This window comes from Melanostigma gelatinosum (genome assembly GCF_949748355.1).
Source record: "Melanostigma gelatinosum genome assembly, chromosome: 1".
Taxonomy (NCBI): Eukaryota; Metazoa; Chordata; class Actinopteri; order Perciformes; family Zoarcidae; genus Melanostigma; species Melanostigma gelatinosum.
The window spans coordinates 11,935,923-12,080,101 of NC_136634.1; the positions used below are offsets into that span (position 1 = coordinate 11,935,923).

General features: G+C 41.3%; 4 protein-coding genes and 1 long non-coding RNA gene across 9 annotated transcripts; 3 read left to right on the forward strand and 2 right to left on the reverse strand.

Moving 5' to 3' along the window:
• The first annotated feature begins 7,116 nt into the window (after window positions 1–7,116).
• Window positions 7,117–12,949, forward strand: LOC306781161. Its single transcript, XR_013772194.1, has 5 exons — window positions 7,117–7,295; window positions 8,672–8,738; window positions 8,857–8,927; window positions 11,209–11,268; window positions 12,676–12,949. It is a non-coding gene; the product is annotated as an uncharacterized lncRNA (long non-coding RNA).
• Window positions 12,950–13,165: 216 nt separating this feature from the next.
• LOC306781132 (chromodomain-helicase-DNA-binding protein 2-like) lies at window positions 13,166–29,122 on the forward strand. 3 transcript variants are annotated; one of them, XM_079273836.1, is made up of 34 exons: window positions 13,166–14,571; window positions 17,863–18,097; window positions 18,658–18,744; window positions 18,913–18,974; window positions 19,404–19,526; window positions 19,824–20,000; window positions 20,127–20,266; window positions 20,359–20,584; window positions 20,684–20,784; window positions 20,877–20,918; window positions 21,029–21,207; window positions 21,304–21,428; window positions 21,548–21,764; window positions 21,855–21,944; window positions 22,062–22,252; window positions 22,380–22,568; window positions 22,680–22,842; window positions 22,968–23,120; window positions 23,657–23,728; window positions 23,990–24,139; window positions 24,228–24,379; window positions 24,462–24,558; window positions 24,646–24,738; window positions 24,845–25,018; window positions 25,205–25,374; window positions 25,462–25,503; window positions 25,615–25,754; window positions 25,845–25,983; window positions 26,065–26,215; window positions 26,483–26,605; window positions 26,688–26,810; window positions 27,090–27,230; window positions 27,439–27,555; window positions 27,667–29,122. In XM_079273836.1, the coding sequence occupies exons 1-34, from the start codon at window positions 14,510–14,512 to the stop codon at window positions 27,823–27,825; spliced, it is 4,605 nt and encodes a 1,534-aa protein (XP_079129962.1). In that variant the 5' UTR covers window positions 13,166–14,509; the 3' UTR covers window positions 27,826–29,122. The 3 variants fall into 3 exon arrangements, with proteins under 3 accessions (XP_079129962.1, XP_079129963.1, XP_079129964.1); XM_079273837.1 differs by having other exon boundaries at window positions 26,688–26,804; XM_079273838.1 differs by lacking the exon at window positions 19,404–19,526.
• A 5,511-nt stretch (window positions 29,123–34,633) lies between these two features.
• Window positions 34,634–58,709, forward strand: LOC306781120 (chromodomain-helicase-DNA-binding protein 2-like). 2 transcript variants are annotated; one of them, XM_079273814.1, is made up of 42 exons: window positions 34,634–34,829; window positions 36,225–36,291; window positions 36,410–36,480; window positions 38,778–38,837; window positions 40,245–42,140; window positions 45,440–45,674; window positions 46,256–46,342; window positions 46,511–46,572; window positions 47,002–47,121; window positions 47,419–47,595; window positions 47,722–47,861; window positions 47,954–48,179; window positions 48,279–48,379; window positions 48,473–48,514; window positions 48,625–48,803; window positions 48,900–49,024; window positions 49,145–49,361; window positions 49,449–49,538; window positions 49,656–49,846; window positions 49,974–50,162; window positions 50,274–50,436; window positions 50,562–50,714; window positions 51,243–51,314; window positions 51,581–51,730; window positions 51,819–51,970; window positions 52,053–52,149; window positions 52,237–52,329; window positions 52,436–52,609; window positions 52,796–52,965; window positions 53,053–53,094; window positions 53,206–53,345; window positions 53,436–53,574; window positions 53,656–53,806; window positions 54,074–54,196; window positions 54,279–54,401; window positions 54,681–54,821; window positions 55,027–55,143; window positions 55,255–55,433; window positions 55,522–55,621; window positions 55,730–55,925; window positions 56,226–56,463; window positions 56,967–58,709. In XM_079273814.1, exons 5-42 carry the CDS (start codon window positions 42,079–42,081, stop codon window positions 57,250–57,252), a joined length of 5,442 nt encoding a protein of 1,813 aa, XP_079129940.1. In that variant the 5' UTR covers window positions 34,634–34,829; window positions 36,225–36,291; window positions 36,410–36,480; window positions 38,778–38,837; window positions 40,245–42,078; the 3' UTR covers window positions 57,253–58,709. The 2 variants fall into 2 exon arrangements, with proteins under 2 accessions (XP_079129940.1, XP_079129941.1); XM_079273815.1 differs by lacking the exon at window positions 47,002–47,121.
• A 672-nt stretch (window positions 58,710–59,381) lies between these two features.
• rgma (repulsive guidance molecule BMP co-receptor a) lies at window positions 59,382–66,402 on the reverse strand. The gene is made up of 3 exons (XM_079266822.1): window positions 66,118–66,402; window positions 63,838–64,355; window positions 59,382–61,878 (listed from the first exon to the last, which is right to left on the reverse strand). The coding sequence occupies exons 1-3, from the start codon at window positions 66,191–66,193 to the stop codon at window positions 61,183–61,185; spliced, it is 1,290 nt and encodes a 429-aa protein (XP_079122948.1). The 5' UTR covers window positions 66,194–66,402; the 3' UTR covers window positions 59,382–61,182.
• A 71,384-nt stretch (window positions 66,403–137,786) lies between these two features.
• On the reverse strand, window positions 137,787–140,707 carry lysmd4 (LysM, putative peptidoglycan-binding, domain containing 4). Of its 2 annotated transcripts, none has more exons than XM_079272905.1 (3): window positions 140,633–140,707; window positions 139,092–139,336; window positions 137,787–138,961 (listed from the first exon to the last, which is right to left on the reverse strand). In XM_079272905.1, exons 2-3 carry the CDS (start codon window positions 139,320–139,322, stop codon window positions 138,407–138,409), a joined length of 786 nt encoding a protein of 261 aa, XP_079129031.1. In that variant the 5' UTR covers window positions 139,323–139,336; window positions 140,633–140,707; the 3' UTR covers window positions 137,787–138,406. The 2 variants fall into 2 exon arrangements, with proteins under 2 accessions (XP_079129031.1, XP_079129030.1); XM_079272904.1 differs by having other exon boundaries at window positions 139,041–139,336.
• Between the last annotated feature and the right edge of the window lie 3,472 nt (window positions 140,708–144,179).

Sequence of the window (144,179 nt, forward strand, 5' to 3'; positions counted from 1 at the left end):
GCTCTAATGGCAATGAGGAGCGCACAAGGAAATAAGACGCATCTTTCACCACATGAGTTAATGACAGGGAGGCAAATGCCTGGTCCTCCAAGAGACGGTAGTCATATACATAGATATACATAGATACATAGATGTACATATACTTAGATGTGCAGCAAGTTGAAATGAAGGCATATGTGACTGCATTAATCATTCTCACGGAGGCTCTCTCCAAACAGGTCCAGCGAACCAGTGCAGCTGACCAGGAAAAGGTAAAAAATCTCATCCGAGAGGGTGACTGGGTCAGGGTCAAAGTTCATAAGAAAAGTGGACTGACCCCAGGTGGACAGGGCCGTACGAAGTGAAGGAGGTTACTTCACACTCGGTCCAAGTCATAGGTAAAGCAGGAGCACCTTGGCACCACCTGTCACACTGTGCCCCAGCACCTGAGCCGTCCAGACCTCTAGCAGAGGTCCGAGGTAATCTGACGCAAAATGCATAATTTGTTTTGTAATTTGTAATTTGACTTTTCAGCAACCACCAACAGGTGATCCAATTAGCTACAGGACATGGAAACGACAATGTTTGCTTAAATTGAATTGTTCATAATGCTATAAAAAACAAAATGAGTGGCTGTGTAGCTTGTGCTGCAGCTAGACCAGCTACGTTCACCGAACCAGCACCACTATATCCTGAATCTGACCCAACAGGATACGCATGCATGACAAATATGACTAAAATGGCTACTCCACCAAATTGCACAACTCTGGCATCCATATTTAAAGTACAAAACCTGACCCAACGCAGACGCAGACATATCTTAGCAAAAAAAAAAAGCAGCTGAGTTCAGTCTGGACAAAGGTCCAACCTACATAGATGCAATCGGAGTGCCCAGAGGAGTGCCTAATGAATACAAATTGATAGACTAAATTGCAGTAGGTTTTGAGAGTATCGCAAGTATTATTCCATGGATAACTGTGAATAAAAATGTTGATCGTATCAATTATGTGCATTACAATGTTCTTCGTTTGGCTAATCATACTAGGGATGCAATAGAGGGTCTGGCTGAGCAGCTGGCCCCCACTTCTTTGATTTCTATGCAAAACAAAATGGCTTTGGACATGTTGCTTGCTCAATGTTTGGAGACCTGTGTTGCTCTATCATCCCCAACAACACTGCGCCGGACGGTTCAGTCACAAAAGCACTGAATAGTCTGAGGGCACTGTCAAACGAAATGCAGGAAGCATCAGGTGTGAACAATCCATTTGGAGATTGGATGGAAAACATGTTTGGAAAATGGAAGCACCTGATCTTGTCAATAGCAGTGTCAGTGGGTGTGTTCATTGCAATACTGGTCTCATGTGGATGTTGTATAATACCCTGTATTCGTTCTTTGGTTGGCCGTCTTATCACCACTGCCCTCTCCAAGGAACCATTACCACCCCCTCCTTATGGAGCTTACCCAGTATGGGAAGAGCAGAACAGCCTGGTAGGGTCAGGAGAGGCAGAGGCAGACACCAGCGTGTGAACAGGGCAGGAAAGTAAAGAAAGTGACGTCCTTCAGACGTCAAGAGAGGGATTTGTTGATAAAATTAGCTTATATACAGCTTTAATCAGCAATTAGCTTATATACAGCTTAATCAGCAGCTAGTTTATATGCAGCTTTAAGTAGCAACTAGCTTATATACAGTTTAATTAATCACTAGCATATTTGTAGTTTTAATAACCATTAGCTTATGCAGCTCTATTAACCACTTATACAGTGCTCACAACACAGCAGGGCCAGAGAGAAGCAGGAGGAAGGTTACTTATTTAACTGCGCCACAAGGAACAGGCAGCCATCTTTAGAGAAGATAAGAAAGACACAATGGACAGTTAGATTCAAGCGAGGGACAACGCCCCAGCTGAGCCCGGCTTCTTCACACACACTTTCTCAGGTCTTGTCTCATGCAACACCTCACTCACACTGATGGAAACCAACGCCTACTGGGAGGGGCCAAGGTGGATGGACATTCACGGCTTCCACCCAGGTGCCATAACGTACAAACGTGCCACGCCTGCATCTTTGACTTTGACCAATGTGTATCAAGGGGTGGACCCCCTATATTAAGCTTCACGCTGATGTGTTCAAGCGTGTCTCATGGTGAATCTCTGCGAAGTTCATCCATTAGCACCCAAGCTTGTTTGATGGCTGGGCTGAATAACTCTGTTGATAAATAAATCTATTGCTTTGATATTACTATACGCCTCTGAGAGCTTCTGTTTCATTCTTAAACCTGCTCTAAGTGTGAAAGATAGCTTTATTTTCACAACAAGCGCTAACATCCATCTCCCTCCTCCTCCGAGCTCCTCCTAATGGTGGACTTCTAGGCCGTAGCTTGCATTCGCTTCCAAAACGTGTTTCCCTTGAGGTGAGTGACAGCAATCCTTCCTGATAGCATTAGGGCTGTGTGCAGGGTAGAGATGGGGACTATCCGCCTCCGGAAGAGCTCTGCAGGCTGGCCCACTGATCCCGGTGCTGAAGAGGAGCAGCGTGTGGGTTGGTGCTGCCTTCACTGCAGCCTCGTACTTCCTAACACCTGCAGACCTGCTTGTCAACACGAAGAACATGTTGGGCAGATTCAGTCGACTGTTTGTTTTTAGTGGCTTATGTTTGATTACGCTTTTAAAGAAAATATACTATCATGTAATATAACATCATATAATATAATATAATACTACATTTAGATATAAAGTAAAAGACTAGTGGAGGAGGAGACTCGTATATTTTAGGCTGCTTTTATAAATATAGCAATATTTTTACTGTAGAACTACTAAAAAAATCCTGGATTCAAAATCTTACTGAAGTAAAAGTGCATACCGGTACGTATGCCTTTTAGCATCATTGGATTATAATTGGTGATGCATTCATATGTAAGCATCATGGTAAAGGTGGGGCTGATTATTATATTTCTTGTATTGTATTGTATTTTATTGTATTCTTGTAAACTGCCGGCCAGCTTTAATTCATAATAATACATCAGAATGCAATAGTTGACTTGTATTTTGTATGATGGTAAATGGATTTGTACTTGAAGCACCTTCCAGTCTAACGACCACTCACAGCGCTAAACATTACATGTTATTCACCCATTAATGCCCATCAGGACTAATTAACTCATTCATACCCCACACATACACCGAAGGCACAGCCTAAGGGAGCAATTTGGGATTAAGTGTCTTGCCCAAGGACTGGAGGAGCTGGGGGACCGCTCTACCGCTGAGCCTCAGCCTGCCCCATATTAATAATCCAAATCTGTAAAGTAACTAATAACTAATGGTATGCAGTGGAGTTATCTAATATGTGTATTGAAGTAAAAAGTACAACATTGGCTAAAATGTAGGGGAGTAGAAGTATAAAGTGGAAAAACTGAAGTTTCACATACTGCCAGGAATACAATTCAGGGGAATAAAAACTACATTTGCTGATTTCATTTTTTTAATATCAGAGCTACAGATGTTATGAATTAATAGTCAAAGGTATTGCAGTAAGCTTAACACATAATGTCCAACGTGTGTCTTTCAAACATCAGGACGTAAACGTGGTGGCATCAATGCTCGACATGGCTCTATTTAGAGTCTTATATTTGGATCTCTGCATTGTTTCCTTTGCAGAAGAAGAGACACAGCTCGACGTAGACGTCAGCCAATAGTGTTGCAATAGATTATTTTATGTAAAATGACAAAACATGGAAAATAGCACCAATTCTTATGTCTACAAATTCTAAATACTACAATACCTTTTGACAGAGTGCGCAGTGCACATCCCATCCTAAAGGCTTGGGTGTCATTCAGTCTAACGTTCTCTTACCACTTCGCTGCACATTTGGAGTTCACTGGTAAATGACAAATTTCCAACAGCATCTGAAGGCAGCATTTCTTTGTTTTCCCCTGGGCCACAGCAAACACACATTTTCCAAGGGCAGCAGACTCTTGGGTCATGGCTGCAGATCCAAGGGAAAATCTTGACCAGCCAAGACGTTGATAAGCCATCATTCGATCAGTAATGTCCTAATATATAAGCATAACGCAAACACAAAATAAATATGTGTCCTTGTCTCACTCACTCAGACACACAGAGAGCCACGACTTATATTTCCACTGGACTCATGGGTTTACAGTCTACATTGTCCTTTTGAAAAAGTAGACCAACACAAAAGAATCCCTTCAGCGGCTAGTGGGTACGGTCTTTGCCATTAACATTACTTCTGAAATCCCTCGCAGTGTGCAAACCTTTAATCTGAAAACAAAGACAGCCTGTGTGGTTCTGTCTGTTTTGATGCCTGATCTTATTTCTGTACACCTACTGTTGGGGAGTGCTGGCCCCTTTATAATCCTCTCCTGCATGTGAGAGCTGATCAAAGCCCACTAGATGGCAGCACAAAACAACAACATGCATTTTCGTTCAACGCACAGTTCAAAATTCAGCACCGACTGCTGTGAGAGGGCCTTAGGGACAGGATCTGAAGCAGGAGAGGAAGGGAGGAACACACTGAACACAAACATGCACACAAAGTCATATGGTGCCTGTGCACTATGTTGATGTTGAGTTTTATTTCTTATTGAGGACACTTTCCCTCGTCCTCACAAGGGAAGATACAGGTCTGAAGCGAAAGGGGGTTCTCACATTCTGAGAGGACGGCCTGCACTTTGCACAGAGAAGCAGCTCTGAATGTGACCACGGTGATCAGGTTACATTGCTTTTCACTGGCTTACACCACAGTTTGTCTTTTTACACTTCCTATTCAGTTTAGCTGCAATTAAACACAGTTAGGACAATCAACATATCTATATATATTATTACAATACATATGCAACACCTAGCAGGTTAAGTAAAAATGTCTTATGTTCAATGTCCAATGTTCGGGTTATTTGTGTAAAGTGCAGAGAGGAAAACGGTTAATTCATTTATTGTTTAAGAGTGAATGTATAAGCCTTATAATTGGAAAGGAAATCAATTAACGAGTCAATTTGTTTGTACTGGGAATATACCCTGAAAATACGGGAAATACATTTTGAACATTTGAAACTGTCTGGAAATGATGCACTGCTGTGATATTTAGTATTTACTTTAGTTTTTTGTTAATATATATTTTTTTGTTAATATATATATATATATATATATATATATATATATATATATATATATATATATATATATATATATATATATATATATATATATATATATATATATATATATATATATGTTTATTGTGTTAAATTCAATGAAGAGTATACTTGAGTAATTTGAAACTTGATACTCTAGTCCCTCCAAGCCATATAAGTCCTGGACATGCCTCACCATTAATCTCCGCTCTTTGTGGAACAACATGACCACACCAGTATACCGAATCCTTTGTCTCGCTAATTAAAAAAGCAAACATAAGAACATAGCAGACCTGTTCTTATGTCAACTGTTAAAGGTAATTTGCAGTGTAAAATGACGTCTGGTGTGTGTGCTTTGACCTGAAATACAACAGCCATGAATGCAACCCTACCTGTTGTTAGTGCTGTTGAGGCACGCCCTTCTGCAACAGCAAAGGCCACTTTTCTTTCAACAAAACTAATGGCTGCATTTCCGCATTCCCATTCTCACAAAGACTTGTTTTGTGCTGCAGATTAGTGTGAGTCCAGAGTGTGCTTATGTGTCATTGTAAGTCATACTATTGTGTATATAAAGGGCCAATAAAAAGCTCTCCCTGCTGACTGCTAACTGGAGTCTTCTTCTATATAAAATGGCAACACATTAATGGAACATTTGATTGCAGCGACTTCACAATAACATTGTATTGTATTGCATTCTTATTGATATTCACTGAGCTTTGTGCTGCAACAACAGTGCCAATTATTCCAATTCTCAATCTGTAAAAGCACAATTTGAGATTGCAACATTCAGGTGACGTTAAGGTTAAAGACACTATTTTGGGATCTGGTGGGTAAGCACTTCCCTGTTCAAACCAATCCAACCAGCCAGTCAGTACAAGACTGTGTTGACTTCACTTACTAGTCTGGAATTGCATTTGCAGAGAGGGCTCGCTTGTTGCTAGGCTGAAGATCTTTTTAAGGAAATCTTCCTCTGCAGAGAGCATGCGCCGTCGTGGCACACATCTCATTGGTCGGTGATGGGGGTGGAGTGCATACCACAGACTCCATGGACTGTCCAAGAAAGGCTGCACTGACTGAACAGCCAACGTTTGCTAATTTTGGTTGTCCCCATTAGACTGTGTTCAAACTTTTTTTTTTCAGTTAAATCAAATGATATATGCAATCTCAATTGATTTGATCACAAACAAGACAGGCGTTCACTTTCAGTTATTATTATCCAGAATCAGAGAAGCCCTAAGGAGGCAGCTGTACAGTTTTACTTCAGATTCATTGTTTGTATAGGTTTGTAATAGAGCAGCAAACATTTTAAGAAATGACATATCTCACTCCAAAATGGAATGATGCATGGCCCCTATCACTCCTTCATTACTGTGACATGGCCATAGTCAGGTAGCCTACATCACGATCAGGAACTAAGCCTGACGTCTGAATTATGGGGCTACATAAACCATAAACATGTTATTGATAATTTATTGACAGATCTGCATTTACAATACACTATCTTTCACCTTTTCAAACGTGTTTAAAGAAGGCCTTAGGCCTACTATATAGGTGTTTTGAGGAAAGGCATTTATTTAGTCTGAAAACAGGCACACTGGACCAGTGTAAAGAGGAAAATGTGTTTTTCGAATATGCATTTATCTTCATATTTACAGCAATACCACTAAACAAGTATCTAAATATTTTACAATGTATCACTGTTTTACAAATACATAGATGTTATTTACAAATAGTTTCATATCAGTGGGTCACACGTGGTTGATGACAATAACAGTTTTGTTTTAATATTGTTGATATTCCTCCATAAAGTGTTGTCAATGCCACTTTTTGTTTCATGCTTTGTTATAGTTTTGGGCTCAGCTAAATGCAAGAAGAGTTTCTGCGGTTTTTTGAGGGTCAGTATAGGCTGCTAGAGTTAGCTGGATGGGGCTGGAGAGGAAGTGGAGTTTGGCTTACGTTGAGCGCAAAGTGGGCAGAGCCGCTGTAGGATATGGGCTCAGGCAGAGGGAGCGAGGAGGACACACTACAGAGGAGCGAGGCGAAGAGAACGGAGAAGAGGAAGGGCGGAAAAGATGCGGCCGAAAGACTCACCAAAACGACTAAAAATGCCCAAAAAGACGACAGAAGACCGGGTAGATGACGGCGGGTAGCCATGGCCTGAGCAATGGGTAAGAACTAACGAGCAATCAAGACATTTGTAGCTGTTAAAATACGACTCGGGTGATCGTCAAAATGGTGGATAGGACGACAGTTAGACGCAGTGTTGTAAAGAAATGGCCATGGTGTGTTCTCAGCGAAGAACACAGAAAACCGGCCCAGAGAGCGTTAACTGCATTTATTTGTGTTTTAGTTCATGGGAATTGCATGTTTGCTAGCTCTACTTCGAGTTGACGTGGTTAGTACTTTGACAGGCACGTTTGTTCTCGACCTGTTTGGAGTTATTTCAACCTACGCATTTAAAATGTGCTTTGTCCTTGAAAAGGGCAAATGCTCGTGTCTGAATTTACTCGACATAAACGTCTCGTGCAGTCTTCGTTTACCCTTTTAAACGCTGTATTGAGACTCGTGGACACCAACACTTCAAGATGAAGCGTTTTTATTTAGTTTATTTTCAGTAAATTCGTTTTTTGAGGTTTTTACTTGGAATGTACATCAAAAAAATATTTAAAAATTGATTATAATTCACATTATTTGTGATTTTGGTGTATAGATGTAGTTTCTAACCATATTTAAGAAAGTCTTGGATGCTAAATAGTTATTAATTATAAATAGATTATAAATAAATTGTGACAAGTTGCCAAAATGCTCTCAATATGACTATTGTGAAGAATTTGTCTATTGTAGACTCAATACTTAAGCTATACTTGCTTTGTTTGCCAAATAAAGGTTCTGTATGTGATGAAAGCTTAGATATACTTCGAAATACAGAATAGGGTGTTGGCTTTTAACCCTTTATCACACTGAATGGAGAATAATTTAAATATGTACATTAATTTTGTTTTCCATTTACATTAACATCGGCAAGACGTGTAAAGGAAGACTTTTATGTTAGAAAGCCACACTTCAATGAGAATTTGAGGAAACTCAAAATATTGTATTAATGTTAAAAAAAGAAATAAATACATTTTAATACCACAGTCTCGTGGACAAGGTTGTGGATTTATCCACATGTGACGGTAAATACTACAGCTACTAAAACAGATAACATACAATCTTTTATAACAGATTGTTACATCTTAAGCTATATTGCTAAATCCAAAAGATTACTACCACCCTGCACATAACAAAATGTCTTCTCACTGCTATCCTGAGGCAGAGGTTCCCGTTTAACACAAATTTACAAAGTTACAAAGATGAAACATTTTTCCAACTACACAAGCTACGAGTTATTTAGAATTCTGTTAATATCTTAATGAGCCCTGAAACATTCAAAAAAATGATCTTAAAACTAATAACCTATTAAATTTCGCATTTTATGCCGACCCATGTTGCGATTTTTGTTAATTGCGACTACTAAAATAAATCATGTTTTTGTCTTTTGCAGGGATTCCCTTGAAGTTTAGCAAATGTGTGTCAATGAAGAAAAGGGATCATCTGATCTGAGCTAAATGGTATGTACCGTTTAATCCGACTAACCAGCTCCATTGTCCTTACTGCTTCACACGTGTAGCCAGTAGGGGGTGCTGCTGTCACGTCTCCTCTCTGAACCGTTATTTGATCTTTTTAAAGGGGGTTGACATTTAACCATCACGGAGCCGTGAATCGAAGGATGCGGGAGATTCACACTGCAACAGAGATTTGTAAGTATATGTTTTTAAATAGATTAAATGTGTTCAGTAACGGTTTCTTTTGACGAAAAGTAATTTCTGCCCCCTAGTGTATGATGTGGCAAGTATTCACATATTAATAAAAAATGTGTAAGTGATCAAGAACCGTACCGTGAGAGAGACATTTGCGTAGTTAGTTTAAAATAATTATGTAAATGAATCGAATAAAGTGTACAATACTTTGACACTTGGGTACAATACTTTGACACTTGGGGTTTTGGCTCATCATTAAAAAAAATTGACAAGCACACTTCTGAAACAAGATAAAAAATCATAGGATGCATCCAGTTCTGATTCCTTTGTGTATTTTTTTGTAGTAAACATTCAGATATGTACAATATCAATGATGGTCTTTCAACTAGCTAGCTAACCGTAAAATCTTTATTCTTTTTATCATAACAACTGACGATCATCACATTGCGCTCATCAATCATAGTTAAAACATTTTCTGCACCCACAGGTTGATCACTTGCTCCGCGAGTGGCGTGCTGGGCCCACGCTTTGCTCAAGGCAGCGAAACGCCGCTGAGGTGTAGCGCAAGCCATTGGAAACGTTGGGTTTTAGAGCGCGTTGTTTGTGAAAAGGCCATTGATTAACTGACTCCTCGGCGAGAAGTAAACTTGATGCGTCGGATCGGCAGTGTGACGAGACTTGACATGCGACCTTTGATCCCGGATCATTCGTCGTTTTTTTAGAGTTTTACTCCAATTAAAGAATTGTACTAAGACACCTAGTATAAGTCGGCCATTGGCTGCTAAACATCGCTCATGGTGCCACATCTGTCAATAGTTTGACAACCTGTGCAAACTATCCCAATTCGATTACATTAACATTTTTTGATTACATGTAGTAAGTTAGCAAACTGGTGGCAGTTTGCCAAAGTAATCGTAGAAGAATGATTTGCTAATTTGGCAGCCGCACTCTAAAAGGGCTATTTTAATTTTGACCCACAGCGGGCATCATGACAACAGCCACATTAGTTATTTTAATATCAATCTGTCCAAAATGCGTTTAATAATGGGGGACATGGGGTGCATTTATCTGCGTTCATTATTTCCTCGTGCCACTGCTTTTGATGTGACAGCTGGACACCATTCTCAGACAACACCTTCATTTCATCCAAATCAAAATCACAACATTGTTAATCACAACCTCATTTGCAGCTGCAATGATATTTGCTTTCAAACGAACAGTGTTGCAAAAAACATTTCTACCTAAATATGAATAAGAAAATTTTAAACGTGAGAAATGTCTCAACATGCACCATTCTGATCAGTATGTACAGCAAAACATTGACACTGATTCAGTCCATTCAATCTTCTCTGAAGATGAAACAATAAATATTTTTCTATGCACGTTCCCAAACAAAAAACAACAATTGGTAGAAAGTTGCTCCGAGTCTAGAAAACAAAATTATTTGGCTGCCCTCTTCAAATTTATATTTTCTTTTGTTTTCTTTTTCCAACGTTTTAGAAGGAGCAGTAGAAACTGTCAGGAGTCCTAACAACAGACGACTTTCCCCAAAAACAACATAAAAGCAAAACATACAGCTAGCAATATGATTTTCTTAATGTGAGAAAATGTATTTGGTAGATTTGAGAATAATGTAAACAAAAAGCGGTTTCCATTTTGCAATCATTTGACCACTATGAGAGGAGTTTCCCAAGAGCACATAACTGCACCACCCAGCACAAGAACAGCCAACCCCACCGAGAGACAAGTTGGGTTCACGGCTGCAGTTCGTTAAATATGCTTCACTGACTTAAGTTAAGTCATACTGGCATCGCTTCTTCTGTTGTGAGAAAGATTTTTTTTTTTTTTTTTAAACCTCACAATGTTGGTTTAACCCGCACAACAATAGGCTTACAATAAGTATTTTTAGTAGCGGCCATCTAGAATGTTGCAGTGGTGAAGGTTTCAATAAAGTCAAAGACTTTGGCTTCTGTTTAAAAAAGAACAATGTTTTTTTTAAATCAATTTCCAGCAAAAACATTTGCCGTATGGAACATCAGATATTGATCTATAGTTATTGCGGTCTTTTGAGATGAACTCATTCCTCACATTCAAATGATTGTATGCTGGAAAACTTTGGTTTTGTCCGTCCATCTTTAGTCGGTTGCAAGGAACATTTATAATCCGAAGACCTAAGCGCCAATCACATTGATTCACTTAGTAATTGGTCACTTATTGTTCCATCTGTGTGTTGATGTGGGTTAATATGGGTATCATTAATTGTCTCTTATCTTTTCCACAGCGGATACCTGAAGACATGGTGTGAAGATTTTCGAATTTTGAAGAAAAAGAAGACAGCTCTGTAAGTTTTCTTTGTTTGAATTAAGTATTTATTAACTGAGCTCATTGATATAATGAACAGAAAATTTGACTCTCGGGGAAATGTTCCCGACATCCCATTCAGATAGGTTGAGTACAACACACTGTACCCATCATTTATCTTGATTATTTATTGCTACTATTCACTTTTAGTTCTAAAAGCTAGCAAAAGACTTAAGATGTCAGCAGGTAGTGTAACAAACAGTCATTTTGTAAATGTAACTTCATGGTAGTACATGCGCAACAATTTTCATTATGTGGCTACTTCCATTATTAATAATTACGCTATTTTTACTGTGGCTTTATGTGGACATTGACTGCATTGCCTCCTGTTGGTACTTTACAGAAAGCCCACCTTTCTCCAGGAGTTTCTATGTCATCCATCTTTGCTAAGATCTCTGAAAGGTTATTGGCCTTAAAGTTAAAAACAGGATAAAACATGGCCGATGCCTTGTAAGAACTTTGTGTTAATGCCATATTTCAACACCTATAGAGCTACAGGGGTATTTATTTTTCTGATTTTGAGCAGATGTGTGAAATTGCTGTTTTGAAGGGTTGCTTTTATTGGATGCGATAATGTTGGTCGATCATGAATTTGCTTTGATGACTTTGGTAAACATTTTGTTTATTACGTCTATATGGATACTAATTAGCATACAGCGTTGTTTCCCCACATGCCAGTGTTTTGATCGTAATTGATTTGAACATTGCTGTTGCGTAATTAAGATTAATGCAAATTGCATGTTGTGAATTAGGCTGTCTCTAGACTCGGCACACCCCTGTTGGTCAGTTGATGAATTTATTTGCAAATTGTTGTCGCATTTACTTGGCTCTGACTTCATTCTGCGGATTTCTTTGAATCCACTAAACTGTCAATCCAGAGCCTTACAACAGTTTGACAGATCTTCCATTACCCGAACGGCTTGTTTCTCACTGTGCAACCTCGTACCAAGAATTCCTATGTGCAACATCCTGCCAACATGTGTTTATTCGTTACATGTGATGCATAAAAAGTTGTATTGAATGTGTTATTGGAACTTAAAACATCACCGTTTGGCATCAACAAGTTTGGTCTTAAATATATAAGTTTTGACACTAGATTACAAACGTCCAACAATCCGTCGCTAGCGTTCGATACGTTGTCGATGTGATGACATTTAAGAGAATAGCAAATTTGTTTCAAGAGAATTAAATGTACTTGGTCAAACTAATTTTTCAGAATGACACGTGCACATTCTTAATGTTGGCCAACGCATGTGAAAGCTAGCCATGAATGTGAATGAGCGTATTAGTTTAGCGAGCCTTGTTTAACTGCTGGACAGTGAATCATTGCTGGTTTCAGTTGCACTGTGGCCTCACATTGTTTCCTTCTTGTTTTTGTCCTATCAAGACGTCAACTGGATATTACTGAAGTGGAGACAGCGTTGTTTCACGTGAAGATGGAAAAGTGATTTGGCAGTTAACCACAATTTGACACGATGAAACCTTTTTCTTTTTGGACTGGACTTTGACGTTTGGATTTTTATTTTTTACGACAACATGGACACTGTTGCTGGCTGCATAGCGGACTTTGAAAAAATGACCCTGTTATTTTTGGGAAACGCAAAATCCGCCTTTGTACATTTGATTTTCAAATGTTTTTAAATAAAGTGTATGTCATCGTATTTTTTTTTCCTGGCTTTGTTTCAATAACTAATTATACAGAAAATCACAATAGGACATTGAGCGTAATATTTGGCTAACGTTGAAGTCCTTTAGCTCGGCTCTTGGTTTTAATATTTCCGCTAATCCGTACAACAAATTAATTTGGTTAGCACTATCAATGTTTGCTAATTCATAGATTAGCATTAGCTTCGTCCTGGGTTGATGAGCCTCCTGAAGTAATGCTCTCTTATTCAAGTGTTGTTCTACGAAGAAACATTATCACTTGATTATTGAGATGAAGGGAAAGTGCTTGAAAATGAGTCGGTTCCAATCAGTCCCAACGCGAAGTCTTCGCTTAATCCATTTAAAGACACACATTTTGTATTTAGCAAGCTTCAACAAAGGATTTTGTCTGAACAGAAATGGTTTCCAAAGGCTCTCTAAAATGGCCTCTGGTCGTCCTTCTTCCTGTCTGAGCAGGAAGTGATGCATTTGGTGCAACCCCAATTTATATACTTTTAAACCTCTCAATATAAGTACTTTTTTTACGAAGTTGGAAGTAAAGGTCTCAACCTCAGGTATTGGGCTTTAAATTACCGTTCAGTTTACATATAAATGCACATTTTAAACGTATTAAAAGGGGTGGGACTTAAACATCACCTGAGTGTGGGGGTAAATGGAAATAACGTCAATCAAAGGCGAAGCTTTCAGAGCTAGGAAGGAGCTCTAGATGGCGGCTGAGCCTTGGGAAGGGTGCCATGGGCTTTCGTCAGACCGTTTATCTCGGCCGTTTTTCGACGGAGACCGCTCGATTCTGACAAAAAATTAAAGTGCTGTTCATACGATCGGTGTTTTATCGCGTATTTGGGCGTTTTCGCGTGTTTTTTGGGCCGTTTTGTCGAGCTGAACGAGCCGTGAGCAGAGGGAGCTGCTCGTCGTTGTTTTCCAGACTGAGGTCTGCCTGCTATGGCGCCTCCATCTTTACTCAGCGGCTCTCTGTCGCTCTCAGCCTGACAGCAGACTTTAAAGGCCGAAAAGCTTTTACGAACCAAAGCTTTTTTTTGTTTTATTTCTAATTTATTGTTTGGTTCTTTTTTTTTCACAGCTTGCTGTTTTTATTTCGAGTCGGATAAAAAAAAAATGAACGCGAATCTAATCGTTCAGTTATAGGTTACAGCCTTTCTTCACATTGAATCGGTCTGTTTACATTGTGTAGTTTATAGTTAACGGATTTGTTTCGTCCTTAAATGTTATTTTTCCAACCCCTTCATGTGATGACGCAGTTATAATTAATTGCATGCGGCTTGATCCGTGTATTGAAGGACTCACGTCGGATATTAAACCTATTATAGCAGCATTTCTCAGCTGTATTTTAAATTAGCGATACAAGTAATACTACTAAAATCTTTGGATTGAATGCCCTTTTCTTAGCTCGTGTCGCACCGCCTGAGGTTTTTACTGCCACTGGAGCACAGGCTGTCTTGTGGGACTTTTATGATAGTTCCTGCTTGCTCTAACTTTTTGACAGTAAATACCAGGACTAAAGATCATCCTACCAAAAAGGTTTTCAGGATACTACCATGATGAAGAATAAAAGTAAAAAACAAGAGGAGGAAGCATCGACTCAAAGCAATGCATCAAGGTATGCTCCTTGTACATTTTATACTCTTTTCATATCTGCTGTGATTGTTTACATGTCAAGCATGGTTGATCGTGTGTGTGTGTGTGCAACGTGGTTTTAAAGAAGTGTACCGCTGTCACGGATGACCTTGCTATTGTTTAACAGCCACACCCTGATTTGACCATTTCTTACACTCAATACTGAGGTTCCAGGCCTGTGTTAAGAGATCATTGCCCACACCGTGTTCAGTGTTAGACCACAGGTAAACATCTGTCCTGTTTTATGTTCTGATGGTTCGTCACAGATGTTTCATGTAACGACCTTGTCTAACTAGTTGTTGCTGCATTGCACCATTTTATCCACGTTGTTGCTTTTGGTTTTTATTTATTTCACACAATGTTTTGCTTTGATGTCACTCATGGTCAGTCTTTAAGATGTGTTGTATATAACATACTTTATCATTACTTCTTTGGCCTTAAATCAGGTTGCATGTTGCTTTAATTGACTTTATTTTTAAATTTTTACATTAATCTGTAAGCTTTTATCTGGACCTGTAGTTGAAGTTTTGATCAAATTAGAGAGTTTTATGAAATCCAAGTGAGGTTAGACTCACTCCAGCTCATTCAAGCCCTTCATCTCAAACATTTGAATGTCTTTTTATGTAATTGTCTCTTGTTTTAGATGGATAGCAAAACTTAAAACTACTTTACTCTGTGTATTATGACAGTATGTCAATGTTTACATGCTTATGTAACATATGTTTTCAGGAGAAGGTTGATTTTACTTTAGTTTTAGGACCTTATGAACTATTTCAGTCTTATATATTTCTCTGAAATCAAATGTTTATTATTATTAGAATATTGAATGGTTGCTTTCACTTGTCAAGCCAGATATTTAATTCATTGATGGCCCCTAACACATGCATTTACTGTCATCAGATATGTTTAAACGGCACTTATTGTATTAATATTGGCTTTATGGATATTGATGGTGTTAGTTGAACCTGTTTGATGCTTGTGAATGTTACAGAATAACACTGTTCTGTTTAAATCTGGCTATCTGTATTACTTGACAGGTGGATTATATTTAAGTGCTTATGGCCAAGAGTCTTGACACTTAAATGTATATATTTCACAGTATTGTCTGCTTTTCTTTTTAGGAAGATAGTAAAACTTTGTGTATTCATTATCCTCAGGTATCTGAATCTTCAAATATCAAAACGAGTGGAAACACCTCTATTTTCATCAATAAAGATGTGTTTTAAAACTAATAACCGGTGCATTTGCATGGTGTCAGAACACTGCAGGAATTCAGAAACTGCACAAGTGGCCAGCCATTACTGTTCTTCTTTTAAATGTTTTATTGTGTAAATGCTGTGGCCCAACATACATTCTTAGTGTTAGGATTGCTGCCATGTTTTCACAATAAATAATGCAGCCTGATCACAATAGCCTGTTGTGTTTTTAGATAAAGACACAGAAGTTTGGATACTAAATGCAGGTAATCACCCTCACAGCATTTTACTGACTGTACACTGCAGCAGGTTACATCACACGTGTAGTTCTTCTGTGTGATCTTGTGGCAGCCATTTTGGTATTTTCAGCTGTGTGTGTGTGAAATATGTCCTCTGCTACTGATGACAGCCTAACTTTTACAGACTGCTAGATGAGCACTGTGGGCATGCACTGCAGCAGAAAGAACAGAAACTTGTTTGACTCAATGCAACATTAATTATGATAAAAGTGCTATATACATATATATGTATATTCACATGCTCTCCTGAGTCACAAAATGGCCCTTGCTTTGTGGGCCCAGCTTGCTCACTTATCTGTATTAAAGCTCAGAACTACACGGAGGAGGAACAGGAAGAGTTCAGACCTTTAAAGGCCTGCACACTGCGCTCTAATAGGCTAGAGTTCCACCTAGTAACACGCCAGCCAATGATAATTCGAGATTTTCCCCATGCCCCGCCTACTATTGACCTCATTTAAAGCGGAAGAAGGCATGCACTTCCGAGTTAGGCAATCGAGGCTGCTGCTTATTGCAGGCTGTGAAATTTAGTAACTCGCTCCAGTAGTAACTCATTCATAATACTGACATTAACACCAGTCATGTTAATTCATTTATTTTAGTTTTATCAATGTCAGAATACAGTCATGGTCATTCTATACACAGTAAGACAAATATGAATTATTTTGTTCTAAAAAATAACAATAGATGAAACGACAATCATAAATGTTTTTCTTAGTTATACATAAACCCATCTCTCTCCAGAGATCCATGTGAGGCAGTGAGTTACACTGAGTGAGTGCTCCCCCATGTGTCCAGACGAGGTACTGCACGCAGAGAAACCCAGACAGGAGAGATCACCATTTCAAGCTCGCCCCCCATAACATTAACGTACAGTCATACCAGATACAGTCTAATAGTGTTATTGTTTACAAAATGTATACTTTTGTTTCAAATCAATTGCATCAGGATATACCCCTCAATCTGTACCATCTTGTTTGCAAACATTTTAAGCTCCTCTGGTGCGGTGAGTCCCCCCCCATGCTGTGACAGTGGTTTGTTACCAACCAGCGGGTTTAAAGGAGGCTCAATAAATCTGAGGGGTCAAAATATGATAAAGATTGTTTTTTACTTTTTTCTATTCCACAAATTGTTTATATTCTTTAATATTTTCCCTTTTCTTGTGATATTGAGTATGTCGTCCTTTTCAGGCCTCTTGAATCTGAATTATGTTAAATGCTCAAAACACTTATTGAACTCAGGCTGTAACCTGTGACGAGGGGTCACAAGCAGACACTTCAGTTTAAGGAGTCATCAGCTAAGGTTCTTAAGTGTTAACTGTGTTGGCCTTTTCATTCTGTTCCACTTTATTATATCAATGTAGGTTAGCAGAGAGGAAATATTTTTGCACTCAAAGCAGCGCTGACGTGTTAAACTCAGTTTTAACTCTGTAATTTACTGATGAATTAAAAGTCCGTCTTTTCAAAAGGATTAAGTCGATTTGTGTGCCTTAGAGAGAATGAGCTTATTATACGACTGTAAGCGGACTAAAGAAGATGCATGATGTAATTAGGTTTCTGTTTCCTCTCAGCTGACGGTCACCATTCACTCATGCCATCAAGCTCTTCTCCGTGTCTCAGTGAGAGTGTGTGCACTTTGAGTTTATTTCTTTTTAAGTTGCTGCCACAACTCTACTCACACGTGTCGTTGTTTGGTGTACAGAATTGTTGTTTGGTGTAAAATGGTGCTCAACAAATGCACTGTGCAAAATGGAAAAGAATCAACGTGTTCTTGTTCCTGTAGCAACTCGGCCTCAGAGGAATCCAACCGCTCTGCGTCGGAGTCGGCGAGTCAGTCGGAGAGCGAGCATGGCAGTGAGAGGAGGAGATCCCACAACTCCGATTCCAACAGCTCCTCAGAGTCACACGGTCACTCGGAGTCCGAGAGCGAGTCTGCAGAGTCCAAATCACAGCAAACCACAGCAGGAGTGAAAGACAAGCCAGTTAGAAAGAAGGAGCGACTGGCAGATGTGAAGAAGGTAAAGGTGAAAGGTCACCTGGCTGCTGAAAGCTCTCCTGTGGCCGCTTCCTGTTTCTAAAGCGCTTCCTGTTAACTTTGTTTGTTTAATCAGGCTCTTAATGTCATTAGGAAGGTTTGAAATGCAAGACGTTTGTAGTGTTAAGCCACGTTTCTTACTTCCCTCTTTGTGTCCATGTCAGACTGCAGCCAGTAGGTAGCAGCTGGTGGCGAGGTAGCTGCAAAAGTCATAACAAGCAATTATTTTGACAATTGATTTGTAATTTTGTAAGCATAAGAGCCACAAAATATCACTGTTTAAAGCTTTCTTGATTGAGAATGTTTTCTCTGTTTTATGTAACTCTAAAAAAGACAAAGTAAGGCATTTAAAAACGCCGCCGTGGACTCTGACTGAATGGGACATTTGTCGCTATATCCCAGTATTTCATAGACTAATCAATTCATTGAGAGTCAGATAATGAAACGAGTATTTGCAGCCTGATGGCACATTCCTACAAATTATAATCTGACGTGACATATTTGTAAAGTGGTTCTCTCTGATAGCAGTCGCTCTGTTTACAGATGTGGGACGAACATCCAGATGTATATGGAGTCAGGAGGTCGAACCGCAGTAGACAGGAGCCGGCTCGTTTAAACATCGGAGCTGGGGTAAGCAGATGTTTTTGAAACAATAAAGACAAAGAATACTGATATTCATCATGGCCCGGCTTTTTACAATCTATTGGCATCAACGAGCCTCTTGTGCCACCTAGTGGACACTGTGAAGAAGTGCTGCTACAGTTCATGTGGAAACAAAGCTCTTCTGACTATTTACAGGGGAGCAGTGACTCTGAGAGTGAGAGTCCCAAGAGAAAATCATCCCGAATTAAAAAAAAAGAGTAAGTGTGAAGACTGAGAACATCTTTGGGTATTTGTTATTATTTAATTTCATGTTGCAGCCCCTTATTCTTTCAATTCTGCCATGTTGAGACACTTGCACCAAACTCCTTTTTTTAGCAAGATGTTCTTTGTTTAGCACTCGATCCATACCGTAGTTTTGCACAACTCATGTCTGTTTTTGTCATTGTGTTGATGTTGTGATTGTTATCATGTTAAGCTTGTTTGTAAATGGGTATCTGTTTGTTAGAAATGGGCTCAGTTAGTTTCAGTCAGTCAGGCGAGGTTTGACATTTACATCAAAACTGATTGGTCCGATCAAATTGGGTTTGCGGTGAACACCCTGTGGCCAGTATTTAATGAAATTTAAAATTTGGTTAAAGCAGTGAATGGCCCTTGAGGCTGAACTTGTGGCATTTCTTTGTTGTAAGAAATATCTGGAACTCAAATGATGAAGACGAGGATGAGGAGGAGGAGGAGGAGGAGGCTTCCGACAGTACAGACAGTGAGCAGGAAGAGAAAAAAGTTAGATCCAGACGACTTCCTGCTAGAAGGTAAGAGTGTAGCGAGGCCTGGCCGCCAGACAGCTACCCACTGGTCATCTCCAAGTCATTCCATTTTGTGTTCCCCCTTTTACTTTGCTGTGAAGTAGTTCACACCTGCAGCATGGTGTCTAAAATACAACATGTAAAATGTATTCCAATCATGACACAAACATTTTTCAAAATCGTAAAAGAAATGTTGTCACACACAGTCGGCCAAAAGAGCCCAAAACCCACTGCGACGATGATCCAGGAGGCTGGTTCCTAAAGTGGTTTGTGTGTTTGTGTGCGTAACTGTGTGATTTACAGACCTCAGACCAAATCATCAAGCAACAAAAAGCAACTGTCTCAAAAAAGCAGGAAGTCCAGGAAACAGGACTCCTCTGCTGAAGACGACGATGAAGACGACGACGAAGACGACGACGAAGACGACGATGGCACTCCAAAGAGACAGACTCGAAAAAGGGGTGCAACAAAAGTCAAAAGGTGCATTTCTGAACCCAAAGCGGTTCATCATCCGTGTCCCGCTGCGGTGAATCTTTCCACCTGGACGTTTTGTTTAGTTTTCAGCACGTCAGGCTAATGCTTGTCCCCGGGTCTGTTGTGTCACAGTTACAAAGAGGACCAACATGACTTTGAAACGGACTCTGATGACCTGATTGAAATGACGGGGGACGTAGGCGAGGAGGAGCAGGATGACGACAGCGAGACCATTGAGAAGATTATGGACACCAGGACGGGCAAAAAAGGAGGTTGGGCATTTTAACGTGACTCTTCCTATTTTGAAAGCCGTTTTGTATCTCATTAAAATGTCTAAAAGTTTTTTGTTTTTTTTCTCCTCTAGCCACCGGGGCCACCACTACTGGGTATTCCGTGCAGGAAAACGGGGACCCGAATGAAGGCTTTGACCCCGAGAGCGATGAAGGGGAGACTCACTATCTGATCAAGTGGAAGGGCTGGTCCTACATCCACAACACGTGGGAGAGCATGGACACCCTGCTGCAGCAGAAGGTCAAGGGACTAAAGAAAATGGACAACTACAAAAAGAAACAAGATGAGCTCAATTCATGGTAAAAAAAAAAACACGCGTCCTCACGGCAACAGACGAATGTCTTGCCGATGTTCATCTTTTGAGGGTTTTCACTGTCTGCTCTGTTCCTTGATTGTAGGTTGAGCAGAGTGTCTCCTGAGGATGTAGAGTTCCATAACTGCCAAATGGAGCTCATATATGACTTGAACAAGCAGTTTCAGATTGTGGAGCGCATTATCGGTACGAATTCATTGTCTGACGTATTTGCAGCAGATCGTCTTTTAAAAAAAATTACACTTAAGATTTACTGAAAAGAATTTTATTGTCAACAGCAACAAAAACTGGGAAGACACCAGGATCCACTGAGTTCCCCTGTAAGTCCATTTTCTGATTTCTTACCATCACTGTTGCATTCTGTTGACTTTTTAAATGTTCTGAATGTTACTTTTGTCATAATCATTTGTCTGCTCTTTTTATTCAACAGCTCACAGTCACAAGACGGCGTCCTCCAATGAGCCGGAGTATCTATGCAAGTGGATGGGCCTGCCCTATTCCGAGTGCAGCTGGGAGGATGGAGCCCTGGTTGGAAGGAAGTTCCAGCACTGCATCGACCGCTTCAAGAACCGAATCTCCAGTAAATCCGTCCCCTCTAAAGACTGCAAGGTAAGAGTGGAATGACCCAAGATGGAAGAGTCTTCATGATTTGTTTTTTTATTTTTCTCCTCCTCGTTAAATGTGTTTTTCTAACGATCATTTCAGGTGTTAAAGCAAAGACCGAGGTTCTCTCCTCTGAAGGAGCAACCGCCGTATATTGGAGATGATAACCTTCAACTGAGAGATTATCAGCTGGATGGGGTGAACTGGTTGGCCCACTCCTGGTGCAGGTACTGTGTAAATGAGTGTTGTAATATACCTGGGTTGGTTTTGATTACGGTACTTCATTTGAAAAGTGTGTTTTCTTTTCTTTTAAAAGTGCCTTTTTCTTTTATTCCTCCGTCCTCAGGTGCAATAGCGTTATCCTCGCTGATGAGATGGGGCTGGGAAAGACCATCCAGACCATCTCCTTCCTGTCGTACCTGTTTAACCAGCATCAGCTATACGGACCCTTCTTAGTGGTGGTGCCTCTGTCCACGCTCAGCTCCTGGCAGAGGGAGTTTGAAACCTGGGCTCCTCACATGAACGTGGTGGTCTACCTCGGTGACGTCATGAGCAGGAAATCGGTACGTTGACTCCTGAATGTCTTAATAGAGTCTGGTGGTCTCTACGGAGTTGGTTACATGAACTTGTGTTTTTGCTCCTGTTCGATGTAGATCCGTGACTACGAGTGGGTGAACCATCAAACGAAAAGAATCCGTTTCAATGCACTGTTAACCACTTATGAAATTCTGCTCAAAGACAAGGTAGGTGCCGGGATCAGCATTTCTTCACGGTTGTGTTTCTGGTTTTCTTTGCCGTATGTCTGTGCCTGAAGAGATTCGGATCACTGCGGCTTACGAGAGCTTACCGTTTGTCTGCAGGGGGTGCTTGGGAACATCAACTGGGCGTTTCTGGGTGTGGATGAAGCTCACAGGCTGAAGAATGATGACTCCCTGCTGTACAAATCATTAATGGAGTTCAGGTCTAACCACAGGCTCCTCATTACCGGCACGCCGCTGCAGAACTCCCTCAAAGAGCTCTGGTCACTGTTGCACTTCCTCATGCCTGACAAGTACGTCCTGGTTTAGACTTTTTTTTTTTTTTTTTTACATGATACCCAAGGAAAAGCAGGGAAACACCACCGGTTTGACTCCCAGCCGTGGATGAGTGACGTCTGTTGTCTTTGTCGTGCACAACAGGTTTGATTCCTGGGAGGATTTTGACGATGTACACGGGAAAGGAAGTGACAACGGTTATCAGAGTCTTCACAAAGTCCTCGAGCCCTTCCTTCTGCGGCGTGTTAAGAAAGACGTGGAGAAATCTCTCCCCGCCAAAGTAGAGCAGATTCTCCGTGTAGACATGACTGCACAGCAAAAACAGTTCTACAAGTATGATTGTATTTTTGTCTTTTTGTTTTCACTACTTCAGTCTTTCAGCGTCTTGTACAGTAGCTGCATTTCTCCTCCCCATTAACTTCATTTGTTCCTCAATATTCCCAGGTGGATTTTGATGAGGAACTATAGAGCTCTTTACAAAGGCACCCGAGGCAGCTCCTCTGGCTTCCTGAACATCGTTATGGAGCTTAAAAAGTGCTGCAACCACAGTTTCCTCATTAAACAGCCTGAGGATATAGATGGTGAAACACAACAGGAACACCTGCAGGTATGTCTCCTTATTGAACCCTCCTTAGCTCCCAGCAACACCTCCGGATATCTCTGCAAAGGAAACGAGTCCAAAGTGAGGGCTCGGTGCTTCTTCATGTGTCCCGTCTTTGTACTTTTTTTCAGAGTGTAGTGCGGGGCAGCGGGAAGCTGGTGCTGCTGGACAAGCTGCTGACCAGACTCCGAGAAAGAGGCAACCGAGTCCTGATCTTCTCCCAGATGGTCAGGATGTTGGACATTCTGGCTGAATACCTCACCAAGAATCGCTACCCGTTCCAGGTACGCTGTGAACATCTGCAGGGCTTCATTGTGCATCTCCGTACGACACGTCTGATTGGTTCTCTGCCAAAAGGAAATGATTTTTGGAACATAACTGTGAAATGTACTAAGACTACCCTTTTTTTGTTCTTATTTGCTGAAAAATGTCCATGAAATCAAGCATGTAGTGCTGTCAGCTCGTCAACCATCAGATTTTCTAAAAACCTCATCATCTTATCACCAGTACCTCCAGAAACGGTGTCTAGTCTGACAGTTTGTTGTCTTCATTGGTGTTTACAGTGCAGGGAGCTGTTGGGTCGGATGTCAGTGTTGGTGCACATGTACTCCGCCGGGCTGAGAGATCCTGTTATGTTATTTATATCAACAAGTTGTTTTCCGCTGGAGACCAGACTAACTCCCGGAAAGTCACTGGACTTTGGTTGTTGTTGCTGACGGTGTGTCGACATCGGTGTACACTGCTGTGATCGGTCTGAGCACGGAGACGTATGGGTACGATGGCATGTCAATGTCTCTCTCGTTGTCTCTTTCCTCCTTAGCGGCTGGACGGTTCCATTAAGGGAGAAATACGAAAGCAAGCCCTTGACCACTTTAATGCAGAAGGCTCAGAGGTATGTATACTCATATTTTATTTTAGTTGAATATTTGCATATTACAAATAGGACTCTTATCTTATTGGGATGATGACTGTTTCAAACAAACATACGGTTCATTTTTTTGCAGGATGTATTTTATAAATGGTGTAAAAAGGATCAAATATACAGCAGCAGTTCATTCACGATTACCATTTTGCTCTTATTATTCATCAGGCGTTTCCAAATGGTGTGTATTGCTAAATGAGATCCGTATTAACAGTTTCATCCGTTTTCCAGGACTTCTGCTTCCTGTTGTCCACCAGAGCTGGAGGTTTAGGGATAAACTTGGCCTCGGCGGACACCGTCATCATCTTTGACTCTGACTGGAACCCTCAAAACGACCTGCAGGCACAAGCCAGGGCTCACAGGATCGGCCAGAAGAAACAGGTAACCCTTCGCCCCAAATCATGACTTTCACTGTACATGTGACATAGAATGAAGAAGATAGTTATACATCAATGCTTTCCTCTCGTAGGTGAATATTTATCGACTGGTCACCAAAGGGACAGTGGAGGAGGACATCATTGAGAGGGCAAAGAAGAAGATGGTTTTGGACCATCTTGTCATCCAGAGGATGGACACCACTGGTCGAACTGTACTTGACAGCAACTCGGACACAAACACGAAGTAAGATGTCAGAAATCGTCTTGTTTAATATTTGGACACTGAACCTCTGTGTGTTCAACATTGTTTTTGTTTTTTTTCCCAGTTCAAACCCATTCAACAAAGAAGAACTGACCGCCATCCTCAAGTTTGGTGCAGAGGAGCTCTTCAAAGAGGCAGAAGGAGAGGAGTCTGAACCGCAGGTATTCCATCAAGTAATACTCTTGTGTGCATTAAAAATACATGTTACGTATTTGTGGAGTTGAACCGGAATGTGTTTCTTCCTGTAGGAGATGGATATTGAGGAGATCTTGAGGTTGGCTGAAACAAGAGAAAGTGACCAGGGCTCAAGTGCGACGGATGAACTTCTGTCTCAGTTTAAGGTTCCCGTCACTTCTTTGTATACCGTAGCATTGTTGTGAAGCATCCAAAGATCCCCCTCTTGCATAAATCTGATTTGTCCCGCCCTTCCTCCTCGTGTCGCTGCAGGTAGCCAATTTCTCAAGCATGGAGGAGAGCGTTCCAGAGTTTGAGGACCGGTCCATACGGGAATGGGATGACATCATCCCCGAAGAGCAGCGACGCAAAGTCGAGGAGGAGGAGAAGCAGCGGGAGATGGACGACATCTTCATGCTGCCCAGAAGCAGAAGCTCCAACAAGAGGGTAAGAGGAGGATTCTTACAGATGTATTTTGTTGCTTGACTTTAACTTGTGTTTGTGCACACATTTCAGCAACAGACACGATGAAGTGTTGCGTCTCTGAATCCTACTTTACACGGCTTTCTGTCTGCCAGCAGCTGATGTAAATCTGGTCATAAGGTGTTGCTCTGGTTCCTCTTGTCTTTTCAGGCTCGGGCCAATGACAGCGACAGCGATGTGGGCTCCAAGCTGAAGAACCGCTCCTCAGGCTCCGAAAGTGAGACCGATGACAGTGACGACGACAGGAAGCCCAAGAAGAGAGGCAGACCCAGAGCCCGCAAAAACAATGTGGAGGGTTTCACCGATGCAGAGATCCGCAGGTAAAGTACTTACTTTTTATTTTGTATCACAGTGAAGTTCCCTTCCGTGAACACAATTTAATGTATTCATTATAATATCATTAACAGGTTCATTAAGGCATACAAGAAATTTGGATCTCCACTCGAAAGGTCAGCTTTGTTAAATGATATTAATAGTAAATGTACGGCTCATCATTGGATCGCATGCTTTGTTAGACATCGTAACAGCTCAAAGAGTCACGTGCGTCTCTCTGTATCCAGGTTGGAGGCCATTGCCCGAGACTCTGAGCTGGTTGACAAGTCCATTGCAGACCTGAAGAGACTCGGTGAACTGATTCATACCAGTTGTGTGACTGCAGTGCAGGAGCACGAGGAGCACCTTAAAGAGAACCCAGTTGAAGGTATGTTGCCTTTACTTGGTGAGAGTGTCTTTGACATCGTAGCATTTTTTTTTCCGGGGCCCCCAACAAACACGCATGTTGTTGTTTCAGCTAAAGGTCCTGGGAAGCGGCGAGGAATTAACATCAAGATCTCGGGAGTGCAGGTCAACGCCAAGTCCATCATCCAGCACGAGGAAGAGTTTGAGCCGCTGCACAAAGTGGTGCCTTCTAATCCTGCCGAGAGAAATAAGTAAGACACCGCTGCAGAGATGAGGAGCAGCACGGGCGTTGCATTACAAATGATTACATTTGACAAATGTGTTTCCCACAGCTTCAATCTGACATGCAGAGTCAAGGTGGCCCACTTTGATGTAGACTGGGAGCTGCAGGATGACGTTCAGCTGCTGCTTGGTATCTATGAGCACGGCTTTGGCAACTGGGATCTGATCAAGACGGATCCTGACCTTAAACTCGCTGATAAGGCAAATCTCTAATTTCTACCTTTATCACCAAGTCGGAGATGAATGAAAATCGAAATGTTAGGAATTCAGCACACACTCGACTTCAACGCATGCATTCATTTTGTACTTTTGGACCAAAACTGGCCCGTTTAAAATATTGTAAAAGCTCTGAGAATGTTGTTTTTATAAGTTCTGGTCAGATAGATTCCTCCGTCCTCTTATTAGCACTTGCACTACAATCAGCACCTCTTTCAATCATCGGTCTAACAGTCACCTCCCATTGCACAGATTCTCCCAGACGATCCGAGCAAGAAGCCTCAGGCAAAGCAGTTGCAGGCGAGAGCCGAGCATCTCCTCAAGCTGCTGAAAAAAGAACAAGACAACGCAGACCTGTCTAAAGCAGGGGAGGAGGTACGCTGACTCGTCTGTACTGTTCTCACCACACGGCGTTTGCCTTTGACGCACACCGCTCATCCAGTCTGTTCCTCCAAAGGTCAAAGTGAAGAAGAGGAAGCCCCGGGTGAAAAAGGAGAACAAGATCCTCAAGGATGAGCAGGGCAACGACATCTCCTCCCCCCGCCTGTCCGACAACCCGTCGGAGGAGGGCGAGGTAAAGGTCGGTGTCACCTGCTGGTCTGGAGGCTGAGTTGTGCTTCTGTGTCGAGGTTTGATTTGAACCAAAAACTTAATTGCAGTGGCGGATAAATGACCCGCCAGACTATAAGTCAGGCCCCGTGAAGTAGGGAACTACAACGTCACCACTTTAACAAAGACGTGTAACTCAGCTTTATCTTCAGAGAGGCAGAGCAATGCTCCACTTGATTCGGTAAATCCTCTCTCGCAGTAAGACCTACTGTTACGCTGTTTTAACACACGCTGTCTCGCGTTGGAACAGGATGATGGAACAGAGAAGTCCCCCGCCAAGAAAAGACAAAAGAAGGAGGACAACAAAGAGAACAAAGAAAAACAGGGAACTCCTAAAAAGGAGAAGGACGGGGACAAAGAGAAAAAGGGTTCCAAGCCCAGAAAAGAGAAGGTATTTCAGCAGAGAATTCATGACCTCATCATGGGTTCTCAAACTTGCATGGATATAAGGTTGATGGAATAATGTTTTATATGCTGCACTTCATTATAGCATTGAAACGCGGCGATGAAGTCCGTCACCATCCTGTGAATCAGCCATTGACGGCATGAATGGCAGAAATGGGTTGCTTGTCTTTATGTGTGCTGTTTTTGTCTTCCAGGCTAAAGCGGTCAAAGGGAAGAAGACTCAAGGTCCAGTTCACATAACGGCTGGGTCAGACCCCGTTCCCATTGAAGGAAACGACGATGATGAACTCGACCAGGACACTTTCAGTGTTGTAAGTCTCTTCTTTCATTCCTGTGCAAAGAATTAAGCCGGTGACCTTTGATAAGCAACTTGCGAGCAGTGCATTACAATAACACCAGCACTTTGTACACATTGTGTCCAGTGTAAGGAGCGCATGAGGCCGGTGAAAAAGGCCCTGAAGCAGCTGGATAAACCAGATGAGGGTCTGTCTGACCAGGAGCAGCTCCAGCACACCCGCACATGCCTCCTGAAGATTGGAGACCGAATCACAGAGTGCCTTAAAAAAAAATTAATTAATTAACCCAGAATCTGAAATTTACTTTCTACTGACGTGGTTTCTGACAAAAAACGCATGGGATGGTGCTGTATAGTTTTACTGGACTTTTTGTCATGTATTCTTCATGTTAACATCTGCTTGATGTCCAAATTCCCGCAAACAAATGCTTTTGCATGCTTGGTCTTGATACATAACAACGTGAGTATATTTCATTTTTTTAGTTCTGAAAATATTCAGTGTGACTCAAGGACTCTTCAACTGTGCAGTTATGACAAAGTGAATGTACATTTCTGGGTCAGAACACACAAAAGATCAGAATGGGGGAAAAAAAACAACACTTCAAGCCTCTCCCTTAAAACGCGTTCACACTTCAAAGGAAGCAGTTTTATTTCAGTCTCGTTTTCAAAGAAATGGAAACGGAGGAAACAGCTGTTAGTACACACATCTCTGTGTCAAAAAATTAAACAGGGACTTTGTTTTTCGTCAATAAACTTGCAAAACTTGTTTTTGGTTTAGATGTGGGAATAGGGGAATTAGCTACAGTCTTCAAATAGTTACCACAATGACGTGAATTCATTTTACAACAGGAACTGTCTGTAGCAGAGGACTCAGTTCTAATAAAAGCATAGAATCAGCCTCTGTACATGAGCAGGGTTTTTCCACAGTTTCACCAACGAATAAAGATAAAATAAGACGTCTCCATGATGGAAGACACACTCAGACAAACAGGCAGAAATCTGATCTGCACATAGTCCGAAACTAAAATGAGACATGACACACTCCTGAAATGAACAGTGGTCATACAGTCTGATGGATAACACGGGAAATAGCCAGAAATCTGCTAACGATCACTGTATCAAAAACATGTTTGACAGTTTGATTCAAAAACCTTTTCAGACATTCACACACATCACTCCATGTCGCTTGTATGTCAAACAGCGACAACAAAGGTATCCAATCTTCTGTGAATGTCAGAAACTCTGTTTATGACACACTGTTCCTTCTCCTGCAAAGAAAAAGTTGTACAAGTTGGGCATTGCAATATTTTCTGTGGTAGTAGTCATTCAGACACAGCTGGAGGCCACGGTGCACTCAATCAAATAACAGTTTGGATTAAAAAAAACAAAGTCTCCTACAACACCATTTAGTGCAGAAACCTAATCTAGGTGTGTTCTGCAACGGTGTTAGTTTCCTTTAACTCAATTTAGTGTGCAGACAGAGACGTTTGTGAACTCTGTTATTTCTTCTGTGTACTTTATATCAGACTTTTGGTTAATTATATATTCTGTATTTGAAATAAAGATAGAACAATTTCAACGAACCAGTTGTGCTTTGAGTTTTTTTTTTTTTTTTTAAGTAATTAACTCTATTTAGTGGGCCAAGTGGTTTTACGGACTTATTCACAATCGAGTAAAACTTCCATTTTAAACTCACATTGTCAAAACATTTCCCACAACAGTCAAAGCCAGCCAACTCTTCAGGGGGGGAAACAGTCCATTTCTAGTTAGACATTACAAGAGTCAGTGAGCCATCAGCAGAAATGATGGTGGGAGATGTTCCATGTATACTTTACTGACTGTTCATATCTCAAACAAGAGATACCAGATTTTGGGATCATTTTGACGTAACATTGTCTTTGATTTGGAAAATAAGACACCGAGTGCGTGTCGCACATGTTAAATACTGTGGTTGTTTGATTTGTATGTCACATGCTGTCACAGACGCCGGCGGCGTGGGATCCCGGATTTCATCTCTAATGACGTTAGAGATGAAATCCGGGATCCCACGCCGCCGGCGTCTGTGACATTGTGTGTGAGCTCTTGATCTTCGCTGGTGACCAACAACGCTGTTGAATTTAACTGCGTCGCAGGTGAAGACGGAGTTTGTGGTTCGCCACCGACCCGCCAGAGAGCCGCGATGAGGAAAGTTAATACTAGATTGTATGTCACCATGGTGCCGAAATAATGACAATAATAAAAAGAAGCAAGCAGGGTGTTCATTCAGTAGTTTCTGCGGTCTGGATGAAATGCGACAGCAGCTGTCATATTATGGAGAATCGGTTTATCGCTGGCAGTTTCGGCTGTTCACACAGTAATGCGAAGCGCTAACATCCATCTCCCTCCTCCTCCGAGCTCCTCCTAATGGTGGACTTCTAGGCCGTAGCTTGCATTCGCTTCCAAAACGTGTTTCCCTTGAGGTGAGTGACAGCAATCCTTCCTGATAGCATTTGGGCTGTGTGCAGGGTAGAGATGGGGACTATCCGCCTCCGGAAGAGCTCTGCAGGCTGGCCCACTGATCCCGGTGCTGAAGAGGAGCAGCGTGTGGGCTGGTGCTGCCTTCACTGCAGCCTCGTACTTCCTAACACCTGCAGACCTGCTTGTCAACACGAAGAACATGTTGGGCAGATTCAGTCGACTATTTGTTTTGGTGGCTTATGTTTGATTACGCTTTTAAAGAAAATATACTATCATGTAATATAACATCATATAATATAATATAATACTACATTTAGATATAAAGTAAAAGACTAGACCCTAGAGGAGGAGACTCGTATATTTTAGGCTGCTTTTATAAATATAGCAATATTTCTACTACTGTAGAAATACTCTGTTACAAGTAAAAAATCCTGGATTCAAAATCTTACTGAAGTAAAAGTGCATACCGGTACGTATGCCTTTTAGCATCATTGGATTATAATTGGTGATGCATTCATATGTAAGCATCATGGTAAAGGTGGGGCTGATTATTATATTTCTTGTATTGTATTGTATTTTATTGTATTCTTGTAAACTGCCGGCCAGCTTTAATCCATAATAATACATCAGAATGCAATAGTTGACTTGTATTTTGTATTATGGTAAATGGATTTGTACTTGAAGCACCTTTCAGTCTTCCGACCACTCACAGCGCTTAACATTACATGTTATTCACCCATTAATGCCCATCAGGACTAATTAACTCATTCATACCCCACACATACACCGAAGGCACAGCCTAAGGGAGCAATTTGGGATTAAGTGTCTTGCCCAAGGACTGGAGGAGCTGGGGGACCGCTCTACCTCTGAGCCTCTGCCTGCCCCATATTAATAATCCAAATCTGTAAAGTAACTAATAACTAATGGTGTGCAGTGGAGTTATCTAATGTGTATTGAAGTAAAAAGTACAACATTGACTAAAATGTAGGGGAGTAGAAGTATAAAGTGGAAAAACTGAAGTTTCACATACTACCAGGAATACAATTCAGGGGAATAAAAACTACATTTGCTGATTTCATTTTTTTAATATCAGCGATACAGATGTTATGAATTAATAGTCAAAGGTATTGCAGTAAGCTTAACACATAATGTCCAACGTGTGTCTTTCAAACATCAGGACGTAAACTTGGTGGCATCAATGCTCGACATGGCTCTATTTAGAGTCTTATATTTGGATCTCTGCATTGTTTCCTTTGCAGAAGAAGAGACACAGCTCGACGTAGACGTCAGCCAATAGTGTTGCAATAGATTATTTTATGTAAAATGACAAAACATGGAAAATAGCACCAATTCTTATGTCTACAAATTCTAAATACTACAATACCTTTTGACAGAGTGCGCAGTGCACATCCCATCCTAAAGGCTTGGGTGTCATTCAGTCGAACGTTCTCTTACCACTTCGCTGCACATTTGGAGTTCACTGGTAAATGACAAATTTCCAACAGCATCTGAAGGCAGCATTTCTTTGTTTTCCCCTGAGCCACAGCAAACACACATTTTCCAAGGGCAGCAGACTCTTGGGTCACGGCTGCAGATCCAAGGGAAAATCTTGACCAGCCAAGATGTTGATAAGCAATCATTCGATCACTAATGTCCTAATATATAAGCATAACGCAAACACAAAATAAATATTTGTCCTTGTCTCACTCACTCAGACACACAGAGAGCCACGACTTATATTTCCACTGGACTCATGGGTTTACAGTCTACATTGTCCTTTTGAAAAAGTAGACCAACACAAAAGAATCCCTTCAGCGGCTAGTGGGTACGGTCTTTGCCATTAACATTACTTCTGAAATCCCTCGCAGTGTGCAAACCTTTAATCTGAAAACAAAGACAGCCTGTGTGGTTCTGTCTGTTTTGATGCCTGATCTTATTTCTGTACACCTACTGTTGGGGAGTGCTGGCCCCTTTATAATCCTCTCCTGCGTGTGAGAGCTGATCAAAGCCCACTAGATGGCAGCACAAAACAACAACATGCATTTTCTTTCAACGCACAGTTCGAAATTCAGCACCGACTGCTGTGAGAGGGCCTTAGGGACAGGATCTGAAGCAGGAGAGGAAGGGAGGAACACACTGAACACAAACATGCACACAAAGTCATATGGTGCCTGTGCACTATGTTGATGTTGAGTTTTATTTCTTATTGAGGACACTTTCCCTCGTCCTCACAAGGGAAGCTACAGGTCTGAAGCGAAAGGGGGTTGTCACATTCTGAGAGGACGGCCTGCACTTTGCACAGAGAAGCAGCTCTGAATGTGACCACGGTGATCAGGTTACATTGCTTTTCACTGGCTTACACCACAGTTTGTCTTTTTACACTTCCTATTCAGTTTAGCTGCAATTAAACACAGTTAGGACAATCAACATATATATATTATTACAATACATATGCAACACCTAGCAGGTTAAGTAAAATGTCTTATGTTCAATGTCCAATGTTCGGGTTCTTTGTGTAAAGTGCAGAGAGGAAAACGGTTAATTCACTTATTGTTTAAGAGTGAATGTATAAGTCTTATAATTGGAAAGGAAATCAATTAACGAGTCAATTTGTTTGTACTGGGAATATACCCTGAAAATACGGGAAATACATTTTGAACATTTGAAACTGTCTGGAAATGATGCACTGCTGTGATATTTAGTATTTACTTTAGTTTTTTGTTAATATATATAAATATATATATATATATATATATATATATATGTTCATTGTGTTAAATGCAATGAAGAGTATCCTTGAGTCATTTGAAACTTGATACTCTAGTCCCTCCAAGCCATATAAGTCCTGGACATGCCTCACCATTAATCTCCGCTGTTTGTGGAACAACATGACCACACCAGTATACCGAATCCTTTGTCTCGCTAATTCAAAAAGCAAACATAAGAACGTAGCAGACCTGTTCTTATGTCAACTGTTAAAGGTAATTTGCAGTGTAAAATGACGTCTGGTGTGTGTGCTTTGACCTGCAATACAACAGCCATGAATGCAACCCTACCTGTTGTTAGTGCTGTTGAGGCACACCCTTCTGCAACAGCAAAGGCTACTTTTCTTTCAACAAAACTAATGGCTGCATTTACGCATTCCCATTCTCACAAAGACTTGTTTTGTGCTGCAGATTAGTGTGAGTCCAGAGTGTGCTTATGTGTCATTGTAAGTCATACTATTGTGTATATAAAGGGCCAATAAAAAAGCTCTCCCTGCTGACTGCTAACTGGAGTCTGCTTCTATATAAAATGGCAACACATTAATGGAACATTTGATTGCAGCGACTTCACAATAACATTGTATTGTATTGCATTCTTATTGATATTCACTAAGTTTTGTGCTGCAACAACAGTGCCAATTATTCCAATTCTCAATCTGTAAAAGCACAATTTGAGATTGCAACATTCAGGTGACGTTAAGGTTAAAGACACTATTTTGGGATCTGGTGGGTATGCACTTCCCTGTTCAAACCGATCCAACCAGCCAGTCAGTACAAGACTGTGTTGACTTCACTTACTAGTCTGGAATTGCATTTGCAGAGAGGGCTCGCTTGTTGCTAGGCTGAAGATCTTTTTAAGGAAATCTTCCCCTGCAGAGAGCATGCGCTGTCGTGGCACACATCTCATTGGTCGGTGATGGGGGTGGAGTGCATACCACAGACTCCATGGACTGTCCAAGAAAGGCTGCACTGACTGAACAGCCAACGTTTGCTAATTTTGGTTGTCCCCATTAGACTGTGTTCAAACTTTTTTTTTCTCAGTAAAATCAAATGATATATGCAATCTCAATTGATTTGATCACAAACAAGACAGGCGTTCACTTTCAGTTATTATTATCCAGAATAGAGAAGCCCTAAGGAGGCAGCTGTACAGTTTTACTTCAGATTCATTGTTTGTATAGGTTTGTAATAGAGCAGCAAACATTTTAAGAAATGACATATCTCACTCCAAAATGGAATGATGCATGGCCCCTATCACTCCTTCATTACTGTGACATGGCCATAGTCAGGTAGCCTACATCACGATCAGGAACTAAGCCTGACGTCTGAATTATGGGGCTACATAAACCATAAACATGTTATTGATAATTTATTGACAGATCTGCATTTACAATACACTATCTTTCACCTTTTCAAACGTGTTTAAAGAAGGCCTTAGGCCTACTATATAGGTGTTTTGAGGAAAGGCATTTATTTAGTCTGAAAACAGGCACACTGGACCAGTGTAAAGAGGAAAATGTGTTTTTCGAATATGCATTTATCTTCATATTTACAGCAATACCACTAAACAAGTATCTAAATATTTTACAATGTATCACTGTTTTACAAATACATAGATGTTATTTACAAATAGTTTCATATCAGTGGGTCACACGTGGTTGATGACAATAACAGTTTTGTTTTAATATTGTTGATATTCCTCCATAAAGTGTTGTCAATGCCACTTTTTGTTTCATGCTTTGTTATAGTTTTGGGCTCAGCTAAATGCAAGAAGAGTTTCTGCGGTTTTTTGAGGGTCAGTATAGGCTGCTAGAGTTAGCTGGATGGGGCTGGAGAGGAAGTGGAGTTTGGCTTACGTTGAGCGCAAAGTGGGCAGAGCCGCTGTAGGATATGGGCTCAGGCAGAGGGAGCGAGGAGGACACACTATAGAGGAGCGAGGCGAAGAGAACGGAGAAGAGGAAGGGCGGGAAAGATGCGGCCGAAAGACCCACCAAAACGACTAAAAATGCCCAAAAAGACGACAGAAGACCGGGTAGATGACGGCGGGTAGCCATGGCCTGAGCAATGGGTAAGAACTAACGAGCAATCAAGACATTTGTAGCTGTTAAAATACGACTCGGGTGATCGTCAAAATGGTGGATAGGACGACAGTTAGACGCAGTGTTGTAAAGAAATGGCCATGGTGTGTTCTCAGCGAAGAACACAGAAAACCGGCCCAGAGAGCGTTAACTGCATTTATTTGTGTTTTAGTTCATGGGAATTGCATGTTTGCTAGCTCTACTTCGAGTTGACGTGGTTAGTACTTTGACAGGCACGTTTGTTCTCGACCTGTTTGGAGTTATTTCAACCTACGCATTTAAAATGTGCTTTGTCCTTGAAAAGGGCAAATGCTCGTGTCTGAATTTACTCGACATAAACGTCTCGTGCAGTCTTCGTTTACCCTTTTAAACGCTGTATTGAGACTCGTGGACACCAACACTTCAAGATGAAGCGTTTTTATTTAGTTTATTTTCAGTAAATTCGTTTTTTGAGGTTTTTACTTGGAATGTACATCAAAAAAATATTTAAAAATTGATTATAATTCACATTATTTGTGATTTTGGTGTATAGATGTAGTTTCTAACCATATTTAAGAAAGTCTTGGATGCTAAATAGTTATTAATTATAAATAGATTATAAATAAATTGTGACAAGTTGCCAAAATGCTCTTAATATGACTATTGTGAAGAATTTGTCTATTGTAGACTCAATACTTAAACTATACTTGCTTTGTTTGCCAAATAAAGGTTCTGTATGTGATGAAAGCTTAGATATACTTCGAAATACAGAATAGGGTGTTGGCTTTTAACCCTTTATCACACTGAATGGAGAATAATTTAAATATGTACATTAATTTTGTTTTTCATTTACATTAACATCGGCAAGACGTGTAAAGGAAGACTTTTATGTTAGAAAGCCACACTTCAATGAGAATTTGAGGAAACTCAAAATATTGTATTAATGTTAAAAAAAGAAATAAATACATTTTAATACCACAGTCTCGTGGACAAGGTTGTGGATTTATCCACATGTGACGGTAAATACTACAGCTACTAAAACAGATAACATACAATCTTTTATAACAGATTGTTACATCTTAAGCTATATTGCTAAATCCAAAAGATTACTACCACCCTGCACATAACAAAATGTCTTCTCACTGCTATCCTGAGGCAGAGGTTCCCGTTTAACACGAATTTACTTCCATTTTGTGTCGCCAAAGCGCACAAAGATGAAACATTTTTCCAACTACACAAGCTACGAGTTATTTAGAATTCTGTTAATATCTTAATGAGCCCTGAAACATTCAAAAAAAATGATCTTAAAACTAATAACCTATTAAATTTCGCATTTTATGCCGACCCATGTTGCGATTTTTGTTAATTGCGACTACTAAAATAAATCATGTTTTTGTCTTTTGCAGGGATTCCCTTGAAGTTTAGCAAATGTGTGTCAATGAAGAAAAGGGATCATCTGATCCGAGCTAAATGGTATGTACCGTTTAATCCGACTAACCAGCTCCATTGTCCTTACTGCTTCACACGTGTAGCCAGTAGGGGGTGCTGCTGTCACGTCTCCTCTCTGAACCGTTATTTTATCTTTTTAAAGGGGGTTGACATTTAACCATCACGGAGCCGTGAATCGAAGGATGCGGGAGATTCGCACTGCAACAGAGATTTGTAAGTATATGTTTTTAAATAGATTAAATGTGTTCAGTAACGGTTTCTTTTGACGAAAAGTAATTTCTGCCCCCTAGTGTATGATGTGGCAAGTATTCACATATTAATAAAAAATGTGTAAGTGATCAAGAACCGTACCGTGAGAGAGACATTTGCGTAGTTAGTTTAAAATAATTATGTAAATTAATCGAATAAAGTGTACAATACTTTGACACTTGGGTACAATACTTTGACACTTGGGGTTTTGGCTCATCATTAAAAAAAATTGACAAGCACACTTCTGAAACACGATAAAAAATCATAGGATGCATCCAGTTCTGATTCCTTTGTGTATTTTTTTTTGTAGTAAACATTCAGTTATTTAAAAATAACATTCAGATATGTACAATATCAATGATGGTCTTTCAACTAGCTAGCTAACTGTAAAATCTTTATTCTTTTTATCATAACAACTGACGATCATCACATTGCGCTCATCAATCATAGTTAAAACATTTTCTGCACCCACAGGTTGATCACTTGCTCGGCGAGTGGCGTGCTGGGCCCACGCTTTGCTCAAGGCAGCGAAACGCCGCTGAGGTGTAGCGCAAGCCATTGGAAACGTTGGGTTTTAGAGCGCGTTGTTTGTGAAAAGGCCATTGATTAACTGACTCCTCGGCGAGAAGTAAACTTGATGCGTCGGATCGGCAGTGTGACGAGACTTGACATGCGACCTTTGATCCCGGATCATTCGCCGTTTTTTAGAGTTTTACTCCAATTAAAGAATTGTACTAAGACACCTAGTATAAGTCGGCCATTGGATGCTAACCATCGCTCATGGTGCCACATCTGTCAATAGTTTGACAACCTGTGCAAACTATCCCAATTCGATTACATTAACATTTTTTGATTACATGTAGTAAGTTAGCAAACTGGTGGCAGTTTGCCAAAGTAATCGTAGAAGAATGATTTGCTAATTTGGCAGCCGCGCTCTAAAAGGGCTATTTTAATTTTGACCCACAGCGGGCATCATGACAACAGCCACATTAGTTATTTTAATATCAATCTGTCCAAAATGCGTTTAATAATGGACATGGGGTGCATTTATCTGCGTTCATTATTTCCTCGTGCCACTGCTTTCGATGTGACAGCTGGACACCATTCTCAGACAACACCTTCATTTCATCCAAATCAAAATCACAACATTGTTAATCACAACCTCATTTGCAGCTGCAATGATATTTGCTTTCAAACGAACAGTGTTGCAAAAAACATTTCTACCTAAATATGAATAAGAAAATTTTAAACGTGAGAAATGTCTCAACATGCACCATTCTGATCAGTATGTACAGCAAAACATTGACACTGATTCAGTCCATTCAATCTTCTCTGAAGATGAAACAATAAATATTTTTCTATGCACGTTCCCAAACAAAAAACAACAATTGGTAGAAAGTTGCTCCGAGTCTAGAAAACAAAATTATTTGGCTGCCCTCTTCAAATTTATATTTTCTTTTGTTTTCTTTTTCCAACGTTTTAGAAGGAGCAGTAGAAACTGTCAGGAGTCCTAACAACAGACGACTTTCCCCAAAAACAACATAAAAGCAAAACATACAGCTAGCAATATGATTTTCTTAATGTGAGAAAATGTATTTGGTAGATTTGAGAATAATGTAAACAAAAAGCGGTTTCCATTTTGCAATCATTTGACCACTATGAGAGGAGTTTCCCATGAGCACATAACTGCACCACCCAGCACAAGAACAGCCAACCCCACCGAGAGACAAGTTGGGTTCACGGCTGCAGTTCGTTAAATATGCTTCACTGACTTAAGTTAAGTCATACTGGCATCGCTTCTTCTGTTGTGAGAAAGATTTGTTTTGTTTTTTAAAACCTCACAATGTTGGTTTAACCCGCACAACAATAGGCTTACAATAAGTATTTTTAGTAACGGACATCTAGAATGTTGCAGTGGTGAAGGTTTCAATAAAGTCAAAGACTTTGGCTTCTGTTTAAAAAAGAACAATTTTTTTTTTAAATCAATTTCCAGCAAAAACATTTGCCGTATGGAACATCAGATATTGATCTATAGTTATTGCGGTCTTTTGAGATGAACTCATTCCTCACATTCAAATGATTGTATGCTGGAAAACTTTGGTTTTGTCCGTCCATCTTTAGTCGGTTGCAAAGAACATTTATAATCCGAAGACCTAAGCGCCAATCACATTGATTCACTTAGTAATTGGTCACTTATTGTTCCATCTGTGTGTTGATGTGGGTTAATATGGGTATCATTAATTGTCTTATCTTTTCCACAGCGGATACCTGAAGACATGGTGTGAAGATTTTCGAATTTTGAAGAAAAAGAAGACAGCTCTGTAAGTTTTCTTTGTTTGAATTAAGTATTTATTAACTGAGCTCATTGATATAATGAACAGAAAATTAGACTCTCGGGGAAATGTTCCCGACATCCCATTCAGATAGGTTGAGTACAACACACTGTACCCATCATTTATCTTGATTATTTATTGCTACTATTCACTTTTAGTTCTAAAAGCTAGCAAAAGACTTAAGATGTCAGCAGGTAGTGTAACAAACAGTCATTTTGTAAATGTAACTTTATGGTAGTACATGCGCAACAATTTTCATTATGTGGCTACTTCCATTATTAATAATTACGCTATTTTTACTGTGGCTTTATGTGGACATTGACTGCATTGCCTCCTGTTGGTACTTTACAGAAAGCCCACCTTTCTCCAGGAGTTTCTATGTCATCCATCTTTGCTAAGATCTCTGAAAGGTTATTGGCCTTAAAGTTAAAAACAGGATAAAACATGGCCGATGCCTTGTAAGAACTTTGTGTTAATGCCATATTTCAACACCTATAGAGCTACAGGGGTATTTATTTTTCTGATTTTGAGCAGATGTGTGAAATTGCTGTTTTGAAGGGTTGCTTTTATTGGATGCGATAATGTTGGTCGATCATGAATTTGCTTTGATGACTTTGGTAAACATTTTGTTTATTACGTCTATATGGATACTAATTAGCATACAGCGTTGTTTCCCCACATGCCAGTGTTTTGATCGTAATTGATTTGAACATTGCTGTTGCGTAATTAAGATTTATGCAAATTGCATGTTGTGAATTAGGCTGTCTCTAGACTCGGCACACCCCTGTTGGTCAGTTGATGAATTTATTTGCAAATTGTTGTCGCATTTACTCGACTCTGACTTCATTCTGCGGATTTCTTTGAATCCACTAAACTGTCAATCCAGAGCCTTACAACAGTTTGACAGATCTTCCATTACCCGAACGGCTTGTTTCTCACTGTGCAACCTCGTACCAAGAATTCCTATGTGCAACATCCTGCCAACATGTGTTTATTCGTTACATGTGATGCATAAAAAGTTGTATTGAATGTGTTATTGGAACTTAAAACATCACCGTTTGGCATCAACAAGTTTGGTCTTAAATATATAAGTTTTGACACTGGATTACAAACGTCCAACAATCCGTCGCTAGCGTTCGATACGTTGTCGATGAGATGACATTTAAGAGAATAGCAAATTAGTTTCAAAAGAATTAAATGTACTTGGTCAAACAAATTTTTCAGAATGACACGTGCACATTCTTAATGTTGGCCAACGCATGTGAAAGCTAGCCATGAATGTGAATGAGCGTATTAGTTTAGCGAGCCTTGTTTAACTGCTGGACAGTGAATCATTGCTGGTTTCAGTTGCACTGTGGCCTCACATTGTTTCCTTCTTGTTTTTGTCCTATCAAGACGTCAACTGGATATTACTGAAGTGGAGACAGCGTTGTTTCACGTGAAGATGGAAAAGTGATTTGGCAGTTAACCACAATTTGACACGATGAAACCTTTTTCTTTTTGGACTGGACTTTGACGTTTGGATTTTTATTTTTTACGACAACATGGACACTGTTGCTGGCTGCATAGCGGACTTTGAAAAAATGACCCTGTTATTTTTGGGAAACGCAAAATCCGCCTTTGTACATTTGATTTTCAAATGTTTTTAAATAAAGTGTATGTCATCGTATTTTTTTTTCCTGGCTTTGTTTCAATAACTAATTATACAGAAAATCACAATAGGACATTGAGCGTAATATTTGGCTAACGTTGAAGTCCTTTAGCTCGGCTCTTGGTTTTAATATTTCCGCTAATCCGTACAACAAATTAATTTGGTTAGCACTATCAATGTTTGCTAATTCATAGATTAGCATTAGCTTCGTCCTGGGTTGATGAGTCTCCTGAAGTAATGCTCTCTTATTCAAGTGTTGTTCTACGAAGAAACATTATCACTTGATTATTGAGATGAAGGGAAAGTGCTTGAAAATGAGTCGGTTCCAATCAGTCCCAACGCGAAGTCTTCGCTTAATCCATTTAAAGACACACATTTTGTATTTAGCAAGCTTCAACAAAGGATTTTGTCTGAACAGAAATGGTTTCCAAAGGCTCTCTAAAATGGCCTCTGGTCGTCCTTCTTCCTGTCTGAGCAGGAAGTGATGCATTTGGTGCAACCCCAATTTATATACTTTTAAACCTCTCAATATAAGTACTTTTTTTACGAAGTTGGAAGTAAAGGTCTCAACCTCAGGTATTGGGCTTTAAATTACCGTTCAGTTTACATATAAATGCACATTTTAAACGTATTAAAAGGGGTGGGACTTAAACATCACCTGAGTGTGGGGGTAAATGGAAATAACGTCAATCAAAGGCGAAGCTTTCAGAGCTAGGAAGGAGCTCTAGATGGCGGCTGAGCCTTGGGAAGGGTGCCATGGGCTTTCGTCAGACCGTTTATCTCGGCCGTTTTTCGACGGAGACCGCTCGATTCTGACAAAAAATTAAAGTGCTGTTCATACGATCGGTGTTTTATCGCGTATTTGGGCGTTTTCGCGTGTTTTTTGGGCCGTTTTGTCGAGCTGAACGAGCCGTGAGCAGAGGGAGCTGCTCGTCGTTGTTTTCCAGACTGAGGTCTGCCTGCTATGGCGCCTCCATCTTTACTCAGCGGCTCTCTGTCGCTCTCAGCCTGACAGCAGACTTTAAAGGCCGAAAAGCTTTTACGAACCAAAGCTTTTTTTGTTTTATTTCTAATTTATTGTTTGGTTCTTTTTTTTCACAGCTTGCTGTTTTTATTTCGAGTCGGATAAAAAAAAATGAACGCGAATCTAATCGTTCATTTATAGGTTACAGCCTTTCTTCACATTGAATCGGTCTGTTTACATTGTGTAGTTTATAGTTAACGGATTTGTTTCGTCCTTAAATGTTATTTTTCCAACCCCTTCATGTGATGACGCAGTTATAATTAATTGCATGCGGCTTGATCCGTGTATTGAATGACTCACGTCGGATATTATTAAACCTATTATAGCAGCATTTCTCAGCTGTATTTTAAATTAGCGATACAAGTAATACTACTAAAATCTTTGGATTTAATGCCCTTTTCTTAGCTCGTGTCGCACCGCCTGAGGTTTTTACTGCCACTGGAGCACAGGCTGTCTTGTGGGACTTTTATGATAGTTCCTGCTTGCTCTAACTTTTTGACAGTAAATACCAGGATTAAAGATCATCCTACCAAAAAGGTTTTCAGGATACTACCATGATGAAGAATAAAAGTAAAAAACAAGAGGAGGAAGCATCGACTCAAAGCAATGCATCAAGGTATGCTCCTTGTACATTTTATACTCTTTTCATATCTGCTGTGATTGTTTACATGTCAAGCATGGTTGATCGTGTGTGTGTGTGTGCGACGTGGTTTTAAAGAAGTGTACCACTGTCACGGATGACCTTGCTATTGTTTAACAGCCACACCCTGATTTGACCATTTCTTACACTCAATACTGAGGTTCCAGGCCTGTGTTAAGAGATCATTGCCCACACCGTGTTCAGTGTTAGACCACAGGTAAACATCTGTCCTGTTTTATGTTCTGATGGTTCGTCACAGATGTTTCATGTAACGACCTTGTCTAACTAGTTGTTGCTGCATTGCACCATTTTATCCACGTTGTTGCTTTTGGTTTTTATTTATTTCACACAATGTTTTGCTTTGATGTCACTCATGGTCGGTCTTTAAGATGTGTTGTATATAACATACTTTATCATTACTTCTTTGGCCTTAAATCAGGTTGCATGTTGCTTTAATTGACTTTATTTTTAAATTTTTACATCAATCTGTAAGCTTTTATCTGGACCTGTAGTTGAAGTTTTGATCAAATTAGAGAGTTTTATGAAATCCAAGTGAGTTTAGACTCACTCCAGCTCATTCAAGCCCTTCATCTCAAACATTTGAATGTCTTTTTATGTAATTGTCTCTTGTTTTAGATGGATAGCAAAACTTAAAACTACTTTACTCTGTGTATTATGACCGTATGTCAATGTTTACATGCTTATGTAACATATGTTTTCAGGAGAAGGTTGATTTTACTTTAGTTTTAGGGCCTTATGAACTATTTCAGTCTTATATATTTCTCTGAAATCAAATGTTTATTATTATTAGAATATTGAATGGTTGCTTTCACTTGTCAAGCCAGATATTTAATTCATTGATGGCCCCTAACACATGCATTTACTGTCATCAGATATGTTTAAACGGCACTTATTGTATTAATATTGGCTTTATGGATATTGATGGTGTTAGTTGAACCTGTTTGATGCTTGTGAATGTTACAGAATAACACTGTTCTGTTTAAATCTGGCTATCTGTATTACTTGACAGGTGGATTATATTTAAGTGCTTATGGCCAAGAGTCTTGACACTTAAATGTATATATTTCACAGTATTGTCTGCTTTTCATTTTAGGAAGATAGTAAAACTTTGTGTATTCATTATCCTCAGGTATCTGAATCTTCAAATATCAAAACGAGTGGAAACACCTCTATTTTCATCAATAAAGATGTGTTTTAAAACTAATAACCGGTGCATTTGCATGGTGTCAGAACACTGCAGGAATTCAGAAACTGCACAAGTGGCCAGCCATTACTGTTCTTATTTTAAATGTTTGTTTATTGTGTAAATGCTGTGGCCCAACATACATTCTTAGTGTTAGGATTGCTGCCATGTTTTCACAATAAATAATGCAGCCTGATCACAATAGCCTGTTGTGTTTTTAGATAAAGACACAGAAGTTTGGATACTAAATGCAGGTAATCACCCTCACAGCATTTTACTGACTGTACACTGCAGCAGGTTACATCACACGTGTAGTTTTTCTGTGTGATCTTGTGGCAGCCATTTTGGTATTTTCAGCTGTGTGTGTGTGAAATATGTCCTCTGCTACTGATGATAGCCTAACTTTTACAGACTGCTAGATGAGCACTGTGGGCATGCACTGCAGCAGAAAGAACAGAAACTTGTTTGACTCAATGCAACATTAATTATGATAAAAGTGCTATATACATATATATGTATATTCACATGCTCTCCTGAGTCACAAAATGGCCCTTGCTTTGTGGGCCCAGCTTGCTCACTTATCTGTATTAAAGCTCAGAACTACACGGAGGAGGAACAGGAAGAGTTCAGACCTTTAAAGGCCTGCACACTGCGCTCTAATAGGCTAGAGTTCCACCTAGTAACACACCAGCCAATGATAATTCGAGATTTTTCGCATGTCCCGCCCACTATTGACCTCATTTAAAGCGGAAGAAGGCATGCACTTCCGAGTTAGGCAATCGAGGCTGCTGCTTATTGCAGGCTGTGAAATTTAGTAACTCGCTCCAGTAGTAACTCATTCATAATACTGACATTAACACCAGTCATGTTAATTAATTTATTTTAGTTTTATCAATGTCAGAATACAGTCATGGTCATTCTATACACAGTAAGACAAATATGAATTATTTTGTTCTAAAAAATAACAATAGATGAAATGACAATCATAAATGTTTTTCTTAGTTATACATAAACCCATCTCTCTCCAGAGAGATCCATGTGAGGCAGTGAGTTACACTGAGTGAGTGCTCCCCCATGTGTCCAGACGAGGTACTGCACGCAGAGAAACCCAGACAGGAGAGATCACCATTTCAAGCTCGCCCCCCATAACATTAACGTACAGTCATACCAGATACAGTCTAATAGTGTTATTGTTTACAAAATGTATACTTTTGTTTCAAATCAATTGCATCAGGATATACCCCTCGATCTGTACCATCTTGTTTGCAAACATTTTAAGCTCCTCTGGTGCGGTGAGTCCCCCCCCATGCTGTGACAGTGGTTTGTTACCAACCAGGGGGTTTAAAGGAGGCTCAATAAATCTGAGGGGTCAAAATATGATGAAGATTGTTTTTTACTTTTTTCTATTCCACAAATTGTTTATATTCTTTAATATTTTCCCTTTTCTTGTGATACTGAGTACGTCGTCCTTTTCAGGCCTCTTGAATCTGAATTATGTTAAATGCTCAAAACACTTATTGAACTCAGGCTGTAACCTGTGACGATGGGTCACAAGCAGACACTTCAGTTTAAGGAGTCATCAGCTAAGGTTCTTAAGTGTTAACTATGTTGGCCTTTTCATTCTGTTCCACTTTATTATATCAATGTAGGTTAGCAGAGAGGAAATATTTTTGCACTCAAAGCAGCGCTGACGTGTTAAACTCAGTTTTAACTCGGTAATTTACTGATGAATTAAAAGTCCGTCTTTTCAAAAGGACTAAGTCGATTTGTGTGCCTTAGAGAGAATGAGCTTATTATACGACTGTAAGCGGACTAAACAAGATGCTGCATGATGTAATTAGGTTTCTGTTTCCTCTCAGCTGACGGTCACCATTCACTCATGCCATCAAGCTCTTCTCCGTGTCTCAGTGAGAGTGTGTGCACTTTGAGTTTATTTCTTTTTAAGTTGCTGCCACAGCTCTACTCACACGTGTCGTTGTTTGGTGTACAGAATTGTTGTTTGGTGTAAAATGGTGCTCAACAAATGCACTCTGCAAAATGGAAAAGAATCAACGTGTTCTTGTTCCTGTAGCAACTCGGCCTCAGAGGAATCCAACCGCTCTGCGTCGGAGTCGGCGAGTCAGTCGGAGAGCGAGCATGGCAGTGAGGGGAGGAGATCCCACAACTCCGAGTCCAACAGCTCCTCAGAGTCACACGGTCACTCGGAGTCCGAGAGCGAGTCTGCAGAGTCCAAATCACAGCAAACCACAGCAGGAGTGAAAGACAAGCCAGTTAGAAAGAAGGAGCGACTGGCAGATGTGAAGAAGGTAAAGGTGAAAGGTCACCTGGCTGCTGAAAGCTCTCCTGTGGCCGCTTCCTGTTTCTAAAGCGCTTCCTGTTAACTTTGTTTGTTTAATCAGGCTCTTAATGTCATTAGGAAGGTTTGAAATGCAAGACGTTTGTAGTGTTAAGCCACGTTTCTTACTTCCCTCTTTGTGTCCATGTTAGACTGCAGCCAGTAGGTAGCAGCTGGTGGCGAGGTAGCGGCAAAAGTCATAACAAGCAATTATTTTGACAATTGATTTGTAATTTCATTGTCATTTTGTAAGCATAAGAGCCACAAAATATCACTCTTTAAAGCTTTCTTGATTGAGAATGTTTTCTCTGTTTTATGTACTTTTATGTAACTCTAAAAAAGACAAAGTAAGGCATTTAAAAACGCCGCCGTGGACTCTGACTGAATGGGACATTTGTTGCTATATCCCAGTATTTCATAGACTAATCAATTCATTGAGAGTCAGATAATGAAACGAGTATTTGCAGCCTGATGGCACATTCCTACAAATTATAATCTGACGTGACATATTTGTAAAGTGGTTGTCTCTGATAGCAGTCGCTCTGTTTACAGATGTGGGACGAACATCCAGATGTATATGGAGTCAGGAGGTCGAACCGCAGTAGACAGGAGCCGGCTCGTTTAAACATCGGAGCTGGGGTAAGCAGATGTTTTTGAAACAATAAAGACAAAGAATACTGATATTCATCATGGCCCGGCTTTTTACAATCTATTGGCATCAACGAGCCTCTTGTGCCACCTAGTGGACACTGTGAAGAAGTGCTGCTACAGTTCATGTGGAAACAAAGCTCTTCTGACTGTTTACAGGGGAGCAGTGACTCTGAGAGTGAGAGTCCCAAGAGAAAATCATCCCGAATTAAAAAAAAAGAGTAAGTGTGAAGACTGAGAACATCTTAGGGTATTTGTTATTATTTAATTTCATGTTGCAGCCCCTTATTCTTTCAATTCTGCCATGTTGAGACACTTGCACCAAACTCCTTTTTTTAGCAAGATGTTCTTTGTTTAGCACTCGATCCATACCGTAATTTTGCACAACTCATGTCTGTTTTTGTCATTGTGTTGATGTTGTGATTGTTATCATGTTAAGCTTGTTTGTAAATGGGTATCTGTTTGTTAGAAATGGGCTCAGTTAGTTTCAGTCAGTCAGGCGAGGTTTGACATTTACATCAAAACTGATTGGTCCGATCAAATTGGGTTTGCGGTGAACACCCTATGGCCAGTATTTAATGAAATTTAAAATTTGGTTAAAGCAGTGAATGGCCCTTGAGGCTGAACTTGTGGCATTTCTTTGTTGTAAGAAATATCTGGAACTCAAATGATGAAGACGAGGATGAGGAGGAGGAGGAGGAGGCTTCCGACAGTACAGACAGTGAGCAGGAAGAGAAAAAAGTTAGATCCAGACGACTTCCTGCTAGAAGGTAAGAGTGTAGCGAGGCCTGGCCGCCAGACAGCTACCCACTGGTCATCTCCAAGTCATTCCATTTTGTGTTCCCCCTTTTACTTTTCTGTGAAGTAGTTCACACCTGCAGCATGGTGTCTAAAATACAACATGTAAAATGTATTCCAATCATGACACAAACATTTTTCAAAATCGTAAAAGAAATGTTGTCTCACACAGTCGGCCAAAAGAGCCCAAAACCCACTGCGACGATGATCCAGGAGGCTGGTTCCTAAAGTGGTTTGTGTGTTTGTGTGCGTAACTGTGTGATTTACAGACCTCAGACCAAATCATCAAGCAACAAAAAGCAACTGTCTCAAAAAAGCAGGAAGTCCAGGAAACAGGACTCCTCTGCTGAAGACGACGATGAAGACGACGACGAAGACGACGACGAAGACGACGATGGCACTCCAAAGAGACAGACTCGAAAAAGGGGTGCAACAAAAGTCAAAAGGTGCATTTCTGAACCCAAAGCGGTTCATCATCCGTGTCCCGCTGCGGTGAATCTTTCCACCTGGACGTTTTGTTTAGTTTTCAGCACGTCAGGCTAATGCTTGTCCCCGGGTCTGTTGTGTCACAGTTACAAAGAGGACCAACATGACTTTGAAACGGACTCTGATGACCTGATTGAAATGACGGGGGACGTAGGCGAGGAGGAGCAGGATGACGACAGCGAGACCATTGAGAAGATTATGGACACCAGGACGGGCAAAAAAGGAGGTTGGGCATTTTAACGTGACTCTTTCTATTTTGAAAGCCGTTTTGTATCTCATTAAAATGTCTAAAAGTTTTTTGTTTTTTTTCTCCTCTAGCCACCGGGGCCACCACTACTGGGTATTCCGTGCAGGAAAACGGGGACCCGAATGAAGGCTTTGACCCCGAGAGCGATGAAGGGGAGACTCACTACCTGATCAAGTGGAAGGGCTGGTCCTACATCCACAACACGTGGGAGAGCATGGACACCCTGCTGCAGCAGAAGGTCAAGGGACTAAAGAAAATGGACAACTACAAAAAGAAACAAGATGAGCGCAATTCATGGTAAAAAAAAAAACACGCGTCCTCACGGCAACAGACGAATGTCTTGCTGATGTTCATCTTTTGAGGGTTTTCACTGTCTGCTCTGTTCCTTGATTGTAGGTTGAGCAGAGTGTCTCCTGAGGATGTAGAGTTCCATAACTGCCAAATGGAGCTCATATATGACTTGAACAAGCAGTTTCAGATTGTGGAGCGCATTATCGGTACGAATTCATTGTCTGACGTATTTGCAGCAGATCGTCTTTTAAAAAAAAATGACACTTAAGATTTACTGAAAAGAATTTTATTGTCAACAGCAACAAAAACTGGGAAGACACCAGGATCCACTGAGTTCCCCTGTAAGTCCATTTTCTGATTTCTTACCATCACTGTTGCATTCTGTTGACTTTTTAAATGTTCTGAATGTTACTTTTGTCATAATCATTTGTCTGCTCTTTTTATTCAACAGCTCACAGTCACAAGACGGCGTCCTCCAATGAGCCGGAGTATCTATGCAAGTGGATGGGCCTGCCCTATTCCGAGTGCAGCTGGGAGGATGGAGCCCTGGTTGGAAGGAAGTTCCAGCACTGCATCGACAGCTTCAAGAACCGAATCTCCAGTAAATCCGTCCCCTCTAAAGACTGCAAGGTAAGAGTGGAATGACCCAAGATGGAAGAGTCTTCATGATTTGTTTTTTTATTTTTCTCCTCCTCGTTAAATGTGTTTTTCTAACGATCATTTCAGGTGTTAAAGCAAAGACCGAGATTCTCTCCTCTGAAGGAGCAACCGCCGTATATTGGAGATGATAACCTTCAACTGAGAGATTATCAGCTGGATGGGGTGAACTGGTTGGCCCACTCCTGGTGCAGGTACTGTGTAAATGAGTGTTGTAATATACCTGGGTTGGTTTTGATTACGGTACCTCATTTGAAAAAGTGTCTTTTCTTTTCTTTTAAAAGTGCCTTTTTCTTTTATTCCTCCGTCCTCAGGTGCAATAGCGTTATCCTCGCTGATGAGATGGGGCTGGGAAAGACCATCCAGACCATCTCCTTCCTGTCGTACCTGTTTAACCAGCATCAGCTGTACGGACCCTTCTTAGTGGTGGTGCCTCTGTCCACGCTCAGCTCCTGGCAGAGGGAGTTTGAAACCTGGGCTCCTCACATGAACGTGGTGGTCTACCTCGGTGACGTCATGAGCAGGAAATCGGTACGTTGACTCCTGAATGTCTTAGAGTCTGGTGGTCTCTACGGAGTTGGTTACATGAACTTGTGTTTTTGCTCCTGTTCGATGTAGATCCGTGACTACGAGTGGGTGAACCATCAAACGAAAAGAATCCGTTTCAATGCACTGTTAACCACTTATGAAATTCTGCTCAAAGACAAGGTAGGTGCCGGGATCAGCATTTCTTCACGGTTGTGTTTCTGGTTTTCTTTGCCGTATGTCTGTGCCTGAAGAGATTCGGATCACTGCGGCTTACGAGAGCTTACCGTTTGTCTGCAGGGGGTGCTTGGGAACATCAACTGGGCGTTTCTGGGTGTGGATGAAGCTCACAGGCTGAAGAATGATGACTCCCTGCTGTACAAATCATTAATGGAGTTCAGGTCTAACCACAGGCTCCTCATTACCGGCACGCCGCTGCAGAACTCCCTCAAAGAGCTCTGGTCACTGTTGCACTTCCTCATGCCTGACAAGTACGTCCTGGTTTAGACGTTTTTTTTTTTTTTTTTACATGATACCCAAGGAAAAGCAGGGAAACACCATCGGTTTGACTCCCAGCCGTGGATGAGTGACGTCTGTTGTCTTTGTCGTGCACAACAGGTTTGATTCCTGGGAGGATTTTGACGATGTACACGGGAAAGGAAGTGACAACGGTTATCAGAGTCTTCACAAAGTCCTCGAGCCCTTCCTTCTGCGGCGTGTTAAGAAAGACGTGGAGAAATCTCTCCCCGCCAAAGTAGAGCAGATTCTCCGTGTAGACATGACTGCACAGCAAAAACAGTTCTACAAGTATGATTGTATTTTTGTCTTTTTGTTTTCACTACTTCAGTCTTTCAGCGTCTTGTACAGTAGCTGCATTTCTCCTCCCCATTAACTTCATTTGTTCCTCAATATTCCCAGGTGGATTTTGATGAGGAACTATAGAGCTCTTTACAAAGGCACCCGAGGCAGCTCCTCTGGCTTCCTGAACATCGTTATGGAGCTTAAAAAGTGCTGCAACCACAGTTTCCTCATTAAACAGCCTGAGGATATAGATGGTGAAACACAACAGGAACACCTGCAGGTATGTCTCCTTATTGAACCCTCCTTAGCTCCCAGCAACACCTCCGGATATCTCTGCAAAGGAAACGAGTCCAAAGTGAGGGCTCGGTGCTTCTTCATGTGTCCCGTCTTTGTACTTTTTTTCAGAGTGTAGTGCGGGGCAGCGGGAAGCTGGTGCTGCTGGACAAGCTGCTGACCAGACTCCGAGAAAGAGGCAACCGAGTCCTGATCTTCTCCCAGATGGTCAGGATGTTGGACATTCTGGCTGAATACCTCACCAAGAATCGCTACCCGTTCCAGGTACGCTGTCAACATCTGCAGGGCTTCATTGTGCATCTCCGTACGACACGTCTGATTGGTTCTCTGCCAAAAGGAAATGATTTTTGGAACATAACTGTGAAATGTACTAAGACTACCCTTTTTTTGTTCTTATTTGCTGAAAAATGTCCATGAAATCAAGCATGTAGTGCTGTCAGCTCGTCAACCATCAGATTTTCTAAAAACCTCATCATCGTATCACCAGTACCTCCAGAAACGGTGTCTAGTCTGACAGTTTGTTGTCTTCATTGGTGTTTACAGTGCAGGGAGCTGTTGGGTCAGATGTCAGTGTTGGTACTCCGCCGGTCTGAGAGATCCTGTTATGTTATTTATATCAACAAGTTGTTTTCCGCTGGAGACCAGACTAACTCCCGGAAAGTCACTGGACTTTGGTTGTTGTTGCTGACGTGGTGTCGACATCGGTGTACACTGCTGTGATCGGTCTGAGCACGGAGACGTATGGGTACGATGGCATGTCAATGTCTCTCTCGTTGTCTCTTTCCTCCTTAGCGGCTGGACGGTTCCATTAAGGGAGAAATACGAAAGCAAGCCCTTGACCACTTTAATGCAGAAGGCTCAGAGGTATGTATACTCATATTTTATTTTAGTTGAATATTTGCATATTACAAATAGGACTCTTATCTTATTGGGATGATGACTGTTTCAAACAAACATATGGTTCATTTTTTTGCAGGATGTATTTTATAAATGGTGTAAAAAGGATCAAATATACAGCAGCAGTTCATTCACGATTACCATTTTGCTCTTATTATTCATCAGGCGTTTCCAAATGGTGTGTGGTGTATTGCTAAATGAGATCCGTATTAACAGTTTCATCCGTTTTCCAGGACTTCTGCTTCCTGTTGTCCACCAGAGCTGGAGGTTTAGGGATAAACTTGGCCTCGGCGGACACCGTCATCATCTTTGACTCTGACTGGAACCCTCAAAACGACCTGCAGGCACAAGCCAGGGCTCACAGGATCGGCCAGAAGAAACAGGTAACCCTTCGCCCCAAATCATGACTTTCACTGTACATGTGACATAGAATGAAGAAGATAGTTGTACAGCAATGCTTTCCTCTCGTAGGTGAATATTTATCGACTGGTCACCAAAGGGACAGTGGAGGAGGACATCATTGAGAGGGCAAAGAAGAAGATGGTTTTGGACCATCTTGTCATCCAGAGGATGGACACCACTGGTCGAACTGTACTTGACAGCAACTCGGACACAAACACGAAGTAAGATGTCAGAAATCATCTTGTTTAATATTTGGACACTGAACCTCTGTGTGTTCAACATTGTTTTTGTTTTTTTTCCCAGTTCAAACCCATTCAACAAAGAAGAACTGACCGCCATCCTCAAGTTTGGTGCAGAGGAGCTCTTCAAAGAGGCAGAAGGAGAGGAGTCTGAACCGCAGGTATTCCATCAAGTAATACTCTTGTGTGGATTAAAAATACATGTTACGTATTTGTGGAGTTTAACCGGAATGTGTTTCTTCCTGTAGGAGATGGATATTGAGGAGATCCTGAGGTTGGCTGAAACAAGAGAAAGTGACCAGGGCTCAAGTGCGACGGATGAACTTCTGTCTCAGTTTAAGGTTCCCGTCACTTCTTTGTATACCGTAGCATTGTTGTGAAGCATCCAAAGATCCCCCTCTTGCATAAATCTGATTTGTCCCGCCCTTCCTCCTCGTGTCGCTGCAGGTAGCCAATTTCTCAAGCATGGAGGAGAGCGTTCCAGAGTTTGAGGACCGGTCCATACGGGAATGGGATGACATCATCCCCGAAGAGCAGCGACGCAAAGTCGAGGAGGAGGAGAAGCAGCGGGAGATGGACGACATCTTCATGCTGCCCAGAAGCAGAAGCTCCAACAAGAGGGTAAGAGGAGGATTCTTACAGATGTATTTTGTTGCTTGACTTTAACTTGTGTTTGTGCACACATTTCAGCAACAGACACGATGAAGTGTTGCGTCTCTGAATCCTACTTTACACGGCTTTCTGTCTGCCAGCAGCTGATGTAAATCTGGTCATAAGGTGTTGCTCTGGTTCCTCTTGTCTTTTCAGGCTCGGGCCAATGACAGCGACAGCGATGTGGGCTCCAAGCTGAAGAACCGCTCCTCAGGCTCCGAAAGTGAGACCGATGACAGTGACGACGACAGGAAGCCCAAGAAGAGAGGCAGACCCAGAGCCCGCAAAAACAATGTGGAGGGTTTCACCGATGCAGAGATCCGCAGGTAAAGTACTTACTTTTTATTTTGTATCACAGTGAAGTTCCCTTCCGTGAACACAATTTAATGTATTCATTATAATATCATTAACAGGTTCATTAAGGCATACAAGAAATTTGGATCTCCACTCGAAAGGTCAGCTTTGTTAAATGATATTAATAGTAAATGTACGGCTCATCATTGGATCGCATGCTTTGTTAGACATCGTAATAGCTCAAAGAGTCACGTGCGTCTCTCTGTATCCAGGTTGGAGGCCATTGCCCGAGACTCTGAGCTGGTTGACAAGTCCATTGCAGACCTGAAGAGACTCGGTGAACTGATTCATACCAGTTGTGTGACTGCAGTGCAGGAGCACGAGGAGCACCTTAAAGAGAACCCAGTTGAAGGTATGTTGCTTTTACTTGGTGAGAGTGTCTTTGACATCGTAGCATTTTTTTTTCCGGGGCCCCCAACAAACACGCATGTTGTTGTTTCAGCTAAAGGTCCTGGGAAGCGGCGAGGAATTAACATCAAGATCTCGGGAGTGCAGGTCAACGCCAAGTCCATCATCCAGCACGAGGAAGAGTTTGAGCCGCTGCACAAAGTGGTGCCTTCTAATCCTGCCGAGAGAAATAAGTAAGACACCGCTGCAGAGATGAGGAGCAGCACGGGCGTTGCATTACAAATGATTACATTTGACAAATGTGTTTCCCACAGCTTCAATCTGACATGCAGAGTCAAGGTGGCCCACTTTGATGTAGACTGGGAGCTGCAGGATGACGTTCAGCTGCTGCTTGGTATCTATGAGCACGGCTTTGGCAACTGGGATCTGATCAAGACGGATCCTGACCTTAAACTCGCTGATAAGGCAAATCTCTAATTTCTACCTTTATCACCAAGTCGGAGATGAATGAAAATCTAAATGTTAGGAATTCAGCACACACTCGACTTCAACGCATGCATTCATTTTGTACTTTTGGACCAAAACTGGCCCGTTTTAAATATTGTAAAAGCTCTGAGAATGTTGTTTTTAAAAGTTCTGGTCAGATAGATTCCTCCGTCCTCTTATTAGCACTTGCACTACAATCAGCACCTCTTTCAATCATCGGTCTAACAGTCACCTCCCATTGCACAGATTCTCCCAGACGATCCGAGCAAGAAACCTCAGGCAAAGCAGTTGCAGGCGAGAGCCGAGCATCTCCTCAAGCTGCTGAAAAAAGAACAAGACAACGCAGACCTGTCTAAAGCAGGGGAGGAGGTACGCTGACTCGTCTGTACTGTTCTCACCACACGGCGTTTGCCTTTGACGCGCACCGCTCATCCAGTCTGTTCCTCCAAAGGTCAAAGTGAAGAAGAGGAAGCCCCGGGTGAAAAAGGAGAACAAGATCCTCAAGGATGAGCAGGGCAACGACATCTCCTCCCCCCGCCTGTCCGACAACCCGTCGGAGGAGGGCGAGGTAAAGGTCGGTGTCACCTGCTGGTCTGGAGGCTGAGTTGTGCTTCTGTGTCGAGGTTTGATTTGAACCAAAAACTTAAATGCAGTGGCGGATAAATGACCCGCCAGACTATAAGTCAGGCCCCGTGAAGTAGGGAACTACAACGTCACCACTTTAACAAAGACGTGTAAGTCAGCTTTATCTTCGGAGAGGCAGAGCAATGCTCCACTTGATTCGGTAAATCCTCTCTCGCAGTAAGACCTACTGTTACGCTGTTTTAACACACGCTGTCTCGCGTTGGAACAGGATGATGGAACAGAGAAGTCCCCCGCCAAGAAAAGACAAAAGAAGAAGGACAACAAAGAGAACAAAGAAAAACAGGGAACTCCTAAAAAGGAGAAGGACGGGGACAAAGAGAAAAAGGGTTCCAAGCCCAGAAAAGAGAAGGTATTTCAGCAGAGAATTCATGACCTCATCATGGGTTCTCAAACTTGCATGGATAGGTTGATGGAATAATGTTTTATATGCTGTACTTCATTATAGCATTGAAACGCGGCGATGAAGTCCGTCACCATCCTGTGAATCAGCCATTGACGGCATGAATGGCAGAAAAGGGTTGCTTGTCTTTATGTGTGCTGTTTTTGTCTTCCAGGCTAAAGCGGTCAAAGGGAAGAAGACTCAAGGTCCAGTTCACATAACGGCTGGGTCAGACCCCGTTCCCATTGAAGGAAACGACGATGATGAACTCGACCAGGACACTTTCAGTGTTGTAAGTCTCTTCTTTCATTCCTGTGCAAAGAAGTAAGCCGGTGACGTTTGATCAGCAACTTGCGAGCAGTGCATTACAATAACACCAGCACTTTGTACACATTGTGTCCAGTGTAAGGAGCGCATGAGGCCGGTGAAAAAGGCCCTGAAGCAGCTGGATAAACCAGATGAGGGTCTGTCTGACCAGGAGCAGCTCCAGCACACCCGCACATGCCTCCTGAAGATTGGAGACCGAATCACAGAGTGCCTTAAAGCCTACAGTGACCCTGACCATGTCAAAATATGGCGGCGGTAAGATGATTAGACCGTGTAACCTTTTGTGTAATGAATCACGATGCTCACCTGTTTAACTTATTATTATTTGTTCCCCTTTTGGCAGAAACCTCTGGATTTTCGTGTCCAAGTTTACGGAGTTTGGTGCCAGGAAGCTCCACAAGCTTTACAAAATGGCGCAGAAGAAGCGATCACACGAGGAAGAGGCACGTGGTTTCCTATTTCTAGTGGTGGACACTTTATCGAGTGTTAGGAGGTAAAACATCATGTATTGTACTAAACCAACGCTGAACATATCCTGTTTGCGTTTCCAGAAGGAGCAGAAGAAGAAGAAGGAGGATTCTGGAGGGAGGTCGAAAAACTTCCGACCAGAGCCCTGTGGTTCCAGTAGAGACTCGACGGGCACGCAGTCGTCCTCGAAACCTGGATCTTACTCGTCTCAGACCGGCCCCCACGGACACCACAGAGAGCCGTACAACTCGGCTGACAAGCGACACTTTGGCAATGATGGTACGTCTGGATAGAATGATGTTAGTTTAAGTCAAAGAAGAAAACAAAGTGAGCATTCGTGAGCTTTATAGGTGCTTGCGGGCCGATTTTGTTAACGTTGGACATTCTAGCTGTTTCCAGTCTTTATGCTAAGCTAAGCTAATCACGTCCTGGCTGTAGGTTCATATTCACCATACAGACACCAGGGTGGTATCGATCCTCTTATTGAACAAAATGTTTTTCCCCAAAAACATTGATCTTTAATTCAAGTTATTTATTAAATGAACAATCAAACTTTATTTTTGGCATGCTTCATTACAGATAGAGACTGGCAGAGGGACCGTAAATACAATTACCCAAGTAACAGCAACCAGTCGTGGCAGGGAGACCGGCACCACCCGTACGATCGCTACAAAGATCACTACGGTGATCGGCGACCTCACGGGGACTCGTACCGCAGCTCAGGCGGTTACCGCAACGACGGCTCGCCTCGGAAAAGGCCGTACGAGCAGTACAACAACGACCGGGACCACCGGGGCCACACGCCCTATTATGACAGGTGAGCGGTACTCCGATTACAAGTTTCAGGTTCGTTTTTGGGGTCTTAATATCGGGAACTATTGTGTCGATAGATGCAAAAAGCATAATCGAGATTATTCTGCTTTATATAACAGTAATAAATCAACAATCCCGATTTATTTAAAAATGATTACTCATTTCACTTTGGAAACATCATGCGTTTAAAAAAAAGAACATTTTGTAGCCAACATTTTAAAGTTAAATGCATCAACCTGCTGTGTTTTGAGAGCAAAAATAAGAGGCTGGACCTCTGAAGAACTTTGTGTGTAAACAATTTAATCATATTGATATGAAAGGTGATGACGCGGCAAAGAAAGGAGTCTCTGTTTCAAGACTGGCTGGGTGGGTTGCTGACTATGCTGAACTGAGGACGCTCCGCCCAGTCGACAGTCTCACTTCATAATCGTGATTGTAGTTCGATAAGTTGCACAGCCAGATGTCATTCCACTGCTTTAAAACAAAATGTTATAAATTATATTTCAGGCATTCAGATCCCAAAAGAAGGCGTCCTGATGAATTCCGTCCCAACTACCACCAGGGCAGAGAGGGCCCTCTTCAGGACTTCCGGAGGATGCCAGAGCAGAGGCCAACAGGTCCACCTGGACCAGAGCACTATAGCCGGCCCTTCCACCCCGACAAGCCTCCCCCGCTGCTGGACCCTCGCTCCCCGCCGGCTCACAAGTCTCCCCTGGACTCCCGCTCGCCACCAGAGCGGCCCGCAGAGCCGAATGCCACGGCAGATCCCAACTGGAACAACAGGAAAACATAAAAGGATGCCAATGCTGCTGATGAAGTCTGGACTCGCCAATCATAAGCTCAACTTGTACCCTCTTTACCAGCAAAGCTGTTTTGCTCTTTACCCCCCCAGTGACACTGGCTGTGAACGGTGCCCTGGAGGAAGACGTTTGTCTGTCATCTTCAAGATGACAAAGAAAACTAAAAGAAGCATCTTTATTTCAATGGATCGACTCAAATCAGTCGACCGTGGTGAGACTGAGTGGAGTGCTTATGGATGCTTAGTCCCATGGACTATTTTCTAAGGAGAATTTAGGATACATGAACTGATCTCAATCCTAAAAGTGCCTGAAGGCTTTGGCCTTTCTGAATGGTAAATGTTGGGATTCTTTTCCCAAAGGAAGCATGACACGGACATCATTTTTTTGTTTAACTTTAAGTATTGACAAACGATGTCGCTAGAAGATTTCAATACGAAAGGAATGTGTAACGTGTTCGTCGTCATCTGCACCGTGAACAGTGCGGCTGAACCGAATCGCCACGTTGGGTTACGAATGGTGACGCGATTCTTATGACGTTCGAATGAGCAACGAAGCCAGTATGTTTCCTCTAAACACTCAAGTCGTCTGAAAATGTTTTTTAGCAAACTGCTGTCGCTCGTGTACGAATAATCATCATTTCTGTAGCTCTATAAATCATTGCAATCCTCTTGCTTTAGTCCACTTTAACCACTTTCCCCTCTTAGCAGGCCCAAAGGAAGCTTTGTAAGCAGTATTAGAGCTGATAACACTAACTTGGGACAATCCTTTATTTCTGTTGCCTTTCAGTATTCTGGTGGCTAAGGAAGGTACTTCAGTGTAGTTTCATTACTTCATCGTCCCACCTCCGGTGTGTAAGTACTCAATGCTGTCTGAAAACACTCTGTGATCAAACATGTTCCTTCTCTATGGTTTGGTAACGCTGTTTGATGCTGGTAGGTGGTTGAAGGGTTATCAGGGATTTGCTGATGACGTTGCATTAAGTTTATTACCTTTGGTCGCTCTGTTCCTGTGCCAAACCTGCTCTGGCCCGCAGTCGTTTGTTTCTTTATGCTTCTCCATTTGTGCCTTATTTATGTGTATTATCATACTGTATGTTGTACATGGACAGTACTGGGGCCGACTGAAGGCAGGGTGTAGTATTACAGTCTCATTTTAAGGAAGTTGCTCTGAATGAACTGGTTAAGGGACCACTTAGTCAGGTGATGATCACGTGGTTTCCAAGTGTTGGAAAACCTAAATTTGAAGAAATCGCGTGCGTTTCGTCCGGGGCACTTACCCGTTACAGTGAAACAACCAGCGCTTCTTTTCTTCCACGTTAAGAGAGCTACTGTTGCTGCATCACATGTTCTTTCAGAAAGTCTAAATAATTTATATTCGTGAGAAAGCCACTCTTCGTGAGTAAATGTGCTGTACATATGTTTGGACATATGTAATAAACTTTGTTACACACTGAAAATGTGTCTACTTTGACTTTCGTCCACCTGGTTTCAGAACTGCTTCAACGCGTCGTCTCAGGATGGCTGCGCAACGATCAATCAATAAGTGACGAGTCTGCATTCATAAATGTCTACTTATATTAGGTATTATAATAAAGTTCAACAACTATACATGAGCTGTGAGTTTGAAAGCCAATAAATAAAACTGAATTCAAAGTTATTAGGAAGATGTTTTACGTTTACGTCGACCTTCGAGTTCAGTTGTGGAAACATTTGAACATGTTACAGTATTGACAGCTCTCTCTCACAATGTTAAATATGTTTAATATCATATATTTATCATGTCAACTTAATTGTAGGGAAAGTATTTAATAAGCGTTCCTCTTGTATGCTACAATTAATCATAAATCTTTGACATCATTTCTGAATGATGACGAGGTGTTCGTGAAGCCGACACCTTCAGCGTTCTGAGTCAGTGCTCGAGTTGGGCGATTGTAGACGCGTTCGTCCTTTAGAACATTTATCTGCACTGAAGATCGATGTCACTGTCAGCTCATTGATACAAAACGTAAGTTTGTCTTTTTACTAACAAATCATAGTTTAAGATCCGTCTTTAGACCCATCGTTACAGCAGGGGGCAGTCAAACACTGCAGATTATTACAGCAACAGACAAGAGGGCACCTCATCAACAAGACATTTTCTTTTATTCAATAAATAATTTACATCATAAACAGCTGGCGTGTGGCACTGCATCTGCTTTACAAACAAACAGTTTGATCTTTCTGGCATTTCCCATTCAGCTATTTTTTAAAACTCTTTTCTACCATCTACAAGTCTGACACAGAAATTCAAACAACGAGAGCTAAATGGAAGAGAAAACATAAAGTGCGTTAAACTCAAAAACACGAACACCCCAGAACATGTTTCCAGATGAAGTGGACTGCATTCAGCACGTTTTAGATAAAGTGATGACAACCAGCATTTGATCACTTCCTCCGTACTGTAAAGAAGATCTTGTTCTGTGGTGTTCATGCTTTTGTAAGAAATCCCTTTTCAAATAAAAAAAAAAAACGTTCACATTCACCAAAACATCTGATGTACAAAAACAGGAGCGATAAATTCAAAACACAACTGGTAATATACAAATTTAAACTCACACAACATATGTACAACCTCACATTTCAAATGTAGAACCATATACTGTCAAACTCACAACACAAATTACATCTATTAACACAAGACTCAACATTACAATCATTTGTTTGCGTGACTTTTTTTTGTTTGTTGTTGCTGTCAATGACTGAAGCCACGAAATCACGTCTACATGTGCTTATCGTTTACGCACAAAGCTCAGCACACTGGTCGTCTATAAAATGCTAAACTGACGTCTTTACAGCTACTAACAGTATCTCCGCCACAGGCTTGAAACGGAGAGTTCAATTCACAAAACGCTACCTACGAGGCCTTTAAGTTCGACAGGTTGATCTACATTCTGTAAACGCTAGGAGTGCCCTGAACTACGGTTCTTTTGCTTTTCTTGTTCGCTACATTCACATTACAGACGTAAAATACAAAACACTGCGTGATCAACATGTCAGCCCAAACAATGGAGTAAAAAGGTCTGTATGACGCTGAAAAGAGACTTTTCTTTTTTTTATCATTTCCCTTTTGGGGATTTGCTACTTGGCAGGTAAGAGGCCATATTGACAGATTGTGGAGCGCCTCGTCTTTTCTAGTTCTGAAATTTTGGGGTTCCACACACTTGGGAAAGATTTCTCCTGGAGACCCACAAAACACACAAAATTAACCACAGATGCTGAGTTCTGCACACATATTTGACTAATGCACACACACACGCACACACTTGTCTTACAATATGACCCATTAATCTCCACAGCAGACAACTGGAGACGCTGCTCTGACATCCCTTTGGCTGAGTGCTTCCTCCAAAAAAGGCTCCGGCTTTTCCAAAGCTGGAAACTAATCAAACATAGAGCTGCTTCTGGCCTTAGGTTAACAAAAGCCCCTGTCAGGTCCTCTCGCGTCGCCACATGAGCCACTGGCTCGGCACCAATGAGTGGATCAGGAGAGGGAGGATCAGCAAACTCTTCTTTCTGCAAAAGATCATCTTGTCCGGCTTCCCATCGGCATGCGGGCCCGGTGAGAATGTGGGATTTAATCCCAGGTGGACATCCTGAGCTCTGGAGTAGCTGGGCTCTCTCTCACCACTGCTCTCATCAAAGACCGGTCCTATGAACCAGCTAAACACACGTGATGATAGGTGGGAGCACGGCAACCTCTACTTGCCATTAGACTGAAGTCGAGACATGACAATCCTACTAAAATGAGGCTCGGGCCTGGGACGACTCTACTGGCAAGCCACCAGTCAAGTCTCGGGACCAGACGAGAGGAGCCAACGTACGACACAGCGACGGCACTCTAACACTCACTGACGGATACAACACGAGGCCGCTGCTGCGACGCGACTATAGATGAACTGTGCAACATTCAACCCACAGTAAGACAGCAAGGACGTTGAGGAAGAGGAGTGAGAGGAACCCTTTGCCCCTCGGGCCGGCATTGCTCATAAACGCGTCCTTTTCAAAGATGTGGTACCTCTTGCTGTTGGAGTGGAGCATTTTTACATCCTCAAAGGCGTAGTAGGCGGCCATGGTGAAGTTGATGTCTCCAGAGGAGAGGAGGTCAAACACGCACGACTGAAAGTACAGGTCCTCCACCGGGAGCCGCTCTTTGCATTTGGCCTTGGCCGACTGGTAGGTAAATCCATTGCCCGCGCCGTGGGCCTCCGCCGCTCGGACCTCCGCCGCTCGGACCTTGAAGCTCCTGAAGTCGATGCGCTGGTTGGCGGGGCAGCCGTGGAGGCACAGGTACAGGTCCTGGTCGTCGCCTTCCTCCACCGAGTTCACGACTTCCTCTGGCATCCGAACGGCAAAGGTCAGGTAGCGGCCCACCTGCCGGACCACGATGGTTGTTCCAATGTACCTGGCCTGAATCTCCACCTGCTGCCCGGGAACCTTCTCCACCACGCGCAGAGTGTTCGCTCCGTGCCGATCCCCTCCGTTCTTGGAGCCATCTGCAAATGCAGCCGGCAGCTCATCCGTCTCGGCGTGGTACATCTTCTGGTCCACGCACTCCTGGAAATTCTTAAAGATGATTGTCAGCTGCAGGGGAACAGAAAGAGAACGACATCTCAGCGGAATTCAGCGTGTGCGTTTTTGCCTTACTCATAAATATACATTTGCATTAAGAACAAGTTTGTGCTACATGTGCCATCCACCCCACTTAAGTGTCCCATTTCAGCACTGGCTCAACATGGGGCAGGCCAAGGTAAGCGCCCTGAAAAAAAACACGAGTCCCGGCCATGTAAAAATCAGGCCTCAGTTTGCAGACACAAAGACGATCCATTCATAGTGCTGACAAACCTGCCTGTGAACCCCACAACTATGCTCCAGGGAGTGGCGTCGGGCCAGGACGGAGCGATATACTCGGCAGCTAATTAAGGGAGACCGCTCAGGACTCCGCGAGCTCGGTTTCATCGGGACACCAATGAGCCGCTGTCGGAGCGGCGACACCAGGAAAAGCCGAGGGGCCGATGTCTGCTCGCTTGTGACAGAAGACGGGGGGGGGGGGGGGAAAGTCTACAGAATACGCTGTTAGCGTGACAATTTATCTGTTGCACCAGTTCTGTGTCAACTCCCTCCACACTCAGGGGGAACATTTCCCACCTACATTAACTTTTTTTTTTCTCTCTCTCACTGGATCAGTTCTAAAGCTTTTTAATGAAAACAAACAAAAATGCCTCCATTGTCCCTCCATCAGAATTAAGATGGAAACAAGCAGACAGTTGTCTTTGCTGCAGCAAGAGTAATGCAGCAGCACAGCGCTCTGCTATTGCAGGTCTTTCAGCAGAGGGGCCTTGTTTGCACAGGTGGCTTTGGCTCCTGCCTTGTTTTCCCTTTGTCCAGAATCAAGATCTCTCATTTGCTTCCAAGAACAGCATTATCAAAAAATGTCATTCCTTTAAAAGCTTTAAAAAAAAAAAAAAAAAAAAAAAAAACTTAATAGAGTATCATTAAGAAACCTTAATTGCAGAAAATTATACTTTCTACAAATGTACATAAGGACAACATTATCTTGCTGTATGCCTCAGTCTAAATACCTCCGCTTTGAGACTCTGCAGAGTGGCTGAGGTCCAGAATCATTGGTCAAAACTTTGCCAACCAGAAATACTCTTACCGTACTTCTTTGTTATTGACCTCAAGTTCTACTGAAAGCCATTTCGGGGACAGACATCCAAATGAACCCATGTACCATTAAACAAAGCAACAATAACCCGGAATGCACGGCCGATAAAGCCATGAAAGAAAATATCTCATAATGGAGTGAAAATGTCTACAGTTCTGTGCAGACGCGACATTTCTGAACCGAATGGGCTCAGTGTGCAACTCTAAGTAGGCCAAACATCAGTGTGAGCTGTCCACAGTGCAAAGTGAAAATGGAGCCTCGCGTTAACATCTGATGCAGCACCGCTGTTGTAATACTAACATGATCATTTATAAAGCGTATTGAGATCTGTGCAATGGAGCTGGGTTTGGCTTCATTATCCGTCAATGTGAACCTCATCCAAACACGAACCAGAGAAGCAGCTCTGACCAACAGACCACACGCGTACAAACACAAATATCAACAGCAGGATGATCTGATGCGACCAACACGTCAAATCAATGAAGCAAAGTTTTATGTTTTTTTTTAATGTCTGACCAACAGTCAAAGCCTCACACATATTTAATAAAACAGATTTAAAAACTTCATAGGAGAAGCTAGAACAGCCATTTTTTGTGTTTTTCTGTTGATCGTAGAGCTGAAACAACTGCTCCATTCATTTATTAGTCTTGCAAAAATGTCTAAAATGTCCTCGTTCCAGCTTCTCAAATGTGAGAATGTGCTGCTTTTCTTTGACTTATGTGATCGTGAACTGAATATTTTGGACTGTTGACTGTTGGACAGACAAAACAAGATACGGGACGATGTCGCCATGGACATTTTTCGTCGATTAATGGAGAAATGAACTAAGTAGCCCTCATTGACATGCATACAGGACGAAGAGACAGGATCCCCACCTTGCTCGTGGCGGTGGCCAAAGACCCTGGCACCACAGGAGTGTTGGTCACCTGGACAGACAGGTATTTGTTGTGGATGAGCGGCCAGGCTCCTTCCACCTTACATGTCTGGAAGTCATCACTAAATGTTCGGAGGTGTGGATCTCCAAAGAAGCCACAGTGGGTGTAGTTGGGCGGCGCGGTGTTGCGGTGCAGACTGCGCTCGTAGTGGCACACTTCTGGCCCGTCCGAGCGCTCCTGGCTGTCGGGCAGCAGCGGCGGCGGTGGCGGAGGAAGAGGGGTGCGGGCGTGTGGTTGGGATGTCGGCCCCTCCTTGGAGCAGTTGTGTTGGCTCATTAGATCCTCTATGCCATGCTGGGCGGAGTGGTACGCCAGGTCCCCCCTGCAGGTCCGCGCAGTCCGCCGTACACAGCCGTTGTACGCTCGCAGTGCTGTGCAGAACTCCTCCTCGGGGCCAGAGTTTGAGGTGGAGGCCCAAAATTCGGAGTTACACTTGAGGATCTTGCACTGCAGGCTCACTGTCGGGGCGGAACAATAGACAGTTTGAACAAAAAGAAGCAAACCACACGACACCATGTGATTTAGAGACATGATCAAGACACAGCTATAAATACACGCTGGCTGTTATTGATGGTAGCTTTGAAGCACAGATTTAAAATTGAATGTAAAACAAGAATAATCAACAACATGTCCACACAGTCATCGTGGTTAGGCCGCAGTGCCAAATACTATACATCAAGTTAAACACATTTTAATAACAGCAAAGTAGGAACTCTTATATTTTGTCACATACTTTTGTTTTCTCTATTATCTAGTTGGCATCTGGTCAGAATTGGAAAAACACTGAAATGCTGGAGAAAATAAATAGAAAGTGAAAGCCTCATTCTATATTTGCTGCTGAGGTTTGTTTGTACATCATTTTTTTTTAAAAAGGACAAATAACATAATGCCAATATGTATACAAATCTTTTCCCAGCATGAAACACAACCTTACACTCATTTGATAATGTAGAAGTAAAAATTGCCATTTGGGAATCCTAATCATCACCTTTAGTGATAATAAACGCTACTGACGGCAGATTGTTGCCTCCAACGTTATTGCCACATCCGTCCAACTCTTTACACAATGTTCTTGAAACATTTCTAAGAATGCCTTGTTGTCACACCTTGTGTGACTAGTATTACCTTTGACTAATAAAGCATTTATTTGAATAGGCCGTGAGAAGTTTCACCCAAAGCCATATCAACACTTTGAAGTAACACTTTGAACGATATGCCTCCTGAAAGCTTCGCCACAGCTCTCTCCAACCCCCACATGGCCTCTCAATCTTCCACCCATTTGATAGACGGCAATAAACTAATCTTCTTGATCTCAACTATCAGTGTTATCCCTTTGTTGTTTGACTTAAGAGGGAAACTGATAAGGGTTTGGCAAACATGCAATGTGAGCTGAACTAGGTATCCACACTGCAAAAAGTGAACCACTGCAATCATCCCATTGGCAAATTACAAGGATATTAAGACAATTTAAACACAAAAATTCGGGAGTCGAATACAAAAGCTACACAGTCACTGCAACAGTTCACTGGACCTTTTAAAAAAAAAATCTTCTAAATTGCTATTATAGTGGATTTTTGGACATATCCATTGCAACAGGCGCATTCAAACCATAACCCCACCGCCACACTCTCCACAGGAAGTTGTAATGGCAGCAATTAAAACATCTCAAAGTGTTATTCCCTGCTTAATGAATAACCCAACTTAAAGTTCTCCAAGGAGCCACTGCAAAACACCGAGGCATGCACCATCCCCCAAACGAAACAAGAGTTGGGGGCTGCAGCAGCTCCGAAGGGACCTCTCACTTTGTTGAGTCTTTCTCTCATAAAATAGTAAACCACTGAGTAAAGCGACCGCTGCTTGAACTACTCGCATGTTGCGCTGTCATGGCTGTTAACTTGCAAGCCTGTTGTAATATTTTCAAAAAACCAGACGTCTGCACGTAAACTCTACAAATCTCGGTGATCCAGATTCTAGTAGATTTTAAATCATTGTGTTTAGTTTGAATGCAATTCCGACTGATTTGCTGCAGCGACTTATACATGCATCGATATTTTGCGAACTTCAGCAAAAAGCGTATCATATTGCGGTGTACCATGTTAAACCGTATCAGTGAAAACATGCCAGTGTGTCGCTTTTCTTTAAAAAAAGAAGAAAAAAAAACTTTATTTGAAAACTTTTGCTTTTTAATTGAAAAAAAAGAAACAAAAAGTATCATCTTACCGCAGGGGAAGAGCGAGAGAAACACCGCGAGGACTCTGCACACGTCAAGCGCCGAGGCTCTTCCTCTTTTCCCCATAACCGTCCATCCAGCTCGGGGTCGCTCTGCACTCCTCTCCCTGGTGGTCACACCGGGTTAAGGAAAGGACAGAGGAGACGAGTTAGAGAAACACCGAGTCCTCGCTGAGAAAACCCACAAAAAGTCCCATAAAAGAGGTCTGAAGTCCCGCCGTCTCATCACTGACTGGTAACAAGTGTGTCGTTGCCCTCTTAGCTGTGCGAGAACACTCAGTGCGGGTCGAGCGGCCACTCTGCCTTCCTTTTTAGGGAGTGTCGAGAAGGAGCACAGCGGACACACTGAACCAATCACGGCTCTCCGTTCTGCCCTTAAACCCCTTCTTTGCACGTTTCAAATTACAACTCAATGTGCAGACTTGTTCGACGACGACCGAGTTTTTCGCGACCCGCAACGTGCTCGTCCACAACGCCGAAAGGTCTGATCGGAAGCATGTGTGTGTGTGGAGATCAACACGGAGGGAAAAGATTGGAAAACGACAACATACAATGTAAAGAAACATTGCGTTTATTCTCACACAGCTGTGCATGATCTGCCCTTCATATCAGCACTCATTGCCGTGCTTATTAAACCTGAGATATAATAATGCATTTCTTAAAATCTCTTCTCGTCCTCACGGACCCACTGGTGGGCCAACTAACTCACACTGTGCAGACACAAATCCACATAACATTATTGTATGTTCTAGTGGAGACCCTAAAGGTTCCAAAGATGCCAATTTTGTCAAACTGAATATTGGATACATGTGAACAAAATGATGCAGAAGACAGAATATTCCCATTTGATGAAATGGTGAAGCCAAAATTATTTAGGATTGAATATTTCACTCAGTGTAAACATCACGTATGGAATTTGAACAAGCTGTTTTGTAATATCTATTAGACCTGCCCCCAACGTTTATTTTCAATCAGCTTGTTGTTTTATTGATAATTAATTTTTTCTACATCATAAAGTGTGAGACCATAGTGAAGATTGGCCATCACAGTTTCCCAAAGCTCACATATTCACTTTGGCTGTTTTGTCCAACCAGCAATCTGAAACCCAAAGATATTTAGTTCACACATTAAAGACAAAAACATCAAATCTTCATGTTCGACAGGGTGTAACAAGCGAATATTTAGCACTTTTACTCCAAAAAAATGCCTTGAATGAGTAACCAATTATCAAAAAAGTTGCAGAAACAATTTCCGTTGATTGACAAATGTATTAATTACCAAATAGTTTCAGCTCTACGTGTCAGACATACTGTCAGACGAACTGGAACTTAAAAGGGTTCTAATGGAATTCAACTGCCAAAACATAAAATCAAACTGAATATTAAAGGGTGGAAGTAAAGAAAGCACAATTAGAATCCATCCAGCATTTAACAACCCACTTTGTGAAATATGCCTGTAATTACATGATAGTGACACCTCATCCTTGTTAAATTCCCCGAAAAAAACTCTAAGAACATGAGCGGTGTGTTCTCAATGATACCTACAGCGTTGGACAGGACATTGTACTCTTTACTGATATAACAAACCATGATGCCTTAAACAACCCAACAGTACATGAAGTAATCAAAGCCATAACCGCAGTACATACGCAGGTTACCACATCAGCAGTGAGAAAGGGACCACAAGGAGTGCGTTGATTTAAAGTAAAACTAAGAATGCAGGATTTGTAATAGAGTGGGCCTATCTAATGCATGTTAGTTCAAAGGACTTGAATACATTTCCACAAAGAGCAGGCCGTGATCCCCTCCTCTAACAGGCGTAGTACCACCTTCTTTGATTATCTTGTACATGACACATTCCTGCTGTCTTTTACTGCCATTTACACCAACATACTACCACACAGATGCATGGCAGCACACTCAGGCTATGGCTGGCTGTACAGTATTTTTCCATAGTACGGCGAACGTCTTTGTGAATGCTTGCTGTCCCTCTCGTGGATGATGGATACGTTCCTGCACAATGAGGTCTGAGCCTACACATGTTTCCAACAAGGGTGGCCCTGTGCAGACTGATTCCCACCGTGTAGTCACCTCTACAATGAATGACTGCAACTGAAAGGTAGACGCTGCTCTGCGATGTGTTTTGATGAATCGTGGAACATGTTGGGGCTTTTAGCAGTGACAGTGTGGATGTAGAGGCAAACACAGGAATTGAATTGTCCTACTGTTGTGCAGATATCTTTAAATGTGAGTGATTCACACGTTAGTGGACTGTTCACATCACATCCGGAAAATAGATGGTGCAGGTTGTAGATTTGAAACCTGTTGCAGCAACTTTGCAGACAATGGTGTCTGTATATTATTTACTATCAAGATGTTTGTGATATCTTTTGCTCTGCTCATATACTCAATTATTGGTCTTTCATTTCTTGGTTGAAATCTTTAGCAGATTACTTGTTTCTGAATTGTCTTTTTATGAACAATAAGCAATAAATGTAGCAATAAATGAACAATAATAGTTGTCATTACATTTCTGGCAAAAGAATAGTCACAAGTAAGCTTTGGTCTTTAATAAAAGATATTTAGAGATACCTGTGCATCACAGTGTTTATTTGCAAAGTGACAATGATACCAGAGGAACTAATCATTTTACAGATGTTTTGTTTACGGATAACAATTAATTTTGAAGTCTACAATCCATTTATTCAGTTAGGACCTATATGTTCCGTATTCTGTATTAAAAATATCTGATTTTAATTACAGAGTCAATGATTAGTCGATTAACAGATGAGTCAATCGTCAGCTTCACAAATGCAAAGATTCACCAATATTCGCCGTTTAATGTCACTGTAAGAATGAATGTCTTTGTGTTTTGGCTGTTTGTTGGAATATAGAAGCAATATGAACTCATCATCCTGAGCTCTGACACATTGTGATGCCATTTCTGACTCATTTTCTGAGATGTTATAGACTGCAGCACTAATTCTCATCACAAAGGCACATTTTATCAGTTTGACTCCAGCACCAATCTAAACGAGGTCAGGTTTCTTCTCCCCAATATGGCTTTTCTCATCAAGCATTTGCTATCGGCTATACTTTGGCCTTTGGATGATATCTTACTGTCTGATCAATCAACAGACTGTTTGATTGCTAATTCATTGAAATGAGTTTTTCCTGGGATTTAACATCTCCACAGAGAAATGACACATAAGAAACAGCTGTCATGTGCCCCACATGCTGCGACAGGCGAAGGTGACATCATTTAACAATAAAACATCTCCATAAATCCAGTAGATATAGTCCACTCACGTTTAATGGTGTGCTTTAAATCTTTGATATCACCTGTCAAACCGGACAGCGTTTCGACATTTCCATCCACTGAATATTGTGTAATGTAAGTAATACTGGGGAAGCGCTTCATCTCTTCTTCAGTGTTGAATTGTGCACTATTTTATATGCGTCTGTATCGATGGTCACAGCGGACTGATCCTCTTATCCAACAGATGGCGCTTGTTATGAGCTCTGATATGAAACCTCAAATCACGACACCAACGCACATGGCATTATGAGGACAAGTGGACAACCACACCTGTCATTAAATATGAGCTATATGGACAGCTCGTATGTTGCTCTAATTACATGCTGTCATGCAATTGGGATTTTAAAAGGTGTAAATCTGCAGCCAGCAGGCGCATTTGTCCCGTTGCACTGCCTTGAAGAATATGCTTCTTGTCATTCCATGTCAGATATAGAAGTAACAGCCTCAACGCTATTTCTGTTTAGGAGCTGATAAACGCTGACAACGCGATGCATTAAATAGTGCTGCATCCTTCAACATTTAAAAATGCAGTGTGGTGAAGTGAACGCAGTTTTTATGCGTAATTCTTGAGTGACACTTGCAAATGGTTAACGTTGTTAATATTGCAGAACTCGAGCTCTCCTGATTGTACATCTGCCCGGCAAAAACTGGCAAGACTCCTGAGTAAAATATACTCCGATAACATTTATTACAATTCTAAATAAGTCTCGAACTAAAGATAAACCAACCTTGGCGACTGCATGGGCTCTCCACGACTCTGGGAGTCTTGCAGGAACCCGAAGGACAGTGAACAGGAGCGAGAGAGAGAGAGAGAGAGAGAGAGAGAGAGAGAGAGAGAGAGAGAGAGAGAGAGAGAGAGAGAGAGGAGAGAGAGAGCAGACTCCGAAAAAATCTCCCCCTTCAAAAAAAAACAACTCGTCCTGTGTGTCACTGTAATCCGAAATCAAACGCACTCAGTGGCTTTCTGAGTGTTAAATCCGCAAATCTGTGCATGATGTCCACCGATCTTCTTCTCGGTGAAATTTTTCGTTGGGATTTATTTAAAAAGACACTTCTCGCACCCGGGGGGGGGGGGGGGGGGGGGGGGGGGGGGGGTCTCAAATCTCTGCATCCATTGCTTAACTCATTTGACTGTCGGTCGATCGGAAAGGAGACATTAAGTCCAGTAATTGCCCCCCCATCCGCGCGTTGAATCCAAAGTGTGCGTTATGGTCGACGTCAGGGAGGGAAAAAAAAGCCCTGAGGGCGAAGCTGCTTCTGCTGCTGCGTACGGCCCGATGTGCTGTCTGGATGTTGTGAAATGGCTCGTTAGAAAGTGTGAGAGAGACAATGATCGGCTCTGCATGACGCCGCTGGGAGCCCCAAATCTCCGCTGCGGACCCCCCCCCCCCCCCCCTTTTTTTTCCAATAGTTGTTCTCTGTGTGGGAGATAGGACTCCTCAGATTAGGGTGGAAAAACAGTGAGTTGTACAATGTTATTTTCTGTTAAAGCAACTGGAAGTAAATCCATGTAATGTCAGCTTCCACTTGAATTGTTATTTTCTTCATCGTCATATATGCCCTACCTATAGACAGTAGGGCTACATTTAAAACTGGACTGAACAGACTTCATTTACACATCTTTATTGTTTTGTGTTTTTGTGTTTAAATACCCCCTAACTGGTAGATCCAGTCCCTCACCAGATAACCTTTCGCAGATCCTCATCTCTGCAAATCACAGGTTGGAAAAAGACAAATCCATAATAATCAGGATTTAAGGAGGATCAGATGGACAAACACTTTGCATCAGGGAGGAGGGGGGTGGGGTATGCTCAAAGGCAGAGAGGGTTGCATGGAGGCTGCACCTGTGTTTTAGGATCAGACTGCATGCAGGAAAATACCACAACCCCCCCCCCCTTTCCTCTTGAGCTTTTCCAGCCTCCACTCTGTATAACATAACTGGTTCTCTCTGCTCCAGTTTTCGTCTGATCAGGAAAATCCATCACACCAGGGAGTGCAAAGACCTACAGCTGGCTATCTGACTGAAAAAGCAGAGTGACCAGTCCAGTGTTCTTACTGCCTGCCAGGTTTGTAATTGACATGCACAATCAAGCAGAATAGCAGCGCTGATAGTTAAAACCCCTGTGAGTTCACCTTCTATTGACGCTGACGTCGAAGACGTTGTTCGCATGCAGCTACAGGACAGAGCTGTCACATTACATCATCCCTTTGTGCAACCAGCAAGAAACTGACCCCTGTAATCCACTCGTTCACTATCACCGCCCAGTCCGGCCCTCTCCAGATGGCCACTGAGAGGCAGCATATTTTACATTGATGTAACATAAGAGCATGAAAGAGTGACACCCCGGTGTGTAGAGAATGGCTTTGGAGGTGCCGGATGCCGGCCACATCTCAAACACAGCTGGCGTAGTCGCTGCTCTTGCTGAGGTATTATGGCGAGTTAACACAACAGATCTGCTTTACATATCACCAGATTAGTAAAAGACTTTGATTTTTTTGTTCAGTGTCTGCTTCATTTTACAGTAGAAATCAGTGGCAGTCAGCCATGTAACTATATTACCGGCTCAAACGAAAGACGCCTTTCATTTGTATGATGATGCCTACCCTTGGTGTCTGTGATTTCCTTTATTATCCTGTGATTTTCCATCACATACATCGGTTAAACTCAGGTTGCAACAGCAAATAAAACAGAAGCTAGAAGTAGAAACAGAAGAAAATCTTCCAGAGAGAATAAAATTCCCGTGAGACAGACTACAAGCTTCTTGATTCCGGCAGAGACATTTATTTGACAGTGTGATGTGAAAAAATATATATATTCAGAAAAGACTAGCTTTTATAAACCAAACAGTGAATCCAATTTATTGAGGAAATAATTGTTAGTTGCAGCCCTAATCTGCAATCATAACAGCTGATTACATCTGAAGAATAAAGAACCACATTTTGAATTAGTTTTCTTCATAATTACAGCATAAAAGACCAAAAGAGTTTAGAAGTTATTTAGCTTTAAAGGGATTTGTCAGAATTCTCTGAAACCTGTTGTGTTGCAAACAAACGCTGAATTATCTGTTTTGATTTTAGACGTTGATTGTTTATCTTCTCAATGCTGCCAAATTAATGAGGTTTTGAATAAAAAATACAAACAGTATATGACTGCATACAATACATTTTCAGCAATTGTATGCTTACATAACTGTGCCATAACATATAATGCTTCGAGTGTGATTAATCAGAGGAACCGATCTGCCACGTTGACTCAAAAACAGGTTCGCTAACAACTGCAGCAAATGCTAATGTCTATCTGCTGCCTTTATTGTATTCTCCACACATCATAATATGCGTGACATTATATCCTCGTATACTGTATATGCATTTCCCTCGGTGTGGACTATTGTATTGCTGGCACGGTATTATAAACTGAAACATATCTTGTAGACCCCACTGAGATTATCAAATAGGACTTAAGAGCAATTTTCCGTGTTAAAACGAACCTTTTTCCGCCAAAGGTTCCTCTTCTTCCAAAGGCTGTGAAATGAGAAAACAGAGTGAAGCAGTGAGAGTCCCTTGATATTCAGTGAAGAAACAACTTGGGGGGGTAGTGCATCAACCAGCACAGTCTTTGGTAATAAGGTGTGAGCATGAATTCAAAACATTTTATTAAAAGGTGATATATGGGGCTCTGATACTGTGTGGAATTACTTCCACAGTCAGTAACAATATGAATGCTTGCCCGTCCGCGCACACAGAGGAATGGGCTTGAATGTTCAAACCCTCATTATGGAATCTCCTTTCTCATTTTAAGCAGAAGAGAAGAGGTTTTTTTTTTTTCTGTCTTTCTAAAGCCAGACTGCAATCCAGCGAGAATTATGTACTGTTTAATTCCAGACATGGACCGAACTAGACAGAGTGTGTACAGACGGCAGGACAAATAATTAGCTCCGCCGCTAAACACAACTGATCTCAGTGAAAGACACAACACATCAAGCCAGGTTTTAGGGGAGCACCATTAGTGAATCAATAACCGCTTTAGACCATGAATGATCATTACAATTTATTCACCTGACAGGGTTGAAAACACAAACAAACATGTTGGTGAGAAGCCATGACTCCATTATCATGCAAGATGCCATGAATGCACGCAAGACAACTGAGGCTTATCTTAATACAACAGCTGCCTTTTTAATTTCCTGCTTCTGAAATTCTGTGCAAAAAGTGAAGGACTCAGTTTATGAACATAAAATTGGTTATGGTTATGGTTTTCTTCATAGAGTGTGAAACGCCTTTCCAGCAATTTAATTTATAATAATTCACAACTAATCAGTCTCAGAAATAATAAGCTAATTCTGGAATTAGGCCTCCATTTGTCTTTACTGCCATAAAAACAAAGCTTTTTTATTATTTTACACAGACAATGGAAACAGGTGATCCAATTCTTACTTCAAGTAAACAAAAATGTAATTCGGAAATTGCATGGATCTTTTTTTCTTAAGACTATTTATACAATAATATTTAACATTTCTTTGTTATGAAACCTATTGTACGCTTCACTGTCACAGCTGTATTAGCAGCGTTCAGTTAAATATTCTTCTGGTAGAAATATTTGTCAACTCTCTGTAACTTCCTATCAGAACTAGTATTTCCCCGCCATCTAAACTCTGGTTATCCGTCATTAACCCATGTCACTGACAGAAATAGGAGCACAGACAAAGCATAGACGTAATAACAATAAACTGAGTCACAGTCTTAGTGCTGCTATTTGTATTGTGTGTGCATTTTGTCAGCCAGCCGGAATTCTTCACATCTCTTTTATGTCTTCGCTTCTTCTGCTCGGTGGTTGAACTTTACTCGAGTTCTGCGGTGTTGTCCCGTATACACAGCTGCAGGTGCTACGTCCTGCCCTTCCCTTTGTCCCATCTTGTCACAATAGCTGCAGAGGATAGCTCGGGTTTTTGTAGTTGCCAGCAAATTATCGGCAGCCCCAAAATCACTCTGCCGATACTGAGAAACAGGAATCAGGCTGCTTCAGGCTGCTTCTTTAAGCACACACATTGACTTTAAAGTAGCCTTCCCCAGCCAGAATAGCTGCTACAGATCCCTCACCTCGTTCCATTTCACATTTTAATATACTAATTCCTTTAAAATGTGCATCATTTCAAGCAAATGTGATCATTATTGCATGTAAAACGTTGGAGTTATTCCCTCTAATATCTGTGCAGTAACGTATTTCATTTGCAATATAAATTGGCAGTCCTATTTTAGTTTTAAACTATTTTCACGGGTCACTTGCTCGATAGAATTTTAGAACAATCTGTCCAACAGCGTAATTGTATCGTCGGCGGGTGGAGGGAAATTAATTTGCAATCCTAAAGCACTAGAAAAAGATAATTTTCATGCTGAAATATTTATAGTCTCCTTATTAAAACTGTTGGAGAGTGGAATTCAGTGGTGGCTGAAAGAACAGATGAATCTGAGACTCATTAAGATGTATGCTATCTCCTCAGCAGGCCAAAGAGGAGCTGTTTCCCATTAAATGCTCCAAAACATTTGCAAATGCCTCTTGTACTGTTACCGAAGACAGCAGAGCCACAGCACTACTAAATGTCACCCATGTTCATATCCCTGTGCAGCCCCGTAGTCCACTTCATCTTTGTAAAGTGTGCGGTTGTTCATTAATGAGCTGGAAATGTCAGGGCTATAGCTTTGGGTTCAGATTAATTGAAAAGCCCACGGACGTCTAATTACAGGAGAAATACTTACAGATATCCTCAGCCCTCAGAGACAGTGGATCTCTCCCCCCCCCCCAAATTATGCTTTGATCGATGGTCATATGTAAAATGATACAGTAATTTCTCCGTCTCGGCGGTAGCAATGGAAGCAGGTTAATTGGATCGGGCCCTAACAAGGGGGGAAAAAAGAAAAACATTGGTGCTGAACAAGCTATAAAGGTTTGATTTGTTACGCCGTGGCTGGAGGATTGTGCTTTATATGCAACGAGGTTAATTAGCAGCTGAATGGTTGTGGAGTTCCTTGTGGCTGCGATGGCGTCTGGTGTTTGGTCAGGTGTTTGTCGAACAGTGGAATGGAGATGGAGGCTGTTGATGTTTCACTGACGGCTCTTCACACAGCAGGGCTCGCCTGAAAAGTTGTGAAACAGGAGGAGACCCGAGGGCCCCCCCCCCCCCACACACACACACACCCAGAAAAAAAATCCCAATGCCAGAGCCAAAATAACATCAGTGAGTCACAGTTGCCTCCAGGCCACGTTGACTTTATCTCGTCTGTCTCAACACGCAGGCTAGTCCTCTCACCAGTAACTTTAATTAAAGCTAGAGTCACCACATATTTAACCTCATCGTAATGCGTCTCCACAACTGTACAATTGGTGATCCATGGCCAGCTTGCCCAAATTGCATCGAGAGTTATAAGTCAAGATTTAGATTTATGTGATTCAAAATGATATTCCGATAAGGTGCAACTGTTGTATGAATACAACTGAAATGTTTTAAAACGTGTCACGTGCCAGTTAAGTTACACTTTGTAGAGAAGAGTGAAAGTGAATGGTGGCTTTCATGACTCATATAGGAAAAGTCTGATCAGTCTGTATGCCTCTACTTGCCCATGTATTGTCTATGTTTCCTTTCATTTGCGCCAATCAAAGCAAACCACGGAAGAAACATACCTTTGGTAGATGAAATGATATGATAAATGACATATTAGGTCAAATAGGTTACCTTTAATGAACAGCTCGTGTCCTGACAGACACATGAATCACCTAAACCTTTGGGGCTGTAAAAAGAAGGACGAAAGCAGAAGAATCTGAATCAGAAGCATTTTAATACCCATTTTAAATTGGCTGTTCAGAAGGGTGTGATGTACTTTCGAGTGAGCAACACCAGTATAGATATGTACTGTCAAACTAAAAAAATCCCTGTGCTGCTATTAGACAGCATGCACTGTTCTTGACCCTTGGAGCCATCGAGACATTGAGCTGACAAATTAGCTTTGAGGGTAGAAAAAGCGTCCAAAAAGGCATGTAGGTGCAGTAACTGAGAATATCCATGACAGGAAACTGTGATATCCTCGCACCATCAGTTAAAGGCACACAATGAATGAAGTAGCTCACCCCACATTTAAAGAAATCCAAGATGTTTTTTCTTTTTTTAATAAAAAATAAATAAAAAAGATCAAGTGCAAGGAGATCAAAATCCGGATCAAGGAAGTAAAATGACCCTGAAGCCTCAGTCGACAGGTCTTTGCCAGTAGCAGAGCCCAAAGCTGTGCTGCTGTCTCTTGTTAGCCGGCTGGAAGCATCCAGCCATCCACTTAGCACACAGCTTTTTAGTCCAGCACCCTGATAGGAGCTGGAGCTGCCACTTCAACTTTACTGCAGGTGAGAGGAGCCAGGGAAGGGTCTGTAAATGAGCTCTTTGAACTTCTGAGGCGCACATTCGTAAGGCAAGCAATTTGTTTTCTGTGCACGAGCTGAAAAAGAACATGAAAACAAGATTCCTTTTAATCTCTTAAATATCATATCCCTATGAGTTAAGCAAGACTGGGGCGATATTGCATTAATAATCTCTGTGATTAGCAGGAGATGACGTTGTTGTGCTTTCAAGTGTATCGTGAGGGTTTCCAGCTGCCATAAGCGGAACAAACAAGCAGCACAGAAGAGAGGAGTTGGTGAGATTAGACGATATGTTGCTGCGACAGAGGAAAATAAGATGGCCCTCCTGTTCCTTCTAAATAGCAAACCACACCTGGATGAGCTCAGTCCAAGTATAACTGGTTTCCACAGCATCAGGGCCATTTACACTCTGACAGTAACACTGGCATGCAAAACGCTGGCTTCCTTATTGTTTTAATGAGAACAACGTTGAAAACGCCTTGGGCAAAAGAAACCCTCACACCTGAAAAATGAAAAAGCAGTGCAGTGTCATCGTTCAACACACTGCCCTGAATACCGGTAATACCTCATGGTGCATTACTTGTAGGTCCAGATATTATAGACTCTACTTGCACGTTGCAGTAAAACGGCAACACCAGTGCAGTACTTTGGGTCGTTTTGCCGTAGTGAAAGTCGGAGAGGTGAGCATTGAAGTGAGCGTTCAACCTCAACCCTCACAAATGGCTTTCAGCAGCCTGAGGAGTGACTTTTATCGCTACGTTCACACAATATCGTCAGAACGGGGAGATCAGGACAAAAATAACAACCCTACGTTTGGAGCGTTCATGCATTGTTCCGAAATAGTCACTCCACTATTAGCCTCGTAACATTAGCTTCTTTTGTTGTGTGTGTCACATAATTGCAGCAGTTCGTTAACAAATTAAACAAGATGCAATTAATTAGGGTTTTGCTCCTTTCAAATGTAATGAATGAATTGATTGTGTTAGTGTTTAAATGAACTGTCAGTGATGGAGACTTTACTGGCACGTTGCCAGGGTTTGTTGGCACTGCTGTAGTTTCTTTCTCAAAGTGGGAGATATTGTAGTTGTCAGAATTACAACTTAGAGGCTTGGGTGAATGTTTTTTTCCCACTTGCATACTTATCACTACATGTCTGAACAATATAACCTGAGTGCAATGTTTCTCTGAAGAATGGTGGTTGTGGTCGTGGGGGAAGCGTGATGCTGTCTATAGCTTTTATAACCGAGCAAGTGTTGGTGTTGTGTGGCATGTTTCTAGCCAGCAGCTGTTCACTGTAATGTTGTCAGCATGCTTCAACTCAAGTGCTTGTTGGATGGTCAAACCCCATTCCACTCACGAGGGTCGGGCGATATTGATCCCCTATCTGGCGATATTGCTTTTTAGAAAACAGCGATATATCAAATTATCGCCCCAAAAAAACTTGAAGAGAGAGAGACCTGTCTCACGCTGGTCTAAACCCCTCTCCTGCACTAGTGGGTGAACAATCCAACATTTGATGAATTCTGCTTCACAACGATACGAAGAGCCGATCGAAAAGCGACGTCGGTATGAACGCTGTATTCACGGCATGGACGAGTTTGAAGCTGTTACCAGCTTGGCCTGAGAAACGCACATTAGCTTCACTCGTTATGAGAACCTGCCAAACTACTTTTCATCTCAACCACATGCAGGTGCAGCTCACTTGTGGTGCAGTAGAGTCTGTAGGCAATGTGAAGGCACGTGGGCCAAAACATTTGAACTTAAGCCCCAATGTAAGAATGTACATGTTGTAAGCTCGTTGAACGTGATAATTGATGTGTGAGAGACTTCAGGGCGAGCTGAAGCTCAAATTTGTTGCATTGATTTTGCTGTAACTGACTAAAAAGGATCTAAAGTTGTCTGCTAAATCTGCAGTGGAAAAAGGGGAACGCGTCTTTTCCGAAAGTAAAATGACTCCTTTGTCTCAGCACAGAGGATGCATAGTGTTTTGGGTGCCTTTTCCAGATGGCTGACACATGCTCATTTGCTTTCCAGCTGCTATCAGTCTCTTTTTCCACAGTAAGGTGATCCATACTCGTGATCCCAGCTGCATCTTTGCAGCAAATTCCAGGGTATCAGCAGTCAAACACTCAGCATCTCATGGCTAAGACCCAACTTTACCCCTTTTGGAAAGCACTACCACAACCCACACACAAGAGAATAAAACAGAGTGTTGGGGCCAGGCAAATGTGAAGGTGAAAAAATAAACAATCTCAAAATGTAGCGTGTTTCTTACACATTGGCCACTATCAGTATGTGGAGAACTGGAAAGAACAGGTCGGTCAGTGCACCCTGCGCACTCTTCACTTTTCATATTTTAGATAAGACACTGAATTTCTGTCAGATTCCAAAGCCAAGAATGAATTCTGCCCGCACTTGTCCTCTGATGCGTTTTAACAGTATTGACTGTTTTTCCAAGTACATTCAAAGCAGTCGTAGTAAGAGCTGTTTGATAAAATAATCTCATGCATTTCTCAGAATCTGACCAACAAACAATAAAATACCCACAGGGCTCTCTTAATTATTCTGAAAGAAATTCATTGTTGCTTGGTATTTTACTTCCTCCTGCATTCTCTCCCTCTCAAGTTCTTCTTTCTTTTACGTTTGCACTCGGACACATACCTTTCCCAAAATATGTTACGATTCATTCACCAAGTCCTTTTTCTTTTACACCTGTGAATCCTCTGTCACAATGCAGCAGGCTGACAAAGAACTGAATACTGTCAGCCAGTAGTTTTAACACAATGGAGGGCAGAGAAAAAAAAAAACCCTCTTCTAAAACATCCACACAGGCAAAACCACTCAAATAAAGCCAAGGCGGGGAGACTGAGACAGAAGCAGAAAGCATGAAGGGTCTATGAAAAGAGAGCTCGGATCCAGAGATGAGCATAGACAGGCCTCCCAGCGATCTACAGCGGCGCTGACATCCATGCAGTTGGATTTGTGCTTTTATCAACACAACGGAAAGCAAAGCAAATACGTTGGAGGGAAAGGTTCATTTGGCTTAGACATTAAAAATCATCCATTACATTGACAGCCATGCAAGTAGTGGCAACATCAGCATTTACACTTGCTCAATCAGTGCTTTCATGCCATGTTTCACCTCTTTCCCCCCAAGCTCCCCTTGCAAACACATCAGAGGTTGATATACGATCAAGCGGAGAACAATGGATCTTCCATAAAACTGTGAGAACAATTGTTTAATTTCGTGAACAAATAAAAGCTTTTGAGGCCGAGACTCAAACACCCTTCAGTTCCAACAGATGATTGGATCCCGGATAAAGAAAGTTGAGTCTAACCCCGTTTCTACAAGTATCTTTCTAACTCCCTCAACATGCTTCAGAGGCCACAAAATCCTTTCCTGCTGCTCTCAGTCCGGCTCTCTGAATCTCTGGGTTGTGACATAAGAGTGCGGCGCTGATTGGACTTGATGGCTCGTGCTGTTCTTTTGGTTGAAAACCTGTTAGGAACAAGTGGGTGTCCTTTGTGCTGTGCCGAGAGCTCAGAAATAAAACCCTTAACTTGTCAGGCTAGTTAAATTAGTTTTCGACAGGCTACTTTGTTTGCTAACGCGACGGATTATCGGTTGAACCGTTTTCCCTCGTGGCAACTTCCACGCGCTGTAATTAGATTTCACTTTTTTAAACCCTGACATCATCGCCTGCCGCTGATACTTTCACTGCTCCACGTGGGACAGTCATGTATCGTGTTCTCAGGAATTTGTTCAGCCAGTTTCAAATGGAGGGTTTTGTGAGAAAACGGAAGCAGAAACTTTTGAATGTGTCTCTCTGTGGCAGCAGCGTAGCTGCTCTCCTAATCCTGGACACAAAGCCTGGATGAGCAGCACCTTTGTGTGTGTCAGAATGGCAGGCTTAAGAAACAGGCCTCGGCATGCACGCAGCAGCAACACGGTGGAAACTTAGCTGACACGGAGAACATCTACAGTAACACGGTGGAATAATGCTGGCAGGGATGAGAACATATCCATACGTACACAACAATATTTGCCCACGCGACAAATACATACCGTATGTATTAAGTTGTTGTAGGCTGTGTTCATTTCTGCGTGAAATTGTGAGTGAATGGTTGAGGGTACAACTTGTATTAAGTTTGAGGAAGATTTATTTGGGTATTTGTACTTACTTGTGTATCTCCATTTCTGCTCCTTTCTCCTCCTGCTTAGCCACATTTGAAACATTATACTTTTTACTCAGCTGTACATTTATCACACTGTAGTTACTTTTCAGATATGGATTTTAGATATAAAAAAAATACATTGTTTAAGATGAAACCAACTTCTCCCAAATGTTTTGACTTGTATTTGACTTGAACTACAATACAGCGCTGGAGGCGGACTCCTGTTCATTCCTATGGAAGTTGCTCAGTGGTGCATAAGGCTTCACAGTATAAAATTACCTGGATCATTCGGTGATCTTCCGTATCTATGGAACTATAGAGCAAGCACACGAGCACACTAGCACGCTTGCACCCAGCCCCCCAGCCCTCAGTCTCGGGCTCATTCCCACGAACTGCTGCACGAATACAAGTCTGCTGGATTAATGCTTTTTACAACTTGTAAGACCCATTTCTTTACTTAAGGGCTCTTTAATTCTTTGTACTGGAAGGTTTACTTACCTCAAAAAAAATGATCTGATGATGTACAGATGTCTCTTTCCCAATGTAAGTGTATGTGAAAAAGTAATTTTGGGTCCAATGGCATCACATGATGTACCTGGAAGTTCTAATTCCACGGTTCGGCTGCTCCATAAAAATGAGCTCCAAAGCCCAGAGCTCTTCCTGGAGGCTCGTTCAAGGCTGGAGGCAGCTGCAGGTTTGCATTCATAAAATCAATCATTACACCAGTGGTCGTTGCAGACACACCTAGCGGAGACCTGCTCTTTGCTGAGTGCACGTTTACAGTTTATTTTGTGACCCAGGAACCACTGAACTAAAGTATCAAACCGTAAATAATTAAAACTCGCTCCAACTTGACAAACTACGACAGTATAATGCAGCTTACGCATTGATGCATCAGTATTAACAATCAAATGCAAATAGTCCCCAGGGGCATTTTTCTGCACAGTGAGTAATTTATTTTTGTTAAAAATAATTATATGCTTTTGGTTTTTGAATGACTTTTACTTGTGATGTGGTGGGATGATTCTATATAGGTGTACTGGTACTTTTGCTTGAATAAAAGCGCTGAGCGTTTCTTTCAACACTCAGTATCAGGGAGCGTTTTTAAGAAAGCCTTTCCTTAAAACATGTTCTTTGTGTGTTTCCGAACTTATGCGTCAATCTTGTATAGCACCTGGGGATGTTCTTTCTAGAAGCTATGAGGTATTCAGAGCAGCTCCCACAGAGACCAAAAAAACATGTAGGGGGGGGGGGGGAAGTTGTAGCAACCGCTGCCGATTCACAAGAGCAACTTTTTGACATTCATTGTTTTAACGACAGAGCAAAACTTTCTGCTGAAAAGCAGATTTGGTTCATCTACAAACACCAAAGTGAGTCAAATATGAACGTCGAGGACTTCTGCTCTCACCTAGGATTCAGTTGAATCACTTTCAATATACATCTTATGTTATTTGACATTGTATTCAGAAAGAGACCAAGACAAGAGTTGGAGACCTTGACTAAAAATAGTTTCCACTGAAGTTCAATGCAGTCCAAAAAAAAGTCCCTTTCATCCATGCTATTCACGAATCTCTATTTCAGGTAATGTCAGACTTTTATTTTCCACCATTCTAACCTTGGGATGTGCTGTTGTGGAGCGTAACACATTTAGATGCTGCCATTTTCATTAACACTGTCGTGTTTCTCTGGAGCTCCCAAAGGCAAACTCGTTTTGGCAGCCTGGCGTTGGATCAGGCCAACCACCTGTCATCCTAATTCTGCACATGGCCTCTTCTGTCAAACACTCCCTCACATTCCTCCCTGCGCCCCACACAGCACCTGTGATTGGCTCGCCTATTGCCATCACAGCTGTCAGGCTCACCCTCAGTGCTAATTAAAGTGATAGACCTCCCAAAAAGCTGTTTATTCCAAATGTTTTTTCGTCGAACCTATCACGGCAAGAATGTTACGTGTGAGCGTACCAAATATTAAGGATTACGATCTGCTGCATGTGTGCTCTATGACTTTAAACAAAATATGGCAGGTTCTCAGTGCCATAGTTTCTGCCATTCATCAAATTAAAATGCCAAACATTCACTGGTTCCAGCTTCTCAAATGTGCAGATTTGATGTTTTTCTTTGCCTTATATGATATTTTTCTGGTTGCGCTGATAAAACAAGTAATTTAAACATGTCACATTGCACTCTGGGTCGTGTGACTTAATTTTTCTTTTGCTATTTTCTGACCTTTTTTCTCACTGATTAATCTATGATGATAATAATCATCAGTTGAAGCCCTTGTAGAACTCATTTTTGGATGGAGAAAGGACCTTTCACACACATTTTTCTGTCGGAGCTTACGTGACATTACTCCAACGTGTTGAAGTTACAGTCGTAGAGATCCAAATCAGCCACAGCTGACTGAATGAAACACAAATGTTCAACGTCCCTTTCACAATTGGATTTGTGTCAACTTCATCTCCAGAGACTTTTGTTCCCAGAAACCCGTAATATTCAGCACAATGAGAACGACGTCACTTGCAACACATTGATCCAATTCATCCGGGCACTAGAGGCTCATTTAGTAGTAAACACCAGCACATCTTTACTGTAAATCACATACTCAACATAATCTCACCAAGAGAAGTCTGGGCAGGGAACAAAATAAAGGTTTGTGAAGTGAATTTCTCAAAAATATCTCTTTAATTAAAGAGTATGGAACTATTTTGCAGAGAATAAAACGAATCTGGCGACAACAGAGACAAGATAGAGTTTGAATTCAAAGAAAACTCCAACAGCAGCAAACATTTGTTCAATTGTTCATGAAAATGTGTGCAAATCAGATGCAGAAAGGATGCATGTAAGGTTGCATCAGAGATTTATATGATAAATGATGTTCTGTACCACAGGAAAAGAAAAACAAATCACATAAATTACGTTTTAAAATTAGAGTAACAAATTGACCCTAAAACCACTGAATGCAATGCATTATTCATGTGTGTGACAGTTGAACTGGTCCTCATGAAAAGCCAATTCGTTGTTGTGTTAAAAAGGACTTCTGAAGTTTTTTCTCCTCTGTGTCCCTTTTTCTGTGATTCAACTCTGACGGTGACCGACTTTGATGTTTTCAGAAAGTGCAAATGGGAGCAGAGCTGAATGAAGCGGCTGGGTATCACTGTGTGACAGACTTTTCTTTTCATTTCTCAACACCAGTAGCTGAGCAGAGCCTCAGCTGTGGATAAAGCATCTGATCTGTGCCCTCCAACATTGTCAGGCCTCTAACGTATTTACCAAATAGGCTTGTTACAATTATTATCCCGATAAGACAAAACGGAAACAACACAGGGAGGGAAAGACTTTAAATCTTTTATCACAATGACACTCAATCAAATTAGCGAGTAATGAAGCTTTCTTTTTCCTGAATGGCTGCAGTGTTTTGTTCAGCTGACAGAGGACGAAGACTAAAGGAGTTCCTGAAAAAACGTCTGGTTTTTTGAAATGCCCCCATTCAGGCCAAAGGAAAGGATTTTCTTCCCAAGTCCAGTGTTCTCACACTTGTGCTTGCATCTCAAATAAACCTCCTATGGATTCCTAACTTCACAGAATGGCTGTGGGGGGAGGGGAGTCAGGGGTGGATGGAGTTAGGAAGCGGGGGGTGGGGGGGGGGATGTGTGCCAATAGAGCGTTTTATAGAGATGCTGATTTCTTATTCAGTGGCCCTCTGTAAGAACAGAAACCCAGAGGAATGCACATTGAAAGCTACAATTCTCATTCAGAGGCCATAATGTGCATCCGTCGTATACGAGCTGAAAAAGAGTTCTTGGTGGGAAAATAGTGACCCCCCCCCCCCGAACCCAGTGGAAAGATAGCTGCTGTGCGAGGGGCTCGTGCTGCAGAGGTGCATTGCGGAGTGAGCGCTGCCTCTCACCTGCACTGAAAGAGAGTGAAAGCCCTCTCGAGGTGTTTACACCGAGCCCTCTTCTGCCTTCCCAGTGGAGCGAAGGAATAACAACAGAAGTCCTGGCTGAAAGTGCGGAAATGCCGCTGTTGCTAGATCTTAATCAGGCCATTCACGAGAGGCAACGATGACAATTCATTCTGTGTTCCCACTTATTTTGCAGATATTTTCCATTTTATTTTTTTTTGGTCTGAGATTACATCAAAGACACCATGACGCATGGAGATCTTCACCACAAAAAGAGCTGTCACACCTGATAAGCATCATCCAATCACCAACTAAATCTCAGAAGTGAGATGGAGTGTACAGGCTGAGCAAACACAACGAGCAGATAAGAGTTTTAAAAGTCGAACAGCCATTTCGACAACATCTGAAGTAACCGACAGCCTAGTGGCTTCAAAAAAACGAAACATGGTCTCACCTAAAAATAACATGTCAGCCACTGAATTAAATATGAGCTGTGCTGTTTATGTTTTGGACTACTGGAGGCACACAGTGAGACTGTACAATTCAGAGAGGGCCCACCAAATGCATAAATAAGAGCCAGTTGCAGTTAATCTATATCTTGGCAGAGCTGCTTGGGTGTGCATATATTTTCGTATTTTCCTCGCATTATTGGAGCCAGCGTTATGCACGACTCGTGCCACATTTTGAGGAATGAGAGGTTATCCACCGTTCCAGCTGACAGGACTGTTAAACAGATGCTTAGAATTGGAGACAAATATCCTCAGAAGAGTGAAGCCAGCCAAGAATACCAAACTGCACTGATGGACACATGACATTTGGGTTTTGTGCGTGTGTATGTTTGTGTGTGTGTGTAACAAAGAGAGAGAGTACATGTTTTACATACGAACAAAGCACCTAAACAACAAGGCCGTGAATGCAGCGGGCAGACTCACCCTGTAGTCTAGTTGGAGAGCAGTGGCGGCTCATTGACAGGTGCTCAGAGAATGAGTTTCCTGGGTGATATTACTATTTGCGGTGAGCTGTGCATGGTGGTCACATTAGAGATGGTCTTACTAAAAAAAAAAACTCTGAAGAACTTCCGTTCAGTGGGTTCACAGTCTGGGGAATGCTTGGTAGACAGCCAGAGGTCAGGACCTTTCTTCCGCCCCCTCACCTCCCAGACCGTGTGGACTTGTTGCTGGGGCCATATGGTACATTTGCACTGGAGACCTCCACGCTGTTACCATTTTAAATGCTATAAATACACGCATACATATATTTCTGAAATGGAAATATACGCTACTTTACAAATCATCATATAGTCATCAAATATTATTTAGAAGGAAATTCAATAAAAACATCCAAAGCAATGTTTCTCTACCCAATGCTATCACTGTCATCATCATGACATGACTTGTTTATGCACACACTATTTTGCTGCTCCAATAAAAGAATCACATGAAATGTATTTTGCTTCGCTTGGTGACCCAGTTTTGTTGTGACAACACGGCAACTAGACGTTACAAATATGTGTTGTGAATTCCAATCTTTAGCCGTCTACGTTCATCATAAATACTGAACCCGGAAATCTTCCGATCAACAAGCAATGGTTTGAACGTGGAGTTGCAAATGTTCATTTATCTTATAGCTGCTCAAGCATCACAGGCTTCATTTACTGATATGTTCTGCTGAAACATTCAAAAAAAGTGTGATTGTGTCATAGTGCGTCGACTATGTGGGTGGTCTGGCACCACTAACACTTGTTGCAGGAGACCACAAGTGTTTTTGGTCTGTTTTGAACAGTCCAGCTGTCTTTAGATGAAACAGTTGACTTCAGTCATTGACATTTTGTTTTTGGTACTCTATTGCTATTTATGTGCCCTGATTTATTATTATACCATGTAAGGTAGTGTGTTTGACGTGTTATTTGTACCAGATGATGTGAATGTGTGTAGAATATATTCATTTTAAATCCGATGAAACGTCTCCTCCCTTTTGACAAAGATGCTGCTACAGCTGAACCTGATTTAAAGTCATAATACAAACATTTCAAGTTATAACCACATTTGGTTACGTTACTGTATTCAGCGTGATCAAATGACGGTAAAGCGGTAAGTTATAAAGGGACAAATACAAATAAAAGGACTAATTAAAAAAAGAAGGGTTCGCCAATCAGACCCGAGCAGCAGAAGTTTTCATGACAGCAACGTCAACAGTAAAATAGAGCTCGATATCAACACACTGGATGCTTGTTCAGATAGAAAAGCCTGTGTTATTTGTGGACGACCAATTAATCAATTCAGAGACAACCATAGAGAATTAAAGTATTTAGAGTCCCAGAGTGAGTTGCTAATGATTTCAGCGCCCATGGCAGTGCTTGGCAACTGACTCCCCAAAACACAGAGCAGAAAATAAGCCCTCAGGGCGGTCTCAGACCTCTAATTGGGCTCTCACCAGTGACAGCCTTGGCTAATACTGAGCACTGGTCACATACAAATAGAGAGGAGAGAGAAAGTTTGTTATTCTTAGAGACAGAGGAGAATGAAAGGTGGCCTCCTTTTTGGAGGTACCTCGACGGGATTTGTGCCAAACCGGAAAGATACATCCGTTCCCGGCAGAGACACGCTGACAACAGCGCTCATTGTTGAGACGTTCCAGAGCTGCTGCCGTTATTGTCTTCCCAGGCACACATTGCTTCATTCTCTAATAAACTTAGATCAAGATGGTAATCACACCAATTTGTCGTTCTTGGAAAATTGAGAATAAATAAAAACAGGTATTGGCAATGTACCTTCAGTTTCTGGGTCAGTGCTGTTGTTTGGAGATGACTTTTGTCTTTGTCAAAGAGTAAGCAGCTACATTAGAGTTTAATAGAAAACTAACTTTTTCACAGGTCTACAGTAATTTATGGACTTATGCACAAAGAAAAACAAAATACATATTAATTGGAACCATGGCCTCATTACTCAGTCAAATATGTTATTATGTAAAGTTGAGGGTTTCCCACCCTGTTGGGCCACCTCACCTCAAACCAAAATCAATCTCCGCTAACATCATCAAAAATACAAAACTCACTGTCTCTCAATATCATGTTTCCTTTTAGCTCGCAGGTGCTGTTTTACATATCAAAAGCTGTTATTTATATTGAGCATGGCTATTGTTATCTGTCATCAACTCATTTAATTCATCATTACACAATGCGGCAGGATATGAGTGGTTTATCACTTTAGCTGCAAGTTACCATTCATCATATATTACCACAATATTGCCCCCTAATTAACATGTAACAAAATGAAACTTATCAGTTTTTACTGTTCATATATATTGACATGATATCAGATCTGTGAATTGAGGTGGCTCTTTCGACAAATGGTTACTGGTATAAAATAATGCACAGAAATAGCCGTATTCATTCATGTGAGTCATTATTGACTGCTGTAGTTTTCATTGATATGAGAGAGCAGCTTCATACTAATGAGTATGTTGATACTGCAGATATTTTGGGACACTGTGTAGATAATTCACATCTCAGTCAGACACTGTAGTTCAAAGCCAGAAACCAGAACTAGAAACTGGAGCAAAGTTAGATATTCTATGTTTATTTTTCTAACTGTGTTTTGCAGTCTTTGAGAAAATATTCACAAAATATTAAATTACCATATTCAAGCTAACTATGTCACATATAAGCCACATATTAACAGGACAAGTTCAAGCTCCTTTTTTGTAAGTTGTTGAAAGCCTTTGTGGGACATGTAGGAAAGTAAAGGCCGTTTGAAGATAGCAAGAAGTTGAACATTACAGGTTTGATGGCATCAGGAGTAGCCTGTGGTGTTTTTGTATGCTGGTGGTCAACCCTCACATGCAGACGATTCCCAAATGAAATCTAATAGATGGTCTAATACCATACCTGTCAGCAGCCATGAGGGACAGCAGGAAGCCCCGCTGTGGAGCAACGGAGCGCGCTCAGACCTCCGAGATTTGTTTGGAGTGGTCAAGTCATTAGCAAAGAGTGTTTGTGCTGCAAGTGACACACTCACCCACGTGGGACGCTGACAGGTGGTCAAAAGGATGATTCAAAACAAACAGAAACAGAACCCCTTGTTATCTAACTGGCATGATCAAAGCTAATAAAGTTGAACTTTCTATTCAATTTAACTGAATATTAGTTTATTCTTAACCAGTAAGTCGGACAAACAGTCAATGATGCACGTTAATGTCCTACTTATTGCACAAACTAAAATCAATGTATGCAGAAATATATATATAAAAAGCAGCAATAATCAACAACATACAATGTCTACATAAAAGTCAAACTGTTTCTGTAGTAGCACTGTGACTGTGTCTCAGTGGTAGAGCAGGGTCGTCCTTCAATCAGAGGATCGGCGGCTCGATCCCCGGCTCTGCTCGTCCATGTCGATGTGTCCCCAAATTGCTCCCGCAGGTGTGTGAATGAATGGGTATGAAGGTGGCACCTTGCATGGCAGCCCCCGCCCTCAGTGTATGAATGCATGTGAATGATGACATGTAACGTTGGAAAAGCGCTACACAGGTACAAGTCCATTTATCATTTACCATTTACAATAGCGCAGAGTGCAAAGAGTACTGCAATAAATATTGGATGATTCTTGTAATATATTATTTTAGATACATGAAGTAGGTGGTTATGTACAGTATACATGTCATAAACAGTATATAAAGCATGCCTGGATTTGATAATGATGATATGATATGTACACTTTAATAACAGTGTGTATTTGAATTGTAAACTATATACTTTAAGTACATGTTTGAGTGTTGTGCAAGAATCTAAATCATAACCTGATGACAGTTGTCGGGTTGTTTCTTTGTAAATGTTGGCCTGGAATTCATCAAGCTAACGTATTGTGTTAGGCGCTGGTGTAACTGGTTGGGTGACACAGACAAAATAGCACACATCTCTATTCAAACCAGACATGAACTGCTTCGTATAACGTCTTTAAAAAAAAAAAACTGCCTGCTCTCTCAGCTCGTGTCAGTCTCGTGAGTTGATGGATGAAACAAAGGCAGGCGAGGAGGTGGCGGTCCAGAGGCGCAGGCCTCAGGTGTGAACAGGTGTGTGGGTTCACTGCCATGCCGGAATGGGAACAGTTCCAGGTGCACAGCTGCGGGGTGTGGCTGACGCTCATATATATATATATATATATATGTATATATATATATATATATATATATAAACACCCAGCCTCCCGGCTTGTGTTGAAATACTGAGTCCCTGGGAAGGAGGGAGAGGCGGGCTGGGTGGGGTTTCTGTGTGAATGGAATCTTGCATTGCCATAACTTTGAACAAGGAACTTTGAGCAATAATAGAGTGTATGTTCAGAGCTGAGGGTTAGAGGGCGATAGAGGTGAAAATCTGTGGGAAAACAAGGGGGAAGCACAGGTTCTTAATTCTATGTGTGTAGGCGGGAGTGATCTGTGTGTATTTAAGAAACAGTAGGGCCGTAAGCAAACAGAGTGACAAAGAATGATGTTTGGGAGGTTGCATGTCTGGGAGCTAAATGCTTGGTAGTCTGGTGTCCTGGGGAACTATTGTTCTTATCAATCCATGATTAAACAACTTTAGTGATTTGCAATCCTGCCGTAACACATCCTGGTGAATTCCTGTTGAAAGGACATGTCTGTATTGAACTTCCCTAAGCCCTGGACGGCATCACTCTCAGCCTCGGGACAGATCGGGTTGGAGACAAGCTCTCTGTCTGCAGGGTACATGATCTCTAAGACTTCTCCATCAAAGGTCAGAGCTGCCGAGTGAAGAGGAGCATCGGGGCGTTGCGTCGGCTGGGAAATTTGAAAGGAGAAATGGGTCACTGGCTTCTGTGGATGGGCTCGCTTGTGCCGCCAATACAAGCCCACGCATGCTGTCGGGGACACGTATCTATGTGGACAGTGATGCAGGAAAGCCATCACAGATTGTGTGTATGGATTTGGAGCTTGCCATTCTGCAGCTTTAATCCCCGATTTTCCTTGTTCAATGTAGTCCCACCAGTCCCGTTGACTACTAGACAGTGTGCCAGACGAGCAGTCTGACCTTTCCTCTCCTTAGAACAGTTGATGCTGTGTAATAATTTCTGCAGTTGATTCCTCTTTTCGTCCTATGAATTTTAACAACTTTTTTTCTCCCCTATGAGTCTTTCGCTCTGCGTCTGCACTGCAGGATATTATGCCTCCTATTACCTTTCAGAAGTCCAATCACCACATGTCCTGTGGAGAAACAAAGCTGCGAGACGCAGACAGAGATGGAAACAGCGGAGAGAATGTCAATTTCCTCCAATCGGCTCGGAGGAGGGTTTTTTTTTTCCTGCGGGGTAAGATTAGGTTAATGTCAAATCTGAGATCCAACGAGCTAAAATGTGCTGAGGACAACTTGTGCTGGGACAAATGGCAAAGGTGGGAATGAATACCAAAATGTGCTGAATGCGCTACAGCTGCTTTAAAATCAGTGTCAACCTATTTAAATTCGGCTACAATCCCATGATATGAATACATTTGTCAATAGCAGCTGCCATTGATATTCCTCTTAGTATCAAATCAGCTGAAGATAAGACTGGATGCCAAGAGTGTCCATCAGAATCCATTAGTCCTCTGTTACTAATTACCAGTGACTCCGGGGTTGATTAAAAGAAATCACCAAGCAGCAGCACACACCATTATGCTAATGAAAACTCATTTGGAGAGGCAGAGTGGGGGCGCCGGCATGCATATGGACAAATCCACTGTGCAGCCGGGCTGGCTGGAGTAAATGGCTTCTTGGACAGCATATCATTACAGGACTGGAGGAGAATGAACCCTTGTGATGATGATGATGTTGGCAGAATGTTAACCATGTTTATCTTGTCCAAAGACTTCACTGATGGATGTATTCCCGCACTGACTTCTCATCAGCATATCTATATTTTCTGCCTGCACTTGCCTTGTGGCACTGACTGTGAAATATCTCGCTGGAAAGTGCAGATACGACATGTTTGGTGTGATTTTAGGCATGATTGATTTTCTTGCCTAGTTAGAAACCCTTCAGGGGAAATAACAAGGCACCAAAACAAGCTCCGAGTTACCAAACAGCCATTGTTTTGATGGCAGCAAGTTTTGATACAAAGATGTCAGAAGAAGTCATGCCGCACCGACAGGCTTTATCTATCTATCTATCTATCTATCTATCTATCTATCTATCTATCTATCTATCTATCTATCTATCTATCTATCTATCTATCTATCTATCTATCTATCTATCTATCTATCTATCTATCTATCTATCTATCTATCTATCTATCTATCTATCTATCTATCTATCTATCTATCTATCTATCTATCTATCTATCAGTATAATGTTGCATGAAATACAAACACTCCTATAAAGTACAGCTCCCTCAAAACTAAAGTATTTCAGTAAATGCACTTGGTTATTCCAAAAACATAATGTTCTTTGATTACATTTGACATCCAGCAAGAAATCCAGTGGACTTTATTGTAACAGCCCTGAGCCTAATCCTGCTTCCTTTGTTTGATGAAAAACAGCCCGGGGCTTTCCAGAGGTTCATCCTCATGCAGTTCAGCTCCAGACCCACCATCCAGCCCCTGAGCACCTGTTATTAAATGCCACTTCTCCTCTGCATCGAATAAACTGCTCCGACTCTTTATCCTCTCGTATGGCTTCCAGGCCACTTTTCATCCCTCACATCTGTGACTCCCCGAGCATTTCCCAAAAATCCCCTTGGCAGTTCAGTGATCTTTCTCAGCTGTTAGCGTGCCCTCGAGCCAGGGCAGCCTTGCTATGTGCTCCAGCTGCAGGCTTTGCTATGGTCATGGGGCCCCACTGAAGGGCACTATTGTCCATTCATGGGGTTCACTGTGTGAGAGGTCAGATGAGGGAGAGCCCGCGCTGGGGCCTGGCAGGAAATGAAGGTGGAGTGGCAGTTTGGGCGATATGTGGGGCTTGAGCCTGAATAAATAATAGTCCAAATAAGCACAGAATAAGTTGAGTCACTACTTTATACTGCGAGTGTGTGTGTAACACTGAAAGCTATGAGGATTGATGCATAGAAGAACCCTAATAAAAATGAACTGCTTGAACAAGAACTTAAAATGTGATATTTGTCTGAAGTCGGTGTACTGTCGACTCTGTGCAGTTTGAAGTTCAGACACACTGTGTGACTGAGAAGCCAGAGCACCTCGCAGATGTGCAGATACATCTTCACTTCTCACCTAGCTTAGCAATTCAGTCAGCTTCAGAGGCTGCTTCAAGCCAAGGGCACCTCTCAGGATCCAGAGAAACTGCAGAACAAATTGGAGAACAAACAGTCACACTGGGTCATTCACATTATCCTTTATCTGAAAAGCCAAAGGACCTCAGGAGGTGGGCTGGCTGCAGCCAACAATGAACAATAACACACATGTTGTGATACTCCGCTGACATTTTTTAAAACTGCTTTTCTCACATGAATCTTTTTATACGTCCTGCTCAGAGCGCCCCCATCCAGAGGCAGCTAAAGTGGTTTCACAGGGGACAAAGTCAAAAGGCTTTGTGTAGAGACTGCAGATATCAGTGCAGCCTCAGTGGGAGTACAGGGCACTTTCCTCATGTCTTTGGCTGCGCTGCCAATATGGACAAACCTTTTTTTGTCCAACATACTCCCAGAGCTCGATCAGATGGGCTCAAGTACCCCTTTGTCTCACCCCTTTGATAGATCGGGTAGCCTTCATGGAAACTTTCAATACTATTTCACCTTTACGCTCATTTGAATTCACACAAGACGAAATTATTGTGTGGAATTTTCTCTTTACATACTTCTGGAATAGTAGAAGCTAGACATTTTAACCATTTATTCAAGTCCATTTTGACTTTTCTGCTCACTTGCCAACTACTTTCCAAGTGTTGCTCATCGCAACGTTTGGTCTTGAGGTGTTAAAACTGACTGAGGTTGGTGGAAAACTGCAGTCGTCATAGCAAGAAAGTCAGCACCAATATACAATCCGGTTTGTGCTTTTGTTTTCCTCCTAAACACAAACTTGTGGGTAAACCAAAAAAAGAAAGAAAAAGAAAATGTGAATTTGTATTTTTTAAGCTCATCCACAGTCTTTAACTCCTGAGGACTTTAGAAGTAGAAGTAGTTTTAATGGGGTGTAAATATAAAAAAAATGCATCAAGTTAATGTAAAACAGAAGGACGGAGGCAGTGTTCACACTTCACAAGTAACCGGTTAATATATTTATTCCCAAGTATCTACTGCAAAAAAAATACCGCTATGGTATTCCGCTGAATATGCAGATATACATATTCAAACAGGTCTTAAACAAAGCCAGTGAAACAATATCAAATTATCTGAGTTTGCCTCACACTCTGAATTGAACTGAATTCTCCGTCTATGTAAATCCCAGAATGCTGACAAGCTAAAGTCTAGAGATACAGTATATTGCACTTCATGAATTAAAATGGATAGGAAGATTTTCACCTCAGAAGGGAGATGCATATATCTCTACACATAATACAACTAATTATTTCTATACAAGCGGCTCCTTTTCAGCAGCAAACAAAAGCTGGAATTGAAAAAAAAAGAAAAGTGGAGGAATCCCTCCATTACGGGGAAGAACGCTGAGGAGGCTTGAGGGAATTTTTTCAAAGGCCTCTCGAAGCTTAACGAGAGGCGAAAATGAGAAAGAGGAAAGAAGCAATTGCTTTCAAACAATGCATCATTGCTATGTCTATTTTCTTGTGGTACCAAACAAGGTCACATATGTTCTGCCAAAGATAATTAGAGGCCCTTTCTGAAAAGAGAAAGACGGACCACATACATGGAGGTAATGCTTCGACATCAGCTGCAGTATGTCTTTGTTTTCTGTTTTCTATCCACTGAACAGCGAAGGGAAAAGAGTAACAATTAGGATTCAGACAATAACAGACAAAAGTGATGATCCAGATCGCACTCCGTCCTCAGAGGTGTGGAGGTTTTCGAGGGGGGAGGGGGGGGGGCGACACAGACACGGGGTGTTGAGGGATTACGGGCCAAAAGGGTCTGAACGGCAGACCAGCTGACCTTTCTCTACACTGCACTGGCAACTGGTAATCAGGGACAATTATAAAGGCCTCTTGGCCACAAATCACCTAATCCTGTTGTGGGAGTGGGAGCCAAATGTGATTACGGCACTCTGGTACACTGACCCTGCACCTCGCGGAACTAAGTCCAGAAGCCAACCAGAGCGATCCTAACCGCCAACTTTAGCTCAGTCCAGGGAAGACCAGAAGACCAGAGTATTCTCATTTGGTCTGAAAGCGAGAACCACCTGTTTCCTGCAGCCTCTGCTTTGTTATTCCCCTGACATAGAGCTAATCAGAGCCCTGCATAATGTGAGTACATATAACTGTGCCATGGATGGCACCTTATGTTGATACACAGCGAGATCAAGTTAAATCATTTTGTATGTGGCACAAAGTGTTTGTGATTTCTGTCTTTATTGCCTTCATAGAGATTTTATATGCTTTTTTTTCCGCTACTCCAATTAGAACCCAGTCACATCAGCATTTACAGAGACATTTCAAAACCAATTACTTTTAATGTGTCACAGAGCTTTGAAGAGTCACACTGAATCTATACACAGCTTTTGTGTAGAATTCAACTGTGGTGAACTTTAACACGCTAATTTGTGGTGTTAACCTAATTGCAAACTGTCTTGACAGCGCTGACCTTTCAAAGATGAGTTGGAGAGTCCTAAATTCAGGAAACTGAGTCAGGAAACTGGAGTCGATGGTACAAATACACTGCGTGAAAAACTTTGTTTTATACAATCAGGTTGACCATACTCATTTTTTGTTATTGCTATGAATTGATACTAACGAGTAGGCAAAGCGTAAGCTTATTGCTCTGTGCCGTAAACATTCGTCGTTGTCTATAAACGCATCACTGACACGTCATGTTTAAGTGCACGACGTGAGGTCACGTTTCCTGGAATCCATGGTCCGTTTCTTCAAGGAGATCATTTCGTATTTTTTTTAAAGTTGAGAGTATATATTCACAACCAGATTTTAAAGATTTAAAGTAGGAACTGCAATTTTTATTTCCTCACTGACTTCCTCCCACAGACGGCACGTTTCTTTCTTCAAACAAGAGAGTGAAACCAAACTGCGACTTCACAGCAGATGTTCTACCAAGTAGATTGAGGTTTAGTACATTTATATTTATTTATACAACAGAAAGTCAGTTTATAACCAGTGTACCTATCTCATCAGCATGTCCATGCACTTAATTTTACATTTGATTCCACAAATAAATTTTCTTTTGTAGAAAAATGTGCATTTCCCATATTCCTCTCAGGTGCAATTAAAGGGATCGGGATAATTTTAGAGCAGCAACAGTAGCACCACGTCGGATTAGATTAGAAGTGATTCCAACATCACCCTGAACACCATTCATTTAATGCACCTTTGACTTAACAACATCATTTATTTAACACACCATTGATTTTACTTCACAACATAATCATTTGATTGATTTCATTGGCATTCCACCTGGAATGACCTAAAATCCTGCAACAAGTCAATGTTGGTGAATTGCTATTCAGTTTCTCTGATAATAATAATATGCAGAGCGGGTGACATGCTGCAAATAAGAAATGTTTCTGGTGTTTTAATAGATTGTCGCAGGACATTTTTCTTATGTGGCACTGAAGAGGATGTTCTTGATGCTTTAATTTCATTCTGTCAACAGCACCAGGCCTTCATATTCCTGAAATCGAAAAACTATATGAAAAAAATGACAAAGTAATACTTATCTTACAAGAATTAAACACCCGTCTCTATTTCCCTGTTTAGCAAGTGCGTGTGGTTGTCACCTGTGACAAAATCAAACTGAGCCGAGCAATAGGGGGCGACACAATAATTAATTGTAGTCTATCGGTTAAAATAATATCGGGGTATTAAATGTCAGTCAAACTGTGATCATTTATACTCCGTATTCAACATCTCACTCTTAGAATAGATGCACCCACCCACAATGAATTTACCTGCTCTTCAGCTTGGCTCCTGAATAAAATAGAAATAGCAATCGATCATCATGTAGCAGTGGGAAAACCTCTGGGGACAGACCAGGCTGACTCTTTGAGAAATGGAACAGATCAGGCAGTGAGTAGAGGAACCATCAGCCGGGCTGTTGATGTTCAGCTGTTGGTGCAATCAAACTGATTTCTTTAATCAGATGTAAGCAAAGCAAATTCTACCATGACTGTAATAGATTTTTTTTTAACTCTCCATGACTGTGGTCACATCCTTTATTTGGAATACGAATGAATGAAAGGAAACGTTCACAGTAAGACCAATGAGTTTGGACACGAGAACATGTTTTCATTAAACAGACCGGCCAGTGATAGCCAAACATAGCGCAGCTCTGACCAGCTCTGACCGGCGTCCCACAACTAACCGGCTGCTCCATAGAGTCTCATGCAATTCAGATTTTCTTCATTTTTTGAGCAAAGCATGGTTCAACGTTGCGTTATAGTGATGCTTGTTACCTGGAGAAGTTGGAAAGACGTAAAAAGCTGTGCAGCTAACATTAGCAGAGTATGTTAGCACATCATTAACTACCGTTAGCGTGTCTATTCTACACTACTGAATGCTGTTTTGCGTTTTAATGAGGTAGGTCCTCATGGCAGGACACTTTACACTGCATTTGGATATGATGAACATGTTTTGCCTTTAGAAGCACCATGCTTGTTCCAAAATAATCTGCTCAATACTACTATAAACCTGCAACAACTCCTTTTTGGGGAGTGGAGTTGTTGGCAAAGTATTGCTTTTTATCCAACTATCAGATACAGAGCAACATTCGCATTCATTTGGAGTTGTATTTCTGGCCATCGACAAATGCAAGTCCAATATTTGCTCTCTTTTAGCTGTGTTTTTGTTCTCTACCAACTCCTGTGGGAAATCTGGCAGTGATGCATTTATTTGAAATGAAATTATTGATTATAGCCACTTAAACAATCACAATGTAATTGCCACATAAAAAGAGATCATGTCTCTCTGAGCATCTTAGTGGAACATCTGCAGAGAGGTTTGTATTTATTTGATATTTCACTGTTACACAACCAAATCTGTTGTCCCCATTTAAAAACGTCGAGTGTATTGACCATCAGGCGAGTTTATCAAAGCATGTCTGGACAGAGAATTGGACAAAACAGCTCACAGTGTGACACAACAAAGAGTTAAACCTTCCTTTCAGATTGCAGCATCTCCTGTTTCCAGCGAAGGTCTTTGAGGGGTAAAATAATGAGGGATGAAGATGCAACGGATGCATCTAGCATTACAGAGAAGTGCTCCCCTGAGCGAGCAGGGCAAGAGGAGAGGGACCAGGACATGTACAAGTACAGGCAGAGGGCAAACTGCCTCTGAACTCAGACTGATGACTGCTGGAAAACCCTGATGAAGCAACAGCTTCACATTCATCAGAGAATTACAACCAAAGTAAAAGTAAAATGTTCCCAACTTCAAACAATCTTCATCGCATGTCCTAAAATATGTGATTTTAATTTTCCACACGCGCTCACTTAACTACCAACATGATTCATCGGATGATGATTCATTGTTTGCCGATTTATTGAGGAAAGTCACCTAGATGTCAAAGAACGTACAACACTGCCATCAAACAGGAAAAGTCAACAAACTCTATTTTGAATGTGACTTCCTACAATATAATCAGGTGTACTAATATCATGACACCTTGGGGAAATCAGAGGCTTTTTGTTCTTGCTGTCTCTGTAAGAGGATTTTGAATGAACTCCTCTGAAAGGGAACCCGGATGTTATCAGATGACTGCAGTGATTTTCCTGCGAGAATTTCCAGTCAACTGACTCCTAATGAGTTTTCTGCAGAAACAATTAGATATCAGCCGTGCAAGACGCAAGCAACTGGGCATCATGCCACATCGATCCAGCGCAACAATTCGTAGTCATTACATTTCTGATAAATGTCATTCTTTTCTTTCACGCTGACAAATAATGGGTCAGTTTACCGGACATCGTGTTGCATTTCTGTATGCATGACACGAAGCGCATGAAGGTGTTCAAATAATGGTCATCGCTTATGAGATCATAGCCTGATATCCATTAGCTTGATGCTGAAATATGTCACAAATCTTGTGGAGGTGAATGTTGGAGACGTATGCTTTTTCAAATGCGAACACCCGCTTGTTGTCTGCTTGTTGTCTTTGTTGCTCCTCTGCTTGGTCTGTCTGTGGCGCTCCTCTGATACCCTTTTGAAGCTGATGTCAGTCAGGAATTTAAACGATGTCTTCTGCGGTGTGTTTCAGCCACGCTCGGAAGCAAAATGGCTCATAGGACTATTTGTGATGCTTCCGAAGCTTGCTTCGAAAAGAGACAGCGTGTTCACCAGAGGAGCAGAATTCATGAGGCCTGCTCACAACCTGGCAGCGTTTTTGCAATTACTGTACCACCATTGTGTTTCAGCTGGCAGTTGGATACTCTTCCTGATATCATTCATAAAAGACATTCAACCCGAAAATTTACACTTTGAGATGAAATATTGATAGTGTCCAGCTGCAGCATGTGTGAAGGTCAGGTCTTTTTTCTTTATTGCAGTCGTACAAAGGCAGCTATCTCACGGAAGACTTTGTCACTCTAAGCCAAATCAATATTCTCTGACATTCGTAGTGAGGTGCAGGGCAGCAGGGGTGAGACTGGAGCAGATCGTGGACAAAGGACGGGCTTTGGAGAGGGCTGACAGGCCCCGGTGTGACCATTAGCTTTGTGAGACACCCTGCGCTGCTCGAGGAGCGGGAGGTTGGCGAGGCGCTGTGGGCTTTTTATTTAGGAGACACGACAGGAGACCCAGATGAATAAGTCAGCTGGGGAGCAGAGGATAATGGTAGGTTTCAGTCTTCAATACAGAATTCAACGGGAATAAAACAAAACAAGGCTGAGTGAAGCATTTGAATTCAGGGTAAAATAACCATGTTTTCCGCACCACATTGCTCTGGCTCAGATCTACTCAAGGCGATCCAGTGTAGACTGTCAGGCATATGTGTTGTTTTTGGTGTAATATAAGCGCTTATGGATTCATGGTAATGTCTTCATGCTTCGTTTTGACTCCAAATGCATCAGTCACGGAAACAATGTCTCTGAGTGACACATTCAGTGACGCCCATACAGTTAATGCCATACTGATGTGAACAAAGCACATTCAATGAATAGTGCTAAAAAAAACACTGCATCCCAAACATAATATGTAAAGTTCATTGTTTTAACTTTTGTGTCAAATAATGTTGTTTTTTTTGCTTTGTTTATGCTACAATAGGGATGAAGCTTTTGTTCTTATCTCTCCTCCCAGATGAGTGTTGACAGGTTCACATTTTAAATTCATTAAAAACAATGAAATGGTGATGAGTGGAGCAACAACAATGGACAAAACTGCTGTTTCCTCCAATAAAATCTGCATAATTAGATGGTGCAACACAGATAACAAGACAAGTCACAGAGGTGACACAATTCAAAATGTGCTTTCTTCAAACTTCGGAGGAAAGGTCAGTTTTCATCACATTCACTGCAGGATGATGCAATGACAAGATATTTGGAAACATCTTTGTGAGACTGATTGAACCTCAGAAAAGGACATTTTCTCTCTGTACCTCGTGTCTAATTCAAGAGGGAGAACTGCAAGAGTGGATCAGAATATTGATTTCAGCTGAACAGAGGTGTCATCATCGTTATCATGCACGACGCGTCTCTGTGAGCCGGTCTACTGTGAAGACTCTGCCGTCACGTCCTCAGGGACCGGCTCCTAACGGGTACCATGAAATAATGAGGGATTTGAGCCAGCGGATCAATAATTGAACAGGTTTGTTTTTTTCTCTTGCGCTGTCGCCGTCTGACTGCAAAACGTTGCTGTATTAACATGTTGCAGTGATGCTGCTGTCAGTTTGTTCCTCCCACTGCAAATCAGACCACAGGGCAGCCGCAGGGCAGCAACACATGGGATGACGACATTTCCAGTTGTACTATATATATTGTATAGTATATTGTGACCTATACAAACCTGGTATTACTTGCTGTTTCAGGTCTATTTACCAACACAGCACAAATGAAAGGATTCAATCCAAACAGATATTTTGTATCACTTTGCACAAGCGATTTGTTTTCAAATGGATTTAATTCTTTGTGTGCAAGACTGTTGAGGCTACAATATTTCTCTCCCGCCAGTGAAACCCCAGGAGATAATCAATAAAACATGCCAAACAATAGAACACAATGATTTGAGTTTAATACCCTTGGCTCGGGAATCACTAATGTTCATGTTGCCGAAAATCGATCTCCTCCACACCGGAGCGGCTCGAACTGAAACGCACAGGAGTGAAAGTACATCAAACGCACGCGGTGCTAACGGCGTGCTGCACATACAGTGTGACACATCAGCATGCCACACGATATTTGTCATTTAGTGTCTGTCTGGTATATTAATGCTGCACCTGAAAATCACAAGCTGAACAAAGAATCTCTAGTATTTTTTTCCAATACTTTTAATAATAATTTCAAATTGCAATTTGATCAAACACAACAACACGTGTGTTGCTTTTTCTTGTGTTTCACACAATCGAAAAACCGTGCCTCAAACAACAACTGAGATGTTAACATTTAATGAGTTCCAATAGATCTATTTGTACACCTGCGCACAGTATATACATATACGCTTACACCCATACACACACACTCTCACACGTGTTGATGTACTTCATACACACTCCACACATAGACACATGCATATAGACATGACTATAATATAATGTATCAGTTCACATTGTTTTTAGACATGCTAGTGGCTGTATGAATCGTGGCCCTTCTGACTCCCCAGGACTCGTATGGACGTGTAGCGTGCAAATATTCAAGAAAGCGTCAATATTTGCATCGTGAATCCTCCATCATCTGACTGATTTGTTTACCTTGGTAACGCCATGGAGACAGATACAGTGCATTCGTAGACGGTCAAAGGAAATGTTTAGGCTGCTGTGCGTCTTCTCGGGATTTGGGCTCCATTTCATATTCTCTCAGATGAATGCAAACAGTATTAACCCGCATGTACCACACTGGCAGAGTTGGGACGAATGTGAAATAACGTTGAGAGGTTTGCTCAGAGAGTTAAGTGTAGAGGCTAACGTGTAATTAATTAACCATGTCCCAGAGGCAGAAAATGACAGCCACATTTTAGGGCTTCCATTACAGGGTGTTGAGTTGCAGGCCTCGGGGGGGGGGGGGGGGGGGGGGGCGGGGGTCTGCCACGTCTCAGGAATCTCTCCCCCTCAAATCAGATACATGATAAATATTCAATGACACATGGGCTTATGGGTAACAACGGGCTCCGTTTCCCTGAACTTGATGGAAGAGGGGCTTGACGGAGCAACGTAATACAGATCCTCAAACCAAAGCGCAAGTCTGCATCAACACCCCCTCGGGATTCACCCTCTGATCTCCAAAACCGTAGACGCCAGTGTCAGTAAATGATCCCCGCAGCACACTCCTCTCCTTACAGGTAAAAGCACACTGCAGGACCAACCCATGTTCACACAGAGTGAGGTAGGCGTGATGGTATGAAAGCATATTTAATGTTTAAAACAATGAAGTGTTTTTTTTATCGTCGGTGTAACCGTTATGTGTCTGTCTCCTGTGCCTCAGTGTAAAGGGTTCATCTTCGCTGTGTTTGCTTTTGCAGTTACTAACGTCCCTCTGACAGCATGATCAATACGACAGATTACTTCACACTGTCAGCTATCACCTTTCTCTCACAGCACGGTAAATGAGCTCAAAGCACCAGCGATGGAGAGTACAAGTTGTTAGAGAGGGCGTCTGCGTAAAATGTTATAGATGATGTTTTGGACAATTAAGTCACGTTGTAAACCTTTAAGGCACCACAAAACAAAATATCCAATTACATCAAATCTCAATAGAGCCTATTTCAACACACTTTGGTATAATGAGAGGTGTAACGCTGTGAGCCTGATTCACTGTAAATCATTGCCTCACATCAGCATATTGAACAAAGAGGTATGTTAATGAGGCAGAGGGTGCGCTAACTGTGCTCCCAGCCTCTGACCTTAATTAAGTCATCAGACTGGGCTACTTGACCGGCGGTCAGGATGCTCAGTCACACTGTCCTGCAGCTCTAACAGGACACAACATCTGCTTTCACTGGAGAAGATGACAAGGCTTTGTGTCTCGGCAGTACAGTATATGAATACACACTGGATTTCAGTAACTCTGTGTGCTAGAAATGACATTTATATTCTTCGACTTTCTTGTGACGTCATTGCTTATGTTCACTAGCAATGTTTGTTTTTTTGCCTTTTTGTACTAGAGATGTCAATTGCAAATCCCTTTGCTGATTTCATCATTTTGTTCAGTTCATTTAAAAGAGTCACAGTTGTCACATCATGATTGTTTATTTGGCTTTTGTGTCTGTTAGTCAGCTTGAAACCAGGAAGTAGTCACAGCTGATCTTACAACGGTGCTTTTAGCAGTGTGGTTAGGTTTAAGCAAGAAAAACAATGAATACTATTCATATATTTTAAACCAAGACAACAATCTAAGTCCAGTCAGTGACTAAACATGACGATGGAAATGTCAATCATGGTGTATAGTTGTTACAAGTGGATATTGTAGGAAAAACAAATTACTGCCATCGAGTACTTTTGCAAATATGTAGATGGAAAACTTATTCTCATCATGTCAATACAAAACAGAATTGGGGCTGAATTACATTGCTGTTGCAAATGCATCATATATGCACAATTTCAAAGAGACAGGGTTGATTATAGACATACAATAATGTACAACAGTATTATTCAGAAAACAGCAGGTTTCTGATAGGTACATCAAAGCAGCTTGGAGCACTATGCTGTATATTAATGAAAAGGATATTCATATCAGTGCTGCTGCACAGTCTCATGCACAGGTAGTGTTCTCACTCCGTGTTGTTTTACTCGCTGACAGCAAAATTAGCATTTGCCAGCGGCTGAGGTGCATTACGCACAAACTCAATTTAGTTTTCAATCTTCCAGAGACTGATTGCTGAAACACAGCAGAAGAGATATGATGAAGGGAAACAACATTTGTAATGACTCTGCATCATTTTTTGAAAGTTAATTAGTGCGGGATGATTCGATTGGCTGGATGGCGCTGACGTGCAGCTCACAGGGCTCAGGTAATTGTGAGTAGACAACATTAGCTCTTCAGCCAAAGGTTCAGACATTAAAACTCAGTGGACACACTGCTGCTAACACATTAAGAGTCCTGGTCCTCATACAACATGCCTTAATCCTATTAAAATAGATCGCTTACATACTGTATAACACCAAGTCAATAGAGATACATGTAATCTCTTTGCTACTGAAAAGGAAAGATTGCCCGAAAGATACTTAAGGTGGTATTAATTTCACTCTATTGATGGGGCCCAGGGAAGGCAATGAGGCTGATACTGTGTCTCTGGTGAGACGTTTGACAGGGGGAAACGGGTTTCATGAATACTTCATGGGCTTTGGGTGAATATTCCCACACATGCACAACCTGTTTGTCCTGCTGGAAATGACACGTTTTGAGTCACAAGAGCGCAGCAATTTAGAGGAATGTGATATTGAAACGGTTAAAAAGAATCAAGCTGTGTTGCTTCTTTTAAATGTAGATCAATTTCCCGTGTGACATGTTGACACTAACATTAAAAGCTGGAGCCTCGGTCGTCCCACCTACAGCATCGAATCTACAGCTGTCTCCAAGGGAACCTGGTGACACATGCAGAGTATCAATAACTGAACTGTATAAATTGAACAACGAGAATATGGGATTTGAATTAATTACACACTGATAAGATACCCTCCTATTGAAACTACAGCCAATCAAAGAACAGAGGATTGTACACAGAGTCAAACCATCACTCCTCTGCCCTCACATCATTGTTGTGAGAAATAAACAAACTCACTTTCAGTGGAGCTTGTCAGCTTAGCTGTGACCTAATTAATACCAGAGAGCAGTGCCTTGGAGAGTATGCAGTGCTTAACCGTGCTAATGAGTTCAGCCTCCTCATCTGAATGAGCAGTGACTTCACCGCCTTGTAAGTTTGGTTTTATTCATGAAGTGATTACAAAGTCAGTATTTGCATCAACATGGAGAAAAAGCTTTGTAACAGTGTAGTGATGCAGTACAGTGGGAGAGTTGAAAGGGAAACTACCAGCACAGTTACAGATAATCACACGAGGTGTCGTTCATATTCTGGGTTGTGAATTAGACTCTTGTCAAGATGTTAAGCTGCAGCTGACAGCCGGTAGGAGAGGGTGAAAATAATTGTCGTATTCGCGTTGGAGAAACTGAAAGCTGCCTCAGATTGGAGGATCTGCTTTCCCCATTACATCCAGTGTAGCATCAAATGGATCTCAGCATGCGCTGAAACGGGTGTGAATACAAGATGAACCTCAACATCAGCAGTGTTTTTCATCAACACTATTTTCAATGCTTTCATAATACAACAAGGCAGCTCTTATAATCTTTTTGAAGTGGCCTCCAATCTTAGCTCGACCTTTAAGAGCTTCGTCCGACAGTCAGGAGCGCAGAGCCGACTATTATTGTGCCGCTCTGCTCCAGCAGGCAGAGTGAGAGATGCAGCCGCTCGAGAGGAAAAGCCAACCGAATAGATGTCTGAATTCATGCGGCTCCTGTCGTTTGAAATTTACAACGTCTACTTGAGACAAAGTGCCAAAAGAAAATGACAGAAAATGACTTGTTTTCATGCCGCTTTGAAGCACAGCAGAGGATGGAAACAGACAGTAACAAGCTTTCATCTACAGGAGAACATATGCTTTTGAAAATATTTAAGGATCACTACGCGAAAGAACACTACACTTTTATATTGTGACAGGCCGGGAAGAGTGGGAGGAAAGACTGCTGCAGTGTCAAAAATAGATTGTGTTAAGTGTTTAGTCATGATTGTTGGAACATTTCCAAAGATGCACAAATCACAGAAACATTATATAATTATTGAGCCACGCCAGTAAAAAGAGAGGTTCTTCATAGTGAATTTCATGAATCACTATGAGTATGTCAATTATTTAAGAATAAATAGTATTTCTTGCTTATAAGTAATAATGACAACAAATATTACCTGCACTTAACTGTAAGTTGAGTTTATTTTGAAATGGTCTCGTCATCTCATCGCTGGAGATTACAAACAATATCAGATACAATCAAAGTCATTCTGGGACTTCGGCTCTTTAGAGTGCAGACGCATGTAATTGCAATCAGTTGTACAGAATTGCGGAGGTAATTGCTCGCTTCAAGGGTTATTTTCTAACTTTGTCAAATGTTCAGTTCACAGAACCCAGACTTCTATCGAGAGTTGATTTATTTCCATCTCACATAGAGTAAATAAGGAACCACAAAAAATGTTGACTAAATCCCTGAAGCCTGTAATGATGATGTATATAAGAAAGATCTATATTGAGGATTTATGATTCATACTGTGTACAGCTTACATTATGACTTTCAACCCCAAGCTTTCCTCAGTGCTTGTGACTTTCCCCCAAAAACTCATTGAAACAGAGGATTTATTATTCCGCTGACACTTGTACAAGATGAGCAATTCTCCGTTTATTCTTGAAAAAGGCACTTTAAAATGTAAATGACTATTTAACGCTGTTCTTCCTCCTGGGAGAGTTTAATAATGTGAAGCAAACACACTGCCTTATTTCCATACAGCAGAAGGAAATAAATCTGTGCTGATGTATTCACATTACCCTTCTGGCAGACGACTGTTTGAAATTGCTCTCCGCCTTTTTATGCAGAGCTGAGTCATGATGGCATTCAAAATTCAAATGTGGACATGAAGTTAGACAGCCTAAAATACATCATTTGTGATCACAGGAAACCATTGTGAACACCACAAAATCAGGTTAAAACAGTCGTTTTGTGCAGCCCGTCCATGATTCTGGGAAAGATTGATGAAGCAGCTTGACAAAGTGTTTGTTGTAACTCAGTGCAGCAAAAATAAAATATTACCCCGGATCCTTTTACAAGGTCATTTCCCTAAAACACTTATCATGAACTGGAAAACCTCCTGTGGGTTTTGTCGGTATTAATATTTGTCACAATCTTTTGAGCATACTGAGCAGAACTACTGTATTTACTAGCTGCTGCCAACCCTACCATACATATACACAACACACCCTGTAGACATATGATATATCCACTGTTATCTATTGTAACTTTGCCTGCACTGTCATCTTTTAGTTACATTAGTACTGCACAGGGACATTGAATTAGATTGAATTTACATGTATCTGTATGCTGTTTTATGAGAGTTTCCCTCTTGCACAATAATGTGGCTCATTGGATCTCGTATAATTCTCACTTCGGGTGTGTGTGAGGTTCTGGGTTCAAATCTCAGACAATGATTTCGAAACGGTGTCCTTTGAATGATTAAAAGGAGTAAGAGACATAGAGAAAGAGCCTTTTGGTCCTGATAACCACCGGCAATATTCAAACCCTATTCCGAGAGAGAAAACATGGCGTCTGAAATGCACGGCAGGATCATTAGCTTGGCTCCTTGAGAGAGAGAGAGCGAGAGAGAGAGAAAGAGAGAAAACAATAGATGGAGATATTTATCTCTGAGTGGATTTCTGCTTTGATACTCCTTTGCAATAAATCTGTCTCCAGTCTTCAAAGAGACAATACAGTCTCTGAGGAACATATTCTGTCAGCACGAAGCCTAAAAACCTTGATACAGGCTTTGTCTGACTTAGTGTCTTAGCGTCTTTAATTGTCTTTGTGCGATAAAGTCAGTAAACTACCCTTTTTGTCGTATTCAGGCACTATAATGAACAGGTATTTAATGTCAGAAAGAGAGAGGAAGCAGTATTGCAAATCAATCATTTCTATTCTCTCTGAACAGATTCACTTCCCAGAGAACAAAGGGAATCCCACACTGTGATGAAGGGTGGATATTCAAGAAACATGCATTGACTTAAGGTTCGCTAATTACTTTTCAAACTGACCCATTTATCTTCATCTGATAGATAAGACGATTATTTTGCGTGGGGGTCCTGACGGTTCTTTGTTATTGGCGGACAATGGATTCAATGGATTCGCCTTTAAAACACATAATTGTATGAGATAAAAGCACGAAGAGACATAAAATAACCCGTCGTTGTGTGTATGATCATTAGAATTCAGCCTCTGTGTATTATATACTCAACTGGACTTCTTTTGTATTTCTTAATCATCAATGTCTGCCATGATGTACATGGTCTCTGTTAATATCATATGTACGTCAGCTGAGCAACCGATGAAGCATCTTAATGGTTGTAACAACTGATTTCATTGTAATAGAAGATTCATTCATCTGAAAAGACAAATAATGTTTAAATTTGGTGATGATCAATCAGGGCAAGTTTCCAAAAGAAACCATTAACTTGACCACAAAAGGATTATTTTTCCCAATTTCTCCAATTTACTAAACTACTCTATTTTCTATTTTGAATTATATGTGAATACTGAGGCTAACCCGCAATCACTGCATTTTGCACCGTTTGTAAAAACACAAGCTTTTCACTATTTTCTATATTTTCTGTTGCAGACATGGCACTAAAAATAATTCAACGCATTGTTTTTTCCGAAGCTGATTATGAAAGTAAGCAATCTCGCTTCCTTCTCATTTCTGTTGAGAGTTGTACACGAGAAGCATTTCGGTGATCCTGGAAACAGGAGTTTAGTTGTGTGGCGGTAAAAGTTGTACGGAACTCCAGATGAATTGATTTAAATAAAGATTAATTTATGACTTTTTTAAACATTTGACAACCACTAATAAATGTAATTGGAATGTCGGGATGATCAGTAAAAAGTCTGCTGACGCTCCAGAGACGCTGCTCCCTGAACGATCCTGCACTTTCACATTCAGTATGTCTTCCCGATGCATTATAGTAACGCACATAATAATGAGCAGACAACAGCTAAAGCCACAGAAGCGCTAACGTTTTGGTTGAGAACAGGCCTGGAGCTTGACATGGACTGTGCCAATTGTGCACACAAGCTCATTAAAGGCTGCCTCCCCTTGTGTGACAGCAGCCATTTGTTTAAGAGCCTATCTCCTCTCCAGCCAACCCAGATGCGATCAGTCAAAGCGTAAGAGCGTTCGCAGAGACACCTGACAAATGGCAGTGTGTACCTGCCTCCGATCACAGCAGCATCTCGTAGGAAGAGTAATGTCCGAGAGGAATCAATTTCCTGCAATGAATCTCAGCCGAGACAAAAATCTTCAAGATGTTTGTAGAAATATGTGTACACACACATGTGTGTGTACACATATGGTCTGGTGGGAAGACATCCTTCATGTAGAGAGAATGCAATATGTGCAACAACAGATGTGGGTCACATTATGTCGTTCAATAAAATATCTACTTATTTATTACTGAAAGAGTTTATTTAAAATAAAATCAGAGTGGTAGCGCATCCATTTTTATTCCTATAATTTAGCTCACTGCCTCAATACATACAGTATTTGTTGACTCCTTTCGCAAAACAATATTCTCTCCATTTAAAAATGTAACATAGAAGCAGACCCTGAGGGTCAAATCTTTTTGGGAGGAAAAGTATCACATGAACGAATTAGAACTGGTGAGAAATCAGTGTGAAGTGTTGAACTGATATCATGTGATACGATCGAAAGCTGATGGACCAAGAGTACGGTATCTGTCTCCAACTGCTTGTAGTGCAAACTGGTTAAAAAATAAATATTCTTCCTTTTACATGGTTCATAAAAAAATATATAAAATAAAAATGGTTCTTTAGGCACTGGTGCCAAGATACTCCAAATAAAATAACGTTTAAAATTCAGGAAAACAAAATATTTAATGCACAGAACAACAACATACCGCCTGTCTCTGTGTGCTGTATTTCATTCTCTTCATATCTTTGCTCAACGACCTCCACTTTCTTTACTTCTTGAGAATATTCTGCCTCAAAGCGATCCGCGCAGCATGGCCGTGTTTACCATAAAACAATGTGAGGCAAACTACGATTTAGTAATCTCGCTCTGGTCTAATAACCCTGCTGGCCTGTTTTTTTCAGCAGTCTTTTAGACACTAATATCACAGTAATGTTACACGTGGTAGCAAAACTAAAATTAAGTTCACCTGCTTGAGAAAATAATCCATGTGTGTCAATACTGCAGTATTTGAAGTGTACATATTTGCCAGCTTTTAGTCAAAAAACATTTATTTCAGGAGGTATAAGGAAAACCGGAATTTCAACTCCACATTTTTGCTACAACCTTCACATTCTACAACTTCATATCGGAGATGTCAGCTGTGAAATGTGGCATTTATAGCACATCATTGAGCTTGGAAATGCTTTTGCTTATGGAGACTCATCTTCATAACCATATAGTCACAGACCCCTGAGCCTCAAATGGACCCACAGCCTGGAAATATTCCACATGAAAACACCCGTTTTCTTACTGGAATACATCACATGAATGGCACTGTATAATATCCACCTTGATTATTCGTAATATATGTTTTTCAGGAAAAAAGACATCACTGCTAATGTTGACCCATATATTGCTAAAGCTGATCCCCACTCACTATTTTACACTTTTCTCTCAGCCATTTAACACGACATTAAACAAGTGTTGGGAGCTGTGAAGGGTTAAGCTGCAGTAGCTGTGTGCTGTCTGTATTTCACTTCCATTATAGCAGTCTCCCTCTGGCTGTATCGAGTGTCTGCTGCTCAGGATGTGGTGCAACAATTAATCCTCAGATTGATTCACTTCCTATTGAATTGCCCCCAAACTCAAGCTGTAATTCAACCTATCCTTGTTAACCCTAGACCCTGCCTCACTCACACGACTTTAAAACAGGGAGCGAGACATGTAGCAACTGTTTATTCATTCATGTCGACTCTATTGAAATCACTTTTGTGTAACAGCGTAGAGTCACTGGCATGGTAGTATAGCTTTTAAGGTGTAGTCAGTTAAACGTTTTCTATCTGAGGACGTTTTCTACACGGACCCTGTGGTGAGATTGTTTTGTCATCCCAAAAATCTTGTTCACTCGTTGTAGTTTTGGGTGATGATCAATACAACATCTGCAGCATCTGGACAGGGTGACTGCTGGTGAGAAAGTCATTTGCAGTAGAGGATGAGCTGTTCTTCCATACTTCCTTTGTGTGAAACTGAAAGGAATCCAACGAGCAGCAAAAGATAATCTGATCACAATATTCGAGGTGAAAGAAACAAACAATCACACGTCTTTCATTTAAATCAGCTGTACTGTAGCTGCAGGATTTACAATGTGCTGCAGTCTTGGATCGCTTCTGATCATGTTTCCATTGATAAAACGTTGGAGCAGCATTTTTCCGAGAGAGATTTCATATCACTGTTGGGAGATGACATATTTATATTAAAAGGCTCTCAGTGCAATCAATCTTTCCTCAGAGGCATGAAAAAGAAGCTTAATAAGTTTTATCAGCGGCAGCTTTTCGTGCCCTATAGAGGTCCTGTTCATGATGATTATAGTGCAGCACTATAGGGCTCAAGGGGCCACTTTGAAATGGTGAGAACAAATATTTCACAACTGGGAAATTTGTGTGGGCTTCAGTTGGCCACATAGTTTAAGCCAATGACTTCTGGGGACAGTAGTGCAACATGAGACGGTAACAATGCTAATCGTCTTCAAAGGCAATGTGCTCGTCACAAGTCCTTTTAAAAGCTCACTCTCCCAGTCAGAACGTTGCCAGAGGGGAAACCGCTAGGCTGCACTTTGATCTTGCCAGTTCTATCACTTTTGATAAGAGCTTCTGAAGCAAATGAGGAAAACTTTGCCATTCAAGAAGCAAGCTCGGCTGCACCGCACGTCAATTAATGTCAACTGCTGGAAGCTCAAACTGCACGCGGCATGGGGTTGAAATTATGTGTTTTTCGTGTTTGTTTTCTTCATTTTTTTGGCAAAGATTAAAGAAAAACATGTTAGTTTCTAACTGCTTTAAGATAACAGGAATCTGAACTCATTTCACCTTTTTTAGCTCTTTACATTTCTCAAAGAACCTTTCAGATGATATACAGTTATCAAAACTGCAGTGTGGAATCTACAGTATATCCTGCATCTGCTATTCATTTGCAGCATTCATATTCCTTACCCTTCCCTGAATGTGCAATGCAAAAGTAAATGGCCTCTTGTTTGCGGTCCAAGAAAAGCCGCAAGAATTCCAAGATTGCAATTTCTACAGATTCATGTATTACATGTACAAATTGCAATTCTCTGTAGCTTTTGTTCAATTCATCAATGCAACTGCTGAGCAATTTAACCTCTTACTGTGAAATGGTTAAATACAAAAGTATAAAAGTAAGAGCTGCTTATGTCTTCATCACTGCAGACTGTATAACGTCACCCGAATATGTGAAAGTGGATCAGCGGATAATCCTCAGCAGAGGTTGTATTCTTAAAACACCACCTGCTCTCGGCTCTACCTGTTAGGTAAGAGATGGGAGCTCGTATGTGTCCTGAGAAAACATTTCTCTGAGCTCTTTGATGCGTGAAACCGTTCAAGGCTTTTCTTTAGCTTCAAACCTCTTTAGCACCTCAGCCATTTTCTGCTCCTGACATTATTGAGAGTAATGGTATCTCACTAGATTGTAGCCTGAAGACAAACAGTGTCTACTCTTCTATCCTTTGAGGCGTCGTGTAGATAAAGAAATGCAGAGGGCAGTACATACAGGAGAGACACAGTTTTGAAGAGTTCCCCTAACTGTATCAACGAATACGGCTTTGGTGATTATTTTAGTGTGAATACTAAACAAAGCGTACTAACTATAAATAACGCGGTAACTGCTTCCCTCATTTTGAGAGAAAAACAAAACTGGCATTGAAGTGACATTCCCCAGCCAAGACGTAACCTGAAATAAACAGGAGAGGCTGTGAGAACATTTACAGCTCATTGTGCTCATGCTAATGAGAGCCCGCTGAGTCAATCAGCAGAAAGCTCACATGCCGAGGGGCGTCTCCTGTGGAGGCACCCCGCTTCTACTGAGCCCCAAATCGAAATACTCTGGAGTTGTTGACTTATTTAAATGAGACGGATGTTCCTCTCATGCCACATAGCAGTCCTCAGACATTTGCAGGATGATTTGAGACACTCGTATGGGGAGTTTGGTTCGCATGCTCACATTATGGGTACAATTTGGAGTCATTTCCTGCTGCTGTTTGCACAGCGAAGCGCTTCAGGCTGTGTTTAGAAGGTTTTTGGTGGAAAGCTTACATCCATCTCATTGAGAGGGAGCTGGGTACCATTACTGCCACTACTTTCACGTTAAATATTAAAATACCTACAGGGGCAGGTCGAGATGTTTTTAGAAAGGGGGGACACATTTGTATGATGATACAAAATTGTGTTGTATAGCTCTGGTTCTTGGCAATAATAAACTGTGCATTGTTACTCGTTAGATTATTTAATTAGTGTAATACATAAATGCCAAATAAACACATAGGAGGACATAGGAGGTGGCCATTCAGATTCCAGGGTAAGCTATGTGAGTGCACATTTTGCTCTGTCTCTTTGAACCACTGGGGTTACAGTTTTTCTCATTTGCTTGAATACATTTCTATTTCCATGTCCATTCATTTTCAAAACAGTTCATTCACAGTTCATTCATAGTGCCTAAACTGAAGGCTGCTCGCCAAAATGACACATTTTGTTTGCAAAAAGCTCTAACACACAAAATAATAAAAACATGCAACAAAAGCACATATTTCCATCAAACAACACAAGCAGTGGTCAAATCACAGGAACATATTTTTACATCAATCATTACTCAATAGACAACAAAAATACAGCTTACGATATCAACCTTAATTTGCCGTGTTGAAATACTGTCGGAAAAAAAAGAGACATTTTCTCGGAATGTTTTCATCATTTTACTCTTGTGCGCATGTATTTTCGTGCCCATCAACATGTAGTTGAGTACAATCTGTAGCAAGCACATAGACAACACACATGGTTATCGTGCAGCATGGGCTGCATTCTCTCTTTACCAAAGAACCAACAAAGAATTTCACCCAAACTCAGAAATGATGTCATCTTTTATAAATGGATAGATGGATGCATAAGGACGGATTGCTGATTGAGGCAAGCAGTTTATTAGAGATTCATAATGATGCAAATATTTCTATCAGCTGTGAATAGAATAGAAGTGTTTCCCTTTTGTTTAACACAGTTGATTCCATAGAGTTTTGGGTCTTTCTATTGGATCTGTATTGACTGAAAAAGGGTGTGAAACCAATGAAAAGGTGTTGACACATCTGCAATGACTTCTGCTGTGCTAAGACGGTGATGATGAAGATCAAGTAGATCCCAGTTTCATTTAGTGTCTTAGCAATCGAAAGAAACTGTAAATGAAAATAATTGATCTGTGAAGTAAAGATATTTATACTTCAGCGTGTGCTCAGTGTCAGAGTGCTAATGTTGTTGTTGTTACTGTAAATCATTGTTGAAGATCCTGTTTTATTTTGCAGTCTTGATGTCGCACATATCACTGTGCAAAGCTCACATAAGAGTGATGAGGATACAGTAGGAGACAACCAACTGTGAACATGAGACGCATCAGCCTCTGATCAATAATGAGCTTATGACAGTGATGGACTGCAGGAATTGCAGAGAAATTGGAGAGACGAATCGTCCAGAGCTCAGAATACACAGCCCCACCTTGTTTCAAGGTCAGTGCTTTGTAGCTAAATGTGAAGTGATTGCTGTCAGACAAGAGCCATAAGTTCCTTTCATTGTATTGAACGTTTCAGTAGTGGCTAATGTTTTGTAAATGAATAGTTCATTGCTTGTCTCTAGCTGTAAACGCATCTTTTTCTTGTGTTAAAAAAAAAAAATGCCATGATTCTTATTCAAATGACAGCCATGTTCATTTACGTCAGCTAAGTGGAAGGCTTCGGAGCAGGTGAGAACATTTAATGGCAGATCAAGACGATGGCGGACGACAGACAAAACCTTTTTTAATGCACAAATCAAAAACGATGCTACATTTATGTACCGCACTGGAGGTCAGGATGGATGGTGGGCGCACAAACCGCAGGACTTTGTCTCCAGAGATTGTGGTTAGAGAACAAAAACACGTTGAATTAGGTTCGGGAAAGATGGCTGAATAAGCAAATAAAGTCTTGTGTTTTAAGTCACTGCAGACATTTTCCGTAGTGAACCAAGACCATGATATTTGCCTAACTTCAACAAAGTGCTGTGAGAGACTAAACATAACCATAGAAATGTAGAATCACACCGTCGACACCAGATGCTAGACATCGTGTTGCAACATCGGATATTTTGGTGAAAAGAAATTACGGTAAGTATATTGTCAGTAAACATTTTACTAAAGCGTGGACAACTTATGCTGAGGCACAAACTAGGGCTACATGTAGCCTGTAGCTTATCATGTGTGGTCTTTAAAGCATTATAACATAAATGCCAAATTGGGACATTGTTGGCACCATAGGGTGTTGTCAGCTTAACAACTATCAATATTCGCCTCCTTTTTTTTGTACAAGTCACATGACCGAGGAAAACTGTAGAAACAATGTCCGTTCTACTCCTACTCTATTTCTATGGTGTTTGACAGCATTAACTCATAAATCCTGTGTGTCTAAATTATTCAGTTTTGCTTCAGTTAAAAGGATAAATGTGATTATTCCATCAGTGTTTCTCCTGCTCCATCTACCATTGTGAGGGAATCTGAACGCTTCATTAGAGCTGGAAGAGCAGCCTTCTCCTTCTGTTTCATGTTCTAAAGCAGGGGTGTCAAACTCATTTTCACTCTGGGGCCACATCAGCATCACGGTCGCCCTCAAAGGGCCGGTTGTAAATGTAAGACGGTGTAAATGTAACTACGGTACTCCTAACATAGTTAGTTTAGTTTCCCGGGATATCTGTGACTTCCACAACACGTACTTCCAGTTGTGTGATTTCTCCTCCGCCATTGTTTCCTGTTGCTGGTGCAAAATGCATTCTGGGATATTTGGCTGTCCCAAGTACAGACAAGTCACCTCCGATGCATCCCGGGTAAAATGGGCAGAGCGAGCCACATCCGGGCATTAGGGCCGTGCTTGGCTCGATGTGAACTTTGAATTGGAACAGTACTTGGGCTGAGACTGATGACGTTTCAGTACAGAGAAGTACGCATGTTGAGAAACTTGTTGGAAATCCTCTTTATGGGCTGTTGCATCTCCTGTCCACCTGTTGTGATAGTTTTAATGTCGGCACACAGACAACATGCCATCTCATCACTTCGACTTTCTATCTCATAATTTCGACCATGGGGATATTTTTATTTTCACATCTAACTTTAAATTTTTGTAAAAAACAAAACAAAAAAAAATTATTATTTTTTTTTTTTTGCTGGCGGATTCGTGGGCCACATAAAATGACGTGGTGGGCCGGGTCCGGCCCGCGGGCCGTATGTTTGACACCCCTGTTCTAAAGCATCAAGCAGATTTCCTACAATGTTCAACCAGGTGGCAAATAAAGTAAAACACTAAGAAGAGGCTGCTTGTTTTATTGATGCTAAAATGCTACGAGTAGCATATTTAAGCACTGGCAAAGCAGCATGATACTTAACATTTGAATACACTGTAATCAGCACATCATCGGGCTAAAATACTGAAGAAGTAGAGCTCTTTACTACTCGACTTTCTGCAGCTCAGCCGGTTTTTAACTCGATGCCCCAGGCTCATTACACTCTCCAGTCCCTGTATGGATTTACTATTAAAGCAGCCTCTTGTCTATACTGCGTCGTTGTCCCTAGCAGAGGCAGAAGAACAGAAAATAAGTGATTTAGTTTTAGACTGAGCAGGTTTGAAAATACCACAGCCAACAAAACAAAGCTTAAAATCAATATCTAAGCATGGTACGGTCACGCTGCCAATTGCTATCTGGTGCTCACACAGAGTAGTTCCTTAAGTGAACTAAACCTGGAATTACAGAAATAAAAACTGATTCCTTGCTGGCCACGGAGGGATACCGGCAATAATGCTCACCGCTTTAAAATAAGACGCCGTCTACTTGACCAAAGTGGCTTTCTGAATGAAACCCAAAATTGTGTTTGAGGAAAAGTGTGGCTGTAATCTCAGCCTGAAACCAATAAAATAGATGAATCACATGCTGGAATCGAAGCACACTTCCAGTTTAAAAAACACACACACACAGACACACGCACACACACACACACACGCACGCACACACACACACACACACACACACACACACACACACACACACACACACACACACACACACGCACACACTTAGCCTTTTATTCCCCTGTCTCTATTCCCTAGGCACAAGGACAGGCTTCACATAATAGACAAGATTCTTTTTTATCTGGAAGAAAAAGCAAGTGGAGAACAGTATGTGACAAATAAAGATAGCAAGCTCCCAGAATAGCAATTTTTGGCCGGATGAGAGGGATAGTGATGATGACTGTGGGATACTTCTGGGTCTTTTTCACGTTTTGAACTCGGGTTAATCGTGAGGGATGAGACCGTTACCAGTCCAATCAAGGGGTGCAGAAGTTGTAACTCAAGCATTCCCTTGGAGAGGATTTCATCAGGCGAACAAGTACAGATGTAGGTGACAAGATCATTTAATTCTGTTCTGCATTTACCATCCCTGCGCAGCTAGGTGGGTGATCTAATGCAGCAGGCTAAAGCTGCGCCGTAGTTTGTGGGTGACACTAAAAGGCGTCAACTGCACTCCAGTGAGCCATTCATTTACGTCACACAAATGAATCCAAGTGTAGGCCTCTGCCACACACAGACAGCCCCTCTGCTTTCCCACCGTACGTGATATATTCCAGCACCACATTCTGGCACCCAATTGAACACAGGCGGGAAAAAGAGAGAGAAAATAAGTTGGACAAACATGAAAAACCCTCTGTCAGAGTTTTAAATAATACATATTGCAATTCAACGTAGACCGTCTCGCCTGAAAGGAGTCATAAATACCACACACATGTCAAACCTTCTCAGTGTCACATCTGAGCTGCAGACAGCAACACTGGATCTGTTGACAGCGTTACAACCCACACGTAGCCTACGGCACACTTTTTTTTTTGCAGTTTCAAGCCATCCTGTAGTCATTCATCTTTGTTGGTTTAATAGATGGAAAATACCTACATTCACTTTCTTGCTGAAAAGATTGATACCACTCTTGTGGCATGGTATCGGCAATATAAGCCTACAGCCACCAGACGGTTAGCTTAGCTTAGCATAGAGATTGGAAACAGCTAGCCTAGCTCTGTCCAACACCTCTAAAGCTCACCAATTGACATGTTGGTTTTTACAGAGGGTTATATGCTAAGCTAAGCTAACAGCCTTCTGGCTCTAGCTTCAGTGTATAGACATGGTTGGTATTGATCTTTATATCTAACTATCAGCCAGAAGTAAATGTCAAAATATTCCTTTAATGCTGTTCACCATGCACGGTAAATATTTGTGGTTTTAGACTATTACCCAACTGGTGTTTCAGGTTGCAGTACAAACACACCTTTGCATGTGGCTTTTGTTCGACTCAGCTTTCTTTTCCAAAATTGGAGATGTGAATCTTTGGGATTTTGTTCTCTGTTTATCTGAATAATCAAGTGGACATCTGCTGGAGCCAGACTCCTGAATGTTGACATTGCCTCCATTGAAAAGTGCGTGTCCATAGCATAGTTTCCATGGAAACATGCCGTGCTCGCTCTGTCTCCTGGCCGCTGCTTCGATCTCCTCGAGTCCTACGCCTGTGTGGGGCTGCTGGTGCTATGATACACATTAGTCTATTGTGACGAATTGATATGTTTTCTATCTTTCATTGTTGCATTCTTTTTCAATACAACATGTGTAGAACTGTATCTTCGGCTGTGTGGGAGGACTGTCACACAGAAATGGGCGTAAAATGTCATACCGCCCTCCAAGGTGCAGCTACAACTACTGTCTTATTATATCACATGTAGTTATGGTGATTGTATGTTGCACTGCAGCATATTGTGGAACCATAACACTCTTTTGACACTTTTCTCACATGGCTTGTTGGTCTTATCATCTTCTCTCTTCTTATTTGCACTTGTCGCCTCGGTTCATATGAATCATTTGATAAACATAATCTCCTCTGCTACTGTTGAGCCACTGACACATACTGAGGAAACTGCAATGAGCATAGATATTCTAGATATCCTTCAGCCACCTCAGGAGGTTCATAGTCCATCTTATTCTACTATCCAGTCAGTTAGGCTGGAACACAACATGTCTTTTTAGAATAGTATAGTAAGTATAGATATAGTAGTATAGTATAGATATGTGGTTAAACTTCCCAAGCCATCATTTTGTGTGTTTAAGTGGTTTCTAATGCGTCACATGACAGAAACGTGTCCTGATTTGAGTCATTTTCACAGGAAGACACCCCCGAATCAGTTTAGAATGGCTACAACTCATCCCTTAGCGTGGCCTTCTGTTTTTGGTCAGTGCCAACAGCTGAGTGACATAGTGGCACATGTTGTTCTTTTGTTTAGAGACTGTTTTAAAACTGGTGTAGTGCAGTTCCGTGTTTTGTGACGTCTCTGTAAATCCCCACAGAATGTCCTTGAGTGCTTTTGGTCGTCTCAGAGGATAAGAAAAGTTGAGACATTCAATTATGAAGTTTTCTATCCAGAAAGTTTTCTATCTTTTTTCCTCATAAGATATCATCTATAAACCCTGAATGACACATTTTTCTCAAATAAACTAGATGGACCTTCATGTGAAAAAGTTTCCTTTGTAGCAAGGTCATATACATTTTGGAGCTCGGCAGAGAAACCCTGACAGCTCCAGATTAGTGTTCTCACCAAACAGGCTGTCGACTCTGAAAAAAAAAAAATAAGCAGGCTACGTCTGTTCTGACCTTAAGAGTGCACGCTGATACACAATGACAGGCAGGCACACAGATACACTCTCAGTGCACAAAGTAAACACACACCTACGCTCACACATCATCTGTCATACATTCAGATGAAGAGCAAGGAAATGAGAGTCACATGGAACAAGAAGTTAATGTGCATTATGTTCCTGCATAAATTGCATGCATGGTCAAAGAAATATGGCTATTGTGTATTTGTTTTTATATACAACGGTATGAGCGAGACATGTTATTCTGTATTTGTTTTTCATCCAGTTATTTCAAACAGCCATCAATCTGGTTTATAAAACATCAAAAACTGTAAAAAAAAATAAAGCATATGGGTGAATCAAAGGACAACAGTGAGCCCTGTAAATTCACAATATTTGAAGCCAGCACACATTTTCCAAGAAAATCTTCAAGGGAAAGTTGTGTGCAATGAGAAATTTAGAATGTTTGCCTTATTTATTGATAGTATTGTAAAGGACTTTGACAGATTTATGGTAATATTAGAGATGGGATCACACCAGCTGTGATGCAAATTGGGCCTTTATTTTGATCTCAACGACACATATGGCAAGTTTTGTGACCGCATCGTGCACAGTTGTGACACTATTGCGTGACAAAACGTGTTGAACTCCTGGCAAAGTCAAAACCACTTCTGTGGTTGTTCCTGCTACAGTAGGTGTCACCACATTATACCAAGATGACACACACACAGACTCACAAGGTGAAAACAAGCCACTGTCGCGTCTGGCAACAAGCAAAGGTAACAGGTAGAACTTGTTCCTGTCTTCATTACACCTCTCAAAAGATTGTTACACCAATGGCTTGTGATGTCATTAAGGTCTGCTTGTGGGCTTTTTCCTGTTTTAATGGAATACTTTTTAGAAGCTCTGAAGGTTAAATCGTCTTGCGACCCCCATGTTAGGAACCACCACCCTAGAAATCTTGTCTACATATATATATTATATACACAGCATGTAAGGAAAATACACACAGAATGAGTGGGACATGGAGAGAGGAGGTGAGGGAGACCGCTATTGATTTGACAGCCAGTTAATTCAAGTCTTTCGTTACCTAATACAGTCTGATCTATCACCAATCACATCCTACAGCAGAGCACTGAATGCGATTTGTCCCGAGCATGTTGATCCGCTTTCAAGAAGACACCTGGGAAAAGAAGAAGGCAATAATATCGAGACGATTGCTGCAAACAGTGACTCATACGTGATGAGTCAACTGTATGAGTTTATTACCAGGAATGTTTAACAAAACAAGTGGTGTACTCAGGTTTCATCAACAGTATATGTACCTGAAGACATTCCCCTCTTGTATTTTTCAATGTTAATGCGTGTTTTAGCGCTGCAGCTTTGCTGGAATGTGCCGAGGCCTCCTTGGGTTTTATGTTATTCTACCTGCTTTGTTGTCATATAAATATATGTGACTGGTTTCTGTGAGTTTGTTCTTGTCATTGTGTTAATTACATTGATTTTGACAATATACATTGCCTGTTAATGACGACGCATCCAGTATCCAGTATCACAACAGCACTTTAAAACTGCTAATAGGTAATTACAAATGTGTTACTAAATCATACTAAAAGATTGAGATGGGATTTACACGAGCAACCAGGTGAGCGTAAACTTGGCTCTGTTATTGAAAATTGGTGTTTTCGGCTGCCTTCCTCTAAAGTAACAATAATGTCAGGAAGTAAAGTGACATTGTTTTGTCAACCTGACAAAATTATGTTTGTGTGGGAAGAAAAGAAAAGAAAAGGCAACACTGTAACTTCTTTACATTCTATTCGAATGTAACTTCTTTACATTCGAATAGAATGTAAAGAAGTTACATTCTATTAGAATGTAACTTAGTTACTGTTTTCCTCCGTGAGTTCATGAGCAGTCACCAGCAATCCTCAGCTTAGTTCAGCACCATTCAGGGCTTTTGTCCGCCATAAACTGCAGAAATAGAAAGGTTTCTCTTGAAATGCCAATACAAACACATGGAAGAAATATCAGAATAACATACCGAATATGAACTGTATTGACACCATCGAAGAGGACAAGGACAGTCATGACAACGGTATGCTGAGGAACACGCAGTGTTGTTTTTCTATCGACTCACTTCAGACTTATTGTGAAATAGGTACATCTTGAATATGTGCAACACACTAAAGTACAGTATTATTCTGTATTTGTAGTTGATGAGAAACATGCATCCAATTCTTAAAAGCTGCTAACTGGTTCAGTTGTATACAAGCTTCGACTTAGAGCAGTGTTGTCATAACAAAAAACAGATGCTTTTTTGGGCTGGAGTTTTTTGAAAACGAAACACCTCTTTGGCATATGACTTTTAGCTTATGGCGTTAAACGTTAAATAACAGCATAACAACTGAGGAGAATAGGAAAACATGGCAGAGCTGCATCAGTGAATTGAATCATTACACGCTGAATAAAGAAATAACAATGTTTTAGATCTCTATCTGTAACCTATAAAGAGTGTGGCAGGATTGCAAGAGAATTACTTGCACCCTGTTGTGGTCCTTCCCCTGGCTGTTTGGGTTTGGATGTGTCCCAGACAAAAGCCCGTCCAAATGTAACCAATGTGTGGGCACTGTCCAACAGCTCCAGAGCTCAGCAGCCTGAGAGGAGGAATGAAAAAAACAGTTGCCACAAAGGACGCTCATGCATGAGTGGAGCAAAAACCTTGTTTATGCAAACTCACACATTCACAGTATCAAGGGACACAATTCAGATGCATCAATTCTTCATATATTATGACAGATTTAGATGAAGCAGATCTGTCCATCTGGCAGTACAGTAAAACTCTGCGTCATGGAGATGTGCATGATTCCGTATATGAATTTTGAGGATTTTATTTTTTGCTGTGAATCTTGTCAAAGTGACATATCCAGGCCATTGGGATAGTACAAAGTACTGCCTGATACCTTTACAGCTCGGTTAAAGATAGTGTGCCTGATTGTATCAAAGCGAATTACAGCGTTTAATAAGAAGTCGGGATGATGATCCATTACATGAGGAAGATCATCGGGGCTTCTAGCACCTAGTGGGCTTGCTCTGTGCTGTGGTTGTAAACATATAATAGCTTAATGGTGGGACAATTTGGAAGCAGCTGGAGGCATAGCAGGCAAGGCAGCTGTTTCAGTTCAGACCAGGGGGGGGGGGGGGCACTGCAAACCACAACACTGCATTAGCATACGGCTCAGCACAGTGCCAGCACATGCATGTATACCCATGCATACGCACTTATTTATGACCATAAACATCACACAGAGACCGCTCAAAACGTCAATCTGTGTTTAATTCAGGGCGTCTAATGCAGAGAAGATGAGCTTTAAAAGAGAGGACAATATTTATCACACAGTCAAAACAAAAAAATACCATGAAATCTTTCAAGACCATCACATTGTTTGGAGTTTGGGTCTTTTGTCGAGCGAAACCATTGTCACTCATCACTGTTATTAATAACACACATAACAGAGGAGGTATTGCTACACAAATGTAATTCAAATGCAGTTGAAGCTGAGCTCAGATATTTCTGCAGCTTCTCGTATTCAAGCTGGGGACAACAGACAGTATTCATGGGTTAAAGTAACCAGCATGTCTCCAAAGGGAGACTTCAGGAGCTACAATGCCCTCTGCTGGCAGCAGACATCCTTTAGGTCTGTGGTTCCTGAAAACATACCCACGGTCCACAAGAAAAACCCTCGCTCACATTCCCCTGCCCACAAGCTTAGAAACTGTAATTCTGTGGTTTGGGCAAACCGATTTACTTGGTCAAGATGACTGAGGTTTCATGCGCCAGCTGATGTCAGTTCCTCAGCATGAATCTGTCGTGTTTGTTGTTGCCCTTTTGAAACAATGGACATTAAAAATATAATTGAGCTCCCCAAAACAAATGGTCTTTTTGATCCATTTTGGAAACTTTGGCCTCAGCTGATTAGAAAACAACTACGTTAAGATGGAAGCCTGCTGTGTGAGAGATCCGCAGGGTGTGATTATAAACAATGAAGCCGACGGTGGTGCCGCTCCGTTCTCGAGTGGAGAGCCACTTGCGTTCACTCTCAGCACAAGCACATATTGTACACAGAACTGATTTATTTTTGGCATCTGTGCAAACACACGCACACACACGCGCACACACACACGCACACACACACACACACACACACACAGACACACACAGATATATACACAATCATAACACTTATTTTGAATCATGTGGCTCTGGAGAAGCTCATACAGAGAGAGCCTGTTACTGGAAAAGACAGTCTGTAATCTATACTCGTTTTCCTCTTAATCCTTTTTTAGAATGTTCTTTAACAAAGATTCATACTAACACACCAATCCTGCTGACATCCTTGAATATTTCATAAAAAGAAACGAGAGATTACCCCTCGGTGGCTTGGTGAGGACATATTGTGGGATGTATTGCAAGGAGTCAAATCAGCAGCAGCGTTCAGCAATTTTATTCCAACTCCAGATGCTCCAAAGCCGACATACTGAAGGTGGAATGAGAGGCCCCTTTCACCTCATAGTGTGACATCGCAGGGAAATGCTAAAGAAACCTTTGACAAGGTCTTATTTACAGCCCTTTGCTCAAATAGACAAATGGCGGGTACATCCTCACAATAACAAAGCACGGAAGATGAGCAAGTAGCGAAGGTGCAGGGAGGCTAACAGCTGCACTGCTTCACCGACTGCAGTAAGTGTACATACACTCTTTTCCTTCGGGAGCTTTACTTCCATTTTTTGAGTGATTATGAAAAACACTTGACCCGTGAATGTGACAAATAGAAAGCAGACTCTGCCTACAGCTGTGAACAATTACAAACAGCGGATGGAATGCCTCTCCGCTGCTGCTCTCAGGAATGTGCATCTTTGCCCTTTGTCCTCTGAACAAATTGGGGGGAAAGACTATTCAAGCCGGTATAATCCATGATGTAGGAGTGTTTTAAAGCTTTTCATTCTTTTGAATGATGCCTATCTTGACACCTGTGAAAATGCCAAAACACCAAGTTGCGTAACACTTTATGGTAAGGGTAAATGAATTATCATAAATTCGTGCATGACTTATTAATGCATGAAATGTATTCTAACAGGAATGAACAAGAATAAATATGATCTCATGAGATAATGCAAGAGCAGTATGTTAATCAATGCAGCAATGTATCATCACGATGTCTGAGTTGTTAATGATGTTTATGTCTTCTTCGTGTAGGTAAGTCGGTCATTAAAGGAACAGGCCAAAAGAGAAAGACCAGAAATGACCACTCGCACATGTACTCTGAAATATGTTATTTATCAGTGTTGGTCACCACTTCATTCAAAGAGCCACAAATATGATGAAGTCATGAAAAAGTCATTTGTAATTCAACAGATTGAATGTAAACTGCTGTGATCGTCAGTTTTTTTGGCCTGTCCCTTTAGCGACTGACTTACCAATACATGAACGTCATTAAAAGCTCAGATGTCATGATGATTGACGCATTAGTTGCTGCATTAACTATCTAACTGTTCTTGCAATAACTAATGAATAAGATACTCATAATTATTGTACATTCCCAACAGTTCATGACTAAAAGCATGCTTTTTCTTGCATTAAGCTATGCATGACTTCATGGCAATCCATAGACCCTGACCATATAGTGTTACTCTTGTATTTTTACGTTGCTCAATTTAGATATGACAGTAAAATGTTTGTCCAAATTTTAAAACCGAAACATAACACAAGTTTACATTTTCTGAAGGAAATGTATGTGTTTACTCCTGAAAATTCACTGTAACGACATATGAGATCGTCCAAATGCTTAAATAGTTTAAGTTGAAGTGGCAGTGTGAAAACTGATGGAAGTTTAAATTGCAGGTAAAAATGAAGTGGCAGTTGAACTGTCTGTAACTGTAAGCACTGACTGAAGTTGAAGTGTCAGTTGAATTAAAAGCGCTGAACGGAGACCAAGTGCCAGGGGAATCATTGCTCATGCATGTGGTCCTAAAATGAATTATTGTCAGTTCAAGTGTATAAAATGGTGAAATGGCAATGTCAGTTAAAGTGTCAGCTGAACTGTAGACGCTGCAACCAGTCGAAGTAAATCGTGTGTGAACAGAGAAAGTAAGAGGAGCTGAAGAAGCTTTTTTCTGTTAAAAGAAGACTTGAAAATGTCTGAAGCGTCAAACTGAAAGCAGTGAAAGGAATTCAAATGTCAAATGAAGAGTTGAATGCAGTAAAATGTCAGTTGCAGTGGAAGCGCTGCAGTGTGTGCCCCAGTACAGTGTCAAAATGTCAGTCGGTGTGTAATCCCAGGCAGGAGAATAGTTTTGCAGCAGATATTGGAATATATTACATCAAAGCATCAAGCATTAAAAAATGTAAAATAAAGGTATAATGAAGAACAGTAACTATCAGATGATTAAGGCTGAAGTGCACTGACACGTGGATACAACACAATACAACAATAAAAAGAAGAAATATTACATGAAAACTTATATTATTATAACAAATATTGGGTTAGATTTGGTATTTTATGCGGTGAAAACATCAATTTGAAAATCCTCAAACATTAATCTGATTTAGTCTCGTTTTAAATTAGCTCATCTCTTCACATTCAACTTTAAACAGCTCCTGTGAATCACTGCAAAACAGGGGAGACAAGAGAAGTAAACATCAATACTTGGAACACCAGAAGCTTATTTAAAGGAAAGTATTCATTATTGGCTGCTCTACTTAAAAGAAAGCCAACACAGCAGCAGTTTAAGGTGTAAATCTCTGTGGGTTTGCACAGCGCTTTGTCGTGCAAATGAGGACAGATCCTTCTTCAAAATCTCCATTCCTATCTGACAAGTTTAAACAAAGCAATTTCAGGCCCAATGCACCTGCAGCATTGACGTGCCTCGTCAGGGGTGTCTAGCAGGAAGACAATAATTTGTCTAGTAACATGACTGAAATGAGCTCAGAGTCTGAACGCTGTTGGCTGGCAGTAGAGTGATAGCGAGTAACAACTCCCTTTAGAAAAGGACATCTCACATTCAGTCTTTTAGAGCTACCACACAAACTACACACATAATCATGCTCTTATTTGTTTATTACGTATAGCGTTGTGGTTAATGTGATATTGATTTTAAGTACTTTTATGGACAAAACTGATCATCAATTATATAAATTGACTATAACTTGGATTGTAAAACACTGGGATCTAAATAAATGGTCATTGAAGAATTAGGCTGGTGAACATTTTTATGATTTTTGCTTCTGTCAGCAAATCCTATGAAAATGCTGAAACCAAAAATGCATTAGTGGCCAGCTTCTCCGAGGCGTTCAGCCCCAAGTACATTCGTTCCTATTGAAGACGAAAGTTACAAATATATATTTTTTTAAGTTTAGTAATTTCCTAAAACATATGGGCACTGTCGTCTTAACAAAAGTTAAACTGGGGTAAAACTGGAATTTGTTGCGGACTATTTTCAGTTGCTGATTCGGTGTGCTAGCAAGTATTTAGGGCAACAGTACGGCGTTCATAGTATCGACTCCACGGTATTGTTGATCGTTTGTGAAGCACAAAAAGGGTCAGAGGAATAATCTCTATCAGTCTGCAGCTACACACACAATACTTTGAGTCATTTATTGTTCTCTTGTGTTTTCATGGGATTTGTTTACAGTGATAATTATAAAGAGCATTACCAGATCTATCCTTTAAAGAAATCAAAGAAAGAAAAACAACATTAATTACATTTCAGGTTTTTGTCTGCTTGAAAAGAGGATCAGCTTTCACTTTGCACTTCCTGCAGTGGGCCTGAGGTTGCTATGCGATGGTGGCTATCTCGGTGGTGACGTGATCCCCCCTTGGGCCGGATTCTCACTCATCACCTCCACGGAGATACAGGGACATGTGCATACACACGTGCACAATGCCCACCTACACACACACACACACACACACTGATATCCAGAGGTCTTTCTCTTGGCTCTGCTCTTATCTCTGGGAAGCTGTTGTCACTCACTCATTGCCGCGCCGAGAGGGGCTTCAATGGTGAGACCTGATGAGACTTGGAGAACACCTCGGAAACCTCTCTGTTTTCAAGGAGAAACAAATGGTGACAATGAATAGGGTCAGCAAACAAGTTGTGAACAGAAAGCTCTGTTTATTCCCCAAGCTTGGATTAAGTTTAGAGCTTTATTTTGCATTACTAAGACACATAAAAGTATCAAGTATAAATTCTCCTTAAAACACTTAAGCATCCTTAAAAGTTCCTCACAGATGATTTTGGTTGGAAATTATATGTAGCCCAATCGCTAACAACAATACGTACAATAGACGAGGCACATTGAGGGAATATCAAAAAACTAATTACAGCATGTCATTGAAAGTGTAAACATTTTGTAGACACTATCGTATTTGATAAACAAGACTGTCTACAGCTCTGTGAGCTTGTACTTAAGCACAGCTGTGCTTTGAGCTACATGCTAACATTAATCGGTGACAATAAGCATCTGGTATCGGACTCCATCATTCTAATAAATAACAATTCACTACATTAATATCTATTTGTTACATTTTGTTTTACAAGGTTAGAAAAGCAATGTAGCCTGATGTTGCCTTACACATAGAAAGATGGTCTTAAGAGCTTGTTAATTAAACACTGGTATCGGATCTATATTCAGCATCAATCACCAAAGTCATTAGGATTCCTCCTCTGGGGACCACGTATGTCTCTTCATCCGTTCATGGCTATCCATTGAATATTTGTTAAGATATTTGAGTCACAACAAAGCTGCGCATGGAACGACCAACCGATATTGCCATCCATAGGGCCACTCCACTAGTGGGGTTGAAAATAAGGAAATACCTTAAAAATAAATGAAACTGCCTCTTCGAGACATTTTTCTTCGTCCCAGGTAAACTTCATCATGAAGTCAATGTCCTGGGACTCGTCCCAGATCAATTTTCAAGCCTCAAGTCTGACCACAGAGGACTGCCAAGCACTTGTCAAGTCAAACTAAGACAGACGAAGTTAAGATGAGATTCATATTCATACCAAATGCCACATTGGGTCATCATTGATCATTGAGATGCTGGATTGAGAGTCAGCAGCCATTTGGTAGGTAACCTTACTGCTAATCACATTTTGTTTATTTACTGATCAGACTTTTACTTTTCAGGTGCACATTTTACACATTTTGTGAAACGGGACAGTCTTAAACTCCCTCAATTACTGCTTGTCGGTCAGAGTTTCACTTACTGACAGACTCAATGACCGCCGAGCTGACACAGCTGTAAAAGTACTACAGGGTGGTAGTTACAGTCCATGGAGCTAAACACGCCTACCCACTGATTTGAGTGGCTTGCCGTATTTTCAAGTGTAGAACAAAGTCTGACCTTTTGCATCAGGTTACAGTGTGTTGTTCTGCTTCATTGTCATCACTTTGACACACACACACACACACACACACACACACACACACACCGTACCTCCAAGCATAGAAAGGAATCATGTTTTCCATTCCCCTACTCTTCCTGCGCTGCAGCTGTATCCATGGGAGCAGGAATCAGGTCAGACAAACATACCAACAGGAGGAAAATCGTATCAGTTCCAGAGTGAGGAGAAAATGAGTGAGTGTGATGTCATAGAAAGCAAGCCGTTATATCAGATTCAAATTGAAGAGTTGGGACACAAGTCGGGCAAATCATGTGTTTCTCCATGTATGAAATCAGAATTTTTAATTGGCTGTAAAAACACATTTCCTGCTGGGACAATAAATACTTTAAAGGTGCAATGTGTAAGATCTGTCCAGAATTTCAGTTTAAAGCTTTCCAAAAATGAAAGCAAAAGACTGTGAAGAGGTTACTGTGTTGATGTTATGTTAAAGACGTTTATGTGTTGCAGAGTATCTGAACATGCTAAGCAGTGAGCCCTAGCCCCTCCTGTCTTGTAATACTACTTAGTGCTGGGGTTTGCGCTGACTGACTACAGCAAACCGCTAACTCTCATTTTTTGCCATTTTGGAAAAAATCCAATATTTTTTAGAGGTTAAATGAAAGACAAGGCAAGGCAAGTTTATTTGCATAGCATATTTCAACAACAAGGTAATTCAAAGTGCTTCACATGAAACCATTAAAAGCATAAAGGCAAAAGTAAAGGAGATTTAAAACATTGAAACAATACTCGATGTCTCCCTGAGACATTACGCTGCACGCAATCAACCATACACATAGCTCATATTTGTTTGGAGCATGTGGCCAGATCTTACACATTGCACCTTTAACTTCAAGCCATTTGGTTGAAAGAAAACACTCACACTATTTTGCAAGTTTATTCGTCTTTCGTTTGCACAAAAAAAAAAATGCAAGTTTGACTCTGCTTGAATATTTAGCAGTATTAACTGAGACCACTGAAGCTCAGCCGTCTATGATCTTTCTCTGCACACAAGTCTGGGGCTGCTTGTACGTTAATCACAGAGCTAAGAGGCGCAGGGAGAAGCGTGTGCTTACGTTTCTCAAGGGGCATATTCCCCGAATCCATGATCGCTATCTTGGTACTATTAAAGTGGTGCGCAACTACACGCACAGTTGAAAAGTGTTGATGAGCTCGGTTACTACCGGTAACTGAGTTTACTGATACAAGAGTATCTGTATGACACCCTTCATCAGAGCTGATACAAATCTGTGATAATGTTGAGTGGATTAAATCCTCGTACCAGTGACTACAACAGGAGATTATCATCCCATAACAACTTGCTCCAACAATGTTTGACAGGCCGCGTATATTTGTGACCGACTTAAAATATTTCAATCGTTCAGTCAGAAAGTTGACTCAGATTCTCCAGGCGCATTGGTTTCCTCTTTCCAAGTTCCAATGTTTTTGTTGAACCATGTGACATGTTTTTAGCCTTGCTAGCCTTATGATTAATAGAGAGCGATACAACACACTGATGCTCTGCTCTGCCTTATACCGACAGAGCTCTGAACTCAAGACAGAAAGAGAAAGGGTTTGTACAGCAATAGTGAGAGATTAGCGAGTGGACTGCACATCCTTTGCTGGACCCTACTTGACCCCTGATTTTCTTGTTGTTGTCCCCTTCACATGCAGAAGAACACAGAAAACTGAACTCATTGCCCTCAGTTTATACACTGGCTTCAATTGTTGTAATCTGCTGAAAGATCCGCTGGCGTCCATAAACTGCATGCACAATTAAAGGCCAATCAACCTGACTGTGTACACACAAACACACGGGTCAGTTTGCTTACTCTGGCCTCAATACAGCATCTCAGAATAAAAACAGTGATTGGGGGTAGCTTGCCATCATACGATTCATTTTTGAATTGAAAGATCTCACATCAGTCCTTCCACAGACTGTTTTTATTATGCCTCCCCAATGCCAAATGATCCTCGAGGTTACAATTCAGTCTTCGGCCTGTCGCTGTGTCTTTATCTGGCCTTGGATCAGGAGCCACTCGCCAAAGGGAACGGCTGACAAGTACTCCCCCATGTATGGCAGCTTTGTGAGCCCAGCGATGAGAGATAGGTGCTTGTTCCCTGTGTCTGCTCTCTTTGTTGACCAGGTCCTCTATCTTGTTTGACCTTACCATGCTTCCCCTGAAACGAGTCACTATCTACCACTTGGTTGTGTAAGTAAAGTGTGAAATGCAGCTGCAGGATAAGATAAGACGTGGTCTTGTAATGGCCACCACTGGAGAAAAACTAAAACATCTATCTATCTATCTATCTATCTATCTATCTATCTATCTATCTATCTATCTATCTATCTATCTATCTATCTATCTATCTATCTATCTATCTATCTATCTATCTATCTATCTATCTATCTATCTATCTGTCTGTCTGTCTGTCTGTCTGTCTGTCTGTCTGTCTGTCTATCTATCTATCTATCTATCTATCTATCTATCTATCTATCTATCTGTCTGTCTGTCTATCTATCTATCTATCTATCTATCTATCTATCTATCTATCTATCTATCTATCTATCTATCTATCTATCTATCTATCTATCTATCTATCTATCTATCTATCTATCTATCTATCTATCTGTCTGTCTATCTATCTATCTATCTATCTATCTATCTATCTATCTATCTATCTATCTATCTATCTATCTATCTATCTATCTATCTGTCTGTCTGTCTGTCTGTCTGTCTGTCTGTCTGTCTGTCTGTCCATCTATCCATCCTTTATACTCTAAAACACATTCACACACATTAAAATGCATTTCATTGCCGTTTGTATGTTTTTATTGATACAAAATGAAAATTGAAAAAGGTCTAAAAATGTTCATTTGCCGTTCTATTCATTTCACAAACTCATTTTGGCCTTATGCAATCCTTGGTGTGTTTAAGACAGGACTTTCAAACGGCAACTTTTGCGTGGACGTGTGAGCCACGGCAAACATGAGCGCAGCTTTCGCAGGCAAATAACTTTTCCTTTGAAAGCCTCCTCTGAGAACATCTGCACGGGAACATCTGGGTATGGCAGGAAATTCAGCATCTCTCAGTGTGACGTGCTTTGAATGTTTTTTAAGTAGAGTATTGAGCCCTGCAACCTCCAATCCCCTGACAGAATTCATGGAGTCCAGCAGCAAGTGGTTCTCATTACCCATGTCATCTTCCAGACAAATTTGCTGTGTATTGGGCTCGCTGGGGTGATGTTTGTCTCCACGCATGATTACTGCAATATCGTGTTTTCACAATATATATGTCCACAACATTGTTCCAGTTGTTGTTAACAATACACTTGTGGTGGCGACAGTGGATTTTTATTTTATTAACAGTGGCTACAGTGTACATTCTTCCATTATCTTCCCTTTTATTTCTCAAAACCCCCAAAAAGACCTTGCGCGAAATAAAGCCATGGAACAAAAAAGATCTTTTAATGACAGGAATCCTCCACCAGTGTGCGAGGGGCATTCCAGCTCCAGTTGAAAAACCATCCCGTTTTAATAGAGTTCATCTGGCAGTGGGGAACTATTATCCGCCAGGAATTATGGTATAAATTGTGCCTGAGACTGGAGGACTGAGCACACTACACAGCTGTTTCGCACACACTTCTGCAGCTCAGATCCAAAAGCCTGATTTTGTATGAAAGCCTTGAAAATGTCTCGAAGGCAGAAAATAGAAAGCGGAAAATAGTTTCTTTTTGCCAGTTATTTAAAAAGCAATGAGTTTAACGTGTTTATCTACAAGCATCGACAAGCTAGTGGAAGGATATGAGAAAAAAAATCATTCATCTGCTTAATGGAGAAAATGAAAATCATAATTCACTCAGTATCTTTTCAACCAATTTACACCTGATTACCTCTTGTTATATCCTCATGATTCATTGGCATGTTTATAATGGATTCCATGGTGCATTGTTAATCGTTATCTATCCGTATTGTGTCGATTCATTTCTGGTTTCATGGTTCCTAACGAACTGTAAAGTCTTTTGTTTTCCCTCTATTGAAAATGTTTCTGCACGTGTTCATTTTTAAGGCATTTAAAGGTTGAAGATGAGGGGTTCATTTCATCAGCACTGCAGGTGTAATATACCTGAGAGTACTGAGGGACCATATTGAGCCTCCTGTTTATGTCTTGTTGTGCTCCTTCGAGCCAAGCAGGTGCTCAGTTGAGTTGCATCCAGTGATTTAGAGAAGCATGTCCAACCCATTATCCTCTCCTCATCCATGCCTGTCTCAGTGGATTCTCTCCTCCTGCCAACATTTTACATTGTCCTTTGCAGCCACAAGGACACAATGGAGTGCAAGTCTATATGCGAGAATATATGGTCTCAGTTACACCACTTAAGATAAAATACAGACTTGACTGTTATTTGAATTGTTGAAACACGGTAACAACAACCATACTTAAAACAAAAATTAATTCGTACACAAATTCTGCAAAAGAAACAAGTTAATTTATTGCTTACATTTTCGCAAATTTGACCAATTCTTCCCTGATGTGTTTATAAAGTACATTCATCCTGATTCGGGGTTCCCTCTATACGTACAATACTGTGTGACATTTCTACATGACTACTTTTAACCACACGTTGTTTTTTTTCATCTTCACAGAATTTTTACAACACATCATTAAATGTCTTTTTGATGTTGTGTCTCCAGTAAATTAGCTATAGTCATTTTTTTTAAATAATTATAACACAAAGTGTGAAAATAGTCTGTGAAAATCTCTCTCTCTCTCTCTCTCTCTCTCTCTCTCTCTCTCTCTCTTTCTTCATATACTCTATCTGTGCAGTTTGACTGAAAGCGTCCCTCGGGTGAAGACCTCTCAAACTTCGGCTGGAATGTGGAACAGGTGCTGCACAATTGGTTCCTCCACAGCGGGGGCGGAAGAAAAACAGCCGCCTCTGCAGGAACATGAGTGACAGAACATCACATTCTCCAGCCAGCTGTGGCTCCAGATGATCCCATATTTACACAGTCAGACTTAAGGGATAATATACAGCATGCACACAATATATTATGCATTCTCATTCAACTCCAACGTCCCCAACATTCAATTAAAAACCCCACTTTGGTGGTTAAATATTCCTTGATAGCATTCGTTCTGTATTCTCTTGGATTAGTTTTCAAAGCACATGTTTCTCATAAGACTGAAGATATATGCTGATAAAAACATATAAACAGTCTTAGCTCTGTCCTTGACACCTTGTGTGTTCTTCGAGTGGAGCTGTAACATCTGGCATGGATTTACGCCTTGAAATTGTGGCTGGGGATTCAAAGAGGAGAGTTTTTAATTGAATCCACTCCGAAGCATGTGAGACTGAAATGTCTTCTGTCGAGGACCTTCCAATGCACTCTTATGTTGCATTGTCATGTGACCTCTGTCACATATCGGATTAGTCCCCCCCCCCCCCCTTACCAAATTCATCAAATAAAAAATGTATTTTATTGAAATCCTTTTCAACAATCCTTGAGTCTGTCCATGAACGCCTGCTGCTGCCTCCCTTCCATTAGTCCAGCCCTGACCGTAGCACATACTGGTCCAACACTAAACCTACTGCTGTGCAACAATACACACATTCACAGCCCACAGACAGCAAATTGCTTCTCTCATTCCCCGCCACGCCCTGCCTTCGTTCTCAGCCACCTGCAACACAAACTGCGCTGGAAATTTCACTACAAATTATCCTGTGTCTGCCAAATCCCCCCCGGGAAATGAGGAAATCAAAACCCTGGATGTCCCTGCCCCCAGTGAAACAGACCTCAGCCTCACTCACACAGAAACCATGTGGACTGTATTCATGTTTATAACTCTAAAAATGGTGGGTTTCTTTTTATTTAGGAAATGTATTGAATACACTTTGGTATTTTACTTGGACTGAATTGTCAAAGTTGTATCCAGCATTAAAAGTGGAGACAAGGTTAAAAAAGCTACTTTAAACCTTTCACCAAAAAGCTGATTTGAATAAAAGTGGTCGTGAAGAATAAAAACCATACGAACGTTCCCAGTTTACTTTTTGTCAACACCAATTGTATGAACAAACCATACTTCTGTGGGCTTCAGGTCAACATGACATCGTGAAACTAAGCCTCCATTCGTACTAAGAAGGAGTGAAAACTGAGACCTGGTTGGCTTCAGGGGGAAATCAAAGGAAGGCACATACCTTAGCAGTGAATAATGATCAACAGCATGAACCCAAAAGCGTTTACATCGCAAGGGCCACAGTGCCTCCTGGTGACGGCTCTGCAGACCTCCACACAGACAGGAATGTCAGAGAGAGAGAGTGAGTCAGTGGCCGATGTGCCAGAGAGATGAGTGTTGAAAGCTCCTTGGAAAAAGGATTAGGGCTGTTTATGTTGGCCAAGTGGCCCGCTGCCAGCTGCTCAAGTGTGCAAACTTCTTAAAGCTGCAGAGCTTCGGGTTGCTCGTGAATCTTTTCACTGTGTTTACCCTCCACCCCGACTGTATGGATGGCTGTGCTTTGTTCAGGGGGGGAAAGCCCCCTCCTCTTAAGCCCCCACCTCCGTAAAAGCACGCTCTACCCCAAAAATGTGCTGGATTCAAAACCAGCCTGTCTTTGACACCACCCCTGAAAACACACCCATACACAGAGTGTGCATAGATATACTTTAGGTCGAGTCATTTATCTCTAAATTAAATGTCCAAAAGCCAAAAGTCTACTTGGTGTATTTCAATAGTATCACTAGTAGTTATTGTTAAGTTACATATAGTCTGATTTCAGTCATTTCTTCTGACTCTAATGTGTCCACTCACTGGCAGGAACAGTTTAATACTAATCAGACACACCTTATGTGGATTGTTGAAGGCAAGATTTTGATTATATTTAGTAAATCAGTCCTCTACAGGAGCAGACTTGAAGTGGATTTCTTCAAATGAAGAAAGGCAGAGTAGAAGTGTCCAGGTTGGAGGTAAAAGAAAAGGGAGGAGGCAGTATCAACAGTAGGATAAGACTCAGGGAGCTGGCAGGATGCCAGAGCTCTGCGGCCTGGAGCGAGATCAGAGCAGGGTTCGTGAGCTGTAGTTATGAGATGAGGGTCTCAGGTCATGGAACAATAAAAGGTACAGAGCCTCTGCAGCAATAGAGCTTAACCGCTAAACTTTTGTCCTCCAGTCTCAGAAAAACTCAAACGTCTGAGTCAAGTTTTCAAACTGCGAACACTAAAAGCCTGTTGTCTCTGGCTTGTGTTACAGCAGACCTCTCACATTTGTTTTGAACAGTATCAGCTTTTGTCATCATCATCACACAGGTTTAAGAGTCCAACCGGCTCGATTGAACCGGGTTCTCTTAGTTCTAAATTGATTGCACTGATTTGTCCACTTTGCATGTCTGATATGATATATGATTGTATTGTAGTTTTAATGTATGGTTAAATGTTGTGATTTGTATGTTTGTATTTATGTGAAACAATGTACAGTACGTCTTGGGACGCAAGTGACATGTTGCTAAATATTCTCATAATAAAGTGTAATAAAAATACTCCAAAGCTTTTTTCCCTCACTTGTAGGCTAATTGACTGCTGTTTGAGGACTCATGCATGCATCTTCAATGGCTATAAGAAATGCATTTTTATAATTATATTCACAAATTCCTCTATTCTTCTTCTCTATTCAATCTATTCGGCCGTTCCTGTCCTTTGAAGTTGCTAGAGCACTTAAAAGGTTTCTTTAAGCTGCGTCATAGAATGTTTGTTTTGGCTTTAAACTTAGGTTACACACTATTGGAACAGCAGTGTTTGGCTATACTATCTTTCAACCACAATAGCCAGGTTCAGACCCCGTTACAACAAGCATCTGTGGGCCACACAATGAAGTTAGTTTTAGCAGTGCTGCTCTGGTGCTGATCTTGTGCTTTGGCTTCTGCACAGAGAGGGAAAGCACAATAATACATTTTCTCTATCGATTCATCTATATACAGTATCTATCTATCATGCGAGAGCTCACAAAACCTAGAAGTAGCTGCTGCACAGGCCTTATTTATCAACAAAACAAATGTACTAAACCATATAATCATCCTACATGCAGTCGTACCAAGAAGCTGTCAAGTAGTAAGATTGTTCGACTCCATCTCTCCACAAACACCACTGAAACCTTGTGCGTGCTGCCATCTTCTGGTAATTGTGGGTACTGCAACTCACCAAAACTATGTCGTATGTGTACAGATTGTAAAACCCTCTGAGGCAAATTGAAAAAGAATTTTAAAAAAAAGAAGAAAAAAAGAAATCTCCTCCGCGAATCGCCACCTTATCGTGGTGGAGGAGTTTGAGTGGCTCAGTGATCCTGGGAGCTATGTTGTCCGGGGCATTAGGACAGGCCTCGACACGAGAGGACCGGAGCATTTTCAAGAACACAAGTGTGATAAGACTTTGATAAGATGAAAAAAAACACGAGACACAAAGAAACAGGACACACTATGTCAGAGGATACTTCAGGGACACCTTCACACTGTAAAGTCTGTATTTAAAGAGGAACATCCTGCATGAAAATATTCTTGGACATCATGTCAAATTTTCTATCTAAAACCGTTTACTTAAACGTTTGAAAAACATGTCAAAGTTAAAAATATATATTACTGTAACGGGACAGATATCAAGATTGCGTCGATATACGACGCTGATATGACACTTATTGATGTGGCGATACTGGCAACAGGCACACACACAAATTCATTTACTTTTTTCATCTACTACTCAGCTTTTGTCATGTGAGGAACTTCAAGACACAACCATTTAACATCTCAAATTTGGGAAGGAAGGGGGGGGGGGACTGTGATCCCAACACACAAGTGTTTCTTAAACCAAAAGGATCACAGATTTCAGGGAAATGTTATGAAATATTAGTGTCCTAAATTGTCAAAAAAACGAGGACAGTGCAGCAATTTCACTTGAGGACAATCATTGAAGTATCTGCCTCAAACATTAGTTGTTAAAGTACAAAATGGGGGTATTGCACATTTAAAATGTTGAAATTTTGCTTAATCTTGATTGTCACCTACTTCCATCCAGCCATCAAACAGAACAGTCTTAAAATTGATTCCTGTTTCCGCACTATCCCGGTTCTTGAAAATGCTCCGGTCCTCTCGTGTCGAGGCCTGTCCTCGAGAAGTTAGAAGAGGCGGTGGATAACTCTGAAGCACCCCCATCATTGACCGCTCCATTATCTTTTGTCTTGAAATAAATGACATAAAATAATGGCAGGACGATGCCTATCAGGAGCATGGAAACCACAGCGCTCCACCACTGGATGCCCCAGTCTGCACCGGGACCGGTCAGGCGCCGCCCTCTGAAACCAAACCTCTGCTGTTTCCCGGAGTTAGCCGAGAAATCGCCGTCTTGATCGTTTGTGGTCTGAATCAGTTTCTCGATATCATGGTCCACCTCCATTAGAAAGTCTGTGACCTCCTGCAGATGTGGTTGTGCTCTGGCTCGGTTCTGAGGCTTCACCAGTGCGGTGGATGAATGTGGCGTTTCTTGTCGAGGGTCGCTCGGTTCTGTGCACGTCTCTGTTAGAAAGCTGTGGTTCTGAACAGGTATTTTGATAGATTTCAAGGCAAATAAATCTTGTTCTTGCATAAGGTTGTTCACCCGCTTTATATCTGCCACCTGTTGACAGAAACAGGAACGTCAACACTTGAAGAGATCCACACCAGAAATGATTTTGCAGACTATACAACATCTTTACCTTGCAGCCATATTGCAGTGCAAGCTTGTTGAGGTTGTCACCATCTAGTACCTCGTGCTCCAGCAGCTGGACGCTCCTCAGGCTGTCCTGCTCCTGGTCTTGGAAAACCCGCGGCCTCATCTCCATGACATTGAGCGCCTCATCATCTGAGGATGCAGTGGACTCATTGGGCCTCCTGTTGAACATGTAAACCTGGCCATCTGCACTGGCGTGGCCATCTGCACTGGCGTGGACATCCACCGGGGCCTGGAAAGCCTGTGACATGTGCTCCCCCCGCCGCATGATGACACACCAGCCTGTGAGGATATAAGTCCAACATTAAAGCAAGGATACAATCAAAACCCTTTACCTCCCAATTCAAACATATATACATAAAATATATATAAAAAATACATATATATATTATTTATAAAATATGTATATAAATATATATATATATATAATAAAAAAAAAATATATACATACACATAGAGTACAAGTTAGACTTGCCTCAAAGGGTAAAATTGAAGCACCTTATCGATCAAAAATGACTATTTTCAATAGTCTCAGCCACTAGCATAGCCTCATAGGAAGTGTAGTTGCTGAATGTTAAGGGCAGCAACTGAACATATTTAACACAAAACTACATTTATTATTCACAGCAAAATAAACGTGTCTAATATCGGGTGAGCATTCAAATCGAAGCCCATTACTCATGTTAAATGATGTTTTAACCCAACGTTAGGTCCCACACTGGGTATCAAGCTGTCCCGCCGTGACTCTACTGGACCCCATGACAGGTGACACCATTCTCCAGCTCTGACCTAATGTAGCTTTAATCTGCCTCACACAAGTAAAGAGCAGATGCTTTCGCCTTACGTCCACATTTTATCTGCTCAGGCTTAAAGCTGCAGCAGCTGGCCCAAATGGCTTGAATAGGCCACTTCATCTGAATGCCTACTGTCTGCTAAATTTTACAGCCACCCTCACTGTTTATCTACCAGTCAAGAAAAAAACTTTTTCAGGAGTCATGCCCCTTCACATGTCTTCCCAAAAAAAGGTTTCAATTTGAAGCACAATGTGAGTGCACGTGACCAAAACATAACACGTCCATGTGTGGTGGTCACAGTGGTAAAGTACAAGACCTCAGTAAACCGTGTTATGATTGGGAAGGTAGTCACTGTCATATACACTTATAAGCAGTTATGTGGTTCATCAAAAACAAAAACATCAAAATTGAAATATTCCATTTAATCCAACAGTGAACGTTGTGTGGATTTATTCCGTAAAAAAATAATTTTGACGTCTTCATTTTGACAATCCAGCAAGCACTATTTACAAATGACGTCGGTGCTCGAGGTTTACGAGGAGCACTTGAAGGCAGCATATGAACAGTAGCTATGTGCTAATGCTAACGGCAGCTAATGCTAGCAGGTGAGCGTCTGACGTTCAGCATGTGTTCACCCAAATGTCGGCACCATGGCTTCACTTCAGCTCCGCTTACATATAGACCACTAGCTCGTGTGATTGACACCGCTTGAATAAATACTACTGAGAAGATATATAATATTATACTTTTTGAAACTTTGACTGCGCTCTCCACATCCAGTTACCTTATCCAAATGCTTTAGCGGCAGTTCTGCCTCCCCAAAGCAGTCCTCCCCAGCTCCACTTGCTAACATTACAACAGCAACTGGTGGAGCTAGCTGGCTACTGGCTAGCCTACTTCTTCTTCTACCCTCTTTAAAAGTAGTTGTCCCAAGAAAAGCATTACTGCCACCCATTGCTCTGGAAGGTGACACATTGACAACAACAACAACAACAATAATTTTTATTTCCAAAGGACCCTCACTAAAATGAAATGAGGAAATGTATAATGATAACACTTATTATGCTTATTTGTATTATTTTCGCTATCATTGTTAGTATTATTATTGTTATTATATTAATAGTTGTTCATAATTGTAATTATTTATTTTATTTATTTATTTTTGTACATGGTGTCATTTTGTTTTCACCTGCAGTGTGTAACAATGTGGGCACTGCTGCTGCATAAACGCAGGCAAAGGTTTTCACATTCATGTGACCACTACCTATATTCACATTCACACGCTGAACCATTGAAAGGGACATTTTAAATTTAGATTCCACCACTGTCAAAACGTTTGTGGTCCTAAATCTGATACATATCTGATGTATGGTAATGAGACTTAAATTGAGAATTCACGTTCTGTAAATCTTGTCATTAATATGAATCCGCAATTCCAACAAGGAACACTTAGACCACACCATTATTTTAAATGTTGCATCAATACATGCAAAACTAGTTGATCAGAACTAACTTAGATGCTGAAGAGGTCATAGCTGAGTAACATGTCTGTTTCACAATGAACTAATGACTTTACTCATTGTAGCCTCGCTGCACATCTGAGAGTGTTGGAGAAGGTATTTAGACTGAACATGTACAACCTCCAAATAAACACATTTCAGCGAACAACATAGAAACCACCAGATCTCAGACAATAAACAGTGAAAGATGCACCATACATTCTAAAAGTAAAATAATACACACATTGTTCAATATTTTTTTGTTGCTCTGCACTCAAAATGTACATATACATCTCTTCCAAGACCTATTAAAACCCCCAACTTAAAACAGAGGTGCATGATATAAAAATAGTATATGAGAATTTTTTTTCTCGGTATTTTCTCTTTCAAACTTTCTATTCTTATTCATATTTAGTAACCAAAATACTCATATGCCTGACATCTGTTGGTAGAAAGTCATCATTACATCTCATCTATGTCCCTGAAGCATAGGGGCTGTCCATTGTCTTCCCTCCTTCCCAGCTCAAGACAAGCAGCGGCGAGGACAGCTACAGCACACAGCCTTGGGCTGAGAGAATGCTAGAACGGGGATATTGGTTCCTTGGACCTCAGGGAGAGAACCCCAGAGGTGTTAGAAAGGTCAAGGTAGTGGTGGTGGGGCATTCGTTGACCACTAGATGGGGCTATGGATCTGTCATATCTCTTAACATTTGTATAAAGCCGCTCATCTGCTTATCAGATGGAACTAATGAAAAAGGATTTTTCGGCATGTGGCAAAGTATTATTTTCATTCCACTCTGTTATCGATTTATATTGTTAACATTTTTGAATTTTGTAGTTCATCTGAAAATATTACAGCTACGGTTAATCGCCTGATGAATGGCACCACAAATATACAGTAAAACCCCTGCTATCAAACCATGTATGAGCAGTATGCAAGTAAAGCATGGCCACATTGTTCAGCAGCACTATTAACTCAAATGTGCCCTCATTTCTATTTGACCAAATAGTTTACTGCAATAATACAAACTCATATACAGAGCCATAACAAACTGGAATAATTCACCCCCTTAATTAACTCAACTACACTGCTAAACACCATTCTAAACAATAATCACAAATATATGTAACGTTACACATTCTTCTTAATTATTGCTATTTATATTAATAATCAAATTCCCAACAATGCCTTCTGCGCCTACGGTCCATCTTTACGGGATGGAACGTGACGAACGTCCTGCCTACAACAACTCTGAACCGCGCGCATTCGTGTCACTATACGTATTTGTTTGATGGGATATCTGCAAGTCTCGCCACGAGATGTACAGTACAGTACAGTTTTAGTGAACAGTAAAGTGATACTGGGGCTCACTGTAAACATGAGACTGGCATTCAAAACAATGCCAGCGTGTTGCAGTGTTTGTCTGAATGAGGCCTGACCCAGCGGCCTCCCACACAAACGTTATCGCTCTTCCGCCTCGGTAACACGTGTCTTCTAAGCAGCTGTTTGCAGTTACACAACACGTTCACTGCGCACAGGACGATATTGGTAAGCAAGTTACGATGTACGCTCACGTAAGTTACCAGCATACGGTTCATTGTCAATAAAAAAAAAAGAGTTCATCCGGTCAATAAATGCCACGCTCAGTGAACTGTTCACCTATTTAGATTGCATAAATTGAATGTATACAACACTTTAGCGAGCTAAAAGGTACGTGCCAATATGCCGGGGCGTTAGCCAAGTTAATTTAAGATAACTTAATTTAAATTTCGTTAAAATAATACTTGGCCGATAATACTGATAGCGATGTTATTTTGCAGCTACTTGTGACTTTTTCAAATCAATGCAACCCCATCAAAAATGCTCATAAAGGACTTTGGAACTTTTTGACATGGAGATAAGGATGTCTTGAATACATTTTGTTTGCCTCCAGTCCTCACCCAAGTCCTGTAGTATTGAATATCAGTAGATATCAAAGCCCTCTGATGCAAATTTGTGATTTTGGGCGATACAAAATTAATTGAATTGAAATACATCAAGTCTGATATATTTGTTTCATCATATTTAAAAATATTTTGGATAGTGTCCTACAGTATGTAGTTAGTATAGTATGGTATTTTGGCAAGGAGGTTTGTACAGAATTATAATTATTTGTGTTTCTTGTGTATTAATAGTGCGCAGTGAGACATTTTGCTCAATGAGCCCAGCTACAAGCTGGTGTAGCTGATCCACGTCAACGGCACATATAGCGTTACATCATGTAGTTCAGTGGTTTCCTACTGGTCTAGTGTGACTTTATGCATTTGTTTTGTGAGGTGTTGCCCACAGAACGTGACATTGACATTGATACTCACCTGTGGTCAATACAGGTGTGGTATCAGAAGGAAGGTGATGCAGAGACAGCCCAAACCAAGCAGGGAGAGAAAGCGGTACAGGTGAGAATTAAGACTGAACTCCAATGTTATGATGCACTCTTTTTGTTGCTGTCTGTGGTTTGTGTGTGGTGTGTCGATACCACGTGGAGATAGCAGGAACTGTGATTGTTCTGCAAGGGGGCTTGTGCTTTCTCCTATACATTTCTGCTGGTTGGGATTGTTTACAGTAAAGACGACATAAAGCAAGGCTCAGCAGTGTTCTGCTTTTCAGTAACGCACACGTTCTATCGCAGTGAATTCATGAATGTAAACACAATCATTCTAACTGAATTATTGCAATACAGCTGGCCCCGAGATGAACTACTCCCTTGTTGCATTATCTCATAAAGTGAAATGAAAGTATGTAAACACAGTTCATTGTGGGTATATAATTAAAGCACAATATGGCCTGATAAT

Bases quoted from the DNA above. Each gene is read 5' to 3' on its own strand.
- LOC306781132 (XM_079273836.1), top strand. From the start codon at position 14,510: ATGATGAAGAATAAAAGTAAAAAACAAGAGGAGGAAGCATCGACTCAA. The intron at 19,527-19,823 runs GTAAGAGTGTAG...TGTGATTTACAG, and splicing joins AGACGACTTCCTGCTAGAAG to ACCTCAGACCAAATCATCAA. The intron at 22,569-22,679 runs GTATGATTGTAT...CAATATTCCCAG, and splicing joins CAGCAAAAACAGTTCTACAA to GTGGATTTTGATGAGGAACT.
- LOC306781120 (XM_079273814.1), top strand. From the start codon at position 42,079: ATGATGAAGAATAAAAGTAAAAAACAAGAGGAGGAAGCATCGACTCAA. The intron at 51,971-52,052 runs GTAAGATGTCAG...TTTTTTTCCCAG, and splicing joins AACTCGGACACAAACACGAA to TTCAAACCCATTCAACAAAG. The intron at 52,150-52,236 runs GTATTCCATCAA...TTCTTCCTGTAG, and splicing joins GAGAGGAGTCTGAACCGCAG to GAGATGGATATTGAGGAGAT.
- rgma (XM_079266822.1), bottom strand. From the start codon at position 66,193: ATGGGGAAAAGAGGAAGAGCCTCGGCGCTTGACGTGTGCAGAGTCCTC. The intron at 64,356-66,117 runs GTAAGATGATAC...CCGCCCCGACAG, and splicing joins TCTCTCGCTCTTCCCCTGCG to TGAGCCTGCAGTGCAAGATC. The intron at 61,879-63,837 runs GTGGGGATCCTG...GTTCCCCTGCAG, and splicing joins TGGCCACCGCCACGAGCAAG to CTGACAATCATCTTTAAGAA.
- lysmd4 (XM_079272904.1), bottom strand. From the start codon at position 139,322: ATGCGGCGGGGGGAGCACATGTCACAGGCTTTCCAGGCCCCGGTGGAT. The intron at 138,962-139,040 runs GTAAAGATGTTG...TTCTGTCAACAG, and splicing joins CACTGCAATATGGCTGCAAG to GTGGCAGATATAAAGCGGGT.